The sequence below is a fragment of the Onychomys torridus genome, chromosome 6 (assembly GCF_903995425.1).
Source record: "Onychomys torridus chromosome 6, mOncTor1.1, whole genome shotgun sequence".
In the NCBI taxonomy this organism is placed as follows: domain Eukaryota; kingdom Metazoa; phylum Chordata; class Mammalia; order Rodentia; family Cricetidae; genus Onychomys; species Onychomys torridus.
Genome location: NC_050448.1, coordinates 41,961,605 through 42,105,783, shown reverse-complemented (window position 1 = coordinate 42,105,783; position 144,179 = coordinate 41,961,605). Strand labels below are relative to the sequence as shown.

General features: G+C 38.8%; 1 protein-coding gene across 2 annotated transcripts; it reads right to left on the bottom strand.

Annotated features, from left to right (window-relative positions):
- Positions 1-35,610: 35,610 nt before the first annotated feature.
- On the bottom strand, positions 35,611-113,999 carry Mme (membrane metalloendopeptidase). 2 transcript variants are annotated; one of them, XM_036191284.1, is made up of 23 exons: positions 113,826-113,999; positions 109,327-109,496; positions 108,448-108,483; positions 81,980-82,141; positions 80,929-81,009; positions 80,735-80,830; positions 80,515-80,633; positions 79,181-79,246; positions 70,688-70,822; positions 68,811-68,912; positions 67,276-67,412; positions 67,073-67,166; positions 65,672-65,800; positions 64,797-64,895; positions 63,726-63,806; positions 62,510-62,613; positions 55,053-55,111; positions 50,143-50,262; positions 48,439-48,572; positions 48,271-48,336; positions 44,657-44,752; positions 44,252-44,328; positions 35,611-36,769 (listed from the first exon to the last, which is right to left on the bottom strand). In XM_036191284.1, exons 2-23 carry the CDS (start codon positions 109,484-109,486, stop codon positions 36,670-36,672), a joined length of 2,253 nt encoding a protein of 750 aa, XP_036047177.1. In that variant the 5' UTR covers positions 109,487-109,496; positions 113,826-113,999; the 3' UTR covers positions 35,611-36,669. The 2 variants fall into 2 exon arrangements, with proteins under 2 accessions (XP_036047177.1, XP_036047176.1); XM_036191283.1 differs by lacking the exon at positions 113,826-113,999 and adding an exon at positions 113,561-113,803.
- Positions 114,000-144,179: the final 30,180 nt, after the last annotated feature.

The window sequence follows — 144,179 nt, the reverse complement described above, 5'->3', positions numbered from 1 at the left end:
GATCCCTCCTTACTCTTTTTCAAATGTATGGCCTCATTTTTTATTAATTGTTTATATATATATATATATATTCCTAAATACATAAGAACAACCTGCTCAGTCTATATAGTATTACTTGAATATATGTTTATGCTCTTTCTTTTAATGAGTCATAGAAATATATTTTCTATTTAAAATGACAAAGCCTCTGAAATATTAGACATCAGCTGAATAGCATTCTAAATAAAAATAATGTTTTGGTGAAACAAATATAAAGATCAGATGGGCAGATTCAGCTCAGTCTGTCTGCTGTAGGTCTTGCTGTCTGAGAACAGAGAGGTAAAGTAGTTAGATGAAGTGATGCCGAGTAATCTAAGGAGACTACAACGATTACATGCCATGACCAAAGGACACATTGCCTCCTCAGCTCCAACTCATTGCTGCAAAGATCTTCACATTTTCCAAGAGAAGCCAGAAATTATATAATAATAAAACTCAAGTAAATCCTCCAAACTTTGGGAGCCAAGTGAAATATACCTGTGGGCTGACTGTTGGATCAAAGTTCCTGACTTCTACTCTTCAAGAATATCTCACTCATTGTCAAAGTTTTTAAAGGGTTTTTATTTTGCATAAATAAGGCTGGCCTTATAGACTGATACACACAACAAAAGATGAAATAAAAGGTAAATGAAAAAAGTATCCAAATACAAATATCCCCTGAGAATGAATGGTTATGGCAATAGTATAATGGAATTATGTTCATGCTGTATCAATCCCTGTTTTACAGTGTTCACTGATCTGCATACAGACTCATTAGCAGTGAGAGTGAACACTTCCTATCACCTCTGATAAGTTAGTTAAGCTTTTATTATTTCAATTTCTACATCTGTAAATGGGGCGTATTAAGATCTATCTTTAAAGGGAGGTGTGATAAATAAATTAGATTACACATGTAAAACACATAGAATGAATGATACATGCTATTGAGATTTTGAAGGGGACACAAATTTACACTGTTTACTTCTTAAGTTCTGAACCTGCTAAGTATAATAAAGGTATTTTATGGAGAACTACAATATTGACTATCAAAGATAAAGCTGGGTTTTAGCAAGGTTTAGTTTGAGCAGAAAAATCAGGTAGCTAGCTGCCTATGCCCATTGTTTAAGCCGTGGGATAATTTTCTGAGGCACAAACTCTTAACCCAGGTTAGCAGAAGGAAGAAAAAGCTCTTGGAGTCTTTGGTGTCTTCCACTTTTAATACTGGGTCTTAATTCTATTTGCTGAGAGACATCACCAATGTCTGTGAACCAGTAAAAGGGCTCCTCCAAGGGAAGGATGCAGAGGAGGGAAAGAAGACTTTCCTCTTGAGCTCCTGATCCTCCTGCCTCTACTGTCCCACCCCCCCCCCCACCCCAGTCTGGGATTATAGACATGTACCACCAGCTGACTTTCCCTTACACGTGTTATAACTGCCCACTAAATTATGTCTATTGCTGTTATTATAAGTTTCTTTTTAAAACTTCTTTTAAGTCACCCAAGCAATGGGTCTCATGAAGGCATTTCCAATACACATTTGCCTTTGTGCTTTGTTCTTATTCCTTTCTTTCCTATACTGTCCTCCCCATCCTTCCTGCTCTGTCTTGCTGGCCCCTTCCTTGTCTCAAAGAGTGCTCCCTTCTGTTTTCATGTCACACATAATCCTCATGTGAGATAAAACATGTGTTTGTCTTATTGAGTCTGGTTTATGGTCCTTAAACTTTAAACATAATGGTCTCCAGTACCATCAGTGTTCTTGAAAATGTCATGTTTTTATTGTTCTGTGTAGCTGAAAAATAGTCCATTTTGTATATGTATCACATTTCTTTATCCATTCTTCTGTTGATGGGTCTATAGGCTGTTTCCACTCTTTGATTTCCTGAATAGTTCAGCAATGGCCATGGAAGTGCAGGCATTTCTATGGTGTGGTGATTTAGAGTCCTCTGGGCACATACAGTGAGTGCACAGTTAGATCACAGAGTGATAGGGGAATTTCTTCCTGAATGCTGAGAATATGTGTTTCTGTGATTGGTTGATAAAGAAAGCTGTTTGGCCTATGGCAAGACAGGAAATTCAAAGGGAGAGACAGGAAGAAGGCAGGGGGAGACACCAGCTAGTCGCCCAAGGAGCAACATGTAATAGGATGTAGGTAAAGCAGCAGAACATGTGGTGATACATAGATTAATAGTTATGGGCTAATTTAAGATATAAGGGCTAGCCAAATGCTTGAGCCATGGCCATGCAGTTATAATTAATAATGGGAGAGATTTGTCCTGACCACCAGCAGGCCAGGACACAGGAAACCTTCCAGCTACAAATGGCACCCAACATGGGGCAAGAGTCTCCACCTAAAACCTGAAAAAGTTTTAAAAAATTCTAAAATGGAGTTAAAAACAGCTTCCTAGTTGTGTCTCTCAGGCAAGCTGTGAGCTACAGTATGGCAGGTTCGCAGAGGTATGTGGGCTTGAGTGTAGCATGGCTGTGAATTCCTGCCACAGCACACAGTGGTGTCTCCAAGCCACACAGAGCACTGCATTGCAGATTTAACCTTTGCTAGTACTAAAAAAAGGTTTTTAGGATACACAATGGAGTCATGAAACCATTCCCTCCCAGAGTCAGCATGGCTCCCCAAGGTGAATTACCTCCACCATGTTGGGAAGGTGAAATTGGTGGAGCCAACAGCCAAAACTGCCACTTCAGTACTAGCATCTGCAGTTTAAAGTAATAGATTCACAATAAGAGAGATTCAGAAGGAATAAACCCTAAACGGTTTACACTGAGTGTAAAAATGTATGTAGGCTTGAAAAAGAGAGAAAAAGGATTATGGACAGTTATATTAAAGAAATAGAACATTTTAAAAAAATAAATTCTTTAAAGAGAAAGTAAAATTAATATAAAAAAATCATCCATGGAAATATGGAAACCACACAGAGAGCCTGTATTATATTGTTTTGGGGATTTTTAATTGCAAAAAGACATTTGACTGTAAAGGCTGCTCAGTTAAATGATTGTGTATATTCTAAAGGCACCTTGACTTTGAAATTTGGATCTAAGGATATGCTGCTTTAGAAAGGAGGCTCTGCTTTTGTTTACACAGGAAGCAAGAAGCTATGGATTTGTTCCAGGTTAAGATACATCAGTTTTGACAGGCCAAGACCCCCTGCAAGGTCCCCGATCACACCGTGGCCCAGATGATCCAGCATCCAGAACAGTTTCAAGGCAACTGGCTCAGAAAATACAGCCTCACAGACTATCCCAGTCAGGACTTGACCATAATTCTTAATTTTCTCAGGATCCCCATAAGAATACAGCACCCTTTATCAGCAGGAAGTATCCTAGAAAATCACACCCACATTCCCCAAAAATGGATTATGGATGTTTGTCTTTGTTTAGGTTGTTGGTTGAAAATTGTTATTGGTCATAGTCAATCTCTTTCTAAAGAAAGAAAGGGGATTATGGTATAGAAATATAGAATATAGATATGATAGAATGAAAGGGTAGATTCATTAACCTATTTTTAAAGAGTAACAACTTGTTTAAAAATGTTTTACATTACTATGGATTTTAGTTTATTGATACAAATTTCGAGTTGATTTTGTTATACTATATATATATATTTCTACTCTCATTCAAGGTATTATATTTATGTAACTCATTTAAACTGTAAAGGATAATTAAGAAATACAAATTAATAATTAGTCTTCTATGATAGTCAAACTAATAGTAATGCTAAGTTTTCTAAGTATACACAGATATAATTCAATTAGGTAGATAATCTTCAAACACTTCAAAGACCTACAGGACATGGCATTTAAAATGTTGTAAAAACTTAGACTTTCTAGACAGTGAGACATGTCTGCTCCTGACAGCATGAATTTACTTCAAGGAGAAAGACAGGCATCAAAGACACTCCACATGGAGTTTATCGTCTTCTTGGTAAAAATAGCCATTTTGGCAAGAAATTGTTCTTGCCTGGACTGCTTGATAAAATGTTGTATCAACTAGACATGCAGGACCCATAGGAAGGTGACCATTGAAATTTATAAGGCAAGATGATTCTTCAGGTTCTTGCTTTACATAAGAAACTGCCAGACATTCTACAGGACGCAGAGAGAAGTGACTGAGAGACTCTAGGCCTATAGGCTGAAGTTGGAAGCCCCAACACTTCAGACAAACTTTGGGAGACTGTCCAGGTAGTATGGAATTCTTTGAGGAACGTCTATATCATCTTCTATAGTGGCTGCACCAGTTTGTTCTGGCCAGGGTACCTCTTTTCCACATCTTTACCAGGATTTGTTGTTTGTTTCTTGTTGCTAGCCTGTAGCTAAAGTTTTCCTGGGCCCTGTCTGGCCCACAGTCAGGACAAACCTCTCTCACCTGCTGGTCCCACAGACACTCAGACCCAAGTAAACACACAGAGGCTTATATTAATTAAACTACTCAACCATTAGCTCAGGCTCACTACTGACTAGCTCTTACACTTAAACTCAGCCCATTTCTGTTAATCTATATGTTGCCACCTGTACCATGGCTTTACCTGTGTGCTATTACATGCTGCTCCCTGGATGGTGGGCTGGTATCTCCTGACTCAGCCTTCCTATTCCCAGAATTCTCCTTGTCTGCTTATCCCTCCTATACTTTCTGCCTGGCTACTGGCCAGTCAACATTTTATTTATCAACCAATCAGATCAACACATTCACAGCATACAGAATGTCACCTATCACTAGCCATTCTGACAGATGAGGGCTTGAAACTCAATACCCTTTTAATTAACATCTCCCCATGGGCTACAGATTACAGGCCAAGTTTTCAAGTATTTATTGACCATTTGTATCTCTTCTTTTGAGATCTATATGTTCAATTTGTTAGTTCTGTGATTGATTGGTTGATGTTATACAGCTGCTTGAATTTTGCAGCTCTTCATTGATTATACATATTGATACGCTGTCTGAGGTATAGTTGAAGACAATATCTTTTTCCTATTCTGTGCTGTCTCTTCATTCTAGTGATTGTTTCCTTTGCTGTTCAGAAGCTTTTTAATTTTATCTAAACCCTTCTGTCAATATTTAGGATTAGTTCTTGTGCTGCTAGCATTCTGTGCAGAAAATCCAGGTCCTGCCTATATCTTGAGGCGTTCTACAGGTTTATTGTTGAGTCCTCCACTCTGCTCCCTTCAATGCTCTACACACCGTGGTAGTTTTCATTCTGCTAGTTCTAACATGCTGAAGGACCCAGCATGAATGTAAATCACATGTCCCCAGACTGCAGTTCCATGCACTGAACTTCTTAAGATGGTAAAATGGTACTGGAAAAATGGATTACAGGCTCAAAGAATTTTGGAAATTAAAATTAAGGAAATCAAAATAGCTTTCTTCATTATATTTTCGGATGGTGTAGTTTTTCTATGCTAGGATTCATTTGATAAGATAATAAACATATGTAATGAGCTCTATGTTTCAAATTTATTTGTGTTGTTACACTTTCTCTTGGTATATTAATTAATAACCATAACAATGCTCTGTGGATAGCAATTGCAGAAGTACTTAGATTTGTTTTTAAGTTATTTATTTTTATTTTATGTGTGTGATTGTTTTTGCCTGAGTATATCTGTGCACCATACATGTGCAGTGTCCACAGAGGCCTTCTGACACTGGTGTTACAGATGATTGTGTGCTGCTATGTGGGTGTTGGAAATTGAGCCTGGGTCTTCTGGAAGAGCAACCAAATGCTTTTAACTCTCTTAATTACTATACCATCTCTCCTGGACCAATTTCTCAAAATAAATAAAATAAAATAATTCATCTACTTATTGTGTGTTTGTGTGTACGAGTGTGTGTGTGAGGGGAGAGGACAACTTTCAGGCGTCAGCTCTCTCCTTCCACCATGTAGGGGAACTTGGGTTGACAGACTTGCTGGCACGTACCTTCAACCCTAGATTAATTTTAAATCAACCTGTTTATTCAGTGACTTTGGAAAAACAGCAATAACTTTGATATGTTGACTATATCAACACACCACTGGTTTGGACCACAGAAAATGACCCCATGGACAGTAAAACAAAGTGCATTTTATAAGTATTCCTGCTTGAAAAACACAGTTTGTTTGTTTTGACCAGGAAAGGAAAAATAAAAGTGGTTGAGCTAATCCTCTTGTGGGCTGTTGTTTTGGGCAGTTATTTTCACCTGAAGACCTTGTCTTTCCTGGGAAAATGCTGCCTTTCGCATACAGCCTTGAAGCACATGGTTGGTAAGGACAGAGGATTTAATTTGGGACCCATCAAATGAAAGGTTTTGTTTTCAACCCTAAGGTTCCTTTGTAAAAATTACACTTTATGTAATTATATTGTCAATGTACGTATGTATGTGGGTGGGTCCACATGTGCCACAACAGGCATGTGGAGGACAGATGATCCTCTCTTTTCAACTATGTGGGTCCCACAGATCAAACCCGGCTTGTTAGGAGTGGCAGCAAGTGGCTCTGCCCACTGGGCCAACTTTTTAGATCCTAAAGACTTGAAAAACTGGTTTGAACTCAAGATTTCCTGACTTTACTCTTAAATCTGTCTCTACAATAATATATCAGAATCTACAAGCTTCAACTTCCATTATAATTCTTGTTTCCCAGTGTCTTATTAAAATCATTTATTCAGATTCAAATTTCGAGTACTTCTAGCTTAATTTGATCAGTTTATTTCAGAAGCATACTTGGCAGTTGTGAAGGTCTAACTAGTTTCTTAAATAATGAGCAATTGTTCCTTCATGAGTTCATATGATACCAGGCTTTTAACTGTGCTGCTCTTGTTAAGGTGTGCCAAATGGATTATTTCAAATGACCTTTGCAAAAGTCTTCTGGAATAGATGTACTTATTTTGTCCATTTCACAGATGGGGCTTTTATAGCAAAACTAAATATCCTCAAGGGCCCCAGTTTGTATGGAACAGAGGCTAGATGGCTGTCTACACCACTGTCTGCCCCTCAACTTTTATATCAGTTTTGAGAAGCTGGAGACAGAGCTCTTAAAACCCATCTGGTTTTCCAAGGTCTTTCCAGCCTCATAAATGAGAATCCAAACATAGTTTGTTTACTGTTCATATGAATGAGTCTATATTTGGCAACTCCCAGGGCTCTCTTAATAATTAAAAAACCCACAATGCTCAAATCATCTTGAGAGGGAAAGATTAATAGGAACAAAGAGTTAGCTAATTGTGTTTAGTTGGGCCAGTATGGGTAGCTGAATAGGGAAGAAAACAGTTCCCTCATGGATGGGGGGCTACAGAGGTAGCGCCTTGGATTGTGTTCCTGGACAGGAATCTGGGTGCCCTGGAACATGACAGGTACTCTGCAACAGGACCCATAGTGAATCAAGTGCAACTCAAACTTTGAAAACTACTCTGACAACTTTTGCCGTAAATGACTTATTGTTTGTGGACACCTTAGCAGAAATGCCAAGATGAATGTTTTATCAAGTTTGAGTTCCAAAAGAGCATGTGATCCAAACGAATGAAAATGCACAAATACTTCCTCTTTCACTTAGCTATTCCATGGTTTCTATTTTCCCTTTTATTTTTGTCCCTGCTTGAGAAACATTCCATCATGAGAAACAGACGGCAGTATCTGTAATCATCTGAAAGTCTATTAAAGCCACATTGCAGGATATGGTGCTTTCCTGGAGGGGAAGAGCTATAGTTGATGATTTTTAGCAATTGGATACTCAAAATTTTAGATCTCTGAAGAAGATCAAATTATGTCCTTCTTCCTTGTTTGAACTCCTGTCCCTTTAAATGTTGAGGTTTCAATATACATTTTTTTTTGAGCTTTTACCAAGGCTACCACATGAGATAACAATCTGTCTCTGTTCCTGCTCCCTCAGGGGTGTGCATCTTCATGGGGGATTCCACCTACACACCAAAAGTTTGCTACCTCAGGAAGATGAGCAGAGGCCCTGAAGGGGTTGTGAAACTTAATATCCCAGGAGGCAGACTTGGGATCCAGCTGTGAGCACACCCCAGAGTCATTGACTTCAAACTCATGGTCAAGCAAAAAAGGTTTCACTGGTTTAAACAAAGAGGTAGGTAGGGATTTCAGACTTAAAAGTCTTGTTCAAATCAAAAAGGAGCAGTGGGGTTTGTGGGTAATTAAAAACAACATACCAATTTAAAAGCATCACAGATCCAAAGGAGAAACAAAACAAAACACAGACACCATTCATTGAAGACTCTGCCTGCAAGCTGGCGGTTTTGAACCCTTGAGTTAAGGATCAAAGGGCATGAGATCAGTCAACAAACCCATTGAGCACTTACTTGGCTTCAAATCTCCCCTTTTCTTGCCTTACTCCTAAATAGAAGCAAACCGACACCTAAGAAAATCTCCAGTCTGAAAGCTAAAGCCGCTGGTAAATAGAGAAACTACACAAACAAGGAAACATGGAGATGAAAACTACCATTTACTGTCCTCAGGGGGAGAGGAGAAGATACTGTGTCCTTGAAGCATGTGCAAGATGTTATTATAGAGGGAGTATTCAGGGAACAAAAGAGGAGTCTTAAAAATATAAAATGTGATAGCAAATATATTTTTTAAAAAAATCTAAGATACTTGTTGGAAAATAGAGAATAACTCCTGTAAAGCAGACTGTGTTCTTTTACCAGGGAGCCAGAATCAAATATCACAGTCTGGGTGGCCCAAGAAACACAAATTTTTCACAAGCCTGGAGCCTGGAAGTCTGTGTTTCAGGCTTCAATGGGACTGGCATATTCTGAAGCCTGTGGGTGGCCATCTTCCTGGTCACATGCTGCACTCCTCTATGTGTTTCTGTTCCCAAATCAATTATTTTTTATCAGAATGCTAGACATATTGAACCAGTGTGTATCCTTAATGACCCTGTTTTATTTGTCACCTTTGGAATTACCCTGTCTTCAAAAATAATCCCATGCCGAGGCAGCCAGGATTAGGATGGCATTGCTACCTATAAATGGGGTGGGGGAGGTATTCAGCATAAGAACCAAAAAAATGTAGACTAGAAAAAGAGTGCTAAAGAATTGTAAAGAACACCTGCTACTGAAACGTATGAGTTGTAGAATAATAATAAAAAATACACATATGAAGGAAGCCATGAGTGAGGGTGTTTAAGAAAGTCTCTCTGAAATAAAATACTTACGTTTTTAAGTTTATAAGATTAGAAGATGGATGAGGATAGTTCCAGGCCAAGGAAACCATTAATATGTTTCAGAATAGAGAAGTAATTGGAAGATTCTTTTGAGGAAAACAGTTCATAGCAAAAATCACAAAGCAGAAGGGCTTCATGCGTCTCTCAAGCAACATTCAGCTAAAAGACAGTGGAGTGATGCCTTCAAAACTTTGGAGCAAAAAAAGATTTCTCAGTTTGAATTCTGTACTTGGAAAGTTCTGAGACAAACAGAAAGCACAGGGCTGCACTCAGAGATGCAAAGGCTGAGACTCCCCTTCTTTATGCTGTGTTCTTAAAGCTTCTGGAGTCACCAACCCTGAAGCAAACCAAAGAAACATGGGCAGGCCATGGTTCTCACCCTCAGCTGCCCATCAATACAGGAACACTAGAGATTTCTGAGTTAAATGATCTGGGATGATGTGGGCCCTCAGGAGTTCTTGATGCTCTTAGGTGACTTTTAGATATACTCAGGGTAAATACTGGGGCGATAAACAGGGAGTCTCCATGGTGAAAGAGATTTTGGTAAAGTGTTCTACACTGAGAATGGGCACAGCTTACAAGAATTTGTTTTGAATTAGTAAAAGAGATATAACAGCAACTGTAAGACTAGAGTTTGCTTTAGACTGCTAGGTTTTCTTAAAAGTGTGGGTCAGAGCCTACATGGGGTCATAGAATGAATGTGGGGTTGTGAAAATTTTAGCATCAGTAAAGGTTTTGGAATGCACAGTGACCAAAAATTATTTCAAAATCAAATGCATAATGAATCAGGGTATTTTGGCAGTGCACACCCTTGTTACACATGACTTCCCTTCAGGCTTGGGGCTAAACACAGCGTTCCCATTTGCCATGAAGCAATAGCAAATTTCAAGGCAATTGTATGTTATGAACTGCAGTGTTTTATTGTGTTGTACAGGCCAAGTTTTCTGTTCTTAGGGAATCAATGGCTTAATATTTTTATACAATCATTCCTGAATGTGTCAAATTATTGTATCTTGAGATTGTATTGTTATAATTGTTTTTCTTTGTATGATGATATTATGTTCCCCCAAATATTGTGCTCCTTAATAAACTTATCTGTAGTCAGGGAACAGAACAGCCACTAGACATAGAGGCCAGAAAATGGTGGCACACACTCCTTAATCCTAGCATTCCAGAGGCAGAGGTCCACCTGGATCTCTGTGAGTTCAAGGCCACACTGGAAACAGCCAGGCGTGGCAACTCACGCCTTTAATCCCAGGAAGTGACAGCAGGCAGTAGAAAGGTATTTAAGGCGTGAGGACCAGGAACTAGAGCCTGGTTAAGCTTTGAGGCTTTTGAGCAGCAGTTCAGCTGAGATCCATTTGGATAAAGACACAGAAGCTTCCAGTCTGAGGAAACAGGATCAGCTGAGGAATTGGCGAGGTGAGGTAGCTGTGGTTTGTTCTGCTTCTCTGATCTTCCAGCATTCACCTCAATACTTGGCTCCAGGTTTTTTTTTTTTTTTTATCAATAAGACCTTTTAAGCATCATGCTACATATATTGCTGTTTCAGTTGCTAACTTGAGTTTCATAAAATATTGTTAAATGAATTTTGACTTGGGATTAGGTCAGAATTCCCAATATATTTTTTAATGACTCTAAACATGCTTCTGCACTTTTGTGCTTATGCAAAACAGAATTCTCAGAATTGATGACTATAAAATCAAAATACTGACAATTCTGGAAAGTGATGATGCTTGATATCCTAGAACTAATATTAAGCTAATCTCTATTCTTTATGTATTAATAAACAAGTACATTAATCTCATTAATATGCAATTTTCCCTTTTTCTTTTATAGATTGTGTCTTATTTACTATTCTATTGCTGAACTAAAAAGCATTGCTTCACTGTCTTTTAGCTGACACCATGACCAAGGCAACTCTTATATTAAAAAGAAAGGCATTTGATTGGGGGCTTGCTTACAGTTTTAGAAGGTTAATTCATTATCATCATGGCAGGAAGCAGACAGGCATGGCACTGGAGTAGTAGCCCAGAGCTCTACATACTGATCTACAGGCAACAGGCAGACGCGCGCGCACGCGCACGCACGCGCGTGCACACACACACACACACACACACACACACACACACACACACACACACACACACGGATGGACGGACAGACAGACAGACATTGAGTCTAGGTCTGTCAGGTACTTTTTAAACGTCAAAGCCCATCCTCAGTGACACACTTCCTTCAACAAGGCCACAGCTTCTAGTCTTTCCTAAAAATGCCACTTAGTCCCTAGTGACTAAGCACTCAAATATACGGACTGAAATGTGCTATTCTCATTCAAATTAACCACAGATGTTAGAAATTACATGTATATATAATTTCCCTTTATATATAAAATATGTACATGTGTATACAAATATAATACTTTCTAGTTGAGAGTGACAGTTGAGATCATCTATGACAACAGGAATATGGATGAGCCAAGTTGAAATTTTTTGTTTACTCCAGAAAAACTTTGCTTTGAAAACCAGCAATAACTTTGCTCTTTGTTCCAGGGAATTCCTATTCATCAATTAATTGGAGACAGAGATTGCCCTCCTGGGAAAATGCTTGGTTTTTAAATAGTTTGAGTAGCAGGACTTGTTTGGACTCTTGCTTTGTTGAGCCCATCAATCCTTAACGATGATGTCATAAACTGCTGAATTCCAGTCCTCCACCATGAGGGACATCTTCAGGCTATGTGACAGCAGAATTGCAAGCCCTATGTTATCTTGCTATCTTTGCTTTTGAGAGTGCTGAGACTGTTGAGTTCGTGTTTGGAGGGAGAACAACAAGGGGAAGTTCTATGCTATAGAGACAGGGCAGAAAATAAATTACAAATTGGAATTTAGCATTGCCTATAAAATCTCACTCTGAGGACCAGGTTCAATCATTCTCAGTTTTCCACCTGGCTCTATTCCTCTGTGATATAAGTTCATGGCATAAGTTTTCCCTCTCTGTCCTCACTTCTCTGAAGAACTCAATTACTAACATCTGTTCATTCTCTCTCATAAATAGCTCCCAAGTTCATGTGCTCCTTGCCATTGCCACAGCTGTGCTCACAAAGCTCATCTGGACTTGTGCAATGTCATTCTCCTCTGAGAGAGCTTCCCAGTATAGTGTCCATGGCATATAATATTTGTTATTGCACACTGATGTCAATGACGAAGTCTGCTGTTGATAGAGACAAACAGAGGTTCCAACTAACCCAGCCTTTCTTCATTCCCACAATGACTGAAGGGACCAATGTTGTCATGCACACTCAACTGAACACGGTGTATTTCCCTCCATATTCTCAGTAGTAATCTCTGATCTAGATTCTTCCAGTGTTCTGAACATTTAATTCTTACCAGTGTGCCTGTCGCACTAAGCTCCTATTATTGTATGTTGAGTCAGTTCAGATCTCTAGAGTTGATTTTTTTTTTTTTCACAAGACTTTGTTAGATATCCCAGGCTGCCCTGAAATTCATTATTCCCCCTGATGGTTGGGATTGTAGGCATGTGCCATAATGCCTGATTTAAACTAACATTTGAAAATGCAGACCATTTATAAGATAAAGGCCAAGCCTTTGGGGTATTCATCTCAAAGCCTTACTCCTTTCTCTAACAATGAGGATTCTTTGTTAACTTGACCTGGGACTCTACACAGGGCATCCCTGGACTATCTGTATTCTTTCATTACTCTGTTCTTTCTTATGTCATCTCCTCTGCTCATGATACACTCACGCTATCATTGCAATGAGCCTGAGGACACTTACTAATCTTTTAAAATCCTGCCAACTGTTGCCTGCTCACTTAAGTCTTCTCAACATGATGATATCCTTTCTGTGGTTTTCCAAGAAACTTGACTAATAGTCTTGTGGATGGGGAAAAAAAAATCTCACCAATGAGTATCCAAAAATCTTCTTTGCTTTTATTTAGGAGAAGGTCTTGATGGTTTCCTGAACAGGAAATAGGTTGGCAAAAGTTCTGGTCATAACAAAAATGGGTCAGGTTCTTTGCATGAAAAATGACCAGAAGGGAGTTCACTAGGAGAGAGAGGCTTGGGGAGAGAGCTGAGTAATGGCAGAATAAAGCAAAGATGGAACAGGCATGCTGAGAATTTCAGGTGTTTGTGTCACTGTGAGACACATCAGCACCCACTGCTGAAGCTTCCAGTGGAGCTGGTCTCATAGGTAAGAGATCAGGAAGGTGTTGTATTTATTTCTGATGTGCGTGTTTGGTTTGGACATGATGAATGGAAGTGGAGCACTACACCACAGAGGCGGCCTGGGCAGAGAGTTCACCAGAAAAGTGATCTCCAGAATCCATGGCAAGCATGGTGGTGGGTATTTGTAATCCCAGTGCTGGGAAGGAGGGGACAGGGAGATTCTTGGGGCTTTTAAGCCAGCAAGTGTAGCTTGGTTGGTGAACCCCAGATTCTAGTCACAAGCACTGTCTCAATAACAAAAGGCAGATGCCACCTGAAAATTAATACTTGAAGTTGACCTCTGGCCTTTACCTATACCTCCACATAAGTACATCAATACATATTCATGTATCAATACACATGTATATACTGACCCCTCCATATGTATATGACCCAGCATATATGCACACGTACACTTCTACATACATGTACACCAGCATCCACACATATACTGATACACACATATGCACCCACATTCTCTCCTCACCTTCCCCTGCCTAGATTAAAACAGGCACAGAAGGACAACTAAAATCACAGATTAGTAGGTTGAAGTTGAAAGTAGTCTTGAGTTACAGAACAAAAAAAAAATGGGGATGAAAGTCAACGTTTTCTAGAGTTTAGAGTTTAATGGACAATAAACTTAATTGCTACCTGGCTTTTACTGCAATTATAGTAGTGATAGCCCATGCTAGATTTTAAATATTACTCATAATGTGAATGTTCGGGTATAGGTTCCCTGTGAAGCACAGCTGTCTTAGTTGTCTCCAACACGGAGACTGGGAAAATCCTCAGAAGAAGGGGTTCTGGGCAAGAAGACAATGGGTATCTGTGACAGACAACAGTTTTTCTTACTTCAGTCAGCTCTGACTGTCAGTTCACAGTTGACTCTGAAGGCTGTGTTGAATCTTGCATTGTGACTCAAGAGCTCTTGGATGGGTGTGGCCATTGCCACAGCCATAAACAACATATGGGAACATTTTACTTCTCAGTGGTTCCTTTGCAACAAAGCAAGTGTGCGTGTGATCTCAAAGTTATTTTTATGAGGACAGAAATTACACTTGTTTTGTTTACCATCGTGCACTGGGACAGTGTCTGGTCCACACTGGAAGCAAGGTAATATTTGTTGAACAAATAAAAAATTAATAACTACTTATTAAATTTTTAAATAGTTTCTTGAATAATACATTTCAATGAGCTGGGGCTAGGAGAAATGTTTTGATTGGTAGCTAATGAGAGACAGACACAGAAAAATACAGACTAGGACAGTTTACTTAAATTTGTAGCCCATTATCATGGTTTCTTTTCTTCTCTTGGAGTAGACAGTGGAAGTGGGGCTCTTTCAGTTCTAGTAGATTTTAACTAATTTGCCAATGAACTTCAGTGCTTATCAGGAAACTAAATTAGGTTGACTACAGTGTAATCTTTTCTGGATTTTATAAAGTGTGTGTATGGCTGTACGTGTTCATAGCTTATATGTGTATGTGTATTTGGGTTCATGTACCGTGCATGTCCTTGTGGAGGAGTACATAGGTGTCTTCCTCTATTACTCTCCACCTAGTCTCTTTTGACATCATGTCTCATTGAACCTGTGTTCTTTCTTTCTAAGAGGCTGTCTAGCTAGGGAGTTCTTAGGATCCTCTGGTCTGCCTCCCAGTGCTGTGGTTGGTTACAGGCCTCCATAGCCATGCTTGGCTTTTTCGTGGATGTTAGGGATTTGTTCTCAGGTTTTCTTGCTCCCACAGCAGGATCTCTCACCCATTAAGCCCTATCTCCAGTCCCTAAAATGTAATATTTTCAAATGTTATTTAAATTGTGTTCCTGTTGCACATTTAAGCAATGTGGCTATGCATGTGAACACATGGCTTGGCTGGGCTCACGGGAAGGTCCTCCTACAGTGTAAAGTCATCTATTGCTTGTCCTTGCATGTCTCTGCCTGTTGCCTGTGTCATTACTATCACAACCTGTCTGCACTGAGCTGATTTATGGCTGAGTTTCACTAGCTAAGGATCTTTCCATTTCCGAGTAATAGCCGTTTCCTGTGTGAATTGAAAATATAATTTTCAATATCCCATGCATGGATCTTGAAGAATGTAGGTGGAGATGTCATGAAAATAACTTCTCATACCCAAACCTTTTATACTATGAGCAGTTAATATAATTAAAATAGTTGGTTGCTTCTGGTGGCCTTCAGGTTTTGAATATGGTGGAATAAATGCATATTGAACAAATATTGGATTACTTTTCCCCTTTGAGTCTTTATTTGATTTTTCTAAGGACTTTTGTGCTATATAATTTGCATGGTCTCTTTCATTGCCTGTGTGTTATCAGGGTTAACTGAGTAGCAGCTCTTATGGTTTCCCAGGGCTGTTGGAATAAGGCATCACAGATGTAGTGGCTGAACAACAGGAAAGTATTGGCTCACAGTGCTGGAACCTGGATGTCCAAGATCAAGGTCAATGTGCTCTGAGGGCTGTGAAGTAACATCTTCTTTCTTCCTCTCACCTCCCTGCTTTAGTGGCATGCTCGCAATCTGGCACCCCTCTGCTTATAGACACATCACTCTCTCTCTGCCTTCATCTTCTTGGAGTATCCATAAAACATACAGTCTACTAAAAAGTGAAAGTTGCCAAGGAAGATGTTGCACACCTTTAACCTCAGCATTTGGAATGTATAGTCAGGCATGCAGTGCCAGCTTTGTTACATGAGTTTGATGTCAATCTGGCCATAGGACTCTAGTTTTGAAAGAACAACATCATCATCATCATCATCATCATCATCATCATCATCATCATTGGCAGCAGCAGCATCGAAGAGGCTGATGTGCTAGTTAATCCCAGCACTCAGAAGGTGGGTGCAAGAAGATCAGGGGTTTCAGGCCAGGCTGAACTACACCAGACACATTTGTATACACATGTGTCTCCATTGTCCTTCTTATAAGGACACCAACTGTATAAAATTAGGAGCCACTCTAACAACCTCATCTTAACTTGAGTGTAGGCAAAGGCTTTACTTTCAAATAAGATTACATTTGCAGGTGCTGAAGGTTAGGACTTCAACCGCTTTTGTGGGAGACATAATGCAATGATAATAGTGTCATACTATTGTGAAGGAATGGTGGGGTGTGGGGGTGAAGAGTCTTGGGAGTTTTGAGCTGACCCTGAAGGGGCAGAGTACAGGGTCTAGTGGAAGAAACTGAACAATTCACCAGCTGTGGAAATAAGAGTGGAATTCTTTTGATTACATGTAATATTTCACCCAGCTACAAAGATGCTTCTAAAAGGTGTGTGTGTGTGTGTGTGTGTGTGTGTGTGTGTGTGTGTGTGTAGTGAAAGCACATGTGTGCAGGTAATGAAATTCAGAGAACTACATCAAATTTCCTGTTCTCTCATTCTCTGCCTTATTCCTTTGAGATGGAGTCTCTCCCTGAACCTGAAGTCTGTCTTTTGGACTGGGTTACCTGGCCAGTGAGCACTCAGCATCTGTCTGTATCTAATGCTGGGGTTATAGGCATAGGTAGTCATTCCTAGCTTTCACATGTGTTCTGGGGATTTGAACCAAGGTCCTGATGTTTGTGCAGCTTACCCGCTTGCCACTGACCCATCTCTCCAACCCCATGAACAGTTTTTGAAAAGAGCTAAATAGAAACTGGATTTAAATCCTGGGCCTGCTATTTTTCCAGCTGAGTAACTATGTTTGAGCAATCCGACATCTGCAAAGCTTGTTTTCCATGTCTGTAAATGGAAATCTGACAGCTTGTAGCTCCAATGAGACACGCTACTCAACATTCCCAGAACTGCACCTGTAAGTTAGCAACACTTAAAAATAGAAATGCCCTTCCCTTCAGTTCCTTTTCTTTTGTCCCTTTGGCTTCAAAATTGCCCACACTAGTGAACAAAACTGAATGAAAATTATGTAGTGTCATATTACAGTATTTGAGGATAAGTGGTTGACGGAATGCAGATAGAATAGGGCTACCTGTGCACTGCGCAAATGGGAGACCTCTGAGTTACTCTCTGTCTTGCATTCTGAGTCCTAGAATTTAGATTTAAAGCATTTGGTCTTAGTTAATGTTTTGCTTTGATCTGGAAGATTGTCACTCGAACATCCAATGACTCTTGGGGGCTAGGACTATTTATTTTAGGACTTAGCAGGATCCCACAGGCATGTGACATGGCAAGTTTTGTCAGGTCTTTGCTTTATGGCACTTACTTAGTGTATTTTAAACTCTTATTCTGTGTGTGAGCCGAGAAAGGTACCTGCTCTTGAAAAGCTTGCCTCTTCCTCCTAGGGAATCCTCTACTGTGTACACAAAAATATCTCTAATGGACACTCCTAGTATATGCGTGGGTAAAGCTGGAACAAAGACACTGAAGAAAGAATGTTATTGATGCCATGGATGTAGAGTATCAGGCTCCAAGGACTGACTTCAGCTACTGTGGGACTGGTCCTGATGGAGAGAAAAGTGAATCAGTGACCATTAGCAATAAAGTAGGTATGTTTTTGTTATACTTGTACTAGTAAGAATCTATCTCAAAACAAAGCACAGTGAAAAACTATAAGCAACTTTGCACAATGTCATGTGAGCAGTCACATTGTCCTCTAGGTCCAAGGAATAATGTCCTAATGAGGAAATGAGAAGTTGGTATTTAGGTACCACAGGCTAATCTAATGACCAGAAACAAGTCCTCTCATTTTCTGTTTTTGCTACTCACAGTAATGAGCAATTTCGCCAACTTACACTGAGACTTCAAACATGTTTCTCTGAACTACCATCTGGGGCTTGAACAGATTTTTAGACCTGAGCTTGTTGAAGTCTCTCAGGGAAAATCAGAGCACACTAAGATGAACTGACTGCCTCAAGGTCACAGCATCATTGTTCAAGATGGGTCTACTTCTTCTGGACCTAGCGTCTTTCCTTGGGCAGTTGTTAAGAAGCAACAAGAAGACAATTGAACTTTTTAATTGTCAGTTTCTCTCTGCATACTTACAGGAAGTGAATTTTCTGCTTTTTCTCCCATTCCCATTTAATTCCAATTCAGTGTTTCAACTGAGGTCCTTTGTGACTTAGTTTTGAGTTGTCTGATTGGGAATTTATTAGTTTGGGAAGTTTGGGTTCTTTCCTTCTTGCAGGGTTCTTTCTTTTTCTGTAAATAATCTTCATGGAGTTTATTACTATGCGCCCCAACCATTTCTCTAGCTATTTTTACCATTCAATTCGATCTTCATTAACTACCAGGTGTTAGGCATCTGGTCTCCTCATCTTGGGTTCATCCTAATTTTTTTGGGTTTCTTCTTTATTAGCCTGGACTGTTTTGTGTAGACGATCTTAATGGCCTGGCTTAAGTCCAAATTACAAAATAGGTTTGTAATTAGTGAGATGTTTGCCAAACCCAGTTGATTTAGAATGAGCCATGATTTTTAAATACTTTTCACAGATTTTAAAAACTAGTCTTTCGTGACGACTTTATTTATAACTCTGGATTAAAGAAGAGTTATATCATAGTGTTCAAGGGTGGGAATGTAATGTCATCCTGTTTGCTTTCCATGGCTCATGAGCCACAGGCATTGGAGCACAGGGCTTGTTATATTAGTTTTGTATTTCTTGATGAAGCTAGTTTATTACAGACATGTATCATATAAACACACAGCTTTATTAGTGTCAGGAAGGAGGAAGCCTCTCTCTTCTCTCTGAAGACCAAAAGATAAATGACCTTCTTAGCTACTAGTTCAACCGGAGTGACAGACAATTTGGAAGCTTACATTGTCAGGAATAGTGATTTATTTTTTATTTTACCTAGTGTATCAGTAAAAAAACTAACAAGAATTTCTGGGGTTGCCACAGTCTTAACCATTTCAAGTCATCATCAACTCCAGGATGGCATATAAAAGAAGAGTTGGAAGCCAAGAATGTGTGCTGTACAGTGCATACTTGCCTGACTGTGCTGAGTCAAATTCATTAGCTATGACTTCTTTGCTCTTGGCTTAGGGTCAGGAGACACTTGGAGCCACATCTTTAGAAGAAACACTGCTCCTTTCATAAATGCCTCAGTACTGTCTCTAGCTGGATGCCCTTGTAAGTAGTGTGGCAGGTGCACATTTCAGGACAGTTTTCTTTGGATGGGTCATCTGGAGCCAAGACTAAGTAAACTGGCTAACATTTTACAGGAAGGGGTCAGTCTAGTGAATCTCTACTCGTAAGAGACCATTTATTCTGACAACCTTTAGTTGTTTTTAGTTTCTACTTGGCATTTTGTAATAGCTTGTCTACTGTAAATAATTTTTCCTATGAAAGTGAAATGCTTTTTAAAATCTTTGTAGTCTTTTACATATGACTAGTTTGCTCACACAATCACATTAGGGGAGCACCCAAGAGCCATCAAACTGGGGCCCACAGTGCTTGAGGAGATGTAGCACCAATGAGCACCATGACATGTGTGGGCACTGTTGTCAGAGAATGAAGAATTTTAATATATTTTCCATGCTAAAGAATGATGCATATGCCATACTGAAATCCACTTTGTGATGATCTAAGGAGTATTTTATTAAAGACAAGTACATCAGAGTTGTGGGGAAAATATGTTTTAAACTAAAAATGGTACTAATATATGAAAATGTCTATATACTTACACATAACTTACATTTCATATAAAATATGACTGAATTTTAGTACATTTAATATGAAGTAGGGTAGGCCATCTAGATGTAAGCGTGGACAAAGTCTAGGAAGCTTTTTAGATGCCCTGACTTCTAGGAATATCAATAACATTGAGGATATAAAATTTTAAATTAGAGAGCCATCGGATATTAGGTATGGCAGACATTTATCTTGGTTACTCTCTCATACTTAGTATTTTTCTTTCTTACTTATTCCCAGAGAAGGGAATGAAACTCCAATTAGCCAGCAGTGAGAGACAGCCTGACTGAAAGCTTGTCTCCTGTCTCCGGGCCTGTCTTCTACTTGAAGGTCATTAACCCTGCACATATGCTTGTGAGTTTATCTTAAAAAGGAAAACTAAATTCTTTGTTGGAGCTACAAGAGAATATATTATTATCATCTCCTAAGGATTTCAAATTCAATGAGAAAATTAATTTTAATTTTTAATTTTAATAAATTAAAATTAATTATAATCTTTCAATTCTCATAAAATTACGGAAAAATGCTTCCAACTCTGAACACACTGTAGACTATATTAAGACCTGGAATTTAATTGATGCTAAATTAGAAAGAATGTTTAGATGTTGTCTAGTGGAGTCATTAAAATGGTTTTATAGATGAGACTGTGAGTACTTCAAGAGCTACCCATGTTTCTCAGTCCTGCATGTGTTAATTTATTTTTATTGAAAAATTTCCTTATTCTTGAGAATTTTGCACATACATACAGTGAAACATGAGCCTATCCACTTCATACTCAACTCTCTCAGAACTTCTTCCACATTTCTCTTCCAACTTCATGTCTCCTTCTTCTTCTTCTTCTTCTTCTTCTTCTTCTTCTTCTTCTTCTTCTTCTTCTTCTTCTTCTCCTTCTTCTTCTCCTTCTTTTATTATATTTGTGTTTTAATTTTACACATCAGCCATGGGTTCCCCTGTCCTCCCCCCTCCCGCCCCCACTCCCACCTTCCCCCCAGCCCCTCCCCTCTATTCCCATCTCCTCCAGGGCCAAGACTCCCCTGGGGATTCATTTAAACCTGGTGGATTCAGTACAGGCAGGTCCAGTCCCCTCCTTCCAGGCTGAGCAAAGTGTCCCTGTGTAAGCTCAAGGTTCCAAATAGCCAGCTCATGCACTAAGGACAGATCCTGGTCCCACAGCCTGGATGCCTCCCTCTGGATAAGTGAGACAATTGAATAGCTTCTTCTTCTTTTTTGATAACCCATTCAGTCCATTAGTGCTCCCCGTGATTGCGTGGCTGTGGGGCCACCCATTGGAGTATGGGAAACAAACCAGTGAGAACACTTTCAGAAAAGAATGATTCTCCCTCCTCCAGCAGCTATTAACTACCAAAAGCACCTGTCAAGGAGTAGACCCCTCTATACAAACAAAACAAAACAAAACCACCAAAAAACCCAAAACCAAAACCAAATCAAACCAAACAAAAAACAAGTAGCCTGTTTGATCTTGTACAGGTCTCATTCAGGTGGCCACAGCTGCTGTTAGTTCACGACAGCAATGGCCATGTCTTATCCAAAAGACAATCTTTCTCAGTTCGCAACACTCCTCCCTAGTCTTACACTCTTACGTGGTTTTTGTTGGTTCTTGTGTTTTGCCTCTTCTATGACGTCCCCTGAGTTTGTCAGGGGTGTTGCTGTTGATAATGACGTCCCTTTAGGGCTGAACACACAGTCTCTTATTCTCAGCATTCTGACAAGTTATGCATCTCTGTATTGATGCCTGACTGCATCTGATTAGTTCCTGTCAAATAAAAGTGAAGGAAAAGTCTGGCTCTTGAGGCTCTTTCTTTCGCCACTCACCCATATGGATGAGACAAAGAATGTTTAACTTGATGGTACAAATATTAAGAAAAGCTTAGGTAATAAAATCACAGGTTAGAGGAAAATAATTTCAAAAGACTTGTTCCATATGCTTATTTTGTACAAGAAAGAAAAAAAAAACTTCTGTTGTATTCTCAGGTTTTTGGAGTGTTTGCTAAAATAATCAGTACAATGAAGTGGTTGAATCTGCAGGTTCTACACAGAGCGATGTGACCCATTACAGATTGAAAATAGTTAAGCACAAAGTCGTATTATTATTATTATTATTATTATTATTATTATTATTATTATTAACTATTATTTTGGTCTTTTTTTTGAGACAGGGTTTCTCTGCGTAGCTTTGGTACCTGTCCTGGATTTCGCTCTGTAGACCAGGCTGGCCTTGAACTCACAGAGATCCTCCTGGCTCTGCCTCCTGAGTGCTGGGATTAAAGGTGTGCGCCACCACCGCCTGGCAAGCACGAAGTCTTAGTTGTTGTGGATATGAGCAATGTGGCTCAACCTCCAATGGCTATGCCTGTAGTGAATCGATTTTACTTATCACCATTCTTTAAATAATATTGGATAACAAGTATTTACATGTTGTTTACATTATATTAGGTACTGTGAATAATCTAGAAATGATTTAAAGTATATATAAGGATGTGTATGCTCTTGTGTGCCGGCTGAAATAGAATTGCATATTCTTTCCTGGAGGGAAACTGTCTCCTCTAGCTTTTAGGTGACTATGTGATGAGATAAAACTTGGGAGTTATGTAACAGAGAAGGAGAAGAACGGATATTAAGACAGGCTTAGAAGCTTCCAGATGAACCACGTTGGGACCTCTAATAGTTATTTTCCCAATTGTTATAACAGAATACTTGACCAGAGTAACTCAAGGAAGGGTTTGACTTGTCGCCCATTTCAAGTGTATGGTCCATCACAGCAAGGAAGGCATGGCAGCAGGGCCTGGAGGCAGCCCTTTACATTTTGCCTGCAGTTAGGAAGCGAATACTGGTGCTCATCTTTCTTTATCTATTTAGTCTAGGACTCTATCTAGCCCCAGGAATGGCACCCACACATATGTAAGGTGTAGCTTTCAATTTCAATTCACCCACCTCGATAATTCCTCACAGACATTCCCCAAAAGCTCATGTCTTAAGTGACTCTAGACTGGTCAGGTGGATAGCCAATGTCAGCCATCACAGGATCTTTGGTCCATGTTCTAATGTCATAGGAGATCAATTTTGTCATATTCTGTACTATGAATTCCAGTATATTTTCTAGCAGATGAGAACCATCCTTAAATAATAATAAATACCTTTTTAAAACTTTTGTGAGGATTTCTTTTGTGTAGAATATGAACTATGATCATAACCAATCCCATTTGCCCTCTCCAACTTCTCCCAGATCTCATCCACACATCTATCTCCTAACTTCATGTCTCATTCTTAAAAATATTATCTACTAAGCCCATTCAGTGCTGTCCATGTGTCCATGGGTGGAAGGGTATCTAAATCAAGCATGAAAATTCTGCCAGTGTCCATACTCACAAAAAATGTAGATATATTTATTATATTGTCATGTTTTTAATCTTTCTTAGGAACTAAGGCATGAAAATGTTCTTTTTTATGTGTTATTTTCATTTATTTGTGTGTGTGTGAGACTATAGGGCATATGTGGATGATGCATAGGGACTTCAGAAGATAAACTGTTAGGGGTTGGTTCTTGTCATTCACTTATTTTTTAATTGAAAATTTTTAATAGAATATATTCTGAACACAGTTTCCCTTCCCTCATCTCCTCTGAGATCTTACCCACCTCCTCAACTCCATGATTGCACTCTCTCTCCCTCCCTTTCTTACAAAAAACAGAATAAAAAGTTAAGAAAAAAGAAACCATGATAAAAAACACACATACCCCATAAAAATACAAAATTAGAAACCATAATACATAAGCAAAAAAACAGTAAGACAGAAAAAAAAAAGTCTGAACAAAGGAATAGGAGACAAAAAGTCTACAAAAATACCCTTGAATTCATTTTTTGTTATTGTTGTTGACATCTGCTGCTAGCATGGAGCCTGCCCTGAAGCGTGACTTAATATACTTGGTTAATCTCCATCAGAGAAAATTAAGTTTTCCTTTGCAATTGGATGTCAATTGCAGATAGTTTCTTGGTAATCAATGGATTCCCATGTCCACTTCCCACCTCAGCACTGGGACCCTGTCTGTCCTGACCCTATTCAGTCCTGGTGTTTGTGGCCACAGTCTCTGTGAGTTCATATATTTATTGGTCTGTTGTGTCTTGAAGACACTGTTTTCTTGGACTCATCTACCCAACTTCCCTCTGCCCCCAAGCTCTTATAATCTTTCTGTTTCCTCTTCAGCTTAACTTCCTGAGCCCTGAGGTTTGATGAAGACATCCCATTTAGGACTGATTGTTCCAAAATCTCCACTCTCTGGACATTGTCCAGCTGTGGGTCTCCAAGTTAGTTTCCATCTACTGCCAGAAGAAACTTCTCTGATAATGGTTGAGTGATTGGTATTCACTTTGTTGATTCACAGGCTCTCTTGTCTCTGCCTCTGTGTCTCTATCTCCCATCTTATGTTTGCCCTGTGAACAGGATGGCCCAGAGGCAGGAGACTAGCTGTAAAATATATTAGCAGTCTATCAGATGATACTACCCATAAACACAGGGCGCACTGACACCGGCACCTTCTGATTAGGTTTCATAGCTATTGAAGTACCAGGCATGCCCAATAGAAGTTTTAGAGTGAAGTGAGTTGCTTCATGGGATTCAAAAGTCTGGTTTGGGAGAAGGGAGATTATGAGCTCAGTTAATTCCTACCACTCAGAATACCTCCATAGGATAAAAGCCAAATCCAAGTTCAAGGGGGTCTCAAGAGAGAAAACAAACAACGCACACTGTTAGACTGATAGAGAGGTACTTACTACCCCTAAAGAAACTTCCATGGAATGTGGATGGACACGATTTCAACACTATCACAGTAGGTGTAATACTGTCTATGTTGAAATCTTTGGCAGTAACAAGATATCACACCCCTGGGTCAGATGGCAGTGACCTTGCTATCTGGCAGCAGCTCTTAGAACTGAGTCACTAAGGATGGATACTGGTGGCTATTCCGTGGCAGCAGCACTTTTGTGGGCAATGGAGCACCACTGCTATAGCAGAAAAGTGCAGAGAACAAACCACAGAGGGGGGATGCTTCAGTAGAGAAGCATCCCAGGCTTTCTTTGCTATGGACTATATGCATGGCCCCTTGGATTCAGATGTGGTGGGAAGGAGTTGAGAGGCTCTGGGACTTGTTTCTGTGTAAGTCTTGTCAAGATAGTAACTGTCTGATCCTACTTCCTGGAATGCTTTCTTTACCACCACCCCACCTCTTGTCTCTGCTAGCCAACACTTTAAATATATTTTATGTAACTCTTTTGGCCTTATTTGATAGGGTTCCAAAACAATCACCCTTGATGTGGCACCACTGTTACACTGTCACTGATTTGTTATGACTCTCAGAAGAAGGAAGGGCCCCAATGTAGTGTCTGCTCTGCTCAGGGCAGATCAGCGTCTTCTATTCATTCAGACCCATGTCTTCCTTTGCATAGCCCTGGACTCCCTTTGAGTAACACCTGTTGCTCCTGACTCAAGACTCTAGGACAGAATGAAAATCACACACCTTGTCAACTGTCTCTTGTCCTTGTCTTTTTTTAAGACACAAAATTGAATTCTATTTTCTACTTATCATTAACTTTCCTCTTATCCTTTTCGTCTGACAAGATATCATGTGAAAAGGAAACAAAAGTCATTTCATACAATGATTCAAAAAAAAATGGTTTAAAGTCACCTTAGTTGGCATAGACTGAAAATATTTTAACAGGTGTGTTTTCTGATAAGAGGATTAAAGACAATGATATAAGTTTAGCTTCTAACTTTAAACAGGAAAAAATATCACAATGTACTGGGTGCTGTAACAAGACCCAAAGGCACAATAATACCGATAACATTCTGCTTTGTGGTCGTTTACTGGATCTCCAGTTCATGCTTTGAATACTCTGATTTGGCAGAAAATTAGGCTTTAAAATCTCAAATGAGCTCCCAAAAATGACAGTTTGTTCACTTTGGAATTCTCAGCTCTCATTTTTGGCTTCTAACATCCTTGAGATGTAATATTCCTTCAGGTTATTTTGACATAAAACCACCAGCTCTTTGGAGAGTGGTTCTGGCTATCAATGTTGACCCAGGCTTTACTCTATTTCTTTGGATTCCCATTCTATCATTTCCCTTGGAAATGTCTGACCAGCTTTTAAAGCCTACCCTAAGAGAGCATCTCTTTAAGCCTTTGCAAGTATCCACAAATAAAGGCAATCTCTGCCTTATTGAACTCTACCACTTTTGGTGTTAAATACAATGCCATATTCTAGTTATTTTCATTGCACGTCAGTACAAGCTGGTGCTCCTGTCATCTGGATTGTATAGAAACAGCAGGGTTCTCTCATTCTGGAGGCTGGACCATCCAAAGTACAACAGCAGAAGTTTCCAGGTCTTGTGAGCTCTCATCACCTGGTTGAGAGCTGGCTATTTTCCCACTCCATCTTCACAAGGCAACAGTGGCCAGGATTTTTCCCAGTCTCTTTAATAAGGGCACTGCCCAATCATGGAGGCTCTGTACTTGAGACCTAATCCTATAGGCTCCATATCCTATTACTACCTAGCTTCATGGTACACATGGAGGAAGGTACTCGAACTTACTGGATTTTATGTTTTCAAGTTCATTAACCCACATGCTGCATTGTGTGAAGTGATAAAAAATATATTTTACTTTTATCTTTTAGGAAATTCTTATGTTAATTCTGTTAGTAGGAAAATTTTAGCTATTAGCCAGGAAAGTTACAAATATGTAAAATTGAAGTCTTCCAGATTGTGCGTGACTTAAATGGTGTGTTAGTCATTTTTCTTGTTGGAGTGACCAAATGTCTGACAAGGAGAATCTTAGGAGGAGGTTTATTTTGGCTCAGGTTAGAGGATACAGCCTAACTTAGAGGGAAAGGCAGGGCAGCGAGAATATGAGGAGCTGATCACGTGATATTTCACAATCAGGAAATAGATAAGGTGGCATCCAGTTCACTTTTTCCTGTTCCTTTTTCATTCAGTCTGGGACTCCAACTCTTGGGATGGTGTCACTCATGGTGAAGGAGTTTCTCTCCTTAGTTAAATACCTTCACAAATGCACTCTGGGGTGTGTCTTCTAGGTGATTCCAAATCTAGCCAATTTGACAATGAAGATTAGCTTGCATAGATGTTGACTCTGGTTTCATTTTCTGGATTGTGGGTGGCCTTTGGTCAGGGTCAGTGTGGACTTGCAAATGCTGAATGGCTAATTATCTGAGAAAAATAGACTAGCCAAACCTGAATTGTAGTGTTGGCAGATTTCAAGCTGCCAGTATGGTATCGAACAGCTAAAAATTTCTGAAAATTTAACAATCAGTTCTAATGAGCTGTTGAAAAATGGCCCCAGGCTTTCATGGTCTGAGCTTCATTTATTTTGCTATCTACAGAACTTAGTAAATGTCAAAGGAGCTCTGAGCAATATAAATATATAGTTTATAGGTGTTACATATTAAAAAGCCATCAACATTCTTTGTGTAGCTGCCAAGGACAGCATACAAATCCCAGTGTAGTGGTTCCTTCCTTATTTTTAATGTTTAAGCATTTGGGCAATGTATTTGTTTTAAATGACATCCTTCTTAAAGCTGAGGTACAGAAGTTTCTGAGAAATGGCAATTCATTATTAGCTTGTCTATGAGAAAAATAATATTTATAAACTTTTCAGGAAAATGCAATGTGCCAAGTGGACAAAAAAAGAAAAATCTTCAAGGCTGCTATTTGATTAGTTTTTCCATGGTCCTCAGTTTCTATTTTCTTAAAGCACTGACTAAACAATTTATATTTTAGCTATGTAGTGGATGATGACTTAAATATTTTCCTGACATGTTGGTGCTTATTCAAGGAAAGTCCTCTGAGAGGTTAATTAGTTTGCATGCTGGGAAGAAAAGCTGTGTGCTAGGCAAAGCCCATTAATTATCTAATATCTGGCCTCTGTATCATAAAATATGTTTATTTTATAAAGGTCAATGGTTTTAGTCTTTGCATAAGGGAATCACTTACTATTTGCTTATTTTGGTTTAGAATAGTATAAACTCATATTTGTTATCTCAAAGTGATGTGTACTCATCTATTTAATAATAGGTAAGTAAAGAATAATAATTCTGACCATATTTCATAGTTTCATATATTTCATCATTAGGAGATAATATCTAAACTTAGTATAATTTTGGAAGTGTTTAAGTAATTATGAATTTTTTTGCATTGAATATATACTTGTATATTTTCTATAATTCTGTAGAAAATTTCATACACTTAGTGGCATAAACAATAAAAACTTACCTTGTTCTTTAGGTCAGAAATCCTGTGTGTCTCTGGTCGGGACTGTGTTACTTTTAGGGGTGCTAGGAGATGATTCACTTATTTATTTTTTGTCTCTTCCATCCAGCTTCTCAAGGCTTATGATATTTTCTCCAAGTTTCAAAATAAGAACCGTCAGGCCCTCACAGCATATCACTCTGATCTTCTGTCCCTGGTCTATTTTTCCCCCAAATGCAGGCTACTTTGTGTGTAGTGTTTATAACTAGACAATGAGGTTCTTCCAGTACCAAATGGAAAAGGAGGGATTGTTGAACTAAGAGTCTGAGGAGGGGAATATATAATAGGAGTATCATTTAAGGAAGAATATTTTGGGATGAATTGGATGAAAAGGAGCCAAGAGAAAGAAGTAGGAGGCCAGGGGTGTGGCCTAGCTGCATAGGAGGAGGTCCTTGAGGTAGAAAGGGCTTTCACTGGAGGAAGCAGATATTGTCTTAGTTTCCATGCTTAGCTGACCACAGCCAGACTCCTTGCTCCTCAATATGCTAGAAAGTGCTACATAGTGTTAAAATGAACCCAGACAGTGTATTAAATACATGAATATCAATCACAAGACATTACTAAGAATAAAGAAGTCAATGAGACCAGATGTTTGGGTAAGTCATCAGTCACAGGTCATTGACATTGGCACCAAGCTTTCTGGAAGAGTTGCCCAGTCCCTAGTCTACGTTTAAAGACTCTTGTGATTAGGTCTGTCTGGACAGCCCAGGATCATCTACTTATATAAAATCTGATGACGAGCCAATTCAGTCCAACCTCTACCCTTTAGTTCCCCTTTGCCATATGATCTCCATATTCATAGGTTTGGGAAATTATCCCATGGACATTGCTGGATAAAGGTGGCAAGGAGTGTTGTTCCACAGCCCACATATCAAATTGCCCAAACCGTTTTTATATCTTTAAACTTCACTCCTAAGGAAACTAAGCTTCAGGGCACTACACCTTTCCCCTGGTGCCAAACAGTCTTTTCTCAGCAAAGCGAAAGAGATGCTAGTATAACCAACTGTAAGCCGGGGCCCCCAAATGTCATCTTGCTCTAAGCTTCAATTTTGTCTTTGAGTGTGCTCCTGGTTTTGCTCTTTTTCCCTTTGAAGAAATCCCTACTTCAAGGATTGCACTTCTTGTCTTTTCTGTTTCAGAAGTGTCTGGTGAAAAAAATGATTCAAAGTGATCAAGCAAGGGACTCATTTTAGCAATGTGAAAGACAATATAGTAAAAAATTAATCTTTTAGACAAAAGCCTCATGTTTTTCAAGATTCATAGAATGTAATTAGTGTCTGGGAAATGCTCGAGGTAAGGATCATGGTATTAAGCTTCAGTACAGTTGAAAATAGTTTCTTAGCAACTGCTATGGTATCCTTCCCCACAGGGAAGGTAGTTGAGGAAAAGGAGGCTGAGAGGGACTGGTGCTTACTGTGTGGCCTTTTGGCCCATCTTTGCTTTAACCCTAAATGCCTCTGAGTCAGTTTGACTCTCTCCAGGCTGAGAGTCTTCCTTGACTCCATGACCTTGTACTCTGCTATCATTCTCCATTCTGAGGAGTTTGCTTTGTGTAACATTGTCTGCTACCTTCTGGTGTCCAGGAAGCCTTGATCCTGATTTACTTTTTGAGATAGTGACAATGCAAATAAGTTAGTTATTTGTTCAGTGCAGTAAGTTAGCAACAGGATCTAAAACCGAACAGAGTTCTATCTTTTTAACGCGCGCGTGCGGGGGCGGGGTATCTTTACGATACAACTTTTAGCAAGTGCAGGGAATGTATGGGGTTTTCTCAAAGTAGAAAGAAGATGCATTGACTTCAACAACAGCATAAGACATTCAGTCAGTAAATAAGGAAGACTTTGTTGTTATAATATACATAAAAAAATCCAAGTGTGAATAAGGAGTAGCTAGATACTGCACACCCCTCTACTACATTCCTCCCCAATAAGCTCTGCTATCTTGTTTAGCAAAGTCTTACTTTCTTGTGCTTAATTTTGCATGTAAAGTACCATTAAATGAGAATATTTCCTTATCTACTTTGTAAAAATTCCATCCATATTACCAAATAACAGCCTAACTATAAGTTTCTCTAAAATACTTTCCACCTGCTAGAAAGAAAAATCCCAAATTTGGAGTTCTCTGTATGTTTTTATAGGTTTGTGTATATTTTTAGTGTCTAGTATATGAAAAGATCATCTGTTTTCACCTAGTTTTATCTTCTACAGACCTAGAAAAACACATCATAGACTTGTAGGTACTTTAATGCTTAGTGTTTGTCTAATAAATAGTAAAAGCTAATGTTGGGCAAGTGCAGTGTTAGTCAAGTATTTCACCATTTCTAGTAATTTTATTTGTCAGAATAGGAGATAATTGAACAATTTCTTGATTACTTTAATGTTCTTTACAAATAATGTAGGGTTACATAATGTAAGAAAACTTGTAAAGTACATTGTTTTTCATTAATATTTCTTAAAAGATGTATATCTTCAGAATTATTGTCTATAAATAATAAGAATTTTGAGTGACTAAATTCATTTCATAGTGGGATAGAGAACTTTGATGGAAAATTTATGTGGATTCTAGGCTTCAAGGTGACTTGGTCATGTGAGTATCAGTGATTTTGACAAACCAGTTACTTCTCAATTTAATATATTAAATTGAAACTGTATGTCTGGATCATGCTAAATATTGTTCTGACTGCCTATCATCTTTCATTAATTATACCTTCCTTTTTTTTTTTTTTTTTTTTTTTTGGTGTTTTGCGGCAGGGTTTGTCTGTGTAGCTTTGCACCTTTCCTGGAACTTTGTAGACCAGGCTGGCCTCGAACTCAAAGATCCGCCTGCTGCTGGCTCCTGAGTGCTGGAATTAAAGGCATGTGCCACCAATGCCCGGCTAATTAATTATACCTTTCTTAAGTAGCCAATCTGCAAGGCAAAATGTCTTCATTTTGCAAGACAAATTAAGATGCCATTTATTTGAAGTTTAATATGCACAGTAAAATATTTGAGAAGTTTTTAATATTATCAGTATATTGGACATCTCTTTTCCTTTCTTTCGGGAAAGATGTTTTGGGGAAATTGCTCTTGAAGAGACCAAAGGTGCTGATTTCTGTAATGTATTATGGAAGATAACAATTTCTATAGTACTTCCTCCCACATCCTCCATGCCCTTGATAACAGATATGTGTTCTAGTATGTTCTAGAACAAGACAGTTGGCTTTTCATAAAGTGTGTTGAGTGTGTGGTACAGTTAGAAGTCTGTCCTTCCCCTGTCCTACGGGGTGCTGCTGGATGCTCCAGCTTTTTTGGAAGGAGATGGCTTGAAAAAAGGCTGAGTTATTCACACCTGCCACACATCAGGTGACACAGAATGACAAAATCTCCAATTTTTGTTGAAGTATCTTGAGTTTGATTTTCACAATTGTAATCAAATTCTTAAAACTTAAGCACATAAAGGCAACTAGTCATCTGGGTTAGCTACATCATGCTCTTTCTTCCCTTCTCAAACCTCCAACTTTCAGCCTTTGCCCATTGAGTAAATAACTTATCTACCAGGTAGAGTCTTTGGATCTGGACAGTACACAGTCTAACTTCTATGTTGGGGCTGAACTCTGTGTCTTGACCCTTTGTCTGGGTTTGGCAAGTGCTACAGTCTGTGTGGGAAACTCCAAAGAGGAAGTATATGAATCATTCAACTCAGCGTTTTCTTGGGGGAAGCCCTCTACAGCACATGCTTCTTTCTCAGAACCACTGGGAACAGTGAAGAGGAAGATCAAGTTCTTCTACTCTGTGCTTAAACAGCAACATAAGAAACTGTGAGAATGTCTGTCCCAAGAGAAGAGACACCTGACCAAAACCTTAACCTACCTGAAACACAAAACTGAAGGGTTTATTTCATACTATGATTTATCACAGGAAATTATATTTTGATTTGTGATCATTCTTCCCATTTTCCTGCCATCTACATTCCCCCTTATATTCCAAATAATTACTGGGTTTTTTTGGTTGTTTTGTTGTTGAGGTAGTATCTAATTTTTTAGTCCACGCTGACTTAAAACACTACATATTCCAGGTTGGCCTCAAACTCAGTAATCCTACTGCCTCTGTTCTTGAGTTCCAGAATTTCGGTTATGAATCACCCACACCTCTCTCCAAATAACATTTTAAAATTACTTTTTAAACGGCAATATTTTCTTATTTCAGAAAAATATTAAATTCAGAAACTCAAATTTATAAAAATGGATCTTATATAATACTACCATCAGGATTAGTTATGATTAATTTTAGCCATATATTCCAGTGCTTTTTCTATGCAACAACACTTTCACACTCAAGTTGAAATGATAATGAATATTCAACATTATATCCCCATTTTTTCATTGGACAAACCTAAACACTGTCCTTCCAATTTCCTCCATATCTTTCCGGTACTATATCACTCCATGAACACTGCAGAATTATATCTTTGATGCCGTTTCAGGGGACCCAGAACATTCATACTATGTGTGAAGGCTTTTCCCTAAGGAAAATTGTAATCCAAGTCTCAGATGCATTTGTCTACCCAGATAAGGAAAAACAACCTTAGAATTATTATGTTAGTATTATAACCTCAGATGATCAGATTGGAAATGTCATCAAGTGCATTTATATGAGTATAATAAACTGTTAACATAGCTCACAACTATAAAGTTTGATTGTTTCTTGGTAGAAAGAAAACCCTGGATCATAAACATCAAGCATCAACACTAGGCTTTCTATACGTTTTGTTTTCCATGCTGAGATCTCATCATTATTTGTGGTCAGGGACAATGTTTATTTTTCTACCAAATTTCCCTTGTACCACCAAGATCCCCCCCTTTTTTCCCAAAGAAAATAAAAACACATTTTGTCTAAGAGGTTGAAAACAGCAGGGATGTTTTTCATTGTTTTAGAGGAAATGCAAAGCACAAAGGAGTTGACACTAAGAAAATATAATTAGACAAAAAGTTAGGATGCAATAAACATGCCATTTTGATAACAGTCACATGTTGCTCCTATGTTCACTAAATCACCTGAATGGCTCAGCTCTTCAGTTTGGGGACAGTGCACACTGGGTTTCAGCCTAAGTCACCCAACTATGATTGTGATCCCTGACAAGATTTGGTAGCCGTATGAAAAATCCAGTCAGCAAACTGGTTATCTTGAAAAGAAAATGTTGGTAAAATAGTTCACATTATTCTTTTTTAAAAAGATTTGGTGAAACTATGAAGAAAGTCTAAGACTGCATAGAAACCAATGCTCCATTTAATCTTAAATTTTTTTCAAGGCATAAATGGTGTGTGTAGGTTTACATGTGGATTGGTGGGATTGGAACAGAGTCAACTAGGTATAGAAGCAACATTATGAAAATAGTTGTTGTTATTTTCTATCCCAGAGACTAGGAACTCATTAAAAATTTCTGATTATGCTTCTCTTGACATAGTAGAATCTTATTTTCTTTCCAAAAGAACAGATACCTTCTACTCTAAGAGCTTCACCCATTGCTACAGGAATTATAAACACTTTGAGGAAATTAGCAAGCTTTTGCCCTGTCAACATGCCTAGTAGTAACAGTATTACAGCCCCAAGCTTGTTAGCATTTTGGTCCTTATTTCCTGGGTAACAGATTAAAGGGAAGGCAGCATTGGTACAGACTGCTGGAATCGAATTGTCTTCTACATGGGTAAGAGAAGCAGCGGCCTCAAGGAATATGCATGTGCCCCGGGCCACATTGGCAGCAGTGGCAGGGTGGAAGTAGGACAAGCCCTCACCTTTCTGGGGAGCATCCTTTGGCCTTGTACACAGACACTGTGGTATGGAAGCAGGCTCCTTGCCAACATATATTGCCAGGAGCTTCATTTTCTCATCACTGCTAAGTTCTAACAGCTCTCAAGCCTTGGTGTTCTGCTTCTAAACTCTCCCTGATCAGAACTTAAACATGGTGGAAGTGGATTTATGAGTGAGATTATATATAAAGTAATATCACAGACTGTTGGTAGGAATTAAGAGAATACAGGGTTCTGAGTACCAGCTACAACAAGGGATGTCTGGATGTGTGAGGAAGAGGGAAGAAGTTGCTATTCTCAGTTTTGTATGTCCTTTTGCCCAAAGATTGTTTTATGTACAGCAGGGATGTAGGCACCAGAGTTGCTGTTATATAGGAAAGGGAGCTGGTTGCTTTAATGAACTACCAGTGGAGATGCTGGTAGCCATTTATAGTTTGTACTGGTTACTCTTCACTTCTTTAGTTTCTATCACAGACAGGGATAAAAACAACCCAAAGATAACTGTTTAAATGAAATCTAGTACGACCACTACAAATAATACTCAAGTATGTTTAAGTTGATTTAAAAGAAATAGTGATATAAGTATACTGTAATTATCTGTGATAATAGCATTTGTGGTAAAAGGGCAAAGAATAAGGATATTTGTGGTTAGTCTGAAGCTGCTTTCAATATTTATGATAATTTTTTGAAAGATTTGGGAAAGTGATTGCACAGATGGTTCAAAAGTAAAGAGGACTATGTAAGCACAGTTCATAATGCATAGTTGTATCATTTGTAACAATCCAAACCAGGAAAATTCTTAAAGAGTCCATCACCAATAGGATGGAAGATTGTAGTCTAGTCACACAAATCGACAATGACAGATCCACACACAAACCAACCATACAGCTATATCTTACAAATGTAAGGCAGAGAGAAGTCAGGTAAGAAAGAATGCATGGTTGACTAGAAGACGAAATGGGGCAAAGATCTGGTGCGGGACATCTGGATAATGTGTGTGGAGGACTGAAATGATGATGGCGGAGAGCTAGGACAGTGTCCCATTTCTTATAGGTTGTAGCTACAGTGCTATGTTCACAGGGAGACCATTCACTAACTGTATATTTCTGTTCTATACAGTTTTATACATTATATTGTAGTAATATTTTTACAGACACATGGGCTTTTTCCAAGAAGCATGAAAACCAATATATTGGATAGAAATATTCTCATTTTCACCTTTTGGTAGAAAAATAAGGATTGTAGAAGTGCACCTCTTTTGCAACATCTTAACTGGATAGTGAAATGCACTAAAGTAAGCAGAAGGACAAGAAAGGAAGGAATGTGAGCACTTTGGGAGGATTCCACTCAGGATCCACGAGTTGTAGAAATCCAGAAACAGGTCTGCTGGAGGCCTCCCCTCTCTACTCAGACATGGGCTTTCTAGAACTAGCTGGCTTTCACACAGGCCTGGTAAGGGACTCACAACTTTGATTTATTATCAAAATATTTCCATTAGATGACAAATCTGAAGAAATAAGGACCCATGGAGCAACACAGATACAGGTAGGCCCTTTTCTAGCCACCCTTGGGGACAGACTTACTCTTGGAAATGCTGTCTATAAACCACAACTATTACATATCTCCAGACAGTGGCTCGATAACCTTCACCTTTACAGTTTGTACTTAAAATTTCTCACCAATGATTTGAAAAGTCCCAAATTTTCATCTGTACATCACATTACAGATCTTTGTAACTATCCATCTTGGCCATTTAACTTCAATATTCAACGATTACCTATAGTAATGAGTATTCAGTCACAAATGTAGTTAATAATTAAATATAGAATTATAGTTTATACATTCCTGTAAATCTTTCAAAAGACCACGTCTGAGAGGCAGAGGGAGCAAGAAATTGCTCAAAAAACCGCAGGGGCGAAAGAATCTCAACATCATTAAAGTGGGGAAACAGGAAAGTTTCAGATATTCATTTTTACCATAACAGTGCTTCAACTAGAATGATAATGAGTAACTCATGTATGGGAAAATGAGTTTCGAACTGCACAAGCCTTAAGGCCACAGTACGCATGGGAGTTCTTTGGGAGCGTTTTAAAGGAGCATGAGTGTTGCAAACAGAAGCAAGTGCTGGCACTGTGCTCTGGTGTCCAGCTGAATTCAACATCTTCTCCTCTTTGATCGGAAGTTGTAGTCTGCCTCGAGAGTGAACACTGTTCTCTATGGACAGCACTAAACTTGCTGTTTGGGTGAGAAACAGAAATGAACAGTAACACTGCCATTGAAAGTAAGCATTATTTACACAGTGATGTGATTGATTTGATAGACCTTAGGTTACCTCCCCCTTCCAATCACAGTGGATTCAATAAGATAATTGCATGTATGTTAGCTTGTGCTCATCTCTGTGAATTGCCTCCATTAGCTGCAGAAACTTCCAGGGCCCAGTGTCCCTGAAGGGAGAGTCCTGTCTCTGTGGCTTTAACGAGTCTTGCCATGGATGCTCTGCTTCTCGTGAAGATCACCAAACCCGACATTTCCTTTCTGGATTCATGTATGAATTCTTGCGGCAGTGAAAGGCGTCTGCAAACTCAGCAGAGTTCTGCAAAGTCCCAATAATCCTTTGAAACAAACAAAAAAAGTTGCCGTCAGCACTGGATGCTCAGTGTCCGTGTCACATTTGGAGACCATAGACATTCTCTTGGTCCGCTTGTCCTTGCAGTTGTGAGCCCAGCCTTGAAGGTCTGAGCCGTCTCTCCATTGCCCTCCCACTGCGGAACTCCTCTATGCAACTCAAATGAGTGAATAGAAACTTAGTATGATGAATTAGATCCTTCACATTTACAACATTCTTAGATGGATGGAAGGTCATCATGCAGGAGTTAAGAGCACAAACTTTGGAACATTTTCAAGACTGTTCAGAATTTTTATCTGTAGCATGCATCTAACACATTCTATCAAAGCTGTTGTTACAATGTCACTAGACTGTAAAGAGGATTCACAACATAAAAGTATGCTACATGTTTGTTTAAGATAAACGGACAATTAATATTTGAAAGTGTTTTTGTGAGAAGAGTTTAGTGAAAAGATTTTAAAAAACATGATTTTAACTGTTTCTTAAGAGGGCTCAGATTTTAAATAATGTTTTAATAGTTCATTTTATAATAATCATAATGTAATAATGACCAATAATTTTAGAAAACTATTTCAATGTTTATATTAAGTATATATTTCTTTTAATTTAAGTGATTAACTGCTTTTTGACCATTTCACATTTACATATATATTTATATATTCTTACTACTCTCTCCCCAACTTTCTCTTAGTAGATTTTTGTTGACTTGATTTAGTCAGAAAGATAGAGAAGTTATTTTATTTATTTATTTATTTATTTATTTATTTATTTATTTATTTATTTATTGTCTCCAAAGCCCTCCTTACATATTGGAAACTGGATTCAGTCTCAGTAACTGGAAAGAGCTGGAAAATACCCATTTCCTCTTATTTGTGGCACCAACAGGCAAAATAAAGCTGTGCAACCCACTATCTGAACTAAGCAGCATTTGAAGGGAGAAGTAGGTCAATACAAGGCAACAGTATCATACCACCTCTCAACCAGTTCCTTCCGTTTTCCTCCTTCTGGGACCACACTACCCTCTCCTAAGGTTGGGAGGTAAAGGTTGGAGGCAAATGCTTTTTAGTGATGGGAGAGAAGGAAAAAGTGATTACAGCACTCTCTGATGTGGTGGGTAAGGGCATGTACACTTCTTAGCACTTGTCTCCCCTCCAGATATTCTACATGTAGAAGTCTGAGTGATCTTAAAAAATAAATCATAATTTATAATTCCCAGTGACGCATGAAGGAAATCCAGACTTAGTCTATGTAGTGCATTTTCCTTCAAATTCCACATCCAGCGCAAACTATGCCAGCCTAATGTATTTTCATTCTTCATAGCAACCACAACCTACTGTTGCGATGAAGCCCACTACCTGGGGAAATCACATCTCAGCCAGAACATGGCTAACACCCTCCAGCCTTCATCATCACCCCCTTGACAGCTGTGCTAGGTTTTATGTCAACTTGACACAAGCTAAAGTTATCTGAGAGGAGGACACCTCAATTAAGAAAATTCCTCTATAAGATTGGGCTGTAGCAAGCCTGTAGAGCATTTTCTTAATTAATGATTGATGGGGGAGGGCCCAGCCCATTGTGGGTGGTGCCCCCTCTGGGCTGATGGTCCTGAGTTCTATAAGAAAGCAGACTGAGCAAGACATGAGAGCAAGTGAGTAAGTAGCACACCTCCATGGCCTCTGCATCAGTTCCTGCCTCCAGGTTCCTGTCCTGACTTCCTTTGGTGATGAACAGTGATTTGGCAGCATAAGCCAAATAAACTCTTTCCTCCCTAAGTTGCTTTGGTCATGATGCTTCATCACAACAATGGATAACCTTAACTTGGATAGCAGCGTTTTCTGACTACTATCTAAATTACCCCTTTCCATTTGTCTTATCCGTATCAAAGCTGTTATAATATCATCAAACTGTCATTTCTGTGAGCAAAATGCTGTGAGTAGCCTGCTCTCTGCTGAATCTTCAAAGCCAACTAAGTGATTTATATTCACCTTCTGATTCAGGACAAGCTGAATGAATGAACCTGTCACTTGGTCATGACGATAATCCGCACATCAAAGGACAGTATGAAGGAAAAGCTGCATTGGTGTTTGTTGTTCGTTTGTCACTATAGAACAAGAAATGCAGCCTTGCTTTCCCTTCTCACTGAAGGAAAGAGAAGAGCAGCACAGGTGATTTCTACACCCGACTTCCCAGTGTCCCATCCACTAACATTCAGCTGCTGCTTCATCCCACCTCATAGCCTCAATTCCCTATCCTCAGGAAGACATACATGTTTGGGATGCTAGTTTTGGGGACTATTAAGGGTAGTCTTAAAGATATATCTTTTTGATTTGAGGGCTTGAGGTTAACTGAGGGTCAATGCTGAAGATTTTAATATCTATAGGTATACTTGGGAGGTAGACAGCTAGCCTGTACAGGTCTGAAGTTTGTGTGAAAGACATAAGCACCTTCCTGTTGTAAACAAACAGAATGGCATGTGGACATTCCTGAATCTGAATATGAAGAGTGGAGGCTCTGCCAACAGTGTGCACTCAGGTGTCAAGGATTTGAGTGACCGCAGCAGGCTTGAATTGAAGACTACACCCTAATCTCTAGATTCAGGTGATGACTTTGGGTTCTTTCATCTAGAAAGTATAGTACGTTGACCAACTCCCACCTTCTAATTGTTTAGCAGCTTAGAGCTAACTTAATCTGACAGCTTTAAAGTGTCTCATATCTGAAATGCTGAAAAACAAATCCGCTCTTTCCACCATCAGGTACAGGAGAAGATTGAATCTACAACTACAACAATAACACCAGAACCTGACTATGCTATCACTTAGACTTCCAGTTTCTAGAATGGTGAGAAATGGAGGTTTGTTTGTTTATAAGGTAAGAAGAGAAGGGGGAGAAAGGGTGGAGAAATTCAACTGAATAAATGGAGTCAAAGGCATGGTCTAGGTAGAAAAGCATCTTAGAAGATGACAGTGATGGCATATACCCCCAATTCTACCTATTCAGGAAGCTGCAAGAAGTCAGTAAGTTTAAGGCTGGTCTGGGCTACACAGCAATACCTCATGTCAGAGGGGAAAAAAAAATCTTAGAAGTTAATCATTTTGATGGTCTTGACTCTTTTAGGGTCCAGGCTTAACTACCCTCTCAATGTGCTGAGGAATATTCATTTAGATACTGTGGAGGGGACAGTGTTGGTGGCTAGGGATATCCTCATTCTGAGGAAGAAGCTCCCTGGTTGGTATTATGTGTATGCAAAAAATGGAAGAACCTCAGTGTTTCATTGATACATAAATAAAGCCCTTTTCTCAGTAGGTGTTGTAGATATGCAGGAACCATTACATCAGTGTAAATATCCAAATCTATGCCTTAACTCTGCATTTCTTTCTTTCACTCTTTTTGCTTTCTTTCCTCCCTCCCTCTTTCTTTCCTTTTCTTCTTTCTTTTCTTTATCCTTTTTTTAGACAAGGTCTGACTATATAGTTCAGGCTGGCCTCAAACTCATAGAGATCCACCTGCCATTGTTGAAATTAAAGTCATGTAGAAAGACTAATCTTTGGAAAACATAACTGGGAGTTGACAATCCAGATACAGCCAACACAAGAACCCCCAGATCTCCATCTCTGTTGTATTTCCTCTTTTCCACTCAAGACTTCTAGATAATTTGATTGTGAATAACCAGGTCAACAACACACCAGTACTTCTCTTTTCTTTCCCAGGTTTGTAGTTAGTGTTTAATGCTATTTATATCATCAAATATTTGGACAGGTGATATGAATAATCATTTTGAAGGTTGGGTACATTTTGAATACAATGAATCTCTTCTCTAAGAGTGAGGTCATATTTTGTTAGTATTGCATACAATATTAGCATGGGTTTCATGCTACATTAAAATTCTGTCACTTGTGTGTTTGCATTTTTATTAACAGAAGATAAAAACTTCCATTGTTTCCTTAATATGATTCATTCAAAGTTTTTACTCTATGATGTAGAATAGTCAATTGTGCTGGTTCTATTTATGCCCTGTGAAATAACCATTTCTATTAAAAACATCAAAAATCTAGTGAGCTGAACACCTATGTGACTGAGGATGGACTTTAGACCTACAATATAGTACTCCTGATCAAAAGCAAATGGATTATTTATTTATTTGTGTATATTTAATCATTCACCTAATTAATTAAATAATTAATTAATTAATTATTCATCTGAGCCAGTATCTCACTATGTATAGCTCTAGCTGTCTGGAACTCACTATATAGACCAGACTGGCCTTGATATCACAGAGATCAGCTGGCCTCTGCTTCCCAAGTCCTAGGATCAAAAGCAAGTACTACTATGCCTGGATAGTAAATGGAATTTTTAAATTATTGAATAAATCCTCTTCAATTGATAGGTACTCTGACAATCTGCTAATAATTCCTTAAAATTAATGACTTAGACTCAAAATTAACTGGTTCCATTTATGAAGAGACTATCCACTCATTATAATTTCTCATTTTGATCCTTTCATGACAGAGCCATGTTGAGAAGCATATATTCTACCACAGGTGATAATATGTATATTAATATATACTAACTGGAGTGCTGGACAACTTATAAAAACCCATCCTGATGGTCATAAAATATCAGGAGTTGATGCTAATTTTAAGGTGAATGGAAGAAACAGGATTTCAAAGAGCAGTTAGCTTAAGCATGTTAACTTATAAAGGGAAACCAAGTGCCCACATTGGTTGAAAGTACCTGCATAAAATGTTGGAAAGATTACACTTATAAACATATTGGGACGTCATCCTGGAAATAGTTCCTCTTTCGATTTTGATGGCACAGCTGCTTCAGCATGGGTTTAACAATCTTCCTCTCTTTTGAAAATATTTTTAGATAAACCACCCAGCATCAATTTTGAAGAATAGCTCAAGGATTGTTGGTTTTGAAAGTTCTTGTAAAATATGTTTCACCTTGAATTGCCAAGAAACAGCCTTTTTCCAAAGCTACAACATAACCTAGCCTTTTGCCAAGGAAATCCCTTTACCTCCAGAGAAAATAGTAATTTCCTTGACAAAGGCTGGCCTTCCATTTATTCTTAAAACACGCACATACTTCTCTTATTATGAATGGAAAATAGGGATATAATTGGTGTGAGAATCACAATTGAATATATAAATGACTTTACATGTTTATACGAAAATATCGAGGTGGAATGCAGTCACTCTTACCTGTGATAGTTGGCCAACACTCATTACATCTGTAACTATGCAGAGCAGAAGAAATGAGTGATGAATGGCATGGAAGTACTAGCTTACTGTGAAGTGGTGTTAAGTTCATTACAGACTTTTTAAAAATGATTTCTTCATTTTTACTTTATGTGTATGACTGCTTCATCTGCAAGCACATTTGTGTGCCATATACATGCTTGGTGCCAGTGGAAGCCAGAGTAGGGCTTTAGTAGGGCTCCCAGAGATGGAGTCAAATGTGGTTTTGAGCCTCCTGACGTGTGCTGGGAACCAAATCCACATTCTTTGCAAGAGCAGCACACACTCTTAATCTCTGAGCCATTTCTCTAGTCCTCAAAGTCCATAACTTTCCACATATTTTTTTATTCTATCCAGGTCTCTTATTTAAAGAAAAAAAACAAACAGTACTAATTTTCAAGCATGTATAAGTAACAGGCACTTATATCCATTAACATGAATCTTCCAACAACTCTCTCTATAATTTAGTCCTTACACATTAAGAAGCCGAGGCCAGAGATTAAAAATTAGGTAGTCCTAGGGCTCAGACAAATGTGCAGAAAAACCCTAACATAGGGCCCAAATGAAAAACGAAAGGACACTGTTACTTGCACAGAGCTGAACAGGCCTGGGCGTGCTAGCTGTGACGATTTCACTAGGTTAAGAGACCAAAGCATAACTAACAATAGTAACAGCAGCCTGTCTCATCAAAACAGAAGAACATTAATGTGCAACACCTTACTTTCCAAGGATGGCAGCTCATTCAGTAGCTCGACACTACTGAAGGAATCTAGCTCTTTATGGAGATCTGCTTATTTTCATAGGAACATACAGAGCAAAGGTCTGACAAACTGTTTTATATCCATTTATAAATGTTCTCTGCTATCCTCAGAATTAGATTCTTATATTTTTAGCTCCTGAAAACCCACTTTTTTTTTTTTTTAACGTGACCATGTTGGTAATCAAAGGAATAAACAAAACAAAACAAATAAAGCACACTATTAAAATTAAACTAAAATTCTCTTGGATTAAACCATAGTGAGAATAGATCCACAATGCCTTTCTGTGGAAAGCAGTTAACTAAAAGCATCTAGTATGGATAAGTTAATTAACAGGACTAACTTTAAGTCACATTACAGGGAGAGCAAAACGCAACAAGCTGTTGTTGCATGAGGAAATTTTAAGGGATGGCTAAGTCATAGGCCACACGAGGCTGGTGACAGGGACAGAGGTGACACAGGGACAAACCAATGCCCTCACTGAAGTTTAAGGTGTTTAATTGCTACTTGTGACTTTCCAATGAAACGTGTTTCTGTCAGTAGTTAATTTTCTAGGTAATGTATTCACATTCATTTTAGGTAGAGTTTAAAAAAAATTTGGGTAATAACTTTTGTTTTCAAACTCAGTTTTCCAAAGTACAAAATTTTTAGTTAATTTTTTTTCTGGTTTCCTTCTTGGAAGGTGGTCTTGACAGCAAGGGATGTTAAATGTTACATTGTGAGAGAAAGGAATTGCGTTAGGATGCCAGGCTAAGGGACTCTAGAACTCAACATTCAAAGGTTGTCAGGGATACAGCCATTCTCTTCTAATACATTGATCTCTTACATGTTCCCATTCTTCCACCTCAAAGAGCATTCTACTAGTAGCCTTGCTGGGCTGTTCTCTGACCTCTGCTGTAATGTACTCACTCCTGGAGTGTTGCGGATAAGGTATTCAATGTTGGAGAACCTCCAAGAGAAATGCTTCCCTTAATGTAGAATTAAAATCTTTCTTTGGCATTTGGAACTCACATTCACAGTCTCTTAGAAATATGTTCTACTGGCTGGTGGTTCCATCAAACCACTGTTAGGAGGTGACATCTTTGTTTCAATCTATCAGGCACTGAGCTTAGGACATATGTATTCTGGAGGACAGAATGGCCAGAGCTGTGCTTGTGTAACCATTACTGGTGTGGTCTTTGGAGGCCTATCTTTGACATGTATTCAGGCACAGACAGAGACACATGCACACACACATACATGCACACATACACCTGTGCATGAACACACACAAACATGCACAAGCACACTCTTACGCACACATATATGCACACACGTGCACTTCCACACATACGTGTATAAATACATACATGCACACATTCACAGTAGTCTTAAATGGTATAGAATAAGAAGTATAAAAAGCCAAATATGATGTATAGAAGTTGTGGAGTCAACACTGGAACAGCCCAGCTGCTATTCATAACCACATACCTGAAATTGCCAGGACTGTGTACATCTGTTTTAATGGAATTGACTGCATACTCTGGCCTGTAGGTCCCACACCACACCTGGAAGTATAAGTAGACAAAGAAAACAACATGCTCAGGTATAATCATGGAGCATTGTGGGTAGGTGGTGGTGGTGGGGAAGCACAATAATTTGGCATTTGCATTCAACTATTTACTCTTCAAATGACGTTCAGTGAAAGGCAACCATAAACATAATCATTCATAAGGAACATGATCTGACAATCTTGGTGCAAATAATGGAAATTAGTTAAGTCAAATGCTTTACCCCAATTAATTAAAAGAAGAAAACATCATGCAATATCCAACTTGCTATGAAATTACAACTCAAAATGATTTTCACATTTATCAATCATGAAAGATATATTACCTGGGCAAAGTTCAAGAAGAATAGTTGTTTGTGATTTAGGTCAATTCCAGGGAGTAATTTTTCTTCACCATTCTTTTTAACATAATTCTGATAGGCCTAAGTAGTAAAATAAAAACATACAATTTCTAAATTTATATAAAAACCTATCATGAAAGACCATGTAACCAAGTAATTCGCCTTCTACATCAAATCACTATAAAAATACATTTAGATATGGCAGCCTGCAACTCTTTCATGGATTAGGAAGGAGACTAGAATGTATCTATAAATGTTCAGAAAGAATAAGAGACCCATTAGCAGATGACCAGAGTCTGGCATGTTAGAGGATCACACTACATGTCAGTTGGATGAAAGGATGACTTGAATACGTGATGAAAATCTTACCTTAAAATTGTCTATGGATAGATGGGTAAGTCCAGCTCGCTGGAAGAATGGGTTGCCAAAGGAGTCATCTGCAATTGCTATATTTAGCTTTGTTACTACTCTTGGCAAAATAGACTCACACCAGATTTAGTCTGAGTGGCTCTTGCCAAAAGTTAAGGGATTCTGTTGAGATTCCTTAGGGCTCAGTGTCCTGTGGTTCTGAGGTGAAGGAGAAGCAAGAGCTCTGGTTCCCTTGACACAGAACAAAGTAAACTAACTTCCAGTAACATCCGGAGAACGGCATTTTCATCACCTGATTCTCAGAAAATGTTCTGAAACCTTAAAGATTCATATTCACTATTGAGAAATTTAGTTTTGCTCTGCTATATGTCATTTAAAAATGGATAAATAATAAACTTCCTGAGACACGTTATTTGCAATTTCTTAAACAAATTAAATGGCATTTATTTATTTATTTGTGAGTACACAAATGCATGTGTGCACACCATGGCACACATGTAGAGATCAGAGAACAACTGGCAGAAGTCAGTTCTCTCCTTCCACCAAGTGGATCTAGAGGAGGTGAGGTGCTCAGGTTTAGTGGCAAGCGCCTTTACCCGCTTAGCCAGTCAGCCCCTCCTAACTTATAAAGAACATCCATCAATTACGTAAGTTAAAAATGTATTTTGTTTCTTTCTGTTTACCATCACCATAGACTTGTGAACCTTTGCTATCTAGAGATTTTGGAGAGAGGGGGGAAGTTTATGCCTCTTCCCACTTAGAGAGTACATGGTCTAACAGAGGGTCAAGTCACTACTTACAAAGAGCTCATATAGTGTCACGAATATTTGTACAATTGAGCTTTCCTTTCCTACTGTAATTATCAGCCTGGTGTAGGTGGGTAGTAGAGCAGAACCCTCAAAGGTGCTAATTACTAACATGGCCACTTCCAGTCAACACAGCGTGACAGGGACTGTTGCTGAATCAACAAAAAGATGGGCAAAACAAATGAGACAATGGCTTGCATGACATTGAAAACCAGTCTTTAACGTTACACCTGACAAAAGAAGACTGTCCTGAAAGATGGTTAGTAACAAAGGCGAGTTCTATAGCAGGCTTATATTATTTCTCCATGAGCATTTATGCCACAGTGAAGGGAGGGGAGAGTCAATGGAAGTTTGGGGAGTTCTGAGTTGAAAAGTAATTGATGGCTTTGGGTTACACTGGCCAGGATACTAAGAAAGAGAAATCCTGAAAGAAGATTCTAAGATAATAAGAGGGTACCCTTGAATATTCAGCTTCATGTTAATCTGGAGATCATCCCCAAAGGATTACAAATAAGAGTGCCTGGGCACAGCAGGACAAAGATGGGGCACTCAAGATCCACAGGGCAGGATTTGGCATCAGTAGGGGGAAATCAGTTTCCTCTAAACTAAGCATTATCCCAGTCCCAACTAACATGCTATCCAAACAAGTCCAAAAGGGAGCAAACCGTTTCCAATGAATCTAACTATATCCTACAATAACTCTGAAGACTATTTATAGGAAATAAAAAATTATCCAGTATCTAAAGAGGTAAAATGCATACTGTTTGCCACCTAGTGAGAAATAGAAACATTAATTACCCAGCATTCAAGGTAGTAACAATGTACCACCCTCAGTAATGGGCAGGGACATTTATCTGAATTCATCTCCCAGGCCTCCTACTAGGATGACGCTTTGTTTTGGGTACATTGCAGGGCCCAACAGTCATCTCTCTGTTCCGTTGTGATGCTTCTACTTTCCTGATCATCACCAAGGTTCTCTTACCCTTTACCCTCAACATTCCAGTGATGACCAAAAAATCCTATTCAGTCCTCAAACATTCTATCCATCCTATCTGTGAAAACCTGTTTCCCTCTCATGGACATCCTTTGTGTCACTTCAAGTAGGCTGCTATTCTCTCATACTTGGGCAGCTTCAGGATCAAGAGGTACACTCAAATTCATCTTCACTCCCCCTTGTTGCTTCTAAAAACATAATTTTTCCATCCTTTTATGGAATTCCCTATTTTCTCTTCCACACTGGAATTTATTGGATCATCTTTTAATTCTTACTCACATCCTCAATTACTGAAATCTTTCATGGAAGCTGTGTTTATACATCTCTAGGCCCTAAAATCGTACTACAAACAAAGCCAAGTCCTTAAAAGTACTTAGGAAGAAGGACTGTAGAGATCAGAGGCCCTGGACACCTGCTGTACTATAATGCCTTCTAGACATCACAAGGAAGCTGTATCCATAAAATCTAAACAGCGTGGGTCCCTAAATAAGACCTGCATAATGATACTGCCAGCCAACATGCCTATGGGTGGAAAATATTTCACAAATCTCCACCTCAGATGAAGAGCTACAGGCAGTCAATGGTAGCCTAGAGAGGGAGAATCAATTTCTGCAGGGACAAGTCCAGTTCCAAATGATCAGCCCTAATTAATGCACATGCAAGCTTCACTAAAAGGACTCAGTAGTTTTTGCATGTATGTGTGGATAATAGTAAATAAGAAGATTATGAATCTGAAGGGGAGTGGGAGGCACAGGAGGAGTTGAGGGGAGAGAAATGTGTGAAAATGATGGAAATACAGTACTCCTATATAAAATTCTCAAAAATATGTAAATAAAGTACTTGTTGCTTGCAAGAATAAGTGGAAGGCTATGGATCTAATGAATATTCCAACAATAATAATTTTTGAAGAATAATAGTTGGGCCAACTACATGGCCATATCTTGGAGCCATATCATGGTCGGGTCCCTAACTGTTTCTCAGTGAGCAGACTGTGGCTTAACGTTATGTCTTCAGTGTATGCTGGTTATCATCTCCACAAGCTGCCTCACCTGCTGAGAGGAAGGTCTCACTCATACTGGTGAATGATCCTGAAATAATCACTTGCATGGACATATTTACTAAGAATTTTAATTCAGGGATTATTTCTTAGAAATATTTTGTGTCTTCTACAGGTTTGTGCATCATCTTCTCATATCTTCCGTTGGAATGTTGAGGGCTTCCTTTCTACCCTGGCTCTATCACATCTTGTCAACCTTACAGACCCTTATGATGAGCATATGTACAACCCTCTTGCTCTTCACATGATTCCCATTTCCCATTCTTCACTTTTGTTTATATGTGTCTCTTAGAAGAGGCTTTACAGAAATATGGGTAAATATGATAAATTAACATTCCCATGGGTGAAATGGGAGCACAGTGTAAATACTCACTCTGTATGCTTGGCCAATACCTCCATTATCAGCAATGTTTTCTCCTAGTGTATTAATTCCATTGAGCTGTTTAAAGAAAGATTCTCTATTAGGATTTTTATAGAAAGCACCAACATTTCACTTGTGATTGAATGTCTAAAGCTTTTCTGGGGAATACTGATGACATACATGCTGTCCACCTGCTAGGTCCCACGTAAAGTTTCCATACTGGTACACCATGCACTGGGATTGGTCTTTAAAATTATTTGCAGACTGCTGAGTCCACCAGTCGATGAGGTCTCCATCTTTGTTAAAATTTCTGCCTGTATCATATTCATTTAGTAAAAAAGGAAATTTGTTACAATAAAAATGAGAATAAGATTATTCTCATGCTCATTGTTATAACTGAAATTCTTGAAGTAGATTCACATGCAGTTGTAAGAAACAACACGGAGAGACCTCCTGCTCACTGTCCCCGCTCCTCAGTGGCATTTTGTAACACTATAAAACCACAGCAAGGATATTGACATGGATACAGTCCTTCCATCTTGAGGTGTCTAGTTTAATGTGCAAAGGACTAAAATACTACAATGTGAGTGATCATGGAATGAGGCAGACATTGAGAGAAATTGCTAACTCCTCCAACTTCTGCTTTCTTTGGGAAAGCCCAAAGTTGATCTGCCAATGTGGAATTGATAGGTATTTCATCCACTTGGCTTGTGCTAATGCAGATGAGGCCACTGGATAAACACTCCTGAAAGCATGTCTTGCTATTCTCGATGCTTTCCATCTGAACCAAGACCATTTGATTTGACATTTTTAGACTTTAAAAGGTCAACACCTTTATTCTGGCAACCCATTTCATGTTCCCAGACCCTTTATGAAACTAACTCTGTGTTTCTCTCTACTTTAAACACAAAGAGAAATATCCCTTTTTCTTTTTGAGTTTTCTTGCTAGATTGAAATGACATTGATCATTTTCTTTTTTGTATCTCCAAATGCACTTACATACTTTATATGTTTTGACCTTTAATTTTACCATGTTTTAAATATTTATGATACAGTGGATAAGAAACAGGCAATGAAACAAAATTTGAACTTACATGCTGATTCTACCAATTCCAGGTTTTATAACATTGCACAAATATGCTATATGCCTCTGTGTGTTTCTATTTTTCAAATGGAAACATTATTAGTCAGCACCGGTTAAGACTGTTGTACTGACTAATTGAATTAACAGACACCTAGTATGTTCTCCTTAAAGTGCTATTCTTCTTGTCTCTTTGTCTTTCTAGAATTCTGTTCAGTTAACATTTTGTGAACTAAAACTTGTTACAAGTTTTGCTATGGTCTTTTTACATATCTTCTGTCTTTATTTTAATTTTGTTTGACTTTAATTAAAACTGTAAGTCTTCTTGGTTATTTAGGAATGCATATCAACATTTAAGTGTCTACTGTTTACAGGGTTCTAAATTATGTATTAAATATAAGATGAGAAAAAAAAAGTTCCTGGTTACAAGCAGCTTACAAGCCACAGGGCAATGGATAAGTGATGGCTTCTGACTTTCTATCAAAAGACCCTGCTCACCATGAGCCTGGAAAGCTAAGAAGACACTCAAAGTAGGAGTGAGCATCATTTCTGGTGCAGAACACCACAGTACTTGCTCAATGTGAATATTTTTGTTAGTCTCTCAGACTGTAAAGCACATGTTTCTTACCGCCCATTAACATTTTGAGTTTCTTAAGAAACACTTTAAATGGAACACTGGCTTTGTAGTGAGACTTAGGTCAGCAACACGCTGATAAACAAATGGAGTTTTGTACTGATAAACTGTAACTCTTGAACTCAGGAAGATATATTTCAGCCAAAGAGAAATGTTACCTATACTTTACCATTGTCATCAAAGCCATGAGTGATTTCGTGTCCAATGACCATCCCGATGCCCCCATAGTTCAGTGAGTTGGACTGCCGGGCACTGAAGAAGGGGGGCTGCAAAATGCCAGCAGGAAAGACTAAAGGAGAGAAGATGGTGGAAGGTTTGTGAAGAGTATCTGTGGCATTGTCAGTGACAGCATCATGCTTGCTAACCTGTTTCTACTACGTCGGCTTCACTTCGGTGGATAACAAAAGTCTTGGGTGATAGAAACCAACACAGTCATTTATTATTGATGGCGGAGAAGTGGCTGAGTCAGTGCTGTACATGACCTGTGATTTATTCATCACAATTTTCCTACCAATCTCTTTTAAGTTTTTTTTTTCTACAAGGAAAATTTATAAGCTACATTCAGGAAGTTTAGTTTAAATATTTGGAAATAAGAGCTACCCAATATCACACATTTCTGTTCAATGTTACCTCTGAAATTGTACCCATCCACAATTTTATCTAAAATAAACTGCCATTCAGTCAAAGGGGTCCCTCCATCATTTAACACTATTTTATTTTTATCAAAGTTCCTATGACTTCTCTAAATTCTGTTTATTTCCTAGTTTATAGTTGGAGTCCTTCTTTATCTGATTTGCTCATCTCCATCCTGGCACCCCAAAATCAGCCCTGTGAGATCAGAGATTTATGTGTTCATACACATTTACGTATGTATTCTTTGGTACATCTGCTTTTAAAGTCATTATTTCTAGAATCCATAGCCAGACAGTGCTTGGAATAGAATTAGCACCCAAAAAAATGTGTTGACTGCATAAATAATCAATTATAAACAAATGAATATGTATGTTTCATAGACTAAGATGTCTATAAAAAGTTTGTTAGACATGAAAATCTCAAAGAATAAGATTATTTTATTTAAAAAGTTTGGTAAATAAATGAATAGTACTATTTATGACTGTCATAACACATGAATTAAGTTGAAAACTTTTTCCATTTTTATGTCTCAAAAACAATTAAGTATATCAAACAGCAAACACTTTCCCCTCCTAGATACCAGTCTCTTGCCTGTTATTTTTTCCTAATGGCACTTTGTAGGGTAGTGTCAACAGAGTGCAACAGCGAACCTGTTCTATTGATCTCAGTTGCTTCTTTTCCTTTACAAAGTTTGCACAGCACATGTAGGCAAAGACCAAGAGGTACACTGTTCTTCCAAAAGCACATTTTGTTGTTTATTCTGGGAGTTTGACAGTACATCTTACCTCACACTTGTTCCTCATGTCAAGAATTACTATTTCTTAAGATTATGTTCTCACTTCCTGTCCAACCTGTAATCTATCCTAATCTAATCTACCCTCTTATTGTATTCTGTAGCCATATTAAAGTGCAATAATAGTCATTATTCCTTTCCTGCTAAGAAACTTTGGAAAGTCATCATTGTTCTGCATCCTTCTCCTGACCCTGCATGCCATCATTCTTTCCTGCTTCTCCTGGTACCTAACATTCATCTATTGCCTAGTCCTTTGCAATATTGTCTTATAATAAATATACCTGCTAAATACTCTGTCTGTAAAATATACTAATATGTCTCAATCATTTTTCCTTGGGATATATTGCCTCTATTTAATGTAAAGGTGCCACTGTTTTTAGCCAATGATGTCTAGACGAAGTTAACCCCTGACTTTAGAAATGAATGAAGATGGATTCTTATAATTCAGTAATTTTACCTTTCCTGTTTTAAAGTTCTAGTACCCACTAGGTAACTGCAGCACTATGTTCTGGAATTGATAAAGAATTGTATGTAGTATGAACATGTATTACATGCAAAATTCTGAGTCTTGCCTTTACAGAATATCAAGAATATAAGTGAAAGGCCTTGACATTCAGTAATTAAAAAAGAAGATAAATTTAAGGTCTATCTAACACAATGTAGCAAATATTTTTCTTTTAGACATGGTAAATATGACCTAAGCTTTCATGAGCTTCTGGGATAAATATTAGATATTTACAGAGGTGACTTTAAAAACTCTAAGCAATTTTGTTCTTTAGACCTTTCAATATGTTGGAAAGTTGCCATTGTCTATCATTTTCAAATGATAAAATAATAAAAATAGACCTTTGCCCTGGAGAATTTGGGTAAAAGTAATACCTCACATGTATCTGCCTGAGCTAAACAGTGCCAAGAGATTATTTTTAGCTGAAAGTTACACAAATTATATGCAGTTCTTTATTAACTTAAACTGAGTATTATCTCCCACACTATGTACTTTGATTAAAATCTACCTATTATATAAAATGTTCTTATGAAATGTGCTATCAAGGCTAAACATTAACCACACAGACTTAATTACAGCCTTAGATGCCATTCTTCAAATAAGTGATATGATTTTTTATGGCTCATATTAATACTAATCTTCAAGTTCAGCTTGGCAGATTATGAGCTCCTTTAACTTGGTCAGCTCAAATTTTTCTAGGAGGATTTTTCTCCAATAAGCTCACTGCTTTACTAGCAAGCATCACAGTATTGCTAGTCACTGACAGGTCACTTCATGGCTGCCAGCAAGCTGGCCAATTAAATAAATCAAGGGACCACAAAATGAAAGATCACTACTTTTCTTCCTCCCTGTCTGCATTCTTACCCCCACCCCAGTAGTTGCCCCCTGATCTTTTCAAGATTCCAAGCAACTCAACTTTAAGATATTTCAACCACAGTTCAAGTTTGCAGTCAGGTTCAATCTGAAGGTGAGTCAGTACCAGATCTGGCAGTATCTAGGGTCTTTCTTTCACTTCACTTGAAGTGAAGCTGTGCTGAATTTCCCTAAGGCAGAAATAAATGTCTAGCTGCCTCACTTCATGTTAGAAAGCAATTCTCCTAATAGGGTTTCCATGTAGAATGAACTAGATCTCCCACTGACAGAACTATGCATATTAAAAAGAGGGGCGTATTTGGGGAGTGGGCTGAGAACGCTGCTCAGTGGTAGAGTGTATGTTCATACTGAGCAAGGCCCTAGGTTCAGTCTCCATTCAGTCTCCAGAAAAATCCATCTATCTATCTGTCTGTTTGTCTGTCTGTATCTGTTTACCCATCCATCTATCTTCATCATCATCATCATATTTTGAGATTCCAAAGTGAAGTACCTTTCTAGATAAAGGCATTCTAGATAAAGTTGCTGATTGGTTTTGTAAATGCATTATACTATGACACACAGTGGTATAGGTGCAAGGGAGTTGATCATCAAACAAATCTTGTCTAGTTTGAAGTAATCTCTCCTCTTTTCAGAAAACATACTTTGAGCTAATTGTTTCTTGCTTAGGGGGCACATCTTAATTATTATCTACATGCTATATAAAGATAGCCTTTCCAGATTCCTTATGTAATCTGTTTTCATATCATATGCCAAAGTAAATTACAGATAAAGTTTTACTTCAAAAATAGAAGCCATAAAAATACTAAAAGAAAATGTAGACAATGTCTTAATATGCTTCTTCTTAGGCTTAAAAGCATGGGGGAAGTTATACCTCAAAATAAAAAAAAAAAAAAAAACATGCTTTAAGGTTTGTTTTTTAAGTAATGACAAGTACTTTGAAAGGCTTTTAGTAATTTCTATTTCAAATCAGTAACAGATTTCAAAAAGGTGAGGCTTAAAACAGACTTAGAGATATAAAAAGAATAGTTTAAAATGATGCTGAGATGATCATTCCTTAATTCTGGCCATGCTTTGATATAAAGGCCTAGACTGAGTCCCTTTGGAGAAGCCTGCTTTATGGCTTTAGTGTACTTCTGCCAGTGTCTGTTTGATGTCTGTCAACGTGGTAAAAACTCTTGGAAAAAAATGGGCCTGTTTATATGATAAGAAAGACTGCTTTCAAATATTCCCGGGTTTACCCAGGAAGAGAGGAAACATACCTTTGCCATGTCAAGTTATTCATTTATTCATCATATTATTCATACATATGTTAATTTTCATTATAGTTTATGATACTACTATTAGTGCAACAAAAGTTTGTTTCCTACTTTGAACAAAAGCAGCTGGGTAACATAATTTTATATGGTAACGTCTAACCCAGCTGTTCAGTCTCCTTTCCGTTGCTGTGACACACACCATGACCTAAAGCAACTTAGAGCAAGAATGGATTTATCTGCCCGCCCTACACTTCCTGGTTACAGCCTAGCACTGAGTGAAGTCACAAGGAATGCTGCTTGATGGCTTGTTCACTCAGACTCATGCTTTGCTTGCTTCTCATGTAGCCCAGGCTCACCTGTCCAGGGATGGTACTGTCTGTATTACACTGGTCCCACCTACATCAATTAACAATCAAGACAAACTCCCCAAAGTCTTATCTCCAGGACAAACTCAAGTGAGGTTTTCCACTTGACTCTAGTCTCTGTCAAGTTGGCAACTGAAGCTGAGGGCACTGTTTTTTTGTTGTTGTTGTTGTTTGTTTTGTTTGTTTGTTTGTTTTCTTATCAACCTTCTGAATTCTTTGGAAGCTTTGGATAAAGACGACAAAGAATAGGAGAATCTCTGCTAGGCAGGCTGCTTACTGAATTACCAAGAGAACTGGGTCAATGAAGAGTTGGCTCTTTGAACCTCCAATAACTTTAACGGGCTGATGCCCAATAACTCAAAGAGACAATATAATTTTAAAAAGGAACTTTCAAAGAGCACATGGGAATAAGATAAATCATTTACATTATAGATTGGATGTTATGCATGAAACAACTATCTAACATGATTTGGATTAATTTTTATTTTCCTATTACAGTGAAAAGAGGTACATGGATACTTCAAGAAGTGAAGCAATAACTCATTATCACTTTTACTTTTACTTGTAGGGGAGTATTAAAAGTTGGTCATACAGCAAACTGTGGCCTGAAAAAAGTTGAGGAATACTAAAGAATTATTTAGGAATATACCTTACCTATCTGATTTCTGCCTGAAGAGTAAAATGCATTGACCACAGCTGCTCCACTTATCCACCTATGAAAAACATAAGAACTTGTTACAAAAGATACTCCATTACCTCATTCAATCTGTTTACCACAAAAACAAATGTGAAATATAATCAACAAATTGACTTTGGCATACTAGAATTTAGAGTCATTGGAAAATATTTCTATTCATTGAAAATTCCATATATATCCCAGTCTACAATCTGTTATTTCATTTGCATGGATTTTTGTGGAGGTATGTGGTTGTACAAAATTTACTACATCTTTTCAGAAACTGTAGTATGCTGTTGATATTGCTCTGTATAAATAAAGTGCTGATTGGCCAGTAGCCAGGAAGGAAGTATAGGCAGGAAAAAGAGAGAGGAGAATACAGGGAAAATGGAAGGCTGAGACAGAGAGACACTGCCAGCCCCTGCCATGACAAGCAAGATGTAAGATTCCAGTAAGCCATGAGCCATGTGGCAACTTATAGACTAATAGAAATGGGTTAATTTAAGATAGAAGAACTAGATAACAAGAAGGCTGCCACAGCCACACAGTTTGTAAGCAATATAAGTCTCTGTGTGTTTACTTGGTTGGGTCTGAGCAGCTTCGGGAGAGATTTGTCCGACCATGGGCCAGGCAGGAAGATTCTAGCTACAGTAGTAGGTTCAAATTATATTGAAATGTACTTCGCTTTATGCTTTGATACTAAATTGTCTCAACAATTCTGGAACAGTTGACAATATATGAAACAAAGGTTAGTAAAATTTCAGATTCAAGTAGCTTTTAAGAATTCAATTCTTAGTTTATACTGAGCCTTTTTGGGAAATCAGAGATTATCTTGGAGCAATGAACTTCAAATTATTGCTCTTTAAATCTTGTTTTAAAAATGCAACATTGGGAGAGATGGTACAGTGGTTAAGAGTAGGAATTGCTCTTTCAGAGGACCAGAGTTCATTTCTCAGCAACCACAGGTGCCTATAACTCCAGTTCCAGGAGATCTGATGCTTCTGGCCTCTGAGGGAACCTGCACCCGTGTGTATATAACATACACACACACACACACACACACACACACACATAAACACACAAACACATACATGATTAAAAATAAATCAAATCTTCAAAAAGATATCTATAAAAAGGCAACATTACAGCTAATTGAGCAAAGGTGTATTTTCATTTGATTGTAAAGTAAAATCCAGGTAGTCTTTAAGTAGATTTGTCTGTCTGTTAGTCCATACCATCACTTAGATTCTGCACAAAACCTAGAGTTTATAAAACACAGGCCCTAAATGCAGAAGACTAGTTTAGGAAATGAGAACTATTCATAAATAATTATTACACAAGAGTGCATAAGTAAATTAAAAAGAAAACAAAATAAAATACAGGTCTCATGATAATTTGAGGACAGAAAGAGAGGAGCTATTGTTCTTATGTTTTCCTGCTTAGACACTATGGAAGATACCTGTCAATCATCATATACTAAGCCCATCTAAGGAACATAAATATTATTCCAATCTTTATAATCTAATATATATGTCTATTGAAAATGGACACAGCTTGACCTTAGATGACCTCTTAATGTTAGCATATCCACATACACTTAAGACAATCATGGAACATTGTCCTAAGGCTTCACTAGTTATTTTTACTTGAGGGCAATCAGTATCCTTCTAGTAGCAAATCACAATAGTACAATAATTCCATTTATATCAGAGCTCTCTCTAGTCTCTGCTGTGCCACATAAACAGTCAACATATTAGTCAGAATGTCAGTAACTATTGTGCATGTCAGGCATATGCACTATTTTAGCTTCTTAAAATAACTGACAGAGACCAATATGTAACAACCACCTGAAAATTTTCTGTTATTTTTCTTCAATAACACGATTAAAACTTTACATAAAAGGATGCATGACTTTACAACAATCTCATTTATATTTTTATGAACTTCTCTTTAGGAAAATAATGAGCCTGGAAATGGTGAAGAATAGCTTCCACATGTTTTTCTGTCTGTCACTTCTGTTATTTTAAAACAGCAAACCATTTTAAGCAGGATCGGGCTCACATACCAATCCTCCCTAGCTTCATCAGAGCTGAGTCATGAATATTTTAGCATTTCCTGCAAGTTGAGGATTACAAGAATACATCTTGTTTGTTTTAATTAAATGCCACTTGCTTACTACACAATTTGCAAATGACTTACGTGAAAGGCAAGTGTTTGTAAGCCCAAAATATTAGATTAAAACAGAGAAACTAGAACTGCATAGAACAAGTGGGTCTCATTTATGTGACTAACCAAAAAAAGATGTCTGTATAAATAAATGTGGTGGTGAGGAAAGTAATGTATTTAGATTACATTTGCATAGGTTCACACAGGTACCATGATGCAGGGTCAAGTGAAGTTCTTTGGAGCCAGTGAAAAGGTCAAGGGTGACGTGCTCAGACAATTATAAAAAAAGCACTGTTGCACAACTTGAAAAATATTCCTGGTGTATTCTCAACACTTTCATAGCAAATGTGGTAATAAAACTTAGAAGTAAATGGTTTACAATAATTAAAACTTTTTAACCAAAGTTATTTATGAATTTTTCCTTGTCTCAGGGGCTCTAGAGCAAATTTCTTAGTTGCAAATTCTGAGTTGGTGGCAATAGGTGTGCATTTTGTGGGTAATTACAAATAATCATTATAAATTATTTGGATCTGAACAGTTTAAGTGTAGAAAAAGCAGATATCCTAAGCAAATGCTCCAGACAACACACTCCAGCATGTGACTAGAAGACACTGACATAGAGACGGACTTCGGAGAATACTGCCTGCCTGCTTAGGTTTACTGCTTTGGGAAGTAAGTGCTATCCCTTTCACCATAGTGCCTTTTTACCTTCTGAAACATTACTTCAAGGAGTTGGAGATTGCATTTTGATTAATGCTTTTAACTCTCCAGCAGGGCGAGTTTTACATATTAAAATGTCTACTCTGAGTTATATCTTCTAGAACATAGGTGGCTATTTATGATCATGGAACATCCTCATAAAATTAGAATTATGGTGGTGGGGTTTCCTGAGCACTAGTGTGTAGGGCTTTGTTTCCCTCCCCCCTCAAAATCTTTTATGATGTGTCCTTAGTCCATTCTGGAGAGTCATACAAATTCAAAAGCCCAGGGCATTTTGTCCCAGGTCATGATCAGAACTTGAAGTTCTATAATTATACTAAATGTTACATCTTAAGTAGGGTAATGAGTGATAATAGAGACAGATTCAGTGTCTGATACTTGTGGTCAGTTATAAAATACCCCAAATACCAATGGAAAAGATAATGAGGTCAATGAAATGTTTTTAAAATTTCATAGTGATGTAACGAAAATCCTAAGTTCTTTTGATTTCAATTCATCTATAAAAATGGAGACACTTTTGTTTGTAAAACTGAGACAATGCTGACCATGACAGCAGCACTTGGGAGAGGAAAGGCACATAGAAAAGAAAAGTGAAATTGGAAACAAACGGAAGTGACGTTGCTCTAAAATAATGGCTATTGTATGCTACTTGGAGTTACCTTCCAAGTGTGCAGACTAGACCCTAGCAGCCTCTGATGTGCAGTATTAGACCTAAGAAAAGAAGCAGGACACTGTGTTCTCCTGTTCTCTTCCTGCCTCCAGTGGGCTACATGTGTGTTAGCATGGGCTGTGTGGTGGGAAGGTAGAATGGAAATGGAGGAAGGAGCTGAGAACTTTACTTTTATATAATTATTATAATGTAATTTTCTGAAATGTTGTCAGGTAAGCTAATTTTTTTTGAATCATCAACTTGTCATCCTCAAAGAGGACATATACTGGAAATACACTTGTGAGAGGAGCCAGAGGTTTGCCTTCTACCTCTTTGTACCCTGAGGAAACCAGGTTGTGAAGAAGTGAAGGGACATGGACTTGATGGCAGGTCAGAAAAGCAGACATGAACAACCAAATTCAACAGCCTTAAAGAAAAAGTGAACCAAGCAGACTGCAAAAACACTTAGAATAAGCCTCTTTTCAGTCACAGAATTTAAAGCTGAAAATAGAGAACAAGACCATTAATGCCCTTCTCTTGAAAGTGTTCAGTTCTCAGCATCTGTGCTGAAAGCAACTAGTTGAAACCAGCAGTACAATAAATAGATTTTTGTGTGTGCCTTCTTCAAGTATTCCTGAGTGAAAGGAGAATTCCCTTGAAAACTCAGATCGTTACAGTCTTTTACACTTCTTATTTTTTTCTCCAGTTCTTCCCACTGACAGTATTGATGGAACCTCCAGTCTATAGGTATGGAAACTGAGTCACTGCATAGTTACTAAACTCAGTCCTAATACATGTATACACTAAGTGATATATTTATCCGAAAATATGTTTCACCGAAAGGGGAAGATGGCCTGCTTGCCTTCCTATCAAACTCCACCACCAAACTGCTGATCCACATGGCATGCAAATTTCAGTACAGCGATTAATGTAATTTTATTGTCAATATAAAGAAGAGCTTTTCTTTTTCTCTTCTACCTTATGCCGTTCTTTTCATGGCACAAGCAGATGTTATGAACCAAATTTAGAAAAAGAAAGAAAAAACAAAAACAAAAACAGTACAACAACAACAAAAAGCCCACCACCACCACCACAACAAAACCAAAGCTCTGAGGCTAAGTTTACAGAGTTAATAAGTAAGTACAGCGATCCTCCAGTTCCCACAACCCCCCAGCACCCTTGCCACCTCACTCCAGTTCCACAGCTCACACATTTGTCTTATCCCAGACACAGCACTTTAAGGCCTAAACAAAAACGCAGGAGAACCAAAGACCTCTGAACTTTGCATTTGAGTAGTGACTGTAACTAGGGTAGTGGGTGATTGAATTTGTCAGAGGACCTAGACCCTCCCGATACTTAATTGGGAGAATGCACTTTCCTGATGTTAGGTAATCCTGAGAACTTCTAGGAAAGCACCCAAACCTCTTCTATTCCTTGGAACCCTTTGTACTTCCCTGACTTTACATAAATGCACTGTCTGTTCAGCTGATTAGAAGGTAGCTTCACAGGTAGTGACAGTTCATGTTTTATTTTTAGCTTGAACCACTAGCACTTAGCACACTGTTGGGAAGATGATAGGCACTCACCAAATACTTAGGCCTATTAATGGCCGCTCCACAGTGCTTCACCAAGGACTGACCCAGCTTGCCCTGTGACCTGGGAGGATGAAGGACACTGCCTTTCTGCAGCCATAGAGAGCTGTGGCAACTAGATCCATCTGAGCACGGTCCTCTCAAGAGCTCACACAGAGTGAGGGGACCAGAGCTCTTCTGAATTGTCCTCTCCAGCTAAATGGAAATATGGGACATTTGGATCCTATACTATGGTCTCTAGGTTTCTACTGATTTCAGTCTGCCATCATCTGATTTGCCCAATCAGAAAACCCAGCAGGCATGGAGTAAGGAAGACATCCTGTGAGTCAGTGATTATTGTTTTGTTTTTAGTCACTACTCTGATCCACTCATTAACCTAACTTCTAGCTGTTATTCTTAGAGAATGATTTACTGATCAGTCCAAAACAAAAACCCCAACCCTTCACCTCATAAGGAAGCCTTACAGTTTTGTTGTGCATGAACACACAGGCCTTGAGGTTTATTTTTGGGCTATTATCTCTCAGTGAATAATTATGTTAGTAGAAGTAAATGATTTTAGATGTGTTACTAAGTACACATCTTGCCAACACTCATACTCCCAGTTCAGTGATATTTTCCTCTGAACTGGACATGTTTGAAATTCCTTTGCAATTGCACCAAACCCTCAGGAGACATCACATTCAGAGCAAAGAAAAAAATTATGCATAGACATTCAGAAACCATATGAAGTTTTAAAATTATTAAAATTCCTGTTCTTTGCAGGTGTGAGCAGTTCAAAAGGGCAAAGGGAGGCCCTTTAGCCAAATGATTAACTTGGACATATCACATATACACTCCTTGAGATTAAGTTTTCAAAATTGTTTAACAGAAAATAGCCACAGTGATGTCTGTCTTTACCAGCTACGGGGGTAAAATGTGGAGATGGAGGCATTTTTATTTTATCTGCTGAATTAACTTTATCAACATTGTTATGAATTGGCTACTCCATTTGCACACTCTATTACCATGTATGAAGGGCCCACATTCTATTAATTGATGTTTTTGACATAAGCACATGAGTGGTTTCCTTTGTCTACAAATTGGTTTCTTAAGCCACATCAAACTGTACTGGGGCTTTGACAGTTCTGTATGGGTGAAGAGAAAGTTGCCGAGGGACAATGAATAAAGAGACCACACTTAAGACAAACCATGCAGAGGTTCCTGTCAGATAAACAAGAGAAGAAAGGCTGCTACAAGATGGGTGTGGTGGTGGTGGTGGTGCACACCTTTAACCCCAGCACTTGGGAGGCAGAGGCAGGAAGATGTCTGTAAGTTTGAGGCCAGCCTGGTCCACACAACTCCAGGACTCCATAGAGAATCCCTGTCTCCAAAGACAAACCAAACAAAACAGGATGCTGCAAGTTCAGAAGAAATGAGGGGAGGGCAGAGGGGTGGTTTGGAAGCACGGCACCCCCCTGGAGTTTGGGACTGAGGTCAGAGCTTAGGTGACTATTAAGGAATTCTGGAGAGCTATGGGAACTTAGGACCTTTTCAAGGCTTCACATTTCTTGAGCTAAGCAACAGGAATCATAAGAAAGGATTTGTCCAGAAAGAACACGACTCAAGCTGTATCATCGAGACCCTGGGGGATAGTAGTGTGAGGATGAGGTGAAAACATGAGATAATTGGTAATAAAAGTTTAAAAATAAATGAAAACAACAGACAAAAATGTGGTAAGAAAGCAAAGTGGAGATGGGTAAATGAGCTGTTTATACATTCCCATGTAATATTTAATTGGCAGCAGGTGAATGCAGTCTTCCCCACCCCCTCCAAATAGAGCACTATAGAGGAATAGGTAAGTCCAGAGTGGTCAAGACAAGGCCCTGGTTTTGATCTGGGAGGGAATAAGATGGAAGCTTTTAAAAAATAGACAGATATAAGGAACACGATTAATTATTGCCTAAGTGGAAAATGTTGTGCTTGTGTGGTTAATGATATATTCATGTAGAAATGCTTGCTAATCAGCTAGATATTAAGTGTGGAGCTCAGCAGATGGATCTGGGCCAGATTCAAACACTCAGATGTAATAAGGATGATAGACTTCAAGAAGTAAATGCATGTGCTTGGTAATTTTAATTGTAACGAAGCTTGGTGTTAGGTGCTCAGAATGGCTCCAGGTCTACAGGTCTAAAAGTAACTCTGTGGGTTTGAGCACTCCATACATATGCTGGTCTATCTCTGGGTATTACACATTGAGTGGAAAAACAAAGCTCAAAAGTAATAGTCGTTTCTGTTCCAGAACGGACACTTAGAAATTAGATATACGCACTCATCTTTGTCCACCTTTTCTCGGAGCTTCTTCAGCTGCTTGCTTTGGCTGAATTTCAAATTTTGAATTATGTTCTCAAAGTATTCATCTTCCTTGTAGTTCAACTGCATTAGGTAAAAGGTTTGGGAAGAAATATTAATGCCAGCATCATCACAGTATTGCTAGAAAATAAGTATATATATTATACTCCTCTGATCTTTTGATAATCTTATAACCTAACAGCTGAGGTCAGCATTTGAAAATTGAAGAATGTGAGGTGGAGATGTTTCTGGTCATTTGATAAGGTTTAAAAGATTAACAGAACTGGAATTTGGGGCCCAGGTACTTAGCTTTGAGTCTAGCTCTTGTAGCAAAAATAAACAAACAAAACCCAAGATAACTAATCTCTTCTGTAAATGGAAAACGAGGACTGAGCATTTTGGTGTGTAAACCTCCACATCCCACTAGGACTTGGTGGATCAGCCATCACTGTCATCTCAGACCTGGAGCATGTCCCCTGTTGTGACCAGGGTGTCATGTCATAGTGGTGGTCACAGGACAATAATGAGCATTTCAGCCAAGTCTGATCACAGGTGCTGAGTGTCAGAGTCACCGCTTTTAACCAAGGAGAGTTTAAAAAATGGTTCTCAGTTATATTTGGTTTTTAATAGAGGACGCATACTGTGTAAAACACACAGGCATAATGATTAGAAAGTAGAAGGCCTTTTGACTTTTGTAGCCCATGTAAGCAATTGTAAGGGCCTGTGAGCAGCTCATTACTCATTACGTAGATGTCTACTTCTGATGCTCTAAAGCAATGGCTCTCAACCTTTATAATGCTGTGACCCTTTAATACAGTTTCTCATGTTGTGGTGACTCCCCCCACCATTAACCATAAAGTTCTTTCATTGCTACTTCAAAACTGTAATTTTGCTACTGTTATAAATTGTAATGCAAATATTTTTGGAGACAGAGGTTTGCCAAAGGGGTCACAACCCACGGGTTGAGAAACACCAGTCTAAAGGATGCAAGGCTTTTCTCACCACTATTGAAATATATAGAAACCAAACACAGTCCTGCACAATGACAAGAAAGGTTAAATTAAATATAATTTGGGTATTAGCGTTTTGGATATCAATAGTAGGGTCTACGGTTTTAGGCTGTTTTACACGGTGTCTGGCATTCCTGAGCTACAGTGACATTGCCACCAGCCCCATATATCACTGCTGAGACTTACCTCAAGGTACTCATTATTCAGTTTGTTATCATTGGAAATGATGTCATCAGGGTAGCCAATCCTTTCTTTAATTGCTAAGGCCTGCGAAAATTACAACATTGAAAGTGGAGATACAGTCATCTCCACAACCACAACCTCCAAATGCAAACATCAGATGTCCACAACCAGCAATTAAATAAGCCTGGCGTGCCATTGACAAAAGGAACACCTAACAACATTCAACCAGTGTTCTTTGCAGTGGCTCTTTGCTTTAGTAAAAAAAAAAAAGTAAAAACAGACTTGAAATTTAGTGCCTAATGCCCTGTCTGTCTTTCCAGACTGCAGCTTTCCCATAGAAACTGACAAAAGCCATTGCTCTACATGTAATGTATTTTTATGAATTTTTTTTCTCTCCAGACTTTTCAATTTTATTGAAGGAGTAACATTTAGTGCTCCCAATCTTGCAGGATATAATTATCTTTCCACTTCATTGGTTCGGCTGAGAAAACAGATAAGGGCTCCACAGGCTTTGTGCTAATGCACTCCTGAATATTGGTGCCTTCAGTCTTTATGTTCCCCTTCTTCCCCAAAGTCAGGGCAGCTCTTCTCAAGGGGAATGAAGGACATTACCAGCAGGAGTGGGAAGTGGGTTTCTTTGTTATCAACCTCGTATTTGTCCACTGTTTATTACTAGCTTTCCGTTATCATTTAAGTGTGTTTATGGTAAGTATCCCATTACTTATTTCTGTTTACTGCTCCCCCACCCCACTCTGAGACAGTCTCTGATTGTTCTGGAACTCACTGAGTAGGCTGGCTGGCTAGTGAGCTTCAGGGATACACCCATCTCCCCATTCCCAGCAATGGAACTCCAGATGTATGCCCACCACACCTACTGTTGTTTTTTAACATGGGTTTTAGGAATTGAACTCAGGTCCTCAGGTTTACAAGGCAAACATTTACCAACTGAGCTATTCCCCCAGCCCTAGACTTACAGTTTTTTTATGGGAATTTGGATTATTTTTTCCTAAATATTTTTAAACTTCACCTTTTCCTATAAACAGAGTTTCTTCGATGGCCCTGGCTGGTCCTTACCTTCTCTTCAGCTTTCTTTTTTGTTTCTGCATCCATCCAGGTGAGCTCATCTAAGGTCTGAATAAAAACTTCCCGGATTTGTGCAATCAAATCTTCAACCTCAAAGCAAAAAGAATATTAGCTTATTAATAGTCTAATATAGAAATATAGCCCATGAGTTCATTCTTCATTGCTACATGATGCCTTTAAGGTGGCAATAGTGTGCTAACACATGTAAATTTACAGATGAATTGTGACCCCCAAACAAGTGGATGCAAATGAGCATATGGGGTTATTATGCTAAAGCAATACCGCTATTGTTAAATTTCTCCAGTTAATGGGTCTTCCCATAGACACGAAGCTAAAATCACCTTCAGAATGCCCTGGTTCTTGCTATCCTTTTAGAGGAATAACATCTTAGCTGTCGCTCTCACTAGTGCTGAAAGCAAGCAAGAAGTAGCATTTCAAAAAAATGTTTTACTACACCACTAAGTCCCATTGTCTGAATTTCAGTAGCAATTAAAAGATAGGATATGCTTCTCATACTTCAAATAAACTGTACTATTTAAGGAAATGGTCAGTCAGTCAATAGGAGACTTTATAAGACTAAAGTCTTATGTATAAAGTCTTTATAAGGCATGGCTGTGAACACTAAAGTCACTGCTTCCAGGAAGCAGATAAGCACTTCCAATTAGACAATATTAAGGCAGAGACATGACCAGATATTGAGGGTTATGAGGCAAAATCTGTTGAGAACAATGGTATACTACAATATACACAGTATCATGCCTAATTAATAAACATTGAGAAAAGATGTGAACAACTGAAACTGCTAATCAAACGAATGAACTGTCAGGATGCTACTCAGATGCTGACACGCTGTGATGAAGCATTACCACATGCTTGCTCTCTCCAGCAAATGCTGCTTCCACATAAAGCCTCCCCACAGCATTCTCCATATTCCCATTGACATAGTTAGCGCACCGTCTCCACGTTGCTGTCTCTGATGTAGTCCCGTAAAGGGCCTATAAAAGAGAAAAGGAAAATGGCATCTGACTGGGAGCCAGGGATGGTGAACAGTAAGAGCGTGCAGTCTGCAAGGCTAGTCTGTATGCCTGGCTTAAGTTCCTGCAGTCCTCACTGATTCTTTTTACAGAGTCGTGGTCCCTCAGCTACGATAAAAAGTAATCTGACTGGATTGTTTACTTAAAAAAAAAATGGTCTTGTGCAAACAAGGTATCTCTTCAGAGGCATGTCCCAGCAGAACTTTTAGCTATTACAAGTTAATAACCTTCAGGAAAGCTTTGGGAGAAAAAAATACAACCTCGTGCCCACTATACAAACATAAACGTGAAGAAATGTTCAATAACGGAACAGAAAGGAAATCTTAAACACAAGAAAACACATTTCTCCTTCTAATGTTTTAACTGAAGTTCAGGTACTATAGGAAAACTGTGTATATAAATTTTAGTATCAATAAGGGGGTTGGCAATGTACTAAAATGACATTTTTTTTTTTTTTGCAGTCTTTACTTATTTATTTATTTAAGACAAAGTCTCATGTAGCCCAGACTAGCCTCAAATTCACCATGCTGGCCTTCTGATCCGCTCCACCTCTCACATGCTGGGATTACAGGCGTGAGCTATCATGCTTGCTGTTTGATTTACTGGCTTTTTAGAAAGTGATATTCAAGCATTCTTGCAATTGAGTCACATCTCAGCCCTGTGTTAAAGTTTATCAATTCATTTTTAGTGGAGAAACTGGAACTTTCAAGCAGTTACTCCTTTGCCAGAACAACAACCGGTATGTTAGTTTTCCTTTCTCGCTTTCTTCTGTCCACTCTCTTAATACTAGGATTGAATGATTGTGTAGATAATGTATCTGCAGCCTAAGAAAAAGCTTTGCAGCTCTAGCTTCAAGTTGGTGTTACTCCCTACAGAATGTCATCACAAAGAAATCTGTCTGGTGCTATGAGCTCCTGAAAATCAAATCAATTGAAAAGGGTACCTCTGAGATGGATTTTACCACATTGGCAAAAACAAATCAATGCAGTATTCTTTTGTACAGCTACAGGTGACTCCCTGCAGGGCTGCGAGCTCATGATACCATAGCAGACCAGCATAGGATGGAAAAGCCCAGAACAGTGACTTCTTCTTACACATGTATAAAACAAGCAAATCTGGGCATTTTGATTCTTGGGAATGACCAGCACATTCTAGCACTATACATGGCAAGCATTTATAACCATGTATCTCTTTATGCTTTAAGTCTTAAGAAAAGAGAGATTTTGTCTTCACCTTGCGGAAAGCATTTCTGGACTCCTTGTAGTTTCGGCTGAGGCTGCTTACAAGATCCATTATGAACCTCCAGGACATTAAATTTTGAAGATCTCTGTATAAAAAAACCCACCACCCGGCAACAGAAAAGATGAGGCTGCAAAGCTTCTAAAGACTGATATGAAATGTAAACTTTGAGTTTGTGAGCACTCTGACATACCTACCTGGGAGAATATTTGGTAAGAATAGGCTTAAGTTTGGTTAAATATTCTGGAGCATAAACAACCACTTCTTCCTCATTTTGAATATTAATATTCACAGTTGACATGATTTCATTTGTGAAATTTGACCAGCTGAATGGCTGGGGAAAAAGCAGGCATAAAACATTCAGTAATTATGGCTTTCTCTTCTTGGTTCCAAGAATTATGGTTAGAAAGTCACACACTAAAGGGTGTCAGCTGCATCATAAAACATTTAATAGAATATCCAGTTGGTGTTTGATTTTTTTTTTTTGGTCAATTGTTTCAATCAGCTTTTGAATAAATATTAGTTCTCCAATATGATTATCTTTAGATAGCAGAATTAAACCAACCATTTAAGAGCAAAAACAAATCCGTTATGCATACCGAGCACACAATTAGGAAATAGGCTTGTTGTCATCTTTTCTCTAAGAGATATTTTTTTTAAAGAAGAAAAAATACGGTTTTAAAAATAAATCTTCCTTCGTTTTTAGACTGCAAGCACATACAACTGTCTTTTAACAGTAGATATTAATAAACAATTCATTTAAACACAGCAGTACGCCTGAGCAGGTTCTCAGCTTCAAACAGAACATTATTACTGCAAAGATGCTATGGAGCCAGACAAAAGATCATGCATTGAGCTATTTATCTTAGTTCTATAGATAGGTATGCAGGTTTTAAACTTGTCTAAAAGACAGAATCTTTTCTATTATTCCTTACATGGGAACTGAGTGTCTAAGATCCTCATGATCCGAGTCCCTTACTGTGTAGGAAGTGCTATGCTAAAATACTTGGTTTCCTTTGGCGTTTTGGACCAGTCTTTCAAGACACATTTATTTAATCCATTATATCAAGAAATGAATATACGAAATGACTAGCTCCCTAAGGAAGTAGCCAGAATCAGTATGACAGAATTAGTATAAAGAGATTGCTGACTGTGAGAATTTTTACCTAAATGTGGCTTCATGTCCCAGCCACGTGGCCCAATTACTACCAAGAAAAACCAAGAAAGCCAGAGAAGAGTGTCAGAGACCAGCTCAACAGAAACAAGCAAGTCCTGTTTATTAGTAGATACGGAGACAGATTTCCTTACTACCAGATTCTGTTCATAATTTGTGTCCTCAACGCCTTCATAGATGGCCTGGATGAGCACATGGGAAGCTCTTACGTGTAGATCATGCTATTTTAAGAGCTAAAGAGAAAGTTCGTGTCTTCTTGCTTGACATCCCACATTGAATGACAATATAGTGGGCTCTCAAAAGGACTCATACCTTCTCCAAACCCTTTTTCTGCTGCAGTGTCTAAAATCTTGCACACGTCCCTTAAAAGGGATTTTGCCTTTGAACCTTATTCTACTTAAATATAGAAATAGCAATTTCAAAGTCTCCCTGTCCTGGGACTTTGTATGAAGTCACATGGTGAGGGTCACTGAAATTCATTGAAGTTAATTTACTTCAGTAAATAAAATACTCTGGTCCTGGAAAGGGGCACATAAAACTTGCAACCTTCCTACTTACCTTCCCATCGACCTCTAGAGAAAAGTTGTTTTGGAGCTCAGCTACTGTCATTTTGTTATAAAGCAGCATGGGGTCATTTCGGTCTTCAGGTTTAGTTGTTGCCTATGGATTTAACATGTGATGGTTGTTTTAGAAAAATATATAGTTTGGAAAAATAAAGTATAGGGTAGGTCTAATTTAATTTTGGTTCAAAATTTGTCATTTTATATACATTCAGTAATAATTAACAGTATTTACCCAGAACATCTAGCTTAAAGTTCTTCAAGAATCTTTTTACATTTTGGTAGCTGCTCAAGCCACCGAATTAAAATTTGTGGCTAATGGTCTATTAGGTCTGCCACTGTTTCATATTATAACTTTTTCTTTTGATATAGTCATCTCCAATTTATCTTTCAAATACTGGCTTCTACCCTCACTTTATAATTCAGTATTCTAGTTTAACTTAAGCCACGAGGAAGGGAAATGCAAAAGTTTTTACAACAATTTACGGCAGTTGGCACAGAAAACTCTTAGTTCATGGCAGGCAGGTGGCAAGTTGGTCAAGAACAGCTACTCTTCCCACTTTCCCGACCACCCTGCCTTCTGACTAATTAGTGATCCACATTTAATCACATCCAAGTTAATTTTGTTCACTGAGTCTAAAGATAAAGTTATGACAGCAACTCCCAGGTTAGTGCTTGGGACACACAGTGGGAAGACACAAAAACAAAGATGTCACATGAGAACTGTGTGACAATGTCCCCTTTGGGTAACTCATCTACTCTTTGATGAAGACAGTCAGTACTAAATATCTCCTTCACATGAGGCAATATGGACACTGTTAGACACACATGAGTGACACAGAGATGCCTGTGATCCTATGCCATCTTCAGAGCCCAAGGCAGGGGGAAGACTACCACAGTGGCAAGGATATCGGAGGCAATAGAGTAACGACTATGGAGCCAAGTCTGGCCAAGGGAACACGGCCCAAGAACATGGGAGTAAAAAATTCCCAGGACAAGAAACTGCTCTCTAGCAAAGCAGTTTCCCTCTGAGAACCTCAAGTAAGCCATCAAACTGTCCTCCACCATGCAGTCTGGCTCTGGTTGGGGGCAGGAGGGGGAGGGCTTGGTTTCATGTAGCCCTAGCAAGTCTAAAATCACTCTCCATTATCTTTGGTTTTCAAGATCCTGATGAGGTCAGATGGCAATGGTGAGCAGATGGGGACATAAGAGAACAGGGTTTTGGTGGCACTGTTAAGGGAGGCCAGGTTCAATCAGTAATCAGCATATTGCCTAGAGCCAGAGCTCACTTGCTCGTGCCTGCATGGCCCCTCTGAAGACTCAGAGAACAGAGTGCCAGCCCAGTCTCTAAGAGCTTGCATGGAAGCAGAGGAAATGCAGAGAACCCCTTGGCTCTGTTGCTAAGGTCGGTCTTCCCTGAACTCAGCCATCTCAGAGGATGAAATCAGTGGCACCACGTTGCCCTCTAACCAAGTTCTTAGCAGAAGGACAGAAATGATCTCTGAAGACACTTTGTATTTCAAAATAACATAAAGTAAAATTGTCTAGAAAAACTACCATGGTTTTACATGAATCTTCCTGGGTCCTGAGGGCATCTCATAATCTGAGTATAAGATTTTGATGCAACTCCTTATTATATAGGTAGGTGGTGAAGCACAGCTTGTTTGCTATTTGTCAAATTTAGTGTGTCTTTTGGATTTCAGGAAGTCATATAGTTTCAAAGGTTCTCCTGAAGTCAATGATCCATTATTGGCCTATGCATTTTTAATCACTGACTTAAAGAGCTACAGTTTTATCTTTAAAATAGCATAGAGAAGAAAGAATGAGAAAAGTGGTTCACATTATTCAGTGTCCCAGAAAAACAATGTGTTTTACATTGGCAATTTCTTTTTCCAAATCCATAACTCTATTCATTTCCAAAGAAAGCTGGTTTTCATCAATTGGTAATCTTTCTTCCTGACGAATCAGTCTGGCCACAGAAATCATAAAATCCACATATGCTGTGCAAGCCTGCAAGAAATAAGTAATAAGTTGTTGGAGAACCTTCTGATATTCATCATGGTACATAAAGGTTTTTAAAATATTAATTTTTGGTAGCAGAAAAAGCACAATGAAATGGAAATATTTTCTAAATGCTAAAAGAAATGACTTATACAGATTCCTTTAATTAGAATTGAGGCATGGCAATAAAATATCATTTTGAATGGTTTAATTTGTGGTCATTTGTCTATGGAGGTTATGTTATTTGCAATATATTTACTTTGCCTTTCTAAAAATAGAGTTGTAAAGCACTTGTTAAGTAATTACACAATCACTTCTTTTCCTTTACTAAACCATTGTCCTCAGGTTGACAATATGTGTGTGACAATATGTGTGAAAGTATTTTTTCAAGTATTCGTGAAGAGACAGTTAGTTGCAAATTCATATAGTATGATCAGGACATCTTCAAATCTTGGGCTGAGCTAATTTTTTTGAGACTGCTCTTAGAAGTTCCTCCAACAAACAGCCAAAGGTTTTCATTTTTCCCCATAATTCTCCTGGTACTGTGACATTTCACTATAAGATAACACAGATCAATTTCTTCCACAAACTCAATTTCTTTATGTTTTATCTTCCAATACATTTTAATTTGTAAGCAGAAGCTGTGAATTTGAGTTCCGTGACATTAAGATTCTGAGAATTCAATCCCACTTTTGCTAAGTTTCAACACCCCACTTCTTATTAGATATTATCACTCATTGGCAATTAAAATGAAGTGAGATCATTTAAAATTTACCCAAATTGAAGTTTCTGCCAGGAGCTTTACTCTAGTAAAATTGGTGACTGTCATCAGGGGAAATCTGCCTCCCAACTTGGGGATAAGCAGAGCCTTGGATGCTTCTTAGACTCGGTATCCAGGTAAATACAAATGAGGGTTCTTTATGATGTATGCTAAAAGGGTGTAGCACTTTCAGTTTTAGGACAGTCCTACATCCTTACTAATGATTTACAAGCACAAAGGATACCCTTATATTCAGTCTGAACACAGAGGTACATGTGTATTTACAAGCGCTCACCATGAAACATAAAACAAATAGGAAAGTGAAAATGTGTTATTAAGCAAGGGCCTTATACAAAATGTGTAACTACAATGAATCTCAAAAATGTAATGGACTGCTACATGTGACCCTCATTAAATACTAAATTGACAGTTCCCTGGAGAGAGGAGCTTTCTCTGTTGAGGGATACACTGTAATGTTATGAGTAGCTCGGTAGTGCTTCCATCCATGTATTTCAATAGGCGAAACTATTATTATTATTTGGCTATGAATTTGTATTTAAAAACCCAGTCACTAAGGTAAGAGGAATGAAAGATAATTTCATATGAGTTATTCCCAACTTCACTCTTTTCCTATTAAAACTAATCAGACTTCTTGTTTCAATTTGAAATAAACAAGTATGTCTGGGTTCAAACCTCATGAGACCACTTAGGCCAAAGTAGAAGAATGTAGTGTTTTGAATTAACTATATTTCAAAGCATATAAATCCATCTGCTTTCAGCAGGGAATTATTACTGGCTATGAAGGAGATGATAATTTGAATTTTCTAATATCAATGTTTTGATATTTCTCTGTTATATGAGAAACATTTTTGTTAATGAGGAGAGAATTCTTCTGTGTACTTTGATGACTCTGCAACCCAGTTCTTATTCTTTCCAAGTATACCTGATGGCTGTGGATGGCTTGCTGGATGACCTCACAAGACAACCCTTGATGCCTGAAGAACTGGTGAAGGCTCATATTGCTGGCTCTGGGCACACTTGCATAGAACGCAGTATTTTGATGAGTGAGGTCCAGCCTGGTAACCACTTCTCACTAAAACACGTACTTTAGCATCTTTTCTTTCCAAATTTCTGTAGTAATTGTCAGAACTCAATCTCACTGCTGTAAGGCTTCTAACTGAAGGCTCTAACTTTTTCTTATTTTTAAACGTAGCATGCCAAGTGATATCAAGTGTACAGCTTTGGAGAAACTGAGATATTTTTGAAAGTGAAAATTAGTTCTTATTTCTTGGGATTTAGAGATTTAGTTTTCCAGGCAGGGATAAGAATGAATTCTCATCTTTTAACAGTTGTGTCTTTGAATAGACAGTAAATCAAGGATCATTTCAGTGGAGAAGAACCTGAAAACAACTAGTAGACCTTTGTTAAAAAGATTATAAATCTTAACACCGAGAAAAGTAGTTTTAAAGGAACAATTGCTTTTAAAAGGCAGCATAAAATCCCTATAGTAGCAATTCCATGGGGTTTAAAACTACACATTAGCAAAACTAATATTTACTAATCCTAACGTCATAGATTATTGCTTTGATTAGAACGGTTTCCATTTTATAATAACAATGGTGTTTATAAACTAGCTCCCCCAGCCCAGGAAAAAAGCTGAGATTTATTAGAATTGTTAAAGAGAAACACAGCAATATCACTGTTAATAAAGGACATCAAGATCCAGGGAAGAGAAGACAACGCTCCAGTCAGATTGGCTGATGTCTGGACACCCTGGTGGTGACCTAGAAAGATCAGAAGTTTCATATCCACATATTTTGTTTGTGACACTCAGCTATTGTCAGGTTTTTGACTTTTCCTTCCTCTGAAGAAAAGCTACAAAATGTAGAAGATTAGGAAGTAACAGAACTATGTGATAGGTAGCCATCAATGCTCGGTAAAATTCAAGTATTACTCAGGAAGTTTATTGGTAGACTCCACAACGTGTACAAAGGACACCAAGCATGAAAGATGCTTTCCATCTAAAGGGCTCAGAAACTTCCTATTAAACAGCACAAAACTGCCGTTGCAGAGTTGGGGATTTAGCTCAGTGGTAGAGCGCTTGCCTAGCAACCAAAAGGCCCTGGGTTCGGTCCTCAGCTCTGGCAAAAAACAAAACAAAACAAAACAAAAAACTGCTGTTGCAGTTGGTAGGTTACCAGAAAGAACCTGGAGCTTTAGACAAGCTTTTCAAAGGTTTACTATTTATGTGGGAAACCAGAGTTTTCACAAACTGCTTTCAATCTCTAAAAATTCTCTTTAAGTGGAAAAATAAAATGGTCCTTTATGTCTTGTTAAATGGATATACTAGGACTGGGTAAACCTGGGATTAGTCTCTTCCTGGATATCCAGAAAGAAGAGAATGAGGCCAATAATTTTCCTTGGACCATATGATAGTCAAAGCTAGTATATAGAGAAACTGTGTAGGCCATAGACTTTAGCAGACAAGCTTAAAGTACATATTTTGTCTATAATGAGTGGGCCATCTTGCAATTTATCTTAGATCCACGTGCCCTCATCAAGTTTACCACCCTCTGTCACATAAATGACCCTTCTACAATCTAGTACATTTACACACTGCTACACTGCAGCCAGAGATTTTTTTTTTTTTTTTTTGGTTTTTTGAGACAGTGTTTCTCTGTGTAGTTTTGGTACCTGTCCTGGATCTTGCTCTGTAGACCAGGCTGGCCTCAAACTCACAGAGATCTGCCTGGCTCTGCCTCCCGAGTGCTGGGATTAAAGGCATGCGCCACCACTGCCCGGCCCAGAGAGATTGTTTTAAAAGCCAAATTGACTGGACTCTAAATTGCTCATCTGCTCACTAATTTGATAGTACATTACCATTTTATTTCCATCCTAATACTTCCTCAATTTAGATTATGTCCTTCCCTTACTTCCTTTTTTTGCCTTTGTCTCCTTTAGTCCTGCTTTACTTGAGTTCAATGACAGCAAACATGTTTCCTCCAAATTCCCACTGCCTAGAAGAGTTGTCACAATGGCATATCTTCAATGACTATTTATTAAACAAAAATACTGAAGCTGAGATATAAGTAAATTAAGAAGGTTTCACTCACTTCCACTTGGTCAGAACATCTCCAGACCACAGTAGTTTTTACTAGCTTGTACTTGGGATGAGCAGGCAAGTAAAATCTCTACATTTAGTCTCAGTTTGTTTGAGCATGCTCATCTCTAAGACTACAAATCTCAGCTTGTGCTTTTTCCTGGAATTAGAGAATTTGGCAGGGTGGGGTGGGGTCTGTCTTTTTTCTGATTTAGACACACAGGCCTTGGACCATCTTTTTCTGGCTTTGATCTACTACCGCCATGTTTAAAACCCTTTATACTTATCCCTAAAATGCCTCCATGTTTTATGAGTCCACCAGTTTTTGAAGAGTTCTAAATTAATTTATAGCTTTTGCCTTCCCCTCTCTAACCATGCCTTGAATCATTACAAACCCTAGCTTCTCATCTCCAGCTTATGAATTCTGAGACTCAACTTCTCAACAAAGGGTTTCTCATTTTATTTTTATCTCTAAATACATGGTTCACCTGAGTATTTTGTTGATAGATGAAACAAAACATAAAATAATCATGATGGCTTTTCTTAAAGAGTGGAATGTGAGACCTGCCTGCCCAGGGTGCTGTCATTGGCACATACAGAACAGGTATGGGAACTACTGTCCTAGCCTCTTCTGCCTTGTCAGACATACATTTGTACAAAACATAAGAATATAACCATAGACAAATATTTTAGGTTTCCAGCTTACAGATTTCTTTACAAAAAAGGAGGTAATTAGCCTTAATGAAGTGAAAAGATAGAGAAAAAAAAAGCCTTGAGACTAATCCTAATTCATTCCTAGTATAAAGCCTAGGGGCCTTGCTTGAGGATGGCCATTTCTGAAGAAAATTAAGATTACTCTTCTCTTTATATAAGAAGACTTTCTCATGTGAGATGGTTGGCTGAAATTCCAAGATTGGGAATTATTATCTTTTATGGCCAATGTATACCCTTCACATTGTTTTCTCAGAATCTATATTTACACTTTTGTTATGCATCTCATTACTTGTCTTTCAGAGAACAGTATATTATTAGCTATCTCCTCAGAATATCAGAATAGCCATGGATTCTCTTGCAAAAGGAGAGACCTAGCATGATAGACTCCTTGCTAAACTAATTTGAGAATAGTTGTCATTGAAAGCAGACATGGTGCACATGTATTCCTTTCTGAGAAGTTCATCTATAGGTAATTTCTTGAGATTCAATATGTACCCTCATTGTCAAAAAACTAATGAAGACAGCAATTACAAATTTTTGGTTGAACTGACCTCATGGTGCTTCTAAATGGTATGTATAGTCTACTGCGACTTCAGAAGAAAATAATGTTTTAGATTTATAGAAATTATAAGTCATCTGGGAACTAATGATACATATAGTCTTTAGAATGCAAAGTTATATTGGGTTCATAGAACCTAAATAAAACAAGTCATCAAACTACCATTCAAGAAGATGTGTGCATTGATGAAGAATTCTTTTCTATTAATTTTACATATCTACTCTTGTTGGATGTATTTCAGCCTAGTATCTTAGTGCATTCTCTTCCCAGAGAACCAAACGAGCCTACATTAATCAGTCTCCTTCTCTCTTACCATGTCTTCTGGAGTCTGAAACTCCCTTCCAGTTTTGGAGAGAAAATGACTAAAAACAATCTGATCAAAGCCAAATTTTCCCATGCATAATATTATTCTATCTCAAATTTTAGAATGCTCAAGAAAAAAAGAAGTTGAGGTATATTACTTTTGATGGCCTCACTGATACATCACCAAACATTTGAACATTTAAAGGAGAACCAATATCAACATTCTTCAAACTCTTTCATAAAACTGAAAAGGGTAGACAAGTTAAAAACTGATTTTGTGAGTCCAACTCCGATCCTTAAGCCAGCAAAATCACTGTGATAAAAGAGAACAGTGGGCAAATGTTCACGATGATGACCCAAGTAAAATCCTCAGTAAAATGCTTATAAGTTTATGATAAATGTTTAAGATAAATTTATCAGGAAAAAGTATACAAGTATCACTCAATAATAACCAATAGATGTTACACACTATCATTAACAAAATGAAGTACATGACCACATGGTCATTTCAAATGATAGAAAAATTGAACATATTTTTTAAGAAAACTTTAAAATGCATAAGAAGAACATACTTCAGCATAATCAAGGCCACAATGACAAGTACACAGCCAATGTAAGACCTCCTGGTGAAAAGTCAAACACTTTCCCTTCAAGACCAGAAACAAGACAAGGATGTCTGTTCAAGATTGTACTAAAAGTCCCAGCCAGAACAATTAAGGTAAGCACAAGAAATAAATGATATATATACAGGAAAGGAAACAGTGAAATGGACCATTTGTCAATGGCATGATCTCATATGTAGAAAACACTAAACATGTCATCAAAAATAGTGTTAGAGCTGAAAGAGTTCAAAGAAACCTATACACAAAGATCAATAGCAGTTATGCAAACAAAATTTAAATTACTTGACTTAGAAATGAAAACAAAAAATCCAATTTACAATAGCATCCAAAACAGGAGTAAATTCAGCTGACATTTTCTAACCTTTATATTTTGTGGGAGCCACATGACAGCCTGATCAGCCCTGGCCAAAGAGCAAACGCTTTCTCAAAAACCAAAGAAATCTATTAGTTAAAACATTAGAGGAAATGGTCCACCATTTTCCTTCTTTTCTGTTTCCCTTTGGCCTTAAACCTGAATGTGGTACAATGAGCCAGTTCTGACCAGGCAGACTAGTGTAAGTTCCAGAGGAGGCTGAGATTAGAAGAGTAAAATCAAAGGCAGCTGAGGCCTCAAGGAGTCCCATGTGCCCTACCTCACCTGGACTGCATGCTTTGAGATCAGAAATGGAAATAGAAATATTGTCTTTTGCTGCAGGTACTGTAATTTTGCGTATTTTTGTTATTGCAGCTCAGACAAAAACGCAATTCAGTACCTACTTACATGCCTAAAGAGACAAGAAAGTCAGTGTAAATCAGTGAATCGTCTAGATGATGGCTACATAGAAGCAGAAATTGATGCTCTGTCTCCATGGAGTGACTGGAACGGCTCTGGCTGCACTGCCTTTTGAAAATGCAAACTTAGGGTTTCTAATTCTATAGACATAGGAAGAAATGTGTGTTACCAAGTGAAGGGCCCAATTCTGCAATGGATGGACAACAATTCAAAATTTAAAATAAAACAAGTCTTAAAGCTTACATAAAAATGCTTCTGTATCAGATGCAAACCCCAAATGGCCAATTTGTCACCTGTCTGACATTATGAACTAACATGGAAAATAAAATTCACAAAATATTCTATCATCTTCATAAAATCTTATCAAAGGAAAAAAGGAAGAAACTTCACCACCTTGACTATCAGATACAGTTTGATATCAGAAATGTTAAACTATAAAATAAAAACTACCTAAGATTGGAAAATGCCAATAGCTTATAAGAGTACAATTGTAAATATGAACAGATCTTGGGCTTAAAATGATAAGAAATGAGCTGACAATCTTCCCTCATTTTTAACTCTGCAACAGGAAACAGTGGGACCCTTTTTAAAGCCAATGGCTGCAGCCCACACAGAAACTAGATCACTCAGATATCCTACATCCATTCAATTATCTGTGCTATTAATTATGGCCTTTGATATTACAATGTATGTAGTTTTGTTAATTTCAGTGTTGTGTATCCACTCAAACAGATAGCTTATTCCATGTTATTTGAACTTAACATGAATGCAAGACACAACCATGTCTACCTAATGATGTTAGCCAAGCATTGGTTCCAGTCATAGTACCACAATGTGACTCTCTAGGATCATGAAAAGCAACCATAATTTTCTTCTGTGTTTCAAAAGAGGTATGAGAAAAGCATCTGTAGGACAAACTCCTTCCTTCTGATATCTAATCATACTCAACATTGCTGGTTTGGTCTACTGGGGCTCCTTGCGCCAGTAAGAAAGAACACATTCACAGTAGTCTAAGACAGGGAAGCTTGTGAGATACTAAGAATGCAATCCAGGTCAGCAACAGATGTGTGGGATGTGATGTCCACGGCTTAGGTGCTATGGGGAAGGGGATAGATGCCCTATCTGCATAGTTCTCTGAAAAAGTTCTGGAGGGTACTTTTCACTGTGCCAGTCAATCCCCAGTCCTTACGGACAATGCTTTATACTACAATTAATCTGACGCTTTTTGTTTTTCGTTAAATGATCCAAGTTAGACATGAATGGAAACATTTACAACTGATTTTTAAAAATATATCATATGACTTAAAAACTCAGAATCAAAATTCATGAGAGGAATTCCAAGCTTCATTATTTGAGTTCCATTAGTCTAGTGGGAATGTTTATTCTATCAAAGGAACTTCAGCACTGTGTGGCTTTGGTATTTCCCCAGCAAAGAATGGAAGGAGTTTTACATTAGAGTCCTTTTCGTTATTAAAGGTTTAAACAGATGGCACTGCAGGCTGTGTCTGATTCTTCTCTCCCTCTGCTTTTATTTACCTCTTTATATATTCCAGTACACTCATAGTAGTCTCTGGAAGGGAGGCCAAGTCGAGGCTGGTCAAACTATAAAAAATACACATCAAAGAAAACAAATTACTCAGAAAGTAAAACATTTGGACAAAATACAACTAGGCCCACTCTTCCCGCTGTTTGTAAGTGCAACAGTCAGAAATGGAGTAAGTAAACATCTAGGAAAGGTCTCTACACTTCTTGCAAATAATAAATGCATGGGCAGCTACATAATCTGGGGGATTCCATTGTGCATCTGTGAATGCAACTAAGGACACTTGAACTAAAAATACCCTAGGAATGATTTTAATTAGAGCAGAAGATAAAAAAAGATAAACTAATGAATATGAGGCTCCTGGTTGAGTGAGCTACCAGATTACACACTTAGAGGACTTCCCAGTTTCTGGACATTCTAATGTGGTCCCTTGGGGCCATGTTTGTCTGCACCACCCTTGACTGGGATATATTCTAACTGGTAGAAAGAAGTAGGTCATGTCCTTCAAGTTTATTTGGGTGTGTGGGAGTGGAGGCATGGAAACCACTCTAGTTACTCTGCAGCCTATTTGCCGATGTAAATCTTGTTAGAAATCTTGAGATTGTCTACCAAAGAGGCAGGGAGAAGACTCCCCCTAAGATGTCCCCAGAGGTGTTTATTCGGAAGGATTTTAGCAGGTGCGGACAGTAGCGTATGTGAGAAAAGGGTCTGCTATTCTCGTGAATGTGCTCCAGCTTGGGCACCAATGTGAAGGACAAGTGGGCCCACTGAGCACTCTGGGAGGCTGCTTCCTATGCGGTACATGGCAGAATAGGGTGCACTGCTAACCTAGAGCACTGATAGATAAAGGTGGGAATCCCTGAAGTTTTGAGGAGTCTAACACATCTCCACATGAAAGACCCTTAAAAGGACTGTATTTTATTTACCTTCACTCATATTTAGGGAAAACAAAAACTGTGTTCAAAATCCCCTTTGGGGTATTTTATTTTAAAACAAAGAGGAATTTTTGGTTTCCAGGCCTACATTACTTTATGTAAACCAAAGCATGAAACATACAAAGAAACTGGGAGTTATTTTCATAAAAAGAGGATCCTAGGGAGCTCTCTAAAATAGAGACAAGAGTGAAAGGTGAGTGTCTAAAACATGCCACTAAGAAATCCTTTTAACATGGTGCCCCAGGTCTGAGAGCCAGGGCATGGATTTATTACCCCCTACTTCATGAAATGAAAGGGAGAATTGACATTCCTCAAATATCAACGAAAACAATGTACATGGGAATTTCATTACAAGTTAAAGATAGCCTTGGCTGCCTAACACACACACTTACATGAATTATATGGTAGGTAGAATTCTTATCATCCGTGCCAACAAAAAAATTAATGAGGACTTTTTTCCCATATTTAGAATTCAGTTGTGCAATAGCTTTCTCAGCTGTCCAAGAAGTACCTAAAGGAAGAGAAGGGGAAGCACGTTTTCTGAAGCTGTGTTTCATTAGCAATACTATGTTGTGGAAATCATTAATTTCAAAAAGAGGGAAATGGTCTTACCATATGTTTCTTCCCAGTTTTCTGAGGCTACTGGCCACCCATATATATCTGGTAACAGTCTGAGTAGAGGCTGCCCGCCTCTGCTATCAATAGCAGCTTTTCGGAACAAGGAAAATAAATACAAAGTGGGGTTATGCGCATTCTATTCCTATTTTGTTACTGATAGACACATGTTTCAACTAGAGAGCACTTACACTCATTTATACAGGACCTGTACAAGGTTTTCGCCTTCTGCACTGCGACTATGTCTTCAGTTCTGGGTTCCTGAAGGACGTCTGAAATAGGGCATTAAGTAAAATGGGTCAATAGAATTGCTGATTTGGGGCTGTTGTTAACATTTTCAACATAGGTCTCATTAAAAATAAATGTTTTCTCCCTCCCCACTCTTAAATCCTGAGAAAAACCAAGCCACCACTCCTAGAACAGAAGTGAGGTTTGCTCCTCTAGCCAAGTTATGTATAAGTCTTTTTGAGTGGGCTGTGAATGTGTGTGTGTGCATAGGAGTGTGTGTGCATGTGTGCGTGTGTGTGTGTGTGTGTGTGTGTGTGTGTGTGTGTGTGTGTGTGTGTGTGTGTGTGTGTGTGTGTGTGTGTGTGTGTGTGTTTCTCAGTCTCAGGTACCAGTTACTTTTGAATTTCAGACTTGTACAAAACAAACAACACAAAGGAATTTGGGACTTAGTGTAGATAATCCTCTGGTGACTAGAAAATAATTATCTTTGTGTGAATGTGCAATGCATGATCCAAATAAATGTTTCTCCCTGCTCAGATAGTAAAACATAGAATACTCCCATTTTTCCTACAAAGCAACTTCTAGAAGATAACGGGATGGATGGAGATGGTAGAGATGAGTCTAAACATTCTTCACTTTTCAGGGAAGACAAAGCCTGGTAAAATCTTCAGCAACTTTAACACAGCACGGGCTGAGTAGGGGTGTCTGTGGAAACGGTTCAGTAACAACCATTAAATGTTGCCCTTCTATAAAATGACATAAAGACACCATCACTGGGGATGAAGAGCTTTAGAACTTGTGTATTTAAAATTAAGTCAGGGAACGTTAAGAGATGACAATACATCCATTTTGGTGTCTACTACCCTCAGAGTGACTCAATGGATGTCTGCAAATCCTGAAGCAAATATCAACTGTAATCTTTTGCCAAATTTCCTGTAATGGCCAGAAGCTACACCTCTAAAAAATGGATGTCAGAGGAAAAAATTTCAATTCACAGACACTGTCAACACTAACCTTTCAAAATGACTTCCAGCTCATCTCTTAAAATGTCAAAATTACTGTATCGGGAACTGGTCTCTGGAATGACATTGCGTTTCAACCAGCCTCCACAAGCATATTTGAAGAAGTCTGTACAGGGCTCAGCAGAGGCATCCATGTTCTGGATCAGTCGAGAAGCTGCAAGACCAGAGACAGGATCAGATGAATTAAAAGATATATTGCTTAAGTAGGCTGGAAAGAGAAAAGGAAGCTCTTCTTCACATCAGCTGCACAGAGGCTCTTTTCTGTATGTACAAAATAGTCCACTCTGATGGCATCATGACTACTCTGTGTCTGTAGTCCCCTGGTCTTTTACTACTATAGTGGGTTTGTTTTATTTCTGAGTGGCTCTCCATACTAAGTCCTCATTGTTCCCAAAGGTGTCTCCTTGCACCTGGCTCCAAATAACTGAATTTTCTACAGTTCATGACTTCAAGGAAAAAGAATTATAGGTCTACTTTGTTGTGGCCATCTTGGCCTGTGGTTAGCATAGTGTCATTCTGCACTCTGGTAACTTTTATGAGCTACTTGATTTTCTGGGTGCTGTGTCCTTCAAATTATCTCTGAAACTCCAAAGAATGAAGAGCTGATTGCTAGTGGATTTTTATCAGCTCAGTAGGGATCTGAAGCCAGTCATTAGTCTTTGTATCTTGCTTACAGTTCTTTAAATTTTTATTACATTTTTATTTATTTATGTGTGTGTACACAGGTGTGTCACAGCATGAATCTAAGGTCAGAGGACAACTCATGGGAGTTGGTGCTCTCCTTGAACCGTGTGAGTCCGGAAATCAAATTCAAATTGCCAGGTTTGGTGGCAGGAGCCTTTACCCACTGAGCTATCTCTCTTGTCCCACTTACAAAATTTTGCAATTAAAATTCATGCCCAATTTGCATTTGTTTACGGAGAGTCTGTTATAAAGTTGGTTGTAAGCTTGCAAGATTTTCTGAGGTCCCCTCTTAGGTGTTTGACAGTCGTGATGAAAACACAAGAGTGAGTATTTCCAGTGCATAAGACGTGTACTTGTAGGTGCTGTAACTGATAAAATATGAATTATTACATCTGAAGATTAGAATAAGGCACAAGGCTCACATACTTTACACTTGGAGTAGAGCAGACCTACCCCCTACCATCCTCCCAGCTTTCTTTCTCACAGTAAGTTCAACTGTTTTGTATTGAAAACAAAGGAGCAATTGAAAATTCACTGGTATCAGCAGAGTATATATATTCAAGTGAGCTTCTGAAAGTTCTTAACTTTCTGAACCAATTAATTAATTAACTACAAACTTGAAATAATTGCTGAGCTGTTTTTGTTTGTTTGTTTGTTTTGTTTTGTTTTGTTTTGTTTTGTTTTTAACTTGGTATGGTAAGTAAGTTTTGCAGCTGAGCTTCAAGCCCCTAATTCTAAGCACGTTTTGAATGTGTTCGCTTGCTGAACACCTCAAGTCTAACTTTTCCACTTCTTTCTTTTTTAAAAAATATTTATTTATTTATTATGTTTACAGAAGAGGGTGCCAGATCTCATTACAGATGGTTGTGAGCCACCATGTGGTTGCTGGGAATTGAACTCAGGACCTTTGGAAGAGCAGTCGGTGCTCTTAACCTCTGAGCCATCTCTCCAGCCCCTTATACTTCTTCCAAATCAGTCATCTTTAAACTTTCATGCTATGGTACACAGCATATCGTTAGAACAGACTCTTAGGATTGAGTTCTTGGGAAAGACTCTGTGTTACTTCCATCCCTTTGCTAACTTTTAATTCCTTAGCCTGTCTTCCATGCCTCTTTTTCCATGTTCAATATCAACCCAGTTTACATCTTCATTTTCTGCTGATTAATTCATCCCACTGGCTCTCTCTTTTATATATTCTGCTCATGTGTCAAATTAAACTCCCTAAAGACCCTTTTGCACTGACCACAACATTATTCAAAAATGTCAGTGGCTTGTTATTTCCCAGGTTAAATGACAAAGTCTTTAACTTGGTCTTGAAGCCATCCTCTTCCCATTATCCTATCTATGTTTTTATTCACTTCTGTTCCCATGAGACAGGTCTACTTGGAATGCCAAAATACTTCAATGTTTCTTAGTCCTCAGCCTTTGCTTCTGACCTCCTCATCCCACATCTTGGATCCCTTCTCTGCTTTTTTCAATTTCTACCTACCTTCAAGGTTTGGCCCATGGCCCACTTCCCTAAAATTCTGTGACTCCGAGCTATAAGGAAAATGTCTCTCTCTAGACTCCTTCAAGTACACAGCTTCACTCAATCTTTGGTGTTCGGATGAAGCTTCTTTGAGCTTTTCATTATGGACACTTTCTCTGTCTGCCTCACCAATTTGTTAATGTCATTAATATTTTTGTATGCCCATCAACTGACATCTATTAACAGGGTACAGTTATATGCCTGAGTTGCGTTCTCTTCTCCTCCCATGATTCAGCTCAGTTCCTGTTTTACTGCCTCCAAGGTCCCCTCTATACTAGTCCAACCCTTCTGCATTTTTTTCAACTTATGAAATTGTAGGCATTTTTAAAGCCCAGCTTAAATCCTCCACCTTAACAAACACCATCTCCACAATACCCATGTAAGCATGTATCATACTCAGCACACGGGAACAAATTCGATTTCTCCCAAACCTAAACTTTAGCTCCATGAAGGTAAGAGACTCATTCCTCTATTCTCACAGGGTCAAACACCACTCGCTCAAGACCCAACAGGAAGAATTCTAGCCTGAAAACAACAGGACAAGAGAAGAAAACCTAAAAATTTGCTGGGCGGTGGTGGTGGTAAATACCTTTAATCCCAGCACCTGGGAGACAGAGGCAGGTAGATCTCTGTGAGTTCAAGTGCAGCCTGGTCTACAGAGTGTGTTCCAGGACAGCCAGAGCTGTCCTGTCTCAAAAAAGGAGAAGAAACCCTGTCTCAAAAAAGGAGAAGAAGAACAAGAGGAGAAGGAGGAGAAGGAAGGAAGGAAGGAAGGAAGGAAGGAAGGAAGGAAGGAAGGAAGGAAGGAAGGAAGGATGGATGAAAGGAAGGAAGGAAGGAAAGGAGAAAACCTAAAAAATAGAGAAGAAATGAATGTCCTTGAACTTTGAAGGAATTAAAGATCCAACGGCAGGAGAAAGTGAAATCAACACCCCCAATTAAGAAGATTGTCATATGAAGTGAAAACCCCTCAAAAATGGAGCCTGAACACACTAACTAAAGACCTTCTAGAACTACACTCTGCACATTTTTTTTTCTTTTGAACTTTTCTGCTTGAAAAGTTCAAGGTAGATGTTGTAACAGCCACTAACATTTGGGGACCAAGTCCATTCATTCTCTCTCCTGGGAAGTGGATGGCTTATTCGAACACCTTAGGATAGCACAATCTACTGAAAAGTCAGAAAGAAGCAATGAGCTAGCACAATGAACAGTGGGAGTAGTAGGTGAATTTTACAGCCCATTTAGAATCCTACATACCCCATCAAACACTTTGAATAAAAATTATGGTGTTGGTTGAAATTCTGCGTTCATGAGTATAAAAGACAGTCCCTTGAGTGCATGTGAACTTCACAAACTCCCCATAATGGGGAGATGGATTACTATTCCCTCTCAGGCCAGCTTTCCTTGCCAGATCCCAGCATCTGTACTAGCCCAGAGAAGCAGCACTCAGAGACAAGCAGAGGGCTGGGAATAGGCAATTATACTAGCTCCTTCCAGTGCCTCTTGTAAAACCCATTGACCAGAAAAGGCTCTGAGTGTCAGTGCTTCGTATCACTTCAAAGAAAGTTCTGTGCTGATGAATATTTGGGGGCATAGGCTAAGGCAGGTCACAGGCTAGCACTTTTAAGCTGAGTCTTTGATGAACCTTTCTTTAATCTCTTATCATGGGCTGATCTCATCTTGCAATTTATCCTCTGGACCTCCACTGTGTTGACTTTTCTTGGAAGTCAGCAGTAGACATGTGGGTAGAAGGACCATAGGAACCATGCATGACTGTCAAGCTGGTTGTAACTGTCTTTCTGTTTTGTGCTATCCTTTGAATTGCTGGATGTCCACACACAGCCATACCCCTGCTCTTCAGATGTTTCATTAAGCACCTGTTTCTGACTTCTGAATAAACAATTGTGTTTTAAAACCAAGCAAAATTATTTACTGCAATATGTAAACATGAAAAAGCAAATGTATTGATATAGAATGTTGTTTAGCATGTAGATGTAAAGTGGAGAAAAAAAATGCTACAATGTAAAAAGCCCAATGTAAAAGCCCCAAAAGTCCACAAGGGTAGATGCCGAGGTACTTAGTATAGTTATATCTATGGGGAGGGTGTGTGTGTGTGTGTTTAATTTTGTAATATTTGCTTATCTTTATTTCCCAATTTGTATTAGATGAATATGCATTCATTACCCTTGCTATAAAGAAAAAGTTAATTTTTAAAATTTAGTCACATAAAGACAAGCGAAGTAATCTCCCATTAATAATGAGCTTATTTCTTATACACGACAATTCTGAATGTTCTGGGCTGATAAATGGCGCACCATTTTTTCCCTAACTAATCTCCTCATAACATTCTCCCAACTTATTTGACTCTGGGAATTTAAAAACAAGCTCAGCTAGTATCTAGGGAAGTCATTAATTACTGTATTCATTACCGAGGGTGTATTGTGTGGGTATGACTTGGAAATGGAATACAAGCTAGGGAAACATTTTAGTCTTTAAGTCAGAGAGATTTGCTTTGAATTCCAAAGTTCCGTTGCTGCTTAGTTGAACATGAATAAGTAATTTTCAGAAGACCAGCAGCTAGTAAATGTTAGAAAGTATAACACTTGCTTCTTCGTGTATGTGTTTGCAGGCTTTCCCCATGTGATGTCCTGGAAGGTTAGGTCATGTGACTAGTGGAGCCTCCCACATGCTTCTCTTCTACTGCATCCCAACTATGTTTCCTTCTGTCCTTGCTTTGTCCTCCTCTTCACTTTTACATGCCACTTTCCAGTCACAGATTCCCTCATTGCAGGAGCGAGGCAGGGTAGACCATCAGGGACTGGAGCATCAGGATGGAGTAAATACTTCACGCAAGGAGCACTGGGACAAGCAGGAATGGAATGTGGGCCAATGGAACACTCAGGAGCCGAGATCTGTCTGACCGATATTCAAAGCATACCAGATAAAGGAGCCCCAAAAATTTCAGCAAAAAAGCTTGGAGAACAATACTTTCCAACCCTGACAAAAAGACTTTGAAACACACAGATGGGTAGGATCTATTTTTGATCAATTACATCAGTTTTGGGGGTGATTCAGAACATTTAAGGTTTCTTTACTGGTTCTACAATGCACCAGATTAAACAAGCAATAAACAGAGAAATGGGCCAGAAGACTGAATATCAGAAACTAAAGATGTCTTGTAATTCTCAACTCAGAGATGTTTCCTCTGCAAGTGCAAAACTGCTCATACTGCAACATAATATTAAGTGGTAACTTCTGCTGAGTTCCTAGGAACCTCACCTGTGTGACACGCCCAAGGCCTCTCCTACAGGCGTCACACACTTACTCCACTAACTTCAGCCTTCACCCCTTCCTGCCCAGACCCTACCTATGATGCAGTTTCCCCTGGGTGTTCAGGATGTATGGCAAGAAAAATGCCTTTTTCCTGTCCTCCATCGTCTTTCCTTGTTCTGAGCCCCAAGCAAGGATGTAGCTCAATGGCCAAGCACTTGTCTAGAGAGTGCAAAGATGAGGGTTGTAACTCCAATATCACATAAAAGCCAGGGCAATCATCAGTCTATCTTTGAATGCCCATAGGTCCATGTCACATGATCTCCTCTTTCCTATCTGTTCCCTTCTTTCCAACAATACTGATAGTGTGCTAATTAAAAATGGGATTTGGGGCACCACAAATAACAACAATTTTATTGTTTATATAAGAACATTGCCTAGATGCCAATTTTCTGGTCCTACATCTACATGAACTTTAAAAGCAACCTCCACATTTGTCTCATGCTCCTGGGACAACTGTCAGGGAAACAAAGGAAGCCTGAAATCAGCTTGTCATAGCAGTAAAAGAACAAAGTACACAACCGCCTCATAGACTTCATTTTTAAACTTGATTCCTACTTAGCAGGTCATCGATGCTTCTCAAAAGATTGAAGATTAAATTCTTGGTCATTTCAAAACAAATATGGGTGAATCTTGTTATTGATAGCCTTTCTGATATATAAAGCCAATATGAATTTGCATATAGTGAATCATAAACCTTAGAGAAAATAGTTAGCTGAGCCTCTGGTAATATACTGACCCAAAGCTAAACTTGTGTGTTTCTGTTGAAGGACCTCACTGAGTATATACCATCAATCTCTGGCATGGCGCTAGCAACCTGCACAAATTACCCTTGGCCACAGTCTTCTTGTTTGGCTCAATGAGTGCAGGTGTGAATGGACATTCAAACACTCTTCTCTTTCCCATATGTCTAGGAATCTCTGCAAAAGAGCCTGGACAGCTGTATTTAGGATTAAAAGTAAATTTTAGTGCCAAGGCAAATTATCAAACACAGGATTAACAAAGAGTGAGGCTATTTGGGTTTTTTTGAAACATCTATGAAAATCAACAAAATGGGCAAAACAAAAACAAATATTAGAATACATAATATTTATTTCTCGATTACTATTCCATTTAAAAAAAACTTTCTGTCAGTGCTGGAGAGATGATTCAGCAGTTAAGAGAACTGGCTGCTCTTCCAGAGGACCTGGGTTTAATTCCCAGCACCTACATGGCAGCTCACAGCTGTCTGTAACTCCAGTTCCAGTGGATTCAGTACATACATGTGAGCAAACACCAATGCGCATAATATAAAAATAAATAAACAAATAAAAATTTCTGTCATTGTGACTTAGGTTAAATAGATCAGGTATCTGTTTATAACACATACACCAAATAGACACCCCTCCCTAGTTTTTGGCAAAACTTCGCCATTGACTATTCTTGCTCTGCACTGAAGAAGGGTTTAAGAAATTACACAGGAGCAAAAATGTGTTCAGCCTGTTCTTTCCAAATTGCTCTAAGCTTTCTGATGCTGGGTTCCAAACAACATTCTAACTTTAGTATCTTAAAATAACTGAATACTCTAAAAGTATCCAAACGAGGTCAGAGAAATGTTAGGGCAGCCAGCAGCAGATGCTTCCTGTAAAGACCTTAGGCCACTCATTTATGACCAGACCTTTGTTATAAATATGGGCTATATTAACAGACACTAAGCCTGATATTACTTATCAGGCAATTTCAGCAAATTAAAAAAAAATCTCCTTTGACAATAATTCTGAAGGTAACTTCTTTCCTCCTTTTCTGCCCTCCACCCTCAGCCCTCAACTAATGTAGAGGCATAGCTGTAACATTTAGAAAGAACACGGAGAACACAGGGAAAAGCAAAGTGATCACCATTCAGAAGGCAGCAATATGCAAACTAGAATCTGGGGGGCCGTTCCTGAAAAGAAAATGACCCTAATGCTAATAAAAATCGAACAGCTTTTATTGCAAACACTTTGGATTCCTTCACAATCCACTCTTCATTTTTAATGAAGAAAATCCCTGCTCCAAATTGCTCTCCTGTTGCATTAGCTGAAGAAAGATGGGGCGTGGTGGGACTGAATTAATTTGTACATTGGTTTATCACTTAATTCAAACACTTCTCTGAACCACAATTTATGCTCCAGCCCAAGCAATCTAATGCAAAGACTTAAAGTTACTTAATTGGTCAGCACTGAGAAAAGTCATCACTGGGGTTAGAGATGGTGTGGATTTTTATTGGTATAGTGCTTACCCAGCATGCCCAAAGCCCTGGGTTCAATCCCCAGCACCAGTGTGCTGGCCCATGCCTGTAAACTCAGAACACACAGGCAAAGCCTGAGGACCAGAAGTTCAAGTTCACCCTTAGCTGCACAGCAAGTTCAAGGACAGCCTGGGATGCACAAGACTCTGAGAAGAAAAGACCAACCATATCCACAGAACAATTCAAACTCAATAGAAGATCTGTGGAAAGCCTTTGTACACAGCGGAATTATTCGGTACATCTGTGCTCTTAATAAGGAGATCTATTTTTGGTGTCCTAGCTTGAAGAGTAATTAGTTTATAACTGTATTTCACATACAGATGCTCCCTGACCTACAAGAGGAGTACAGCCTGATAAACTCATCAGACACAAAAATACAATTAAGTAGCAAACACATTTAATACACCCATGCTATGTGGCATCAGAGCTGAGTAACACTTAACTTAAGAGTGTCAGAGCCACAATCACATGGCTGACTGAGTTCACTGTTGATGGCCAGCATTTTGGGAAAGTGTCATTTAGACTATCACTAACCCGAGAATAGACCAAAATCCAAAGTATAATTTCTAAAGAATGCTTATTCCTTTTCCATCACCATAAAGGAAAGAGAAAAGACAAGGAAATCAAATGGTCGCAAGTTAGAACGAGTCTGAAGACACTGGCTAATTCACCCCAGGGCGTAGGCTGCTTGTTAGTTACCTTCTCATTGCTGTGGCCAAAGCAGCTGACAGAAATGACTAAGGGGGTAGGATTTGTTTTGACTCAGTTTCGGAAGGCTCAGGCTGGTATGGTGGGGAAAGCATGGCAGAGCAGCCCAGTTGGTACCATGGTGGAGCAGAAGCCAAGAGAAGGGCATACACACTCTGGCTCTCTTCTTTTTCCACCTTTATTTTGTCTGGGAACCTAGCCCATGGGATGGAGCAGTCCACATTCTAGGCAGGTCTTCTGATTCAGTTACTCCTCACTGGAAGTACCTTCAAACATATCCCCAGAGGTGTGCCTCAACCTCCCTGGTGATTCTAAACACAGTAAAGTTGAAAACAAAGACTACTTATATCAATATGGATATGAACACATATACATGCTCACATGAACATACACACAGACACAAGCTTATCCATAGTGCACCTGCATTCCATTCACTGTCAGACTTACAACAGAAGAGAAATTAGAGGGACTTCAAAGACATTTAAATGTAATCAGCCTAATAATAACAACAGAAGCCCACATTCACTAAGCATTTAATTTCATGCTAAGCACCTTTGTAAATACTTTGAAGTTTGTTTTCATTTAAATTTTTATGGTAAATATATTTTGTTGTCATTTTGAAGTATAATCATTCTGGATAAATTAGTTGTATGACAGACCACACCACTGGTAAATGGGAAAGCAGATGAGACCCGTCTAGGACCCACAGTCTATATTCAGATAGCAGCGGACATCACTCTAATTGAAAAGTAGTCCTGCACAGAAGGGTTATGTGGCCAAGGCCACATATTGAGATGAACTATCAATTTACGAAGCTAGTGTTTTCCGTATGCCACCATTCTGCTGTTAAGTCCAGATAACACTAGATAACAGCCTTATCAGGGAGGAAGAAAATCCAAACTATGTTGCCTAGCAAGCATTGCCTTCTTAGGCACTCAAGTGAATTTAATTTCTCCGAATATGCACACAGTTAGGTGTAGTTTTTCACCTCACTTGGCCCTGGATTTCAGAATCTTCCATTTTAATGGTCCTACAATGGTAATCTACAGTTGGTTGTCCCCAAATAAGTGAAATTCTTCAGGCTTATCTCATAGTCCATTTCAATGAATGGCTCACAGCCAAGAGGGTCAACAGTAATTCCCCTCTAGGGATTCCTGCAAAACTCACAACCAAAAACATATGCTGACAATAAAGGATAGCAGTGTAAAGGTGTAACAGTTAAAGTGCCATGAGTCTAAAAATAGGGTTTTTTTTTTTTTTTCTTTTTTCAGGTGTAATTTGCATTTTGAATGCTAAAAGACTGCTGGCAAAAAGCTATTAGGGATAATACTGTGATTTAAATAATATATCACTTAAATTATCAAGTTTGCTGTTGCTTATAATGCTAGTGAATAACAATGTTCCTTTTTAAAAACTAGAGCTGTGAAAGGTCATGCAAAGGCTGCACTGTTCCCTTGGTAACACTTGGGGTAGATCCCAAGCTCCTAGACCCACTCATGCTCCTCCTGTTCAAACAGGTAATTTTGAACCATGTGTTGGTCAAGGACGACCAATAGACGTCAGTGACACACAGTTACCGAGAGGAGCTCAAAGCAGTCTACTCTTGTGTAAGTTTTGGCTAGGGAGTGGTACAAAAAGAGGTCAAGCCAGGTCAGGAGGCTTCTGGAATGCTGTCAAATGCTAAAACAGCTCTTCCCTGGTGAGCACTATTAAACTGAGTATCTATTAATAAGCCAAGAACTGGGGTGATATAAGACTGTTTAGTGCCACGCATTCATATTTTTAGTAAAGTAAATAGTCCTTTCTATTATGGAAGACCCAGAGGATTATGCTACATGATTTGCTTTTTCCAAAAGGTTTTGTCCTCAAGAATAATGGACAAACTCTGAAACTTTTCATTTTATTTCAGCAACATTTTTGAGTACCACCATTGACCCAATACTATTTGGCACTGAGTAAACCTTAGTGGGTACACAGATGCAATCTCCAAGCTCAGAGAGCTGTAGACTTCCATCCTAAATAAGACTATTTCCTTTATATTGCATGTGAAGTGAACTTCTCCAATACACTGTCATCTAGCTGTGAAGGGTTCTTTTGTAATTCTCTAACTTTACCCAGTGCTCAAGTGACATGAACATTTCTACTTCATATGTCACTTAAGGTTAGTTGCTTGCAATGTGCTCCCAGAAACTAGAGAGATATTTATGTCTATGAACAAGGAATGTGAACTGGCATTTTACAAGGGAGGCAGACAGGGACAGAGCTCTGAGGCTGGTGAAAGCAGCCATGCTTAGCTACATAAGGGTATCCCCAAATCAGAACTCAGGGGCTTAGTCAAAAGAGAGCAGAAACAACTTTGAGGATTATAGGGCAGGGCAAATTAGTGCTGAAGAGGGAAAACTAGGCTGGCTGAGACTTTGGTCCCAGAAACTGGCAGGTCTTTTCCAAGTAGAGGGTTAGCTGAAAAGTCTCCCCACAACTGGAAAATTGTGGGAACAGAGACATGCATGAGTACAGAAATTGTTTCCTCACTGACCCATGTCTAGCTTAGGAGGGAGAATTAGCAAGGCCTATGAAATGGCAGGGAGAAGAGGTAGCTACTAGCAGAGGAGATGCACCAGCCAGAAATGGGATAAACTTTGGTTTCTTCCCAAGTAGTGCAGAACTAAGAAATCTGACTTCTGTAGACAGGACCAGAGGACATCAAAAACATCTCTTCACTGCCTGGCTTTGTGTGTCAGGTGCCCTGACACATCACCTAGCACAGTCCAGTGACTTGGGACTTTAGGATAAGGCACCAGAGAACATGACCATATATTCCATTAAGTTCTAAAGCTATATGCTATGCACCTTGTTAGTTGCTGGAAACATGATGATGAATAAGGTCAAAATTATTAAGCTGACATTTTAATAAGGTACAAACCACACAGTGTACAACTGGCACTTCTGGAGGGAGTATGCAGAGTACTCTGGCACTGAAGAAAGCCTCTACCTGGTATAGTATTCATGATAGCTAAGAAATAATTCACAATGTATCTTAAGGTGACCCAAATAATATGAAAACATTGATAACTGTAAGAACTCTCAGAGCAAAGGTTTGAATCCCACCACCACCATCTACAATAAAAACTAGTCCATGGTGGATACTCCAAAAAGATCCTTTGTTCTCCGTTAAGTTATAGTAAATTGTCTCCGTTGGTTGTTTGTAAACTAAAACCCACACATACATAAAATATGTCAAATAGAAAATGACTTTATGTGCTCATTTAGTTGAATGGGCATTATCTGAAATTTTTGAGCTTTTAAACATAATTAGATTTTTGTTTATTAAAACAAGGCAAAATGGATTCCTCCCTCCAAGATTTTAAAGTTCATAGATGCAGAGGCAGTTAGACGAGGGACTGGCAAGACCTTGGCTTTCTGTGTTGGAGTGCAGAGAAACTGTTCCTCCCTCCCAATGAAGGAACACTCCTCCAGGTTAAATGTTTGCCATCTATACACACAGGGCTCAGGGAGATTGCATCAGACAAGCCCTGTGAGACCTAATACTGTGTTAGATGATTTTAAGGGAGCGGTTGTGGAGGAAGCTCTCCACTGACAGCTGCTGAAAGCAGCAGGCCACAGAGAGCAGAGAACAGCTGGGAAGATGTGACAACCAGCAGCAGGGGTGGAGCCCTAAGGAGGCTGCAGTTCTTCAGCTCCTGGGAAATGGTTATGAGGTGAGGAGTCCAAACTCAGTGGCTTGGGACAGAAAAGCAGCAGCAACTCACTGGTCAGAACTGGGGAAGGAGCCAGGAGTGACGTGCTCAAGGGACCAGGCTGGAACCCAAAGATGGGAGCAGGGGTCAAAGGCAGATCAGCGGCCCAGGGCTGACTGGATGTGGAAGCACCAAGTCACTGACCTTGGTCCCAGTGAGTGCCAGGCTGGGAGGAGGCTGAGCCTGCCCTTAGGTCCCATATGGAATACTGCCACAATGTCAGCTTTCCAAGTCTCCCCACTTCTTTTAGATGTCTTTGTGTTACTACCCTCACTGCTGTGTCGTATACAGGGTTTCACAACAGGTACTTTGCAAATGGAGACGTTTATTAAACTGACTTTCAAGATTTAGCATATGTCATTTCTTTTCAACACATTGTCAGAGCCTTATTCCAGAATATTCTATACACTGTTTCCCAAAACTCACAGCTGTGTTCATGACTATGTGTAAATTACATTATTAGAGTCAATGAGATATGGCTGAAATTAATTTCTCAGTGACATATATTGCTGGTATTTTGATTCTTGGATTTCAGTTAACAGAATTTTTAATTGCTCTATACATGTGTTTTGGGAATAATGAGTTCATTTAGCTTCAGAATAACAAAGGTATCAAAAGCATCCAAATTTCATCTAAACAAATTCATTATACCAGAAAATTAAGTCAAAGAACTTAACATGTCTTGGGGAAATGTTTGACTTGGTCATCAATCTGATTATAAGTTTTTGGCAATTTAAGAGTTCTGTAAGAATTCCTTTTGTAGCTGGGCAGTGGTGGCGCACGCCTTTAATCCCAGTACTCGGGAGGCAGAGCCAGGAGGATTTCTGTGAATTCAAGGCCAGCCTGGGCTACCAAGTGAGTTCCAGGAAAGGCACAAAGCTACACAGAGAAATCCCATCTCAAAAAAAAAAAAAAAAAGAATTCCTTTTGCTCTAGCTAGAGGGAAATTTTTGGAATCAGAGCTGTGCAATATTCTATGGAGTAGAAATTTTGTCTGAGGAGTAAGACTCCCTAGCTCCTTGGAAGGGGGACAAAGTGCTTAGTGCTTAGAAGTACCAAGGAGTGAGACACCCAAGTGGGGAGTTTGTGGCCAGTTGCACATGGGACCTCAGGAATGAACGGCACCGAGGCATATAATCTTCTCTGACCAGCCCATGGCACACACACTCTGCTATAGGGCCAACACTGCAAAGATCAACAGAGGCAGTGAACTATTGCAAAGGTTCTTCTCTCAGTGGAAGACACACATCTAGCTAGCCAGGGAAGGAAATGTAAGATGGCACAGAGATAGACTCTGGACCTCTAGAGTAGCCAGAAAGATTGCATCCCCTCCCAGACCAGGGAGAGCATGTGCATACCAAGTGAGTGATACCTCTAAAGGAAAGGACATCAATCCTCTTCATCTTTTTATCCATTTTACTTTTGGCTACTTTTATTTTTAATTAAACATTTTTATTTCTTACTTTTCCTTCCCCATATATGTGTATACGTGTGATATAAAATTTTAGTCTCTCCTTTTCCCTTCCTCTCACTCTTACAGTTTATTTATTTAACACCTAATTTTGTAGACCAGCTTTATCCTGCACTGTTTTCTCTTCCTTTTGCTTTCTATTCTTGAGACAGGCTCTCCCATAGGGTACATATGGGCTTGGGTTTGGGTCTCTCTGCCTCAGCCTAGTGAGTGCAAGGATTGCTTTAGTTTGCCTGGTGTCTTTCTTCCTCCTTCGCTTCTCCTTCTGCCTTCAGCTGGAGCTGCCCCACTTCTTCCTTTCGTTACTGTTCACCTCCTTATTTACTTTTGTCTCTTCTATTTTTCTTTATTGTCCAAAAACCAATGTCAGTCTCACCATGCTTTCTTAGTCTTTGAGGGCTGGCCTGTTGAAATGAGAGTCTTGGTATGGACTATGCTCACGTTGTTCTTTTGTTCCCTCAAAAGTTTTGGAGTTAAATGGAATGATTGACTTCAATTGACTATTGCCGGGCTATCTATTACTTGTGGTTGCTCCTGTGGTTAATATTCTATTCTCATGGGTTAGCAGAATTAACTTGTGAAGATGGATATATTACCAAAAGAGTTACAGATTTACAGATTCAACATAACCCCCATCAAAATTAATGGTATTCATCACAGAAACAGAAAACAAAAACAAAAACAAAAACAAAAACAAAAACCAAAAATTCGAACAGCCAAAGCAATCCTGAGCAAAAGGAACAATGCCACAGGTTTTACAATGTCACCAAAACCCAACTTCATATAGTTCTAGCAGAGGGACAGACATACAAACTAATGGAATGGAACAGACCACCTGGAAACAAACCTGCACAGCTGCAGTCACCTGGTTGTTGACAAAGGTGCCAAAAATACACACTGGGGAAAAAAGGCACTTCCACCAATAGTTCTAGGAACACTGGACATCCACACATAAAACAATAAGACCAGCTCCATACACCCTGTCTCTCACACTGCGCAAGCTAGCTCAAAGTGGATCAAAGACCTTAATGTAAGATTGGCAATTCCGAAGCTGTTAGAGGCAAATACTATAGGATAAGGCACAGACAATGGCTTTCTAGAAAGAATTTTAGTAGCTCAAGAAATGATTCCAAGAAGTTACAAATGTGGTTGTGTGAAATCAAGAAAGTGTCTGTCAAACAAAGGAAATGAGTGAGTGGAGATACTTTACAGCATGGGGGAAGAACCTTTGCCAAGTACACATCTGACAGAGATTGATACCTTCAAATGTAAATAAACCAATAAACCAAACAATAACCAAATGAAACAATCTAGTAAACAACAGACATATGAAAGAATCAGTTCTCACAAAGTAAAGCACCAATAGCCAATGAACATATAAAATGCTTATATCACAGGCATCCAGGAGATCCCACTCAAAATGACTTTGAGATTCCATCTCCTCACTTCAGGGCGGCTATTATTTAGAAAACCAATGACAACAGATGCTGGTGAAGGTGCAGGAGAAAGAGAATTCTTATCCATGCTGGCAGGGATATAAATCAGCTCAGACACAATGGCAATCATCATGGATGTTCCTCACAACACTAAAAACCGAAGTACCACCTACTACAGCTAAACCAGCCCTGGAAATGCATCCGAGGAATCTCAATTAGCATTCAGCATGGATGCCTGCACACTCATGTCTGCTTCGGTGCCATTCACAGTAGCCAATACAGAATCAGAGCAGGTTTCCGGCAACAGATGACTGGATAGAGAAACACAATGGGGTTTTATTCAGCCACAAAGAAGGAGGAACTGATGGTGTTTGCTGGGGGTTACCTGATAGTTCATTTCAGTGGGGCTTCCTGATCCTCTAGCCAGCACAGTGACTCTCACCCCTTCATTACCTTCACAGCTGAGATTCTGTAATCAGGCTCCTGGGTTGAGGAATTGGGGGGTGGGGGGTGGGGCAGCCTGACTTCTGATATGCAACAGTTCTTTGTTTTTTTTTAAATTCTGAAGAATAATCATACCTCTGAGAAATGTTTAAACAAATACTTTAATAACTTTCTGATTAATTTTGAGCTTTTATCTAGAGTATAGAAAGATAAATTTAAATGAATCCTTAATAATTCTATTATCACAGAGTCCCATAACAATGTGCCAGGTGGGAGGCCTGCCAGCATCCTCCCTGAACATGCTGTTTATGCTTGTGAGTGATATAATCACCTATGGCAGCACGTGAACCAAACCCCTCATCTGTATGAACAGATCACGTGGCATGTCCTGTTTCTCATACCTTAGTCTTAATCAGCAATGCTTCTCTCCCTTCGGAAAGAGGGCTCCCACAAAGCTACCACTTGTTGGAAGAAGGATTTGGCTTGTGACAGGAAATACAATCAGAAAAGCATTTCAGAAATCAGATTCACCAAGAAAGTGTGAGGGTATAAAGTCCTAAGCCTGCTCCCAGAGGGCTCTTTCCAGCTCTCTGGTGGAAGCAAAATGGCTTGCCTTGGAGCTCTCTCTCCTGTGCTCTCTCTGTGCAACAGTACTCACCTTCAACAGGCCAAACTAGCCTTCTATGATCACTGTGCCAAATCGACATCAGCACTCTCCACAGCACTGGTGAGGCTCCCACCATTCAGTCATGCCAGCCTCACCTACTTTACCTGTCATCCCTGGACTCCCGAGACAGACATTTCTGCTTATTAAAGGCTTTGGCACCCTCCTCGAAGTCTGCTGCTCCCACACCTGTCTTTGCAGGTGGCGTCAGGGTTGTGTGAACAACTGCTTCGATTCAGCTAAGAATGTCTTGACTTTCTGAACAGCCTGAATATATCACCTTTACTATACACTAGTGTGTTTTCACGGCCCCCTGATGTGATTGTTGGCTTTTTCAGGGTTCTACTCACTTTACATTTACTACAGCTCATTCCTGGGAGTAGATTTGTCCTCTTCATGTACAAAACCGCGAAGTAGTGACTACTCAGTTTCTACTCCACGAGTGCAGTCATTCTAACCATTATTGACTCATGCCCAGTAACAGAGGAAGAGCAGAGGTAGAGGAGGGCCCTCTCTCTGTGGGGACTGCTGGTTGCATTCCCCCATGATCTTTTTCTTGCCTGTAGAGATCATCCTTTCTCCATCTTCCACCAGAATCCCCGACCTTGCTCTCTCTGCTTTAGTAGTATCTTACTCTGGCCTTCAGCTGTGTTCCGTCCCAATGGTCACTCTAACTTTGACATCTGCTTTTTCACTTGCTTGGGTGACCTCTCATCTTGATGGCTATCTTTCAACCATTTTGGTTACTCAACTCTCAGTCTCTTTTGAAAGAGCTTTTTTCCCCCCTCATTTCCGAATATGTTGCTTTATACAGTGCCATTTTGGGCTCTCTTCTCTATCTCCTTCCTGGGAATCTCAACCATATTTACATGGGCTAATGACTTTATATTCAGTCCCAGCTTCCTTGAACTCTACTACACAAACCAATTACAAGTACCTCAAATTTAAATGGCCTCAAGGTGAATTCCTGCCTATAATTTGTCCCACCTATTAATTACCTCTTCCTTTGGTAGCCTGGCTTGGTGGATGGCTTCCCCTGTCATCCAGTCTTCTTCTTCTTTTTTTTTTTTTTAACCACCTCATCATCTGAGCAACATATCTAATGAATTCTACCAAACATTCCTCAAACATACTCAACTTGATGCACCTCAACTATTGTAACCTCATAACTAGGCAACCATAAGCCCCATTCAGATAAGAGTGGGAGGCTTAGTTCCCGCCCTCAGCTGTTCTTCTTTTGTAACAAAATATACAGTGATCCCTCAGCAACCAAGATCATGTGCATGTATCCTATAAAACTTAGCATTCTCTGATTTCCCATCACGGCAGACAAGAGTCCCAAATAGTTAACATGGACTACATGGTACAGCAGATGCTCACTCATGAGCCAATGCCAACATTCAACACTTCTCCATTTGTCCCCATATCACATTTTCATATACATCCTTTATAACTTTGCCCTACATGTATCCTATCAGTGTCTCAGTCTTGCCAAGTTCTATCTCACACTCTTCTGTGAGATACCCATCCAGATAGCCTTTGAGTTCATTGGTCTAACCAAGTTCTTGCTCACTGAAAAGTTATCCCCTCCTCTGGGAAATCTTTGCCTTCATCTTATTGTGATGTGTGTTCTTTGAAAAATACAAATGTCTAGGCAATTCCTATGCACACTAATGTCTATGTATTAACTTAAGTTGCTTTCTTCCCTCATACAAAGAACTGGAAAGACTCTCTCTCTCTCTCTCTCTCTCTCTCTCTCTCTCTCTCTCTCTCTCTCTCTCTCTGTGTGTGTGTGTGTGTGTGTGTATCAGCAATGTTTTAAAGGCCTCTCAAATTATTCCACAAAGCTGCCATAGTTGGAAATCACGATTGCTTTTTGCTTTTCAGACTTCTTTGCCTAGACTGGCATCCTAGGAATTTGCTAAAATCACAACTGCAAATTCAGTAAGACTGGGGTAGATCCTGGGAATGAGCATTTTTGAAAGTTCCCAGCTGATGGTGATGTACCTTGTCCAAGCACTTAACTCTGAAGAAAAGATATGGTTATTCCCTCCCACCTCAGTCCTCTAGACTCTTACTTCTAGAATTTAATCAGAGGTGGGCAAGCACAGAATAGCATATTGAGGTATTTTAATGAGGTTGTGGCAGGATTTTTGTTGTTGTTATTTTGTTTTTTTCTTTTAGAAGAAGTGGATTTAAGTGCTCATTTCTGGTTGAGCTTATTTTTAACCTGATCAAAAGCCTAAACTGCACCCCCCACTGCCCTGTGTAAGATAGAGCACAACAACCAAAGAAAATGGCAAGAAAGGATAAAACATTTTTAATATGAGAGTATCCAAAATCAGTCTGTCTTGTTTTGCTCTGTGGTTTTATGTGTGTTTGTTGCTGTGTATGCGTTTCGACTGTCACAACTTTTCTTTAAAAATAGTTTTGTTTGACTTTCAATAAAAAATATTTAAATGCCACATTTGTAATTTTTCTGAAATGAAATATTAAATGAACTATACCTTAGCTTATATTCATGGTTCATCTCCCTGAAAGACGAGCAGTATGGATGGGTTGCCATTTGTCTTTGCCTTTTGGCTGTAAAATGAGGTCTTTTTAATTTCAGTTTTGTAGATAAGGAAAACGAAATGCAGCAAGCCTAAAATGACTTAATTAAGATCACATACAATAACACAGGATGTGGCCAAAAATTACATCCCAGCTCTCTGATGCTAGAAGTTCCTGAGTAGAAAAGGAAGTCAGGAAGCTTTCAAATGACTGGGCTTTAATTATTCACGACACTTACGTCTCTTTTAAAATGAAAATTTCAACTTCTCCTGCACATATCTCTTACTGGAACTGATCCTTCCCATCTGATTATTAATCGGTATTGTTCCTAAACTATCTATCAGCAAATAATCAAAGTACGTGTTCCAGTTTACTTTCCCTTGCTGTACTAAAAGACCATGACCAAAACTAACTTGAGGGAGAAAGGGTTTATTTGGCTTCCAGATTACAATGGGCTCATTGTGGAGGGAAGCCAAGGCAGGAGCTCAAAGTGGGAACCTGGACGCAAGAACTGAAGCAGATGCGATGAGGGAATGCTGTTTGCGGGCTTGTTTCCCTGGACATCCTCAGTTATGTGCCCTCAACAGCCCAGACCCACCTGCCCACAGTAGGCTAGGCCCTCCCACAGCAATCAGCCATCAAGAAAATACCCCACCGCCATGCCCACAGGCCAATCTGTGGGAGGAAGGCCCTCAATTAAGATTCCTTCTTCCTATAAATATCTAGGTTTGTATCAAATTGATAGAAACCGTGACAGTAGCACTTCAGAAATATGTGAAATAAATTCCCATTTGCTTGATGAAAAAGAAAGGCTAGGATAGGAAAACTACTAAGGATTCCAGTTAACACGAAGAAGCTCATAACTACAGGTTAAAACGCATCTGGCTGATTTCTACCAATCAAGCTGGAAATGGGCTCTTTGTATCATGAGTAAACCAGGTTTTCTCTTCAGAGGGTGATCTTTGGTGGCTGGGTCACTGGTGAGTGCTCTATGTAGGTCTACTAGTTTGGTGTGGGTCAGGTCACTGAAACAGATGGTCACATATCTTTATAAGTCAAATCTCAGGAGATGGCACCCACGCCTCCAGTATCCAATCCTGAAATAATTTTAACTCCCTAGTTGAGTTTCCAGAGGCTTCTCATCAATACAATTCTCATGCAGTCAGACACTTAATGATGTACACATTCCAAGGGACACATCTTCAGGTGATTTCTGAAGACACTGTACAGCATAGTCCCTCAAACTAAGATGGTTATGCTGTTACAAAGCAATGCAGTCCTATAGCATGTACATGTACTTATGCTGCATAGGTGCTCTATCACTGATCAAAACACCACTATTCTGCACTTGGCTGGCTAAGCAGTGGGAGTCACTCCAACTGTACTTTCTAGCAAACCTTTTGTAGTGGAAACTTGGAAGTTAATCTTGGGAGCCAATTCTCACAATAAATCCTTCTTAAATATGCATTTCTCTCTCACATTTGGAAAAACCATTCATTCTCTTTCTAGAGAATTCTTCTAGCTGGTGTGGCAAAAGCATATTTTAAAAGAGAGAAAATATGAGAGTCCAGATTTCAATCAGTCTAAGAACAGAATAAAAATACCCTCCCTTCTCCTTTGCTAAATCGTCTTAAAGAATGACAATTTTCCGGACTTAAGGAGTTGGGCAGCTTTCTTCTTATGATTCTTTTTAATGTTATATTTTCAACTTCTCTCAAATAATATATTCGTTTGATTACCTTGAGTTGCACATCAGACAAAATGGTTGATAAAGAGCACCAGACAGCCTTTTGCTATGCAAGACAAAGCAGGACCCTTCCTTCCACAGCACATGGATCTTTCCATGTCTGTCACTCTTTCTCAGCGGTTGTAAAACCAGGACCCTCATAATATTTTTGACTACAGTTTACATTCAGCATCTTTACAAATACATATTTTTTTCAGCTTTAAAACCGACATTTGAAGTCTAAAGCAGCCTACTAGGCACCATTGCCCCTCACACACTAAATATTAATTTAACTCCCCTACATTTTCCAACCCTTGGCCATATATAAAAAAATTATAGAACACTAATGTTTAACTTTTTCACAAAAGCTAAGAAGTGTGTGTGTGTGTGTGTGTGTGTGTGTGTGTGTGTGAGAGAGAGAGAGAGAGAGAGAGAGAGAGAGAGAGAGACAGACAGACAGACAGACAGAGACAGAGAGACAGAGAGACAGAGAGACAGAGGTATTGGGGGAGGGGGTAAGTTGCTCCCTTTCTTGGAAAGGAGTTAATTGATAGATGCTAGTTTTAACTGAAGATATTTTAAGAAAGCATAACTACAAAACTGCCTTCAGTACTGTATCAAGGAAGTCCCTGGAAGTAAGTTTCTGCATGCTACATTGAAACCAGCAAAGGCTTGCTTTGTTTTTTGTTTGTTTGTTTGTTTGTTTTTGTTTCGTTTTTTGGTTTTTGGTTTTTGTTTTTTTTTTTTCCTCTCTCCAAGATACCTTCCTTCTGTGCTCTTAATGCCTGCAGGACTTTTTCAAACTCATAATAAAACAGCCTCATTGTCTGCCTAAAAGGTTGGTACAGGGCTTGCAAACCTTAAGGGTCAGCCTGCAGTCCTTCCTGTATTGATGAGCTTATTCCAATTCTCTACTTGGAGTCTTCATTGTGTTAACGGACAGATGACAGAGACTAAGGTCTTCAGGGAACAGAGATGCTCTGTTGCTGCCAGAAAGCCAGTTGGTGCTAAGATACTTCATCTAGGGCATCACCACCATCTGGCACTTACAGAAATGCCCACACATTGGAAGATTCATTGTGCTTAAGGGTTATAGGTCAAGCCATAAAATAATGATAATTAAATCAGTATGTGAATTCATTATCTCACTGTGTTAAATATTTCAAGTGGACAGAATATCCATTTTCCTAGTGTTGATAATTAAATGCTCATCAAAATTTGCTTGGTAAGTACAGAAATAAAGTAAAAGAAAGTTCTAGATTGTAGTCTATCTTTTCTTGTGTTTCATCGGGGTCTTCATGCTCCCCAGGCCTTTTGTTCCCAGTTCCTTAGCAACTGAGCAGTGTATAACCAGTACAAGAGAAGAGTTGTCTCTTCTGAACTCCACTGCTCAGATGTCTTATCCTGGGTTCTCTAGAACCTGTGTAGTTTAGAATCACACTGCCAACAATTGCCTCTTTAGATATTGCCTATTTGTTCAAGATACGGCCTTTGCATGTGTCCTCCAGAGGTGCATTACTGAAATTTAATCCCCTTAATCATCTAGAAGTGAGACCTTAATAAGCAAGGGGTTGGGATTTGATCTGGCCAAGATGATGAAGCCTCCATGATGGCTTCATAAGAAAAGGAAAGATGCCAGAGTACGAATATATGTGCTCCCTTTGTCCCCTCGGATGCCTTAGTACTTTACATACATGAAGGTGATCAGCAGATGCTCCTTGAGCATCAAGAACTGTGAGATGGATAAACTTCTGTTCTTTATAAACCTATTCAGCCTCAGATATTTCATTATAGTGATGCAAAACAGGCTACTCCAGACATCCATATTAGAGAAGAAACATCTATGCCTCTAAACTGTTATGCAAGCACAGTTATATACTCCTGATCTCCTTGGAAACAACATAGAATAGAGTTATGAGTATGGGCTCTAGTGCCATGCTGCCTCGGATGAAGTCCTAGCCCAAGTCTGTTCATCTTTATGAAGGAAATATAATAGTACACAACCTCAGATGTATTATCTTAGAGGTCTAGACATCAGAAGTCTACAAATGATCAGAGCAGTTAAATTTGTTCTGCATGCTCCTGGGACAACCCCTCACTCTGCTTTCCAGCTTCCAGGGGCAGCATCCTGTGGCTGTGACACTGTGGTCTCTGCTTCTGCTGCTTCCGTGGTCCTGTTACTCCCTTTGTCTTATAGGGACTCTTTCAACTACACAATAGCAACCACATCATACTGTGTCATCTTTCCATTTCAAACTCCTTGGTTCAGCCACACACACACACACCACCAGGCTCTTCTAAAAGCTCTGTTAGCATATAAAGTGATGTATAAGGAATATAGAAGGAATCAGGTGTGGGTATCTTTGGAGGGACATTACTTTGCTTCACAAGATGGAAGAACTGGTGACTTCAGGTTGTTTAAAGGAGTGCTAGCCTATCAAAGTGACTCTGCCTTTAGAGGACATTTGATAACATATGAAGACATTTTCTGCTTGTTGCAATGGGATGGTGGAACTTGTTGCTGAGCATTTAGTGACTGGGGATGCTGCATTTTATAATGCCAGCATCCTCTGTGAAGAATTATCCATCCCAAAATGTCAGCAATGATGAGGTTGAAAAACTTTTATTTAAAGCATATGATTTGGAGGAATCTCTTGCGTTTGGAAGGTTACAATACCAAAAAAACAAAAACAAACCAGTCAGTTTCAGAATTTAGAATTACATAAGAAGTCTAAAGAACCACACACAAGCTCTGTTTCTCTAAGTTTTTGACACTGTTAAATATCTAATAAATGATAAATGGCATACTTTTATACTAAAATTTCCAGCCTTGACTTAACTTGTTACTTATTGAGAAGCTTTTATTATTATTATTATTATTATTATTATTATTATTATTATTATTGAGGTCTGGACAACCCCATGAAATCAGATATAAGCAAGAAAAAGGATGCATTGTAAACATTACTTTATATGTATTATAAAATCACAGATGCTCAAACTCAAAATATATAAGACCCATAGATGCCCAGTTATCAGTTTTCACCCCAGTGTGGCTTCCCTTCTGTTTCTTGATGTGCATTTGCCAGGAAGTTCCTGTGTAATCGCATGAAGTTGGAATTCACTTTCAGTTAAAGTAAGCATCATACCAACTTCTCCAATTCTCAAGAATTTCTGTGCTCAGGTATGAACTTTCCCCATCATGAACAGTGACTGTAGATTTGCTACTAGGAGACTTCACTTTTTTCAGCGTATTTCTTCCCATCTTCCTTCTCCCCACCTGCTCTGCTCTCCTCATCCTTCTGTATTACTTTCTCCAGTCTAAGGTTTTCTGTATTTGAAACAACTTCTAAAGGAACTTGTCTTTCAGGTGACAGAAATTATTTCTAAGCCAATATGGACTGTCTCTCCCCTGTGTGTATGTGTGTGTGTGTGGGGGGGGGGGTGACACGCACGTGCATGTGTCTGTCTGTACATGTATAAAAGCACAGGAGAGAAGAGAGCAAACGTGTGCATCTGTGCGGTGAGGATCATATCTCCATCTTACTATTTTTTTTTTTTTAGGGAAAAATAGTAGCTTGGAATCTTGTGTCCTTACAGCTTATGGACCAACTGAGCAAAGTGACGGGAAGTCCAGCTGTGCCACAGAGGCTGTGTCTGCTGCACTCATGTCTATACCAAGGTAGTGCTCTTGGGATACTTTATACTGGCTATGATTTTTAGGTTATAATTAAAGTGTAAGAGTTAAATAAATTTTGGCAAATTGGTACTTGCCAAACATTATTTAAAAGCCATTTTCCTAAATACCAAGTCACATGTAAGATTTCAGACACCAAATGTCACTCCATGAGGTGGGTACTACTACAGGAATCTGCCAGATCCCTGAGGTGACATCACCTATACAAGCTTATAAACATCTGCCTATGTAGTCAAAAAATCCCAAATAATCCAATTTCTTCAAAAGCAAAACACATGAAAAAGCGTGATGGAAGAGAACAGAAAACCTAGAGATTAAGAGATTTAAAGGACGTGTGAAGTGTGCTGAGGACAGAGGAACTAACCATTACAGGTCAGGGTATAATTATAAGTTTCTCAAAACAGGAGTATATGCCTGGACAACTTGAGAGAGAGAGAGAGAGAGAGAGAGAGAGAGAGAGAGAGAGAGAGAGAGAGAGAGAGAACCCAGAAGGAGGAAATGGTGACTTCAGCAACCTCAACTCATATTAACTTTACTGCAGTGACCCTAGATATCTCTTAACCAGTGTGTCTGTATAGCCATTTCCCTGGGGAATAAAGACATCTTTTTGTTTCTAATTAAAACCACTAGACAGGAAAGTACACACTGTTAAGTTGAAGAGCAAATGGCTACAATTCAATCTATAACCAGGTCTTTCTTAAACTCCCTGTGTCAAAAACATCATGATGGAGGGTGCATGACTATCACAGTGGAGACCCAGAGCAAAATACCTATCTAAAAAGCAAGGCAGATAGCCAAATGGCACACACTCAGCACATTAGAGAGCAGCCTGGAACCCCGAGGTAATTTCCTATCATTATCTTGAAAGTTTAAAGAATAACAGAAAATCAGATAGGAAAAAAAATCATCTGTCAAAGGTTAAAGAGCATATTCCAGGTTGCTGTTCTCTACCTCCTTGTAGAAGGGTCAAGAATCCTCCTTGTTTTCTCACAACACAATAATTTCAGTGACATCAATAGCTGTGCATGTTTCTGCTCTTTCTTTTATTTTCCTTCTTCTCCAATTATTAATGTCTTCTTAAATCCAGCCTCTCTTCTCCTTCTTTTCTTCTTTTGGAAACTCAAATAGTTGCAAGGTTTCTACTGTTATCTATTAACTGAGAGGTTCCAAACTCCTTCTTCTTGGGCCCCCTCTCTGCTGCCTCACCTGGAGGTTATGCCTAGCTTACAACACACACCTCAGAATTCATCTCCTTGCTTCTGTACTTCTGTGACAGTGGGCAGCATCTTCCTCAAAAAATTCAAAGTCCTTTTGAATTTTACAGCTTGATATCACATTAATGCATTCATAATCTTCATTTCATTAAACAACTCACTGTTGACCCTCACTGTTATCTCAGGACCACTAGGTTCCACCACAAGTCAAAGTTCTGCAGTTCGTGCCTGTCTTATTGGGGCATCTTCCAGTTGCTCTCCCCTCTCACATGATCACTTCTCCCTCAACCATTCAGAATTGTCCCTCAACTGTTGCCCAACCACTTCACTGTTCAAGGAAGTTCTTATTTCTCCTTTATCACCACTAAAGACTACCCATGGATTTTCAAAGCTTTGTATGAAGTGCTCCTATCAAGTTACATTTTTACTGCTTTTCAAGAACATGATTTTTCCTTTCTTTCCATTTTTTTTTAAATGTTAATCCCATATGATTTATTTATTTTTCTTTCTTCTTGCTCATGTTTCCCTCTTCTATACTTTTTCCCCCAAACCCAACTCACTCCAGGGTCCTTCTCACATCTTTACTTTTCTCTCTGTCTCTCTTCCTCTCTCTCTGTCTCTCTCTGTCTCTGTCTCTCTCTCTCTCACACACACACATATATGAATGACATGTCATTTTTTCCTTTTCACACCCTGCTAATGATTTATACTTTCTCAAAACACACCATTATGTGTTCATTGTCTTTCTTTAACTACCTAGTACACCCCATAAAAATATATAATTTGGTATCATCTTAGAGTAGTGATGGTTTTCTCAAAGTATTTCAGTTGATTAATTAACTATTAAATACATTTGGACATTGTTGAGGTAAGTTTAATGAGCATGCACATGAGCAGAGCAAAAGTATACATTTCCATAACATTCACTTTTAAATGTTATATATTAACTGTAAACTAGTAAATGAAAAGACAGTTTGTTACCTGACTTTATGCAGTCTGATGATTTGCAAATACCATCTAGAAAAAGGAGAGCAGATGTATAAATATTGGTAATAAAATATTCGAGTTTATGTTTATCTTTTGTTATTAAAAATTCTGCCAATTAAATAAATGGACCATTAAGTATTATATACTATTTTTACTAGCTGAAAACTAATGGAAGAATAAAAGGAAAATGCTAAATTTAAGGATAATTACAAAGAAAAAGTGTGTTATTATACCACATTCAGCAACTAAACTCTGGGAATATTAAATTAAAATAGCTGAATGCTTCATTCATCATTCTGTAATCATGTCTTTTCCATTAAAGAACCAATCGTTATTAATCCCTATTGTGAAAAACTTCCACAACTCAAATTAGACTTCTTAGACTTCTGTGAAGCCTTCTGGAATTTCAATGACACAACAGAAATTGATTAACGGCTATTACAGAAGTTTGGCATAAAATTGTGTATATCTTAATCAAATAAAACTATACAGGTCTCGCCGGGCATGGTGGCACACGCCTTTAATCCCAGCACTTGGGAGGCTGAGCCAGGCGGATCTCTGTGTGTTCGAGGCCAGCCTGGTCTACAGAGTGAGTTCCAGGAAAGGCACAAAGCTACACAGAGAAACCCTGTCTTGAAAAAAAAATTATACAAGTCTCAAACACATGAAAATACTGAATGTGCTTGGCAATTAATAACTTAGCTCAAACTTAAGGACACTGTAATTTACTTTAAGTTGACTGACATCCGAGTGCTATATCTTCTAAGTGAACCTGTGTATCATCCAAGTGTATCTAGGTAAGTGGTAAAAGCCTATGAGGAAGGCTTTCTTCCCTTTTGTGTTGGTTGCTGTGTAACTGGGGCAGACACTCACCATCATAGGTTGCGTAGAGAGCGATCATTGTCACAGCTATGACAGTCAAGAGCAAGACAAGGACGGAGAGGCTGATCTCCAGTGGAGTCCATCGCTGTTTTTTCTTTGGCTTTGGAGTATTGATATCAGTTATATCCATCTGACTTTCTGACCTTCCCATCACCTAAAATCTGAAACGTACACATAGAGATATAAAAGCACCATAAGTAGATACAAAGAAAAAGCATGTGTGTGTGTGTGTGTGTGTGTGTGTGTGTGTGTGTGTGTGTGTGGTTAATGTGGCTAAATCAAAGTAAAAGATCAACTTACTTTAGATTAGAAAAAAATCTGTTTTCTGAAAGCCACAGACTGAAGATCCAAGATAGAGAGGTGATTAAATACTTACATTACTTCTGAGGTCTGTGAGCAAATACTTGCTGTATCATAATTAAGAAAGCTTTAAACTCATCCTTGTGAACTTTAGCCTGTCAAAGGTTAACTCCATATCTTGCTCCAATGGTTTCTTTCATAAGTTAAAAAAAATCAATGACTAATACCTTGAGGTTTTGACTAAGCAGTAATATAAAAGTGCAAATACAGCTAAAAGCAAAAGGAAAAAGCACTCAGGGTAGTTTATTTTACTTTGAAAACAACTTGTATTTTTAAAGTTCAAAATATCTTCCTCTGCAGAAAAGGGTGTCTATTAACTGGCTAGATGGAATTCTGAAAATGGTTACTCAATGTATAAAAAGTGGCTTATATTTCAGGAAGAAAGATATTATCATATCAGTATTTTTCTTTGTACAATTGAAAGAGAGAAAACAAACATAATTAAATAAATTCTCCTTTGTAGGTCAGGGTATCACTTGTTAAATATATAATTTGTAATTAAGTTAAAAATATCAACACTTCTAACTATAGGTGGAGTTTCTGGAGTTTCTTCCAGGTGTTAGGTACAATTTTTAGTGTCTTACTCATTTCCTTTGTTAATCTCTGCAGAGTGGATGTTAATACTCTGTGAAACTGTGATACAGAGAAGCTGGTTAACTTGTTCAAGCTGACACAGCTAATCGATATTCTACAGAAACATTTGGCCACTGCTACAGATGTTTATGGTGAAAAGCTAAGGGTACATAAGGCCAAGTGTTAGATTCCATGGTTTCTTTAGAGATTTGGTGCTTCTTTAAAAATACAAACAAACAAACAAAAATCACTGAGCAAAGCTTTCAATAGAGCCAACCTTCCTGTGTGACTTCAGGAAAGACTGCTTTAAACAACAGGCTAGTTTTTCATGGCTCAATACAAATTAACCATAGAATTTGGTTCTTAGAGGAAGTAATTGCTCAGAGACTGTCTGATCAGTAAAGACTATGTGAATAGCTACAAATCTTCAGGGGTGCATTTTCTAGAAGCTGAGGCACTCAAAGTAGAGTGACACAGGGAGCAAGTGATTCTAAATCTGTGTTTTCGCTGAAGAGACTCAGCAGACAAGTAGAGATTTGTTCTCTTTAGTGACTTATCAATAATAAACCACACATGGACATTAAGAGACTGGATACAAAGTCTTGAGCAGTTTGTCCTCCTGGTTACATGGCGTTATAAGCAAGGACTATGAAATAAAAATACTTTACTGGACAATGAAAACCTTGTCTGTTCAACAGAAGTGGAATGTAATGTACCTGAGTGTTGAAATGTCTTATTTAATGGTTATGTAACTCATGTTAGCTTAGTCTCGAGGCTCCTGGAGTGATGATATAGAATTGCATTGACCGTATCACTATTTTAATAGTAGTGGTGGCTGGGCAAAGAAAAGACAGGTACAAATTTAATACTTTGACTCTGGACAGAGAAGTAAACATGAAGAGCAGTTTCCCCTGAACCCCTAGAACGTTTGAATATTAATCAGATCTGTTTGCGGATTTCTCTTAAACATGTCTCCACTGCCCTTAAATGGTGTGCCGGCAAAAATTTAAAAAAAAAAAAAAAAGCTGCTTTTAAAAAATGTCTTGCTGTCTTTTTTGTTGTTGTTGCTGTTGTTTATTTTTGTTTTTGTCTTTTCTAGAAGCCTCAATCAGTGCCAGCAAGTCTGTAAAGTCCAGCTCAGAGCCCTGCAAGCGCTGGAAAGTGCTCTCTGGCACCACCAAGCTTCCTGGTGAGGGAAAGCCAGTAGGCGGGCATTTCTTTCTCAGTTCTGGGTTACTGCCCCCTGGCCCTCCTCTTAGCCTAGACCAGGGTGGAAAGGTAGCTGGGTTCTGAAGAGCTAGCACCTAAGGTTGCAGGAATAGTTGCAGGGAAATTAATAGTGTAACGTACACAAGCTATTTAGTCCTTTTACCTGCATCAAGGGAAAATTATCTTTGAATTAAACTTTGATCAACCAGAGAGGTTGATGTAAATGTTTTACAAATTCTTCAGAGATGTCCCCTTTTTTGTTGTCTCTTAGTAGTGCTTTACAACATTGGTCAAAAGCAAAAATGCTGCAACTTTAACCTTCTAATTAACTTTGTCATCCATTTCCAGTTAATTCTAGATGATTTATTATCTTTTTTAAAGGAAACTTGGGCCAGAAATACCTCAAGGTGGAATGCATCACAAATCTTCAGTTACCTAAAGATCTAATCTAACCACACCCAAACACCTTTAAAATATAGGGAGACAGGGAGACAGGCAGACCAGAACACAAACACAGTGCAAAGTCAATGCTTGCAGTAGAATATGCAAAAGCATGCCTAGGTTCTTAAAATATTTCACCTGAACTGGAATTACTTTAAAGCACTTAAATTAAAAAGCAAATACCAGCACACACAATAAGAGAACAGAGAATCTGAAGTTCAGACTCAACAGAAACCCCACAAATTTCAGCATGGCAACATCAGCAAAAGAATACAATACTACTTTTGCTTGAGTATGAGATGAATTCAACAAACCATCAAATCATGAAACATAAATGACCGGTTAAAGAGAAAGGTGGAGCGAAGTAATTTTCATCCTCAGGGCATATTATGATACCATTACAATACTTATGTTTGTAAGTCCCTGTGATGGTGCGTTGGAATTACAGTTTGCATTAATGGAAACTGAGGCAGAGTAAGAAGAATCCGGTTTCATACTTAGATTGTGTCTGTGGAAGCTGTAAAAGAAAGGAGTATTCAGAAGAAAGTGTGTTTCCCAGGACATTAACTAGGAGGTGTTTCCCCAGCCTGAAGTGAATTGTGAAAAGTACCATCCACAATGTTTTCCTGTACAGTATAGCCATACAACCGAAGACAAACAACATCGAGTCCAAAATACAGCCACACATTTTTGAGAGCTAGAAAGAAAGAAAGAAAGAAAGAAAGAAAGAAAGAAAGAAAGAAAGAAAAAAACAAAAAACAAAAAAACAATCCAAGAGAGTGCAACTACATTCCCTCATGGCCAATCTGCCGCTGATAGCAGCTTCACAATGCTGACACCGCAAGTCAGTTACTAGTTTTCAGTTTAATAAAATCCATGTGAACCTCTTATGGACAAGGAATAGACTTGACCAAGAGGCTCAGAGGAATACTCGGTTAGAGTTACTCTTATTTTTAAAGACTATAAATAGATCGGGATAGGTTAAGTAAGAAGGGGTCTTTAAAAACTTCCATCTACAAAAGAGCACCCCCCACCCCGCGCCAGCGAACCCTCTAGGAGATTTAAGCATGAATTATATAATAGGAAGCCAAGGTTCAAAGCGCGATGAAGAGATGAGATCGTGAAAAGACATTTAGGATAAGAAAATTAAAAACTAGAAAAGTGAGTTAATTGAGGAGAGAATCCGATAGAAACTAAAATGAAAACAAACCTTGCTTTTAAAAAAATCAGTGTCTGTACAGCGGAATGGCCAATTCCCAGCCCCCAAATCAACCCCGGTGCAATTTGGTAGCGCTGCTCTGGGTCACCAAACATAACTCCCAGGCGGAGGCTGCAGGGAGCTATGAAAATGAACCTGGAGGTGACCTGACATCACTCGTAGGGCCCTCCTCCAGGTCGCCCTCTCGGTCCCTTCCCCTCCCTACATTCTCAGGTCCCAGTGGCGGCTCCCGCCCAGGACACGCCTCCTCCGCCCGCAGCGGCCGGGCTCCCGGCGTCCGCTCGCTCGCGCGCGGGACCTCGGCCTCCGTCCCTGCCCCGCGCGCCCTGGCCCCCGACCGCTCCGTCCTCCTGTTGCCCGTCCCAGGGGCTCCCGGCGCCCTGGGGACCCCGGTGCCGGGTTGCTCGCTCTCCGGTGACTCACCAGTGGGATTGGGGAGAAGTTGGAGGCTGCTGAGCAGACACATCCCGACCAATGAGAGCGCCGGCCGGGGCGGCGGTGGGCAGGCTGGCCCCCAGCCGGGGAGAGAGAGCACCCAACGCTCGGTGCGTCCCCAGGGTGCGCCGGAGCGCCGCGCGCGCAGAGGAGCCGAGGCCGGAGTCACGGGAGGTTCCAGGCCCGGCTAGGGCTCGGGGCTGGAGGGCGCCGGGGAAGCCCGCATCCCTCGGACCCTCACCCCGAGACTCACCCCTCGCCGTGGCCGCTCTGCAGCTTACGCCTGCACTCGGTCCAGCTTCGCCACTTGCACATCTCCGCGCCCCGCGCGCCTCGCGCTCACCCCCCGCCTCGCCGCACAGGACTAGCCGCGAGAGCAGTTCCTTGGGTGACCTGAAGGTTTCCGCCAGGTCTCCCAAATCCCATCACACCGTGTAAAGGGGGGGAGGAGGCTCCCCCTCCCAGTTAGTCCCCCACCTTGCCCTTCCCAAAAGGGCTTTGCCAAACATTCTTGGAATTGTTTAGCCTTGTGGCTTTCGAGACAACAATACACTGTCTCTCTGGGATTCTGAGAGCTGATGCAGGCTCATTCTCCAACCGACCAAGACCGTAGGGCTTCTCTCTCACACACTCTTGCTCTTTCTATGTTTTCCCTCTTACTTCTTTCTCCTTCCTTCATTCCTTTCTTCCTTTTCAATGTCTTATTTTCTCTCTTTCCTTCTCTCCTCTCCTCACCTCTCACTGCCGCCCCTCCGTGTGTGTGTGTGTGTGTGTGTGTGTGTGTGTGTGCGTGTGTGTGTATGTGTGTTGTCTGTGTGTCTGTGCTTCTCATTCACTTAAGATATTGAGATCCTTCTTGAAGTTTATTTATCAAAGAACGACTAACTTTGGCAGAAGCAAATATTTTATGGAAACTGCCTGTAGCAGCTATTATAACCAAAAGCTCAGAGAGGATAAACTTTTCCAGTTTTTTTTTTTTCTTCTTCTATCTTTCTTTCCTTCTTCCAGAAGTTCAATTTAGTTATTCAACACCAAGTACATACATAGTTGGAAGACTGATCCATCTCCTCTTTGGAATCACAAGTTTTAAATAACACACATTCACCGTAGTTTTAAATAACACAGAAACACCGTTTTGTGAACTTGAAATGATCTTTTAACTTCAAAATGTCTCACTCCTTTTTCCCTAACCAACTTTATGCTTTTTTTTTCAAGATTAAAAAAATAAAAAAAAGAGCTAAAAACAAGAACAGGTAATGCATGTTAATGAAATAGTAGGTAGAGTACCATGAAAAGACATCTCAAGAAAAGGTGAATGGGTCTTTCAGTAATTCAGTTGTGAGTAAGTTCAATGGTTGGCCTTGAAATAGAAGTCTCCATGCCTCACTCTTTCTCTGAGGCTATTACACAACTTAGTCCTCCAGGCTCAGCTAACACTGATGTGTAATTTCTCAGAGATAAGCATAGGCAGCTTGGCTAACACTCTGGGAAGCATCTCAAATGGAATTTGAACCCAGGTCATCTTGAGTCAGATTGTTTAGTTTTACAGAGGATCAATGCATAGAAGAGAGACGTAGTCAATTTGTTCGGGGAGAAATCTACATTTTCTAGCACACTTGTGCTTAGTTTTTATTATATTCAGTTAAATTCTCAAACATCTAAATTTTACATAACATCGAATTAAAACAAGTTGGGAAATGTATATATATTATATGTATATATATATATATATTATATGTATAGATCTATATTATCTATCTAATACAGTGAGAATGAGTTCACTAGTTCTCAATTTCTTCATATGGATCCATGAGCATTAAAAGTTTAATGCATTTCTGATTAGCATAGTAATGAATTTGGATAGAGAAAGAAGTTTGGTTAGAATCCTACAAAAAAATCATGTTTCAACTAGAAATGAAAACTAAGCTCATATGATTGGTTATAACCTAGATGAACGTTTCTAGTTAGATTTCGTTTTTCAATTTGCATTAAAGTTTTAAACATAATATTCTTTTGTAAGGTTATCTAGCATATCCACAAGATTCAGGAATACATCTTTTAACCTATGGGAGGTGTTTGAACTCCGGGCCTTAGCATGGTAAGTATTTGAGCAGCCATTGAGCAACTCTCTTAGCCCTGGAGAATGTCTTGATAACAGTGAAAACTAGGTTACACTTGTTTATTACAGTTATAAACTTTAAGCTGAAAATTGAAAGGCAATTGATTTTTTTCTTAATTAAAGAGTCATTAATGAAGCCTTTTCGGACTTGTTAAGAACAATGTCATAGTTTTATTTCAGTCTTGTTACAAGAAAAAAAATTTTTTTGGGGAGTCGATTCAAATATTCGCTAGTGGTAAGAACGTTTTGCTAGAAAAGAAATGGATTTAGTTAGAATGTGCCTCAAAGGAAAGTAAAAACCCTGAAGTTATTATTAGATTTTGATTTGCAGCTTACATGCAACAGTATGGGCTGATACCTTGTTTAATACAAGTCTTAATCTCATTAAGTTCATTAGAAACTTAAAGGTTTTGTTAAGAATGCTAAATCTTTTCCCTAAGGAGGGTATGCAAATTTGAAGTCATTTCTCTTTTGAGGGTCTTAAAAGGAGCCCTCAGGTGCTTCTAGCAAGTAAACAAAAACCGAAGGCTGACTGAAGTGTCCAAGGTCCCTCAGTTTAGTGGATTATCAGAGTATTGCTCTTGAGGCCTTCAGTAAGTCATCAGTAGTGTGGTGTATCAGTTTTGGCAACATGAAGCACAAACCTTGAGAACAGCCCCTGGCTGTAGCATACATGCTTCATGAGCAATATTTGAAGATGCTCTAATTGTACCACTACGCTAATGAGAAAGTGAATGGAAACTTCAGAACCCCAAAGATCCAGGGAAGCCAGAAATCCGGATATGTGTGTAAGTGCTGGAAGGGTGCTCTATCTATCTACCTATCTCAGAAGGCTTGCCAAACCCAAGTGACCTGGAGTTTGGTTTTCACAGGACTTGCAAGACCCAAGGACCTCATCCAGAACATCATCCTGAACAAGGTAAAAACCCACATCAAGCGTTCCTATATAAAGCTGGATAGGAGAAGAAACATTCTCAATGTAAAGGTGAGCTACAAACAAAATCCTCACTCCATTCCCTGCCCCACCCCCACTGAGCACAGAATTGAGGTGCGAGTCATGTACTTCTTCAACATTTCCAGAGAATGTAAATCTTTTCAAAGAATTGCCCAAGTGTAGGGTTTTTTTTTCCAAACTATAGTTTACAACAAAATTTTTAGGGACTATTTATGATCAGGTCAAACTGGGAATGGCTGAGTATTGGATTGAATACTCCTGAGTTAAAAGTTTGTAATAAAGTAATCTCAGCAAGACTATTGTAACTAAAGACTGAATTACCATCACTTGGCTTTTCCTATGGAAAATGCTTAGAATAAATTCGTTCTGAAACAAAATGATAGCTCATGGAAGATCTGATCCATGAGATGGAACAGTAAAGCTGAGAAGAGAAGAGAGATAATTCAGTATAAGCATTTTAAAGTCACCTATAAAAAGTATGGTTGTTAAAAAGGACAATTGCAAGACAGGGAAGAGATGGTGTTTGAGACACAATATTCTAAAGTCCTTATGTTCTTGGAATGGAAGAGAATGATGATAATTTTAGACTTTATTATTTATACATGTAGAGATTACTAATGTAGCATTAAAAGGGTAAAAATGACTACATAATGAAAAGTCTTGGAGAAATAGAAAACCATAATTAAATAAAATTTAGCTTAGTGGTAGAGTACATGCCTAACAAGCACAAGGCCCTGGGTCCTCAGCTCTGGGTAAAAAAAAAAAAAAAAAAAGGCAATCTAAAAGAACATGGTGAGAAAAATTTAATATTAGAGGAGAATGCATAAAAAGTGCCAAGAAAAGTGTATGAAAAGTAGTAAAAGTAATCTAAATACATCAATTGCAAAAACTGTAATTGGACAACATTTCCAGTTGGAAGACAAGGACTAGACTAAAACAAATTTAGCTGGCTTTACTTAAAAGAGATCTATACTAGGTGAGGAGTCCTGATTCATACTTTTGATCTCACTCTGAGACAGAGGCAGGCAGATCACTATGAGCTCAAGGCTGATCTACATAGAAGCCAGGGAGGGATATATAAAGAGAGCCTGTCTCAAAAACAAAAACCAAAATAAATTAAAAGGAGAGAGTCTTTAAAATAAGGCTATAGTATGACTGAATGCAAAATGATAGAAATAGCTAAGTCAACTACATATAACTAAGGATTGTTGTTTGGATATTCTAATGAGACAAAAATAAACTAAAATTCGCCCTTACCTGATTGTATTTATTTCAGCAGCATTGTACAATTCTAGACTGTATCCAGTAGCATACATTTTAAGTAGATATTTTTTATAATTACATAAGAACTAAATAGAGACATTAGTAATTCATGATGATAATGGGTATTTTCAATGTACTTTTCTCAATATTTGATGAACCAGGTTCACAGAGCAGTAATGATATAGAGAATATCTAAAAAAAACCACTATTAAAAGACTCTCCTGTGGAAATCTATAGAACATTTCCTCAAGTATCCATGGAACATTTATAAATATTGATCATATGTTTATGTTAAACTATGAGGCTTCGTTGAGTTTCTAAGACTTCCATTATAAATAATGTATTGTTGGGCCAGGCATAGTGGTGCATGCCTTTAACTCCAGTACTTGGGAGATAGAGGCAGGCAGATCTCTGTGAGTCTGAGGCCAGCCTGGTCTACAGAGTGAGTTCCAGGATAGGCTCCAAAGCTACATAGAGAAACCATGTCTCAACACCTCCCCTTAAAAAAAAAAAAAGGGATAAATAATATATTATTGGATTTTAAGTGACCAAAAACAGATAAATTAAAACTTTAAATGTAGACTTAAAAAGTTTTGTTTTTATGAGCTTATTGGATTTTTAGGTACAAACTTTAGAAGGAGACACAGAGAAGGCAGAACTCCTGTATAGCATGAGAGGGTTCCCAAAGGAAAGGGTTTATTTGGCTGACACTTCTACATCATAGTTCATCACTGAAGGAAGTCAGGACAGAAACTCAAACTGGGTGGGAACCTGGAGGCAGGAGCTGATGCAGAGGCCATGGAGGGGTGCTGCTCATTGGCTTGTTCCTCATGGCTTGCTCTTACAGAACCCAGGACCACCAGCTCAGGGATAGCCCCATTCACAATAGGCTGGGCCTGCCCATGTCAATGACTAATTAAAAAACCCTCTACAGGCTTGCCTGCAGCCTGATCTTATGGAGGCATTTTTTTCAATTGAGGCTCCCTTCACTCAGATAACTCTAGCTTGTGTCAAGTGGACATACAACTACCCAGCACAACTATATCTCAATATATATGTCAATTGAGGCATCTGAAAAAGTATTAAAATCTTAAATGCTTTTGCTTTAATGGGAAAGGCTGGAATTTGTTGAAACACATCTTACTTAAGAAATTAGAAAAGAAGAGGAGCTAGGGATACAGCTCAGTGTTAGAGCTCTTGCCTAGCTTTATCAGGACTCACCATTTAATACCCAGCACTATAAATAAATAAACACAGAAAATTAGACATTAAGAAAAGATGTTAGGAATATAAAGAGAGAAAAGACCCAAATACATAAGTAACAACAGATTCCGATGAAATCCAGATGGTTATTAGAGAATAGTATGAAGAAAACCTAGACAAATGAATAAATTTCTGAACACATATGACTTACCTAAATTAAATCCAGGAGATATAAATAATTTAAATATGCCTGTAGTGAGCAATGAGATTGAAGCAGTAATTAAAAGTTTCCCCACAAAGAAAAATCTAGGACCAGATGGAGTTACTACTGAATTCTATCAAACAATTTTTCATAAAAATAACATTATTGTAATTAATTTGAAAAAGAAAAAAAAAACAGTTTTTAGCTAGATTAATGCAGCCCCTAAAACAAGCACCTTCCCAGACCCAAACACCATAGATCTCAGTGGACATCAGTGGAGTTAGAATGACCATTCTGAAGCCATGGAGATTCAGTTATGATTTTACACTTTAATATCAATTATGGGGGCTTGAGAGATGGCTCAGTGGTTAAGAGTACTGGCTGCTCTTCCATAGGTCCTGAGTTCAATTCCCAGCTCACAACCATCTGTAATGAGATCTGGTGCCCTCTTCTGTTATGCAGGCTTATATGCACACAATACAATGTACACAAAATAAATCTTTAAAAATAAAAATCAATTACATTTCAATGCATTTATGCACCATAGAAAATGAAAAACCAAACATATTAAAACTAGGAAAGCAATGAATTTTACAGCCCCTTCCACAGCTCATGTGCCTGTATGTGCATCTGTCTTTCCTCACTGTCTGCACCATTTCCTGTCCTCCTTCCTACATGTTCCCCATAAGTCACTCAAGGAAGATTAAATACTAACACTTCCCAACTTTTCCTACAAAACCGGAAGAGAAAAAGTATCAACAAATTCATTCTGTGAAGCCAATACTGTCTTGATAACAAAGCCAGATAAAGACACGTTGTCAACAAAATACTTGCAAACAGAATTCAAGAGCAAAGTAAGAAGACTATACATTATGATATAGAAGGTTCCATCCCAAGTCCCAAGAATGCAAAGGTGGGCTCAACATACGTAAATCAATAAGTGTGATCCAATATATAAGCAACCTTAAGGACAGAAATCAATCATCTTGATAGATGCAGAAGAAACATTTGACAAAGTTCAAGATAAAAGTTCTAGGGAAATTAGGAAGAGAAAGAACATACCTCAAAATAATAAAAGTTTATCTATCTGTAAACATGTAAAACATACCTATGGCAGCTCTTATATTAAATAGGGAAAAACTGAAAATATTTCATCTCAAATCTACAACACAACAGGGTAGCCCCTACCCACTTTTATTCATATAATGCCTGATGTCTTCTTACTGGGGCAATAAAAGAGAAAGATGTAAAAAAGATAAAAATTGGAAATGAAGAAGGATCCCTATTCTCAGATGGCATAATTCTATACTACAGGGTCTCTTATCCTATAGACTCTACCAGAAAAGTCTTAGATTTAATAAACACTTTCAGTAAAGTTCAGGATGCTAAGCCAGCATATAAAAATCAGTAGTTTGACATATGTTGATAATACACTTGCTTAGAAAATGTAGGGATTATGTCTTATTCACAATAGCACCTCCAGGATAAAGCACTTAGAAATAAACCCACTAAAGGAAGTAATAGGCCATAACAATAAACATTTTAAGATAGTGAAAAATTGGAATTAAAAAAAAGATGCTAGATGATGGAGAGAACTGCCATGCTTCTAGACTGACAGAACAAATAATGAGAAAAATGACTAGATTACTAAAGGATATCTGTATAATCTATGCACCCCTACCAAAATTCCAATGACATTCTTCATAGGACCTGGGGGAGGGGATCCAATACTTCATTTGGAGACACAAAAGAATAAAAATAATCAAAGTACTCCTAAGCTGTGGAGGTATTGTCTTCCCCAAAATATTGTGCACCCTAATAAACTTATCTGGGATCAGAGAACAGAACAGCCACTAGATACAGAGGCCAGAAAAAAAACGGTGGTACACACGCCTTTAATCCTAGCATTCCAGAGGCAGAAATCCATCTGGATCTCTGTGAGTTCAAGGCCACACTGGAAATAGCCAGGCATGATGACTCAAGCCTTTAATCCCAGGAAGTAATGGCAGAAAGCAGAAAAGTATATAAGGCGTGAAAACCAGAAACTAGGCTGGTTAAGCTTTTAGGCTTTTAGCAACAGTTCAGCTGATATTCATTTGGATAATAACTCAGAGGCTTGCAGTCTGAGGAAACAGGATCAGCTGAGGAACTGGCAAGGTATGGCTGTAGCTTGTTCTGCTTCTCTGATCTTCCAGCATTCATCCCAATACCTGGCCTCAGGTTTGATTTTATTAATCAGGCCATTTAAGATTCCTACTACACTAAGCAGAAAGAATGTTGCTGAAGTACCATAATCCCTGATCTCAAACTGTACTCCAGAGCTAGAGTGACCAGGACCTCATGGTACTGCCACAAAACAGACACGTAGACCACTAGGATGGGATGGAGGACCCAGGAAGAAGCACACATAGCTATGACCACCTAATTTTTGACAAATATATACACTTGGGTTGGGGGCAAGCCTGTTCAGCAGATGGTGGTAGTAAAAACTGAAATCTTCTGGAAGAATAATCAAACTACTTCCAACTTTATACAGAAATTTTTCAAAACGGGTGATAATTTAAAATCTGAAATGTTGAAAGTCCTAGAAGAAAACATAGGGAATGTACTTAAGTTATTGGTATGAGCAAGAACTTTCTGAACAGGACAGAAAATAGAGCCAACAAATGGGCTACATGAGATTAAAATGTTTCTGTACAGCAAAAGACACCCCCCCCCAACACACACACTTTCATTAGCAGAGTGCATAAGCAACCTACAGAATGAGAACAAATCCTTGCTAGTTATACCCCAGACAGGGGGTTCATGTCTATAATATATAAAGAACTAAAAAAAATTAGACATTATAAAGGAAAATTGCCAATCAATAAATAAGGTAATGAAATGGATAGTTCTCAGAAGAAACACATGGCTAGTGACACATTTTAAAGTGTTTACAATCCTTAACTATCAGGAGGATGAAAATTAAAACAACTTTGAGATTTCATTTTACCCCAGTTAGAATGGCTATAATCAAGAAAATAAGTGATAATCCCAGCACTTGGGAGGCAGAGGTAGGAGGATCTCTTTGAGTTCAAGGCCAGCTTGGTCTATACAGCAAGTTCCAAGCAAGTGAAGGCTGCACAGTGAGACTCTGTCTCAAATATAACAACAACAACAAAACAAACAAAAGATAAACAAAACAAATTATTTTCTCTGAAAATTAAAAATAGAACCACCACATGGCAAAGCTATACCACTCCTGTGGATATATCTTACTACTTAGCTATGTGCATGGCTATGCTTGTATCAGCATTATTCACAACACCATGGAAGTGAAAATCATCTTAATGCTCATCAACAAAAGAACAGATATCAAAAATGTCACATGTAAACACAACAGATTTTACTCAGCTAAAAAGAAAAAAAAATGAAATTTGCAGGAAAATAGATGGAAGGCTCTGGAAAGTACTAAATTAAGTCCAGACAAAACTCAGGTGTTCTCTGCCATATGCAGACACTTTTAAGAAGGGGATATCAGAGCGGGCATAGGCTATGAGAGAAGATAGGAGAGGGGGTCAAAAGGTATTGAGAGAGGTGGGTAGAGACAAAAGAGCCATGTGATATGAAAGTGAAAAGGAGGCTAGGAGGCTACAGAGGGTAGGAATGGAGATAAGGATGGAAGGATGCTGTGGAATGTCAGTGTAAGTTGTGTTACATTCATTTACACTATAGAATATTGGTTTAATGCTGCAAAGATGTGCTGCATTCTTTTATATTGCGTTTGTTTAACCCTACAAAGCTGTGTTTACTTTGCCTGCCTAAGACACCTGATTGATCTAAGAAAGAACCGAATGGCTAATAGTTGGGCAGAGAAAGGATAGGAAGGGCTGGCAGGCAGAGAGAGAAAATAGAAAAAATTATTCTTGAGTGAAGAGAAGAAGAGTGAGGAGCAGGAAAAAGTGGAGAGGAGGCTGCCAGGGGCCAGCCACACAGCCACACAGCCACACAGCCACACAGCCACACAGCCAGCCATAGAGTAAGAAGAAAGATGCATATGATAGAGAAAGGTACAAAGCCCAGAGGCAAAACATAATTAAAGAGAAACAGGTTAATTTATGTTAGAAAAGCTGGCCAGAAACAAGCCAAGCTAAGGCTGGGCGGCATTCATAAGAATAAGTTTCTAAGTCTCTGTGTATTTATTTGGGAGCTGGGTGGTGTGCCCCCAAAGAATAAAAAAATATAACTATATGAGGGAGTATGGGGGAGAAGATGGAAAGAGAAAAGATACAGCAAAAAATTTTGTTTGAAAAGTGCCATAAGAAAAATTATTTGTATTGTATGCTAATAAAAAAAGTAAACTCTAAAAAAGCAAGTGCAATGGTCTATTACATAAAAATGACTCTAAAATCTCTAGAAATACAATAGTTTGCATTAAGCATCCTGCTAGAGGATCCAGGTAGTACCTCAGAAAAGAGGAAATAGGAGAAAGGATGGAGGAGGCAAAAATAGGAAGGCAGAAAGAACAGTAACAAAGCTAAATAATGACAAAATCATAAAAATGTCTTTATACATAGTGATATAAATATAAATGTAGATTCTTTCTGGCAAGTTAAAAGTCTTCTGAGAAAGGTACTGATGACCATGTAATTGAAAGACAAGCCAGGCAGTTGAAACTGAATATTTAATACAAAAGACTTCAATGCAATAAAAATGCAAATTTTCCTCAAATTGATCTAAAAACTAAATTATGTATTAGTCACATGCTCAATAAAATTGTCTTAGAAATATGACAGGAAGATTATGAAAAGTTTGTTAGAACAAAGAGAAAATTATAGCCAGGGTAATCCTGAAGACAAGCTTAGAAAGCCTCTACCTAACAGCAAAATTTTATTGTAAAACAATATTATTAGTAGTAATACCATAATTTACTAGTTAGAAATACTTAATTGATTCAGGAAAAATGGGTTAATAAAACACAATAAGGATTCAAATAGTAGACAGTTATCTACAACAAAAACTATTGTCCCTCATGCCCATTCAAGGGGGTCAAGGCAGACATCCACAACAAAAGAAGAGATAATCAAGCAAACTGTAGCAGCCAGCCTCATATGAAATTCTTGAGCATGTACAGAAATACAAAGATTCAAGGTGACCCCCCCTTTTTAAAAATATTATTGTTTTGGGGTGTGTGGGTGGTATATACAAATTGGATGTATTGTTGTCACTAGGCAACTTGTGGGCAGTCAGTTCTGTCCTTCAGCTACATGGGTTCTGGGAATTGAACTCAAGTCCTCAGGTTGGCAGCAAACATCCTTACCAGCTGAGCCATCTCAGCCATATGACTTCCCTATTTTTATACTCAGTTTTTGCAGAGCATTGGGTGTCTTGAAGAAACTGATCGAACACCACAGTCACTGTCTAATGATAGCAGACTGAGAGCTGAAAGGTAGTAGCCCTGTCTGTGCAGATTCTCTGGCCAGCAGTTCCCACATTGCTCCCCACACTCCTGGCTGTGGGGCAAGGCCTTTCTAGAATGGGCTGGAATAAAAGGACTTCTGGTTTTTATGGCTGGCTGTGGAAAAGGATGTAGAGGAAGGGACGGGAAGACACAGAAGACCAGAAAGGGCATTTACTTCTGAAGCTGTTTCTGAGGGTTCTTGGGAGTATCATTTAATAAGCCCCAGTATTTCATATATGCAGAATTCACACTAGATATCAACTTTTTGTTGTTGAGAAAAGGAGGCTTATCGTTTCTGACAATCTGGCAAATTTTTGTTAATAAATTATTTCTTGGAAATCAAGATTTGAATTTTCTCAGATAATCTCTGCTCTCTAAATAAAAAAAAAGTTACATTTTTACATCATTAAAGAGAAAAGATTTAGTTCCACACAAATTCCTGACTTATTCTAATGCAATAAGCATATATATGTGATATATATATAATAAAAATAAATGTATATGATTTATTATTTTCCATGTTTTGCCTGCCTGTATGTCTGTGTATCACATGCAGGTGATACCTGAAGAGGCCAAAAGAAGGTATTGGATCTTCTGGAACTGAAGTTCCAGACAGTTGTGAGCTGTATTGTATGTGGTGGAAATCAAATCCAGTCTTCCTGAAAAAAATCAATCAATGCTTTTAACAGCTAAGCCATCTCCAGCTTCCAAACTTTATATCTATAAAGAGTGCTGAAAATATTAGAAATAAATGTAAGAAGGCCTGGGACTGGGGCTCAGTGGTAGGGCTCCTACTTAGCCAGAGAAGGTCCTAGGTTCAATCCCCAGCATCAAAACCTTGACCAAATAATCAAAAGTTACACTTCAGCAAAGCGTGTTGGGAAATATTTCCATTATCTAGAAAGCATGGGAATGATAAGTCCAACATTTTACCTTTAGATGCACACATACTCTAGGAGACAAATTAGAGATTTCATAGCAACAGTGTTTGTAGTAAGTTTTTAACAAGTGAACACAAACATTTATTTATGGTAGAAGTGACAAAATATTGTATATATACCTAAAATAGAATGTAAAGTACCAACAGTAAAACATATTGATATGGGTAGTTCTAAGAAAAAATATTGAGTGAAAAAGTAAGCAAAGCCTATGCATGATAATATAATTGCAAAGAAAGATATAATGACCGTACAATCAAAAGTGTCATAGTTTCCTGGATAGGAGAAGGGCAAACAGGCATAAAAAACAGAAAATGGTAATTTTCCAATTGAGTTCTATGAAAAGTTCACTTAAAATATATACTAGGTTAACATCTCATCAAGAAGTTTCATCATATGACACATGCTTTTTTTTTTTTTTTTTTTAGAGCTGAGGATTGAATTGAACCCAGGGCCTTGCGCTTGCTAGGCAAGCGCTCTACCACTGAGCTAAATCCCCAACCCTGACACATGCTTTTTGAAGCATGTACACCAGGATGGTCTCAAACTCACTGTGTACCAGATGATGACCTTGAAGTTCTGACCCCTCTGCTGCTACCTCCAAAATTTTGAGATGCCAGGCTTGCACAGCCTGCCATGTGTATGTGGTTCTGAGTTTCAAACACCGGGGCCCTGCATACTAGGCAAGCACTCTATCAAGTGAGCCCTCACCCCGACATACACAACACATTTCTTAGATCTGAGGTATAGCCAGGCTCTGCCAGATCTCTCCAGATAGAAAACACAGTGAACATTCTGTGTTTTGAATCATGTGGAGAGCACAATAGAATAGGCTGGTGCCTTCAGGTAAGCTACTCAAGGAAGGTATTGCTGGAATGGGAAAGATGCCTTAAGGAAGAAGAAATAGGAGCAGTTACTTGAGAGAAGGGTGCAGTTCAGCACAAGGAGGGAGCAAGGACATGAAGCAAGTGTTTGCATTTTATTGCGTGCAATTGAAAGTCACAGTGGAACCTTGTGCAAAGTGGCGAATAAATCAGAGATACGCATCTAACTGCCGATGATGAGATTTGAAATGGTGGACAGAAGCAGGAAAACATGGAGATAGGACAGAAAGCTAGTATAGTAATACTTATGAAAGATTCCTTAAACATAAAGAAAAGATGTAAAGCAAGTGATGAAAATAATTTTGAGGGAAGACCTAGTGATTTTATTCACATATTTATGTAGAAGGTAAAAATGGGAAAAGAATCTAGCTTGACTTCTGATGTGTGAGCACGTGGGTAGTTCTGCCACTTCTCTGAAATAGGGACATTATGGGGTGGTGGCGAGGTGTGGCTAAGATATTGGACATACTGTGAAACACGTTGTGTTTCACACAATGGGAGGTTTGTTTTGATAATCTTACAAAACATCTAGGTATTTGTTACCTCCCAGATGCAATGATTAACTGAATGAGGGGAGAAATCAGACTGTATGGCATCATAGCCTCATATACTGTACAGGAACAGATAAGAGTCACCAAATGGTTAATTTTAAAAGCAGTCACTTGCCAAGCAGTTTTCAAGTTGACTGTAGCTGAGTGACTGAAAAATAGATTTCAAAACATGGAATCTCCAGAGCCTGCTCTCTGGCTAAACTTTTCCATGTGCTCTGATATTAACCAGGCAGGAAAGTCCCTACTGAGACAGGCTGCACTTCCCCTCACATGAGGACAACTCAGCTCCCCTGGAGTGGTACATTGTCTCATGTCTCAAGATGGTTCCATGTCTCATTCCAGCCACACACTCCAGTTCCATTACTGGCAATGCATGGGGGAAGTGAGTGGAAGTGTGGTGTCATAGCACATTTCTGTAGAAACTCGGCAGTTACTAACCTGGAACCAATTCTAGCTTAGCAGGAAGGCAGATCTTGAGCCCTTGGTATCCCATTGCTGCATACCAAGGCACATGTGCATCTCATTTACTACCAGTAGACCTCTTGGATGCAGACCCTGTGGAGGTCTTGCCCCTGACCAGGAGCTAAGAGGAAGGGTCTGAGTCCTTTACATCAGCAGCCATAAGAAGGGCATACTAAGTTTTTGTGTGTTTGATTTTCCCAGAAGATGGCTATTAAGTTTTGGTACAGTTAACCTCTAAATTTCTGACTCTGAAATTGAGCAGAGGTGCTCATCCCAAATAGTCTAATCCGTGCAAGCAACATAGTGAAACATGACTTCTTAGAAATGCTGGGATTGGAAGCTTTGCTCATTGCCTTAAAAATGATCCCATTCTGTATGCAATCAATTTCTAGAGTCTCTTGAGTCCATAACATTTCCAGGAAAAGTGCCAAGTGAAAAGGTATATCTGGACTGTAGACTTGTACATTACACTTTATTTATTTAAGCATTATAACATACCGATCTTTTTGAGCCCATATTTAACCTATTTTAAATCTATCCAGGACTCCTTCCTGCAATGAACATTTTTACCAGTTCAAATCATTGCTTTTACTTTTATCAAGTCTAATTGAAGAGACTGTTCTTTAAAATCAACCTGATCTAAATGTGTGTACATAGGTCTTTCAGCATATTCACCTGTCCTTTGAAATCCATGGGAACTGGTTCCAGGATCCCCACAGATAACAAATTTAGAGATGCTCAAGTCTCTTGTAGAAAATGGCATATTTTTGTGTAACCTACACAATCCTTTTGTGATTTATGATAACTGCTACCGTGTAAGCCCCACTTAGTTATTGCACTTTTTAATTTGTATTGTTTCTTCTTGTTCAATGATTTTTGACTTTGTGATTGTTGGTTGAATTTATGGATGTAGAATCTGAGAGGTTTGACTATGCTTTTATGATACTTAAATAACAGAACACTAAATCCTAAGAAGAGTAAATCTTTCACTGTGACAAAATGCTTTATAATGTAAAGTCTTTTCAAATCTAGTGATGCTTATCTCACAGGCTTATCCAATGCACATTAATATAACTTTTAAAACTAGATAGGCCAGAAAAAACTTATAAATATTAATAGGAACAATAGGAACATAACTGTATATAATTGAGAGCCAGTGGCCAAAATATTAAATGCTTTGCTCTCCCTTGCTTTTGCCCTATCGCACTACTATTACAGAGGAATTGACCCCCCCCCTGTTGCCCATCTCTGGTTTCTACAGGTTATTGGTCAAGGCAGAAGACACATTCCTGAGAGAACACAATCTCTCCCTGGTCTCCTGGTTACACCCATTTCCTGTTGCTTCTGGACCTGGGTAGGGAGGCAGCTTTCAGTGAAATTGTTCTTCTGGATTTACTGGTATTACAAGATAAAAGTTGGGCTCAATCACAGGCTGGTTAAGGTGAGTGAGTGCCAGGGTATTAATGTGGCCTAAGGTAATGGAGCCTCTTCTAAAACTCAGTGAGCTTCCTTTGGCTGAGGAATTTATTATTTTCTCCAATAACTTATTGAAACAGTTGTTAATAAAAGTAAAGACAAAACACTTTCCAGAAAGTTCATAATCTCTCAGGTAGTTTCAATATGTTCTAGTAGGGAATGATTGGTATTACCTGAAGGGACCATAGGAAGGACCAGGTTATCACTCCAGCTGCCACTGAGGATCATCACCCTTCAAATGTATTGTTTTTGTGCCCTACCTTCTGAGGTTCAGTAAATTTCTTAGATGTTCACTGTCCTCCTACCTAGTCCCCTCACCCTTCCTTCTGAAACCATTCTTCAGTTTCTCCCTTTATTGCCCTGCCTTCCTTCTTAACACTTAATCCATATATTTCTCAAACTTTCAGTTCTCTGTTTTCACAACGCTGTGCTGTCACTGATTCTTCCTTTCTCTTTCATATCTGTTTCCTACTTAACTAAAACAACATCCCTCCTTTCCACCCTTTCCTCCAGATTGTGCCTAGAATTTTTCATCATTTTCTTTCAGCTTTGGACTCAAAACCTCTACCAATGGTTCAATGCGTGTCTTTTCTGCCTTCTATTGGCAAGACCTTTCATGTGCTCCTGCTCTTGTGGGCTTGTGTGCCTCTTCTCAACTTTGCCTCCACATGTCGAGGCTGAGAAGTGACCTTGGACAACTGAGTACTTTCATTAAAACATATTTCTAACTAAATTTTTACCTCCCTGAGCCTCTTAAATCCTTTTACTCACACGATCCTCAAAGCCAGTATTAGCCATCACAGACTCCATTCTCTTATTTTTCCAAGATTATTTTATAAGCACTTTAAACATTATATTTACAAAGACATTATTTAATTTTAAATTCGTCTCATTTTGCTGTTTATGCTGACTTCCTGGTTGACTGTCTCAGAATGTACTAATTTGTAGAAACTCATATTCTTTTACATGCTCAGCTGTTAAAAAATATTCCCTGTACCCATACAAATGCTGGGCACGTGCATCTATAATCCAGTGTGTTGGTTGGTTTTTGTCATCTTGACACATACTAGACTCACCTGGAGAAAGGGAACCTCACTGGAAGGAATCCCCTTCATCAGATTGCCCTGTTGCTAAATCCTCCAGGCATTTTCTTCATCAATTATTGATGTGGGAGTGCACATTCCATTGTGTGTGGTACTGTGTTTGGGCAGATTATCCTGGGTTGTAAAAGCAAGTGAACTAAGGGAGATGGGGAAGCAAGTCAGTAAACAACCTTCCTCCATGGCCTTTGCTTCAGTTCTTGCCTCCAGGTTCCTGCTTCTGTTCTTACTCTAAATTCCCTCAGTATTAGACTGCAATATGGAAGTGTAAGCCAGACAAAAGTTCCTTCCCATGTTGCTTTTGCTCAGAATGTTCTATCCCAGCACTAGAAGGCAAACTAAGACAGAAAGCTACAGTCTGAAGTGAGCTGGGCACCACATCATTCACTAGTCAAGAAAATACCCTCAAATATGTATCAATCTGATGGAAATAACTCCTCAGTAGAGGTTCCCTCTCCCCAGGTAAATAAAGTTTGTGTCAAATTGACAAAATGAATCAACGCATGCAATATTAAGAAGGTAGAGGCTGGAGGATCCCAGGAGTTTGGTAGCCAGGCAGACTGAAACATCAAGCTCCAGGTTCAGTTGGAGACTTTGTCCCAAAATAAAATGAATAGTTGAGGAAGATGCCTGATAGCAACCTCTCGCCTCCACTGGCATGGGATGCACAGACACAAGGCCCACTCCCCACATGAACCACTCTTCCCGTATACACAAATAGACACAAAGAAAACATTAAAGATGGCTCCCTACTGCTACAACATTCTGAATTCTCAAATTTCCCTTGTGGTAAACAAAATTCAGTAAAATGCACACTATCTAAATGTGTGATAGGCCTGTTACAATAGAGAATGTTAGTATGGGAACTTTAAAGAAAATGTAATTAAATCATAATATCAATGCTATTCTATCAGACCAACCTACAATATCTAAGTTTCAGAAGAAATTATTTTGTCTTCATTAGCTTATATATTATTATATAACTGCCACTCAATAAACTTCATATATTCATGTATACAATTTGATAAGCTTTGACAGGTCTATACACACATGAAAGAATCATGACAATCAAGACAATATTATCTTCTGCCACCTTCCATGTGTCTCTTAGTGATCTTGCCTTCCTGACCTCCACTATTCTTCTATTATTATATGTTAGTTTGCATTTTCTAGAAGTTTCTATAGATACATTTATGCAATATGCTTTTTTTTTTAAATAAAAACTGCATTTTTTTCCCAGTCAGTTTAATTAACTTAGTGTTCATCTCTGTAGTGGAAACATGCCATTCCTTTCATTGTTGAAAACTTACTCTATCATTTCTGTGTATTAGAGTTTGTTATTTATATTGATGAATGTTTACTATTTTTTAGTTCAGGAGCCATTACAAATAAAGCTGCTACAAAAATTCATGTTCAAGTTCTTACATGAGTGTATGCTTCTTTTCTTCCAGGTAATATCACTAGGAATGCAATGGCTAGGTAATACGGCAGTATAATCCCCCTCTTAAACTGTCAAGCTCTGCTCAGAAGCGCTTGTAGCATTCTGAGATTTCAGCAGCAGAGTCTGCCTTCAATTCCTCACACCTGGTACAGTTAGTCTTTCAAATTTAGCATTACAACAGTTGTGTTGCAATGTCATTATGGCTTAATTGGCATTTTCTTAATGACCAATAAGGTTGAGAATCTTTTCATGTGCCTGTTTTCACTTGTCTTGCTTGTGAAATGTCTCTGCATGAAGCATTTTAAAAGAAAAAATAAATTATAAAAGTTAAATTTGTTAAGTAAATTTCAAAAACACACATATGTTCTATTATGGTATTTGAATTAATTTTAGTTGATTTATAATTACCTCTCCAATAGTTATAATAATAGCCAGAAATAATTTCAATAGGAAAATATACTGTGAGCACAAAGGAAGGTCACTCTGGCTGGCCTGGAAGTTGCTTTGCAGACCAGGCTGGACTTACACTCACTGAGATCTGCCTACCTCTGCCTCTAGAGTGCTTGCGCCGCCATGGAGTGCTTCTCTTCCTAAGTGGCTTCCCTCAGCATTGCCTGCTCTGTCAGATGACTGGCAATCCTCAAAAAGTAAATTTTCCTTGTGTCCTCAATATAAAACCTCCTGTCTGAATTTGGCGAGGTTCTGTGGTGCTGTTTCTGTTGCTGTTGTGCAGTCACAGGTTAAAAATAAAGTAAGATTTTATGAACAACGTTTTCTGTTGTTGTTGTTGAAAGCTTTTTGTGACTGTACCCTGTTTCATTTTTCTTTATTTGGAGTTTAAAGGGCTAGATATCCATTTGTTCTTAGGATCTCGATGAAGTTGAACAAATTCATATAATTTCACAAACATTTATTAAGTCCATCTATGTGCTACCTATTGTTACAGAAGACTGAAATATAGGACTAACCCTAGAAGAGAGAAAACAAAAATGTGAAAACTGCAGCTATAGCTTTACATGTGTTATGATGAAAGAATGCCCAAACCAGTGATTTTAAAACAACACACACTTCATAAACAAGACTTATATGTAAGTGAGTTGTCAAAGAATGTAACACCTGTTGAATAGTGTCCCCCTAAAGTGTTATTCATTCCTGGAACCCCATGAACTATGTTTGGAATGAACATTATTGCAGGTATAATTAGCTAAGAAGAGATCATACTAGAGTAGGTTTAGTGTATGCAATGTGACTGCTGTTCTTACAGGAAGATGCATGGGAACACTGACACACAGGGAGAAAACGGCCATGATAACGCCATTTGAGTGATGCACTTACAAGCCAGGGGGACACCAAGGGTCTGACAAGAACCATAAGCTCTGAGTAAAGGAAGTCTTGCACAAATTTCAAAAAGGACATTCCCTATTAAAAACTAGCCTCAATGGTATGATACTAGATTTGTGTTCTCTGTAGCCACCAGCTTGTTTCAGCAACACTAGAAACTAAATGGACACATAGGAGCTCATTAAAGAGATGTGCTGGTGGCCATTAAGAATATACAGCAGATGGCAATTGATAGTTCAGGTGTCAACCCACCAGATGAATAACTCTATGATGGAGGAATCTTATCAGCAAGGCTTACAGGACCATAGACTCTGAAAACCAGTTGCTTCTCTTTGTAATTTCTCTAATGTGTCACTACATTTCTTCCCTAAAAACAGCCATGGGTATTTTCCCCACTGCCTGTGTGTTTGTCTCATGAATACATTTCATCTATTGGGCACATATATAGCGTATATAGCTATGGATGGTCAGGAAGATGATTTCTGCCTAAGCTGTATAATTCTTTTTTGTTTGTTTGTTTTTTTGGTTTTTCGAGACAGGGTTTCTCTGTGTAGCTTTGCGCCTTTCCTGGAACTCACTCTGTAGACAAAGCTGGCCTCGAACTCACAGAGATCCGCCTGGCTCTGCCTCCCGAGTGCTGGGATTATAGGCGTGCGCCACCACCACCCAGCGAAGCTGTATAATTCTGATGAGTAGAAATTATACCAGGATATTTTCACACTCAAACTGACATAGGAAAATAACTGTATTCTCAGCTACAATGACAGTTTTTCACGCATTTATCTAAGGCCTCAGAGCAAATCCAAAATATACCACTTGCCCCTGGAGAAAATTGCACAAGGGCAAGTTCCCAGGTGTTTGCTTGTTGAACCAAAGTCAAGCTGATAACATTAAGACATAAACTCCCCACAGCAACTGACTTTCTGCACGCACTCCTAGCCTCACGGTCCAGCCAACCAAATGTTCATTGTTTAAGTCCTGAATTTCAATGGCACTCTCTGTCTGAGAATGCTAACCACTCAGAGCTTTGTGCCTGTTTTACTTACCATACCCAACCAGTGTGACCTTGCAAGCCTGAGAGAAACCGTGTGATTCCTTACATGTATCAGAATGGCTCTGTCTCTTATTGTTTACTCAAGAAATGCTGTGTGACACAGAAAATGTAACTACTATTTGTCTAGAGTTTTTGCTGCAGAGACAGAGATGTGTATATAGGGCAGAAATGTGTGTGTAGAGAAGAGTGAGTGAGTGAGTGAGTGAGTGAGTAAGTGTGAGTGAGTAAAGAGTGAGTGAACATAGTAGTGTGTGAAGGAATGTGGCAGAGTGGAGAGAAGAAATATGTATAGAAGAGAGATGTGTGTAGAGAGAAATACGGAGATACATAAATAAGAGATGTAACTGTGTCTAGAGATGTGTGGCTGTGCAGGAGAGAGATGTATGTATGAAAAGAGAGATGTGTAGCTATATGCAAAGAATGTAGCTCTGTGGAGACAGATTTTCAGGAAGAGATTTTTTAAAGATGAAGTAAAAGAGAAAGTTGCATCAGAAAGTGTGTTTCCTTATTTACCCCATCATATAGAAAAGTCTAGCCCTTGACACACTCGTGGATTTTTTGCATACCCTAAAGGTGATCTTGGAGCAGGCACTCCCAAAAGTCACCAATAGAGATGAACGGTAAAGATTCCCCCAAATGAATGTTCAAAGTCACCAAGGAGTAGAGGAACACTCAGAGGAGTCCCATCAACATGGCATGTGTAAATCATTTCTATGCTGTGTTCCTGTGTGTGGAGTAAGGTTCCTCATTATCCATAGAGTGGGTGTATCAGCATACAAAAGAGCAAGAGACAGACTTCTTCCCATTTGGCATGCTTATCCTGTGTTTCTGTCATGGCAAGGTCATCTTCTCTTGTGCTAACCCAAAGGCTATGAAATATTTCTACAAAGTAAATTTCTTGAACATGAGCCAGTCACATCATTTGGTGCTATCTATTCTAGTATGGGATGTTTGGGGTAATAAGACTGGATATATTTTTGTCACTGAGAGGTCTTTTGCAGATTTTTAGTGTAGCAGCTTTCTAATGAATGTTTAAGAGTACTTTTGGCTCTGTAGTATTTCTGTCCAGGCACTGATTAGAGTGAAGCTCTTAGTAAGTTTGAACTTCACTGGAAGAGATTATAGATGGTCAATTTTATGCTTCCATGGCCTACATGGTAATTTTTATTATCTTCTTTACCTTGGCTATAAATAAACTTTCCATTTGATTCATGTATGATCCTTTCAAATGTAGAACAGAACAAAAAACAAACCACCAAATATACCACATACTTTGTGTGTGTGTGTGTGTGTGTGTGTGCGCGCGCGCGCGTGTGCGCGCGCGCACGCACGAGCGTGCAGGCTCACATATGTTTATATTTATATAGACATATGGAGGAAAAGCTGAGATAGAGACAAATTGTTTTCTGAAGTTGATAGGAGAGAGAATGATAAAAACTCAGTATATTAGCTTAGCTTTTGAAAATCCAATTTTAGCATTATTTCCACTTGGGTGTGGTGACTATACCTACTTGCCTGTGAGGTGTGGAGGTTCTCCTTGGCAGTTTTATTTCTTAGGTGACACTTGGCAATGTTTGATTACACTGGGGAAATTTTTGGCTGCCATACAGAGGAGATGCTGCTGAGATCAAGCAAAGAGGCCTTTGAACATCTTATTTGTTGAGGAGGTCTGAATGAAAATGGCTTCCCGCAAGCTCATGGGGAGTGGCATTATTAGGAGGTGTTGGGGGAAGTGTGTCACAGTGGGTGGGGTGGGGGTGAAGAGTGGAGGATGGACTTTGAGCTTTCAGAAACTCAAACCAGGCCTAAAGCTCACTATCTTCCTGTTGCCTGCCAATCCAGATGTAGAAGCTGCTGTGCTTCCCATCATGATGGTGATGGACTAAACCGCTGAAACTATAAACCAGCTCCAACTTACATAATTTTCTTTATAAGAATTGCTGTGCTCATGGTGTCTCACCACAGCAATAAAACCCTAATATGACACTTGTATAATATTTTTTTTTTAAAAATAGCTATAGAGCTAAGGCTAAGAAATTGTGGCCCAAGCTGGGCATGGTGGTGCATGCCTTCAATCCCAGGACTCAAGAAGCAGAGGTAAGTAGATCTCTGTGAGTTCAAGACCAGCATGATCCACATAATGAGTTCCATAATATTAAGGGCTGTGGAGAAAGACCCTGCCTTAACAAAAAAAAAGACAAATAAGTTAATTGTAGCTTAGCATAATGGTTAATGTTGAAATGTTTTTGTTAAATGTTTTCTATATACTGACTATAGTGCTAAACAATTTCTGAGCAATACTTTCTTATCCATAAAATATTTCTAAATATTACTCTCATAAATATTGCACGTTACAAAACTAATATGCTAGGAGAACAGCATTGGCGTTACCCCCAACACTCATATTTGGAGCCAGATTGCATACACTAGTGTTAAGAGGTGAGGCCTGTGCAAGGTGATTAGATCATGAAAGGCCTGGCCTCATGAATAGGATGAGTTCCATTATAAAGGGAACTGGGGCAAGCCTATCTGTACTCTGTAAGATCATGGACTGTATTATCAATGAAGAGCAGACCTACACCACACACCAAATTTGCCAGCACCTTAACCTTGAATCAGAGCCTTCACGACTGTGAGGAATATGTTTCTATTGTTTATAGATCCTCCCCACCATCAAAGGTATTGTGTTACAGTGGTGTGGCTGGAACAAAACAGGAGTGAGAGAGCGTCACTCATTCCAGTGACAGGGATAGAGACTGTTGAGAGGCTTTTCTTTAGGATCACATTTTCACTTTCTGAATAACAGGATCTGACTCCAAATAACTTTCCATTAAAGATTATCTTATTTGGCTTCTTTAGCCTGAAAATATAATTGCATCCCCTGAAACATCTGAAATAGTGTAACATTTGCTAAGATCGATTTGCATAACAAAATCGGTTATATAATGAACACAAGATTACTTTAATCTGATTGAAAAAATAAGCACTTCTGTCTGATTTATACCTTGGAGAGCTAGAAGTGCAATTTAAAGTACTTTGACCTCTTTTAATATAAAATACACAAATTACCTTTCTCCCCCCAACAGTAACTACTCAGCCACCTTATGATTGAGAAAAATTTAAAATATATATATATAGATAGATAGATGATGGCTTTAGGTTGCTTTGTATGGCTATAATAGAATGCCATAGACTAGATGATTTATAAATAATAAGACTACATTTTGCTCATGTTAAGGAGGCTGGTAAACCTGAGGCTGATGGGGCAAGTGTCTTCTTAAGGTGTCATCCAAAGGCAAAGAGCACACTCACACACATTCATGCAGTGTGTAATACAGAGATCAGACTTTTATTTTGATCCTTTTTATAATCAACATTAAGTCTCTCATGATAGTGGAGTCATCATGATCCACTTCTCAGCACTGCTGCTTTGGATTAAATTCTCATCACATATGTTGGGGAGATGCAGTCAACAATAGTAATGAACAAAGAGAATTTAGGAGCTTGAATGAAAGAGAAATGTTTATCAATAGTGACAGACTACATAATTCAGAACAAAACTCCCACTGTGAAAAACAAAACATGAATGGGAGTATGATAAAATGGCCAAAAGCTATGGAGTCAAGAACCAGGGCAGGGAAACTAGGCTACAGCTCTACTTAGAGCATTTCTTTTTCTTCAGAGATATCTATCAGTTATGGGAGAGATGTCTGAAAGACTGAAATTTAGCAGTACATTTGACAGCTTTGAAGGTCTAAAAAAGAGAAAGAGGCAGGAGCTGGGAAGGTTGAAGGGGGCAGCTAGTCCATCAAAAGGGAGGCTGGGCCAGCCTTTACTTTGTAATACAACACCAAAAGGCTATGCCTTAAGGTTTAAAAACACATTAAACGTAACTTCTCTTTAGGAACTGAATTTCAGGTTAGATATTATCTTAGTTAGGTTTCTACAGCTACAATAAAACACTAACCAAAACCACCTCAGGGAGGGAAGGGTTTGTTTCATCTTACAACTCTCAGCCCACACTCTATCACTGAGAGAAACCCAGGCAGGAAGCTGGAGGTAGGAACCAAATAGAGACCATGAAAGAATGCTGCTTACTGGATTGCTCCATGGCACTTGCTCAGGCTGCTTTTTAGTACAGTTCAGGACCACCTTCTCACGGTGGGCTGGGACTTTCCACATCAATCACGAGTTTTAAAAAAAAAAAATGCTTCATAGACTTGTTTACAGGCCAATTTGATGAAGTCATTTTCTTAAGTGAGGTTCCAGATAACTATAGCTTATAAAAAGTTGACAAAAAAATTCCAGCACAGATAACAGGTATATACCCCTAAAATTGGGTTAAAATCATTCAAGATCCACCGGGTGGTGGTGGCAGCGGCGTAGGCCTTTAATCCCAGCACTCAGGAGGCAGAGCCAGGCAGATCTTTGTGAGTTTGAGGCCAGCCTGGGCTACAGAGTGAGATCCAGAACAGGCACCAAAACTACACAGAGAAACCCTGTCTCAAAAAACCAAAAAAAAAAAAAAAAAAAAATTCAAGATCATACTCTTCTAATACTAACAAGAAGGTAACATAAATCCTCTGTGGAGGAATATAACTATTTCATATTTTTTTATATCTAATTTCCAGCATTTAATAAAAAACATCCAGGTCTTTGAACAGAAAAAAAAAAAGAACAGAAACAAAACTTTCAAGAAATTACAGAAAATAGAAGCAGACCAAATAGCAACAAGTGATGGAATGATCAGAAAAGTGTTTTTTTAAATTATGTTGAATCTGTGGCTGATATATAAAATTAATTATAAAATAAAAATATTTAAAATTTTGCTGATTACATTATTAAAATATTAAATAGAGGGCTGAAAATATTGATCTGCAACTAACAGTGAGAAGGAGAAAGACCTGAGTCAATGTTGAACAGGAACAGACTTTCAGGAAAAGCAGGAAGCTAGAATGAAATACTGAGAATCCAAAGGTAGAATGGGTACAGCACCCAGCCTGTCTAAATACTTGTCCCTAGAGTCACAGAGAGAGGAGAGAATGCTGTAGAGGCAACATGAAGCATGAATCTTAAAAGTTCTTATTAGTAAAATCAAACCTGAGGCCAGTTATTGGGGTGAATGCTGGAAGATCAGAGAAGTAGAACAAGCCACAGCTACCTCACGTTGCCAGTTCCTCAGCTGATTCTATTTCCTCAGACTGGAAACCTCTGTGTCCTTATCCGGAACGAATCTCAGCTGAATTGCTGCTCCAAAGCCTAAAAGCTTAACCAGCCAAATGCTTCTAGTTTCTGGACTTCACGCTTTATATATCTTTCTCTTGCTGTGGGCGCTCCCTGGGATTAAAGGTGTGTGTCACCATGCCTGGCTGTTTCTAATGTGGCCTTGAATTTAGAGATCCAGAGGGATTTCTGCCTCTGGAATGCTAGGATTAAAGGTGTGAGTGCCACCATTTTCTGGCCTCTATGTCTGTCTAGTGGCTGTTCCATTCTCTGACCCCAGTGAATTTATTAGGGTGCACAATATTTTGGGGAACACAATACCACCACAGCAATTTTCAGAAATAAGGTCTGAGAATTTTCTAAAATTTGTGAAAGATTTCAAATCATAGTTTCAAAAGCCAAAGTTGTGAAGGGAGGGAGGGAAGGAGGGAAGGAGGGAAGGAGGGAGAGAAGGAAGGAGGAAGAGAGGGAAGGAGAGAGGGAGGGAAGTGAAATGGAGGAAGGGAAGGACCCTATCATTTCTATAAACAACTTAGTAACTGTGTTGAAAGTCAGAGTAGGAGAAAGACTTTAACTGAAGAGTAGGGGTGATGTAGGATATGTGGGGGAGGCTCCTCATCATGTCCTTTGTATTTTCTCTTGTTCCTTTTTTTTCCTCTTTATGTACCTGGTTATGTTTGACTGGGTATTGGAAGTTATCACTACTGATCTCTCCTATTGACCTCACCCACCACACACACACTCCCAGCCACTGAAAAGGAAACTACTCCCACCCCTGTTCAGAAACTTGGAAGTTTGATTTTTCATTGTCTTTTGGCATTCATTCCTCACAAGAATTTAACTAACAATTATCCTTATTGTTAGCTCTTAGAATTTAAGGTTGTTACTGCTCTCATTGTAAGCAAGCAGAAGCTATCCTCTATGGAGGAAAATAATGAGCCCATAATGGACCCCATAATGAAATTAGTGTTCCTATAAGAGAAGGAGTCTTTGGCCTCACCTAACATGTAGCCATACTGATACTCTGGTCTCTGGAAATTGTCTAGAATGGTCAGGACAGATCTGTCTTGTTTTAGGCACCCAGTTAGTGGCATTCCATGCACTGCGCTACAGCAGCCTGGGTAGAAATACCTCCCCAAATCTTATCCCAACACCCATCATGACAACTATCTTGTGCCTTTTTCATATCAGAGCTTTTGTCTCATCCAACTAGAGGCATTGCTCCTTCAGAAGGGACAAGAATAATGGATTGTCAGATGCAGAAGAAATCCTTGATTATTTGAATAACCTCCTAATTTTATGAATGAATGAGCTAAGGACCAAAGAGGGCCATGCACTTGCCTTAGGTACCTGTACACGGGGAAAATAGCAGATGAATGTGAGTAAGCCATTTTAGCAATAAATTCTTCACTCCACACATTAAGAAAGCATCCAAATGAAGAGGAAGATCTTTAATAATGAGGTTGCAGCTTTCAGCAAACCCAAAGGAAGGACATTTGCAGATGAATGAAACTGTCTTGTAGTTGTGAAGTCATACTTTTTTTGTATTTTTTTTTCTTCTACAAGCTTGTGAGATCTGGGTCTTGTCCTGAAACCTCAAAAAAGTTGGTAGTAGAAGAACAAACGTTGAGTCAGTAACTGAGAACCTGGTGTGCCAATCTTATTCTGAGCACCAAGTAAAGCTGTTGCCACCCTTGACACTTGCACTTTCTGCTCCAAAGAACAAGGGGTTAAAAGTTTACTTTGAGATTCTGGGTCTCATTGCCCAGCCACCAAAATCCACTTGATTCTGCCTACACTGAATTCCCATATCGTTTCTTTAAAATTTTTTTTTTATCTGTGCTTGTTTATACTTCTTGTGAATGATCATCAGTTTGCTCTGTATATTTTTCATATGATATTATATAGTTCTCTGTTCTGTTTTTAACTCATTTTTTAATTTATCTCAAATTTAAGGATTGCATAAGTAGTTTTAAGCTATTAATCTGTCTTTTGATTGTGGTATGCATTTGTTTTTCCTTTTCTTACTTGGGCTTTTGAATTAGACATGTAAGTAAATGACCTCAGAGAATGGTTTGTCTCATTCATAAACAAGGTAGTACTGGTGCTTGGGTCCCGCAGTTTCCTACTTGTAGGACCTTGCAGATACTAAGCAGCCTCTCTATGTCCTAAGCTTTGTCATCTGAGAATGAGTGATTGTACTTAATCGCATAAACATACTGTGAGGAACAAAAGATTTATAGTTCTAGAATCTTGACAATAATTTTAATATAGACAAAGTTCTCTCTTCATATGGATGGGAAGAGGGGATATAGTCATCCTCTATTTTAAATGTCATTTGAACCAACTTTTACTATAGACATCTTCTAATTTATACTTGAAAGTGACACATATTTTTCTACAATCTAGAAGCATTTAAGAGGAAGGAAATGACTTATTTTGCCAGGATTTAAAATTAATCAGCTGTGAAATCATCTGTAACATTGACTCTGAGGGACCCTGCCTGGACCACTTCCTACTGGAGTTCAGAAAATGAGCATTTTACTAGGAAATTACATTTATTGTTGCTAAAATATTAAGGTTTGTCACATGTATCAGTATGAAAATTTTCATTTTTCCCTAATAATACTTTGAGATCTTTTTGTTTGCCTGTTTACTTTGTGGCATTTTCATGGAGTGTGGTTTTGTTCACATTGTTATTTATGTATTTATTCTTCCTTGGCTATCATCCTTTCAATTAGTTATCTAACATTTTATTTTCCTAACTCACTGTGTTAGTGTTTGCTTTTGCAAGGGTTGTGACCACAAAGGAATGATAGAGAGATGCTGTCCTCTCTTTCTCTTTTCTTAATCCTGTCACGTTACCTTTGTATCTTACTTGTCACAATTTCATTTCATTCATTCATTTATTGATTCATCCAAAATGTTTATTGAGTTCAACATTATCTAGGGCCCTGGTGGCAGAGTGGGACTCGCAGCAGTAGCTAAGATACTGCCTATCCTTTCAGGGGGAAACGTACAGCCTACTGTGTCCTAAAGCTGAAGAGATGCTTCTTCTGTTGCCTGGAGTTGGAATCTGCTAGGGAGCTGCCATAAAACTACTAGCAGTTACTGCCAAGGGTCTTCATTAATATCTTGGCCATTTAAACTTCTTGTGTATGGGAATCATTATTGTTGATGCTGTCATTCCTAGGTATTTATGTAACTTTTAAAATTGACTACCCATTGTATCTTAAAATATGTAGCATCCCTTAGGGAAATACTGCCTGGAGCAAGATGGTGGAAAAAAGTCAGAGATACTTCTGTTTTTCCAAAACAAATTTAAAAATATGTTTAAAATAGCACCAACTACAGGTGTGTATGGAAAAATAATTTAGGGCAATCGGAATCAAGAAAATACACAAATAATTTTTAAAATACATTATATATAATAATGTATAAATAAAATACAATTTAATAATACATTATAATGTAAAATTATACACACATGAACACACATGCACACATACACACACACACACACACACATACACACACACGCATGCACACACACATATATCTAAAACTAAGACAGGAAAAAAGCAACAGAATGTGGCAGAAGTTATCAAGATTCCTTCCTCCATCCAAAGACAGTATGGGAAAAGATGAATTAAAACCTAAAGAACTCACAGATTTCTATACTCTTCACCCCATCTCACCTTCCCACAGTTTGAAGGTACATTCATATAGAAACCTGTGATTAGCTCAGGGAAAGCACAGCAGACATTCTGAGAATAAGAAACACAAACCATTTCCTACCAGAGTACAAGGAGCAGCCATGTCAGTTAAGAATTATCTACCAGTGTACCAGAGGCAGGCATGTCCACCAGGGCTTACCTAGTGGGAACTGAGCTACGCAAAGGCTGTCAAAACAGAGTTGCCATCCAGGCAAACACATCTTCACAGCTTTTGGAGATGTAACCCAAAGTGTGCTGAAACAGCCAATGAGCATCAGCTGAGGGGGCAGGAAATTGCAGACCTGCAGGTGGATGCAGTTACTCTTTATGAGCCAGTGATTTGTAGTTGAAGGCATACTACAAAAGCCTGGGTGGAGAGATTGAGACTGACAGCTGAAGAAAGATAATAAAGGCATTGAAGGGCTGCATCCCACCCGCAGTTCATGTAAAAACATGCGCACAAACAAGAAGCAAAATATGGCCTTATCTGGAGGAATGAATTGGGGCACTGAGCTTAGAAAAGAGAGACAGAGAAGCAGCAGTAAAACAAAAACCTGTCCCGTGCAACATGTTTTAAAAAGTCAACCATAGGTTAATGTGTGGAATAATTTGCACAAGGTTATGGTGTGTGTGAGACCAATAATCACTCCAGGAAACAGAACATTACTAGTCTCTCAGAGATCTCCTTGGCAGCCCTTCTCATCTTAAGGGCCCTCATTATGTTAACTGTGAATTCTGTGAATAGGTTTTGCTCAGTTTTGTAGTTCATATAACTAGACAAATAATTCAATAAATATTCATTCTCTCTCTCTCTTTCCTCCTCCCTCCGTTCCTTCTTCTCTCCTTCATCTGTCTTAACATTCTTATCAGTGAGATTGTTGCCTGATTTTCCCCCCAGAAAACACAAACAAACACCTGTTTACTTAGGACAGTGACCCACTTAAGAAAACACTCCACAGAAGTTCAACTTAGTGAGCCAAGGAGTTTCTTGGGGTCACTTTACAAGATCATGAGTGGGTGATTGGTTAATTATAAGAGGGTCATTGATTCCAACCCCACTGAATTGAAAGGTCCACCCCAGCATGAGTGACATTTCACAGCAACTACATCCTTGGATTCCCTGCCCAACTTAGAGGCATCTCCACTGAAAACTCCTGTTCGCCAAAGATTGGTGATAGCTTATCTAACCTTTAAGATGGGCATTGTTAATTTTGGAACTTTTGAGGCTTCTTGATTCTT

What these genes read in the sequence shown, in the direction of transcription:
- Mme (XM_036191284.1), bottom strand. Translation starts at nt 109,486, where the DNA reads ATGGGAAGGTCAGAAAGTCAGATGGATATAACTGATATCAATACTCCA. An exon ending in CTACCTACCATATAATTCAT is followed by an intron (nt 79,247 to 80,514) that starts GTAAGTGTGTGT and finishes TATTTTTTATAG; the next exon opens with TTTGACCAGCCTCGACTTGG. An exon ending in TCATGGCTTTGATGACAATG is followed by an intron (nt 48,573 to 50,142) that starts GTAAAGTATAGG and finishes AATATGATACAG; the next exon opens with GCAGAAATTTTAACAAAGAT.